Genomic DNA, 141,562 nt, shown 5'->3' on the forward strand with positions numbered 1-141,562 from the left:
CCCTGGACAGGTCTCCAGTCTATCACAGGACTAACACAGAGAGAACATGCAAACTAACCAAAGAGATCGTCCCTTTTAAAAAAAAATTTTAAAAGCTGATTTCATTGAATTAATTGAGGTAAAATTACGCAGTGGTTTATATTGTCAAAAAAAAGAAAAAAAAAAGAAGAAGAATACAGATTTGTGTTGCAGAATAGTGCACACTGCTTCACCCTGAGCTGGTTTAAATTACCTGGACCAAGAACCTCAATGGAAAAATCAAATGCATAATTTTTAACGATCTGCATAATCGGTGCAGTTTGCTCATAATACTTCTAAATTTGAACCAAAGTTGGATTTTGAATGCAGGATGTTCTTTCTTCAGGCTGTCATTTAAATAAAAGTGGCTTCAGCCAAGTTAATCACTGAAAATGCAGCATCCAGTTTTAATAGATTCCTCCCAATCTATTTCCTCCCACAGCTGCCGGCCTCCTCCTCCTCCTCCTCCTCCTCCTCCTCCTCCTCAGTCGCTTTCCCAAAAGGTGGAGCACGTTTTCGTAATAAACTCCCTGACCACCAGGTGGTGCATGCGACGGGAGCGTGCTGCATAAATTATATTGTGACATTTGCTCTGACACCTGTCAAAAAAAATAAATGTCATCATGAAGCCAAGCCGCAACTTTACATTCTAACGTATAACTCAGCATTATCCGTTTTCTGAACTTGTTTCGCGCGCGTCGCTGAACTAACGTAACCCTTTTGAGTCGCCATCTTGTCTGCTATCGCTTCGGGCCGCCTTATTTTGATTCTGGCGCTGAGACAAAGAGCTCGGATGTTGAAAGGAAGTTTGACGAAGCTACAGGATGAATGTTCAGAATGAATTTCAGACGGATTCGCAGGAACGCTGGTGAATAAACTCCGTCCGAGCGAACGAAGTCAAACGGACGACGTGTTCTTTGGGGACCCGGCTTTTAACATTTAAAGTCTAACCAAAGTTTGAGTTCTCGGATTTTTAAAAATAGACAAACTGTGGCTCTCATAGGCGGACTTAGCAGCGTGAGATGTGAAGATAACACAAAAAAACATGATTAATATCCGCACTGAGTCATCCTTGTCTGACTTGAGCAATGCATAAAGAAAGAGGAACTTGGTTGTTTGGTGGGATAGAGGCCCAATGCCTTATATGGGTATACAAATGGGTAAATGTGGGTGTTTTTGAGTGTGTACTTCGGGAGTGAAGAGTTTCAGAAAAAAAAAGTGTTCAAATTGAAATGTTGTCGTATAGATAGAGATGGCAGATTAGGCTAACTGTTGCCGTGTGCCGCTCTAATGTGTCATGAAGGAGAAAAAATACACAGAAACAGAAAAAGAAGTTCCACTGTGAAAGGTTTTATGTGTGTGTGTGTGTGCGTTTGTGCGCCTTGTGATTCACGCTCGTCTAATAATACCCACGGCCCAGTCTGATGGTTGGAGCCCGTGGAGTCCAGAGAAAATGAGGAATCAGGAATAAGAAGTGAGAGGGCTGGATGTCCCCTTGCACGCATGTCAAGCGACCGTTCCATGTCATTGTGAAACACATGACGGCCACCGAAACCTCGGGGGACTATCAGCCAGGAAACATAGGCCGTCTTTGTCGACTGTCCACCCACAGAACTGAAATATTCTACATGAAACTCTTTTTTTTTTTTTTTACAGACTTCATTAGAAAATTATGTGGAAACAAAACAAGGATTTTGTCAAAACCCTGCTAGTTCACCGGGGATGCTTTTCTTTTTCTTTTTCTTTTGCAACTGCGCACGTGATCTGAGGTGTTTTCGGTCGGATCGCGTTGTGCAAAACTGCATTGCATGTCCAAGAAACGAAACGCACACTTCTTTGAAGTTAAATCAAGTTCAGATTCTCTGAACTGTTGGGCAAAGCTCATGCAATAAATTCACATTTAAATTGTCAGTTGCAAGAGAGGCCGCGCACTTTTAATTGCTGCAAACATTTCGTTGTGCTTCCTTAAAGCTCTTTTCAATTTATTTTATTTGAAGAGGCATTTTCCCGCCTTTAAACCGTGCACATGCAACCTTAAAACTGTTGTCTGCACGCTGTAACACCTCTAATCCTGTGATAAATAAATAAAAATTCATGAATTTGTTTTTTTGACACTCCTGCTAATGCAAAATGATTAAAAACATCCGTCACACCCAAACGCATGCCTTGTTTTATTGTTTCACAGAAATACTTCTTTAGCTACATGCAGTTTTGTTTTTTTACTTTCCGTTGAATTCTATTAAACACTAAAGGGGAAGCGTCTTTCTTTTTAGCTGATAGAGATCAACACATTTCTGTTAACTCTTAAAAAACCTCTAATATAATTACATATTAATGTATTTCTGCTTTGTCAGAAACGTGCAAAAGCTCACGAAACCAAAACTTGAAAATTGTGTAAATCTTCTTTTATTGTTTTAATTAATGCACAATAAAGTCAAGAATAAGAACACGTCGGGCAGTTTATTCAGTTGCTCAGTGTGACCCGGTGAATTAAACCGAAGCTGGATTCCCCGCCTGAACGACTTGTTCTGTAGGAAGAGTTTGTCACCTTCTTGTTTTAATAAGGAAGAAGAAGAAGGAGAAGAAGAAGAAGCCTTATGCTACCAACCTAAATTGGTAGAATTAAGGAAGTTTTTAGTTCCCCTGCTAATTCAGAGATATATAGAAAGCCTGCATTTTTCAACCACCTTTGGCAATTTGCTTCCAGTAGTTCAACAACTCCCGCGTAGACACCTTTTGCAGCCCAGCGCTGGACGCCGAACAGAGGGCGACGGTAAGACCCGAGCAGATTTGTTCTGTCTGTGAGTGAGGGCTGTGGGCGTTTCCTGACTTTCCTTTGACAAGCACGACGTTGTGAGACGGTGTTTTAGTACAACTTTGTGTTTGTTCAGTGTGGCGCTAATAAATCAGAGTATAATTATTTTACATATGTCTTATTATTCCAGTTAACTGTTTTTCTTTGTCTTTAGAGAATTCATTTAGTTTTGTTAATTGTGTTGTATGTGTATTTTAGCATCTTATAGCATTGATATACATGCATTTTTCTTTTTTTCTTTTTTCTGTTTCTCTGTATTTTGTGCTCTACCTTTAAATGTAAAAAATGTAAATGTTGTAACTCCTGCGTCTTTTTTTAATTTACCCTTTGCACCTTATCCTATTTTATCTTATCTTATTTTACAGACAGCCTGCTTTTCACAGATATAAACAGATTTTATGTCCCTGTTGTTGGCTTTTTTATATTTGTAAAGCTGTTGTATTTGCTTAAACTGTACAAATCGCCATAAATATGAAACCTAAAATTTGTACCTTCTGTTTGTTTCAGTCAGCTTGGTGTTTTTATTATTTTAAAAAAAAATTACTTCTTAATCTAAACTTTACCTTGGATGATTTTTGTTTTTTATTTTTTGTTAAGTTAACCGTCGCAGGATTTATTTGGATTCATGCAATATAATTATATAAATAATAGTAACAGCCTGCTGGGTGGGGGGATTTCTTTCTTTCGTTCTTTCATTTCTTTTTTCTTTCTTTCTTTTTTTTTTACGATAAAAACTTTTTCTTTTTTTTCTTTTTTTCAACGGAATTACTCAACTGACTCAGAAGAAATAGTGAGCGAAGAGGACGATTACGAAATTTGAATACTGCCACAGGAGTTACAGAGTGTGGACATCAACCTGCAGTCATTCTGGTCAAACTGATGTTCTGCAGAGGAGGAGTGCAACACTTCCTGTTGCGACGTACCCTGTATCCTGTTTTCCACAGTCAGTGGTCATGCGTGTCATTCCCCCTCTGCAAGGTTGTGTGGGCACAATCTCGTGACCCTGCGCTGTGAAGACTTGTCTGCTGGGGAGACTCCGCGTGTCTAAGAAAAAAACTCTGAATGTCAGCAAAAAGAGGTTTTAAAAAAAAATATGATAACACATTTAATACGGTATTCTGTTGGGAAATGACAGTTACTTAAGTCTGCTTGCTAAAATGTGAGGTGGCAGTAAATAACGGACGTTTGTATAATCCCAGCGTTTTGTTAAATTAGCCGTAACAGCGCTAAATAACCAGCAGAGTGTGTTTCCTTCAGAATATTAGCCTTAAAGTCTTAAAATAATCGCCTACACTGATGAGAACGCCGACACCTCCATGCGGCAGGCCCCTAAAGCCTCGAGGGGCCAAACGTGACCGTGAATTAATAGGTGCCAAGATGACTGTTTGCGTGCATGTGTGGGCTCCAGCCATCGCAGATATGTATCTCGTGACTGCGTTCAGACGGAGAACTGTGAAGTGCTCAGTTACACCCTGTGGTGCGACCAAACCAGAATGCAGCTCTTGGTCAAAGCTGCTGCAGGTCACAAGTATGTAACTTCACAGCGTGTCACTTACACTTGAAATATATCAACGCTGACAACTTTATTTTTTTACGGTTTATCTGTTCATCAGTAATGTTTTGTTTGTGGAGCGGGAGCAGGTCCATTCGCTCGCAGACAGGTTATCGTCCGTTTGGTGTGAGATAATCTCGTCCAAAGGGCTTTTTCACCGCGGACATTTTAATTTGTCACAGCTGACTGGGTCCCTTGTCACTGCTTACTGAGAATCTAAATAAAACTGACTCATATGAGTAATATTAACAAATCCCATTTTATTTATTTTTTTTTTTCTGTCATGGAAAAGTTCTACAACCTCTGTAACAGTATTTCTGGACTACGGCAGTTTAAATGGTTTCTGTGGAAATACTTGGTTGGTTTCGTCGCCGAAAGTTAGACGTGGAGATCGACCCTCGTGCCTTTGCAGCCAGTTTGCTTAGCGTAGCATAAAGACAGGAAATGGAAGGGGTGGGGGGTTGGGGGTTGGGGGTTGCCTTTAAAGAGCTGGCTCTATCCAGAGATAACTAAATCTTCCCACCAGTGGCTTTAAAGAGCTAAAGAAATAGTTCAGTGTATGAACCCCTACGTAACCAGTCTAAGATAATGTCTAAGCTAAGCTAACTCTCTGCTGGCTAAAGTTTCACCCCAGTACAAAGAGTATTGATATTCAAAAATACTAAACATTCATCCAAGTAGGGAACTATTTCTAGTCACTTTAACCAATATTACAACTTAATCAGCGGATCCTGGTCGAGATATTCAAAGCTGCAGTAACTCAAGAAGCTACTTGGATGAAACGTCTTCAAGAAACCAAAAAAACGTTTTGGTTACACCATGACCTGGATGACTGAGAACCTTCACAAGACAAAGGGGATTGATCTTCTAGTCTTCTTCTTCTTCAATGGTTTGGTGTAAACTGTGTTCATGAGAAGAGTCCAAATGAACGCTGCCCTCTTGTGTGATGTTGAAAATGGAAAAATCATATACTATAACTATAAAGGCAATAAAATTCATTTTTCAGGGTGTATATGGTAATTCAGTCATATATTCTTTTGTTTTTTTCTTGCAAATTTATTAAATGTGTGAGGCCTTTCATTTGGCCTTTCCTATACTGTGCTAACTGGTTGTTAGCTTGCTAAATTGTTAGCTTCAGCTGTTCACAGACAAAGTTCAAATCGCATGCACAGAGGACGGCTTTTGCCATTTTTTCACGTTCATCTCAACAACAATTCAAGTATTTTCACAAAGACACGATTATCTAGAATGAATAGCCAACAGCCAACGCATACCAACTTATCGGCATGATTCAGGAGAGGCTAGCTTTGTGAGACAGTTTGTAACTCCTCCTCCTTCTTGAATACAGACCACCGCCACCTGCTGGTAGGAGGAGTTACTTCTGAATGTCGGACATTGGTTGAAGTCTTTTCACTGTGTTCAAGTGCAACTTTTTGGTCGAGAGGCGACGTAGGTTTGAATATAAACACTGTCCGCCATCTTGGAGCCAGAGTCTGAGCAGAACTGGCCAAGAGTGGACCACCGCACACTTCCTCTGGACTCTCTGGCGTTTGATTAATTCTGCACTCTGCTCTACCTGCATCAGTTACAAAGAAATGTTGGATTATACACTGCGCATATTTAAAAATTAGTTTCCCTACTCTTACCATCTTACAGGACCACTTCACGGAGCGGTTGTCAGTGGCAACTGTCAATCATCACAATGTCCTATCCAGTTTTTTATAGCGCCAAATGACTAACCTTCAAAAAAAAAAAAAAATAAACGGACGCTTGAACGTGGAGTGAGGCTGAGGTAAGACCTATACTGCAGCCAGCCACAAGGGGGAGCTCCACATGCCTTGGCTTCACTTTTGAGGACTTGTCATGGCATCCTCTTTATATACAGTCTATGGTGACAACTCGCAAACTAAGACCTGAATAAAAATCGGTTAGGGCCAGCTCTTCATGGGGGACTATTTAAAGTAATTGTTTGAAACAGCAAGAGTTTATAAGTTGTAAAGAACTGAATGCTAAGTTAATATATTATAATTTATTTATGTGGAACTGATGGCTACATTGAGTTACTGGCCTTTAGCTTGCTAAACGGTTGGCCTCGCAGTGGCGTCCTCTGGAATTTTGTGTGCACAACTTCCCATGTCGTAACCACAAGCTCACAGTTTCCATGTGAAGGCAGCAGCGGCTCTCTTTGTAAGTTTTTCCCCAAATGTCAAAACTTTGAGCGGCATTAAGACACAATAAAAACACTCACTTTAAAAACACAGACACTTTAAAATGCCACTTAGAGCACAATTATGGGATTTTTAAATAAAAAAAGTTGACTTCCACTTACAAATTAGGCATTTCTACCTCGTCTTTACTTGTTTGAGTACACAGGGCTTTTGCTGCTACTTGCTTTGTTATGGCTAGTTGGGATAGCTGAAGTTGGCTAATGCTAACAAACGTTACATTAAACCTAATTAAATAGTATTACTATGGCAGCAGGCGGATTTTATTTTATTTTATTGTTATTTATTGGTGCCTGTGTGTTATTTAGTCATAACTAACTATTTGCCACAGTTGCTGCATATCAAAATGTTGATGAATTATTAAAAGAGAGAGGTGCAATGAAATGGCTGTTACTGATTATTTCACATACACATTCTCGATGTATACATTTTTAATTATCAAAGAAACCTGTTAAAGTCAAATATGTGTAATATTTGCCTGTAAACCGTAGAAAAGTACAAGCACACAGTGGCATCTAACGGAAATAGTCAAATAAAATGCTTCTAAATCGTACTTTTTCTGGACACAGTCCATGTCGGCTTTCGTTGTGTTGTTAAATTGTGGGTCTTTTGTGTTGTTTTGTCAGCTGTGAACTGGTGTGGGCGCTTTTGAAACAGAGTTCAAATGAATCAACGTACCACAGACACAAACTAGACTCGACTTTCTGTCATGTGTCGGCGTTGCGTTTCATTATGTTTTGCAACTTGTCCGTGTCATTGCATCCACAGCTATGAATACATATCGGTAATAAACCTGGTCACGGCGGTCAAGTCTGCAGATCTGCCAGCGGCCTACCATGCAGTCCTACAACCTCAACATACACAACACACGCTATGTACTGCATTGCATTAGATTGCATTAGATTTTGCATTTGCACCTAATAAAGTGTGTTTGGGGAGTAAAGTGTAATGTCAGTCGGAGTAATCCCAAAGTCATTGTTAAGTCACATGCTCATGACACACACGGTGTGCTGCTTTTATTTTGCAACTTGCTGGCTGAATGTGGAAAACGAGAGGAGACTTAACTGAAACTGAACTGAAACGCAAAAAAACTAGATATTTTATAAGTTTCCTGTGGTGCTTGTGGCTGATTTGTATGCTGGCATTATTACGCTGAGTTGTGTGGAAATAATCTTCCCGTAAGACAAAAAAATTAAAAATTAAAAATGTATCTGCCACCATCTATTTACTGTAGTTTCTATGTCTTACACAATAATGTAAATTATGTCAAGTGCGTGCACAGCTATGCTTCACAGTTTGCGAGAACACTGTCTCCGTGTCTTCTAGTAAGATATGGTAAACAATCCAGTACTTCTAACACCAGTGCTGCATCCAAAGCTGCTCGAAGGACATTTTAACTGGACGCTATTTAGACCGGGCACTGAAGTTAAACAGCAACAGCCAAAAAGACAGAAATGTGCCAGGGACCAGGCAGCCAGCTCTCACCGAGGCCTGGATCATCCTGACCATAAGGACACGTAAATGGATTCATTTAAAGGCAGCCTTCAAGGAACTGAATCTGAAAGACTAGTTCCCAGTTCCTCCTTTGATAATATGTCACTGGTGTTGTGCATGTAGCGTGTGTGCTGCAAGTACCTCATCTCTCAGGACCGAAGGAAAACAAACAGACTGACGCTGGAAACGTTTGCGCATAAAACTTGACTTTAGGATTAAATAATAACAATAAAAAAAAATAAAAAAAGCAGGAACAAATCAGATATATAATCAAACAGTTCAAGTTGAGTCGAATGAAGATCACTCGACTTATGTGCAGTTTTAAATTACACTTTATCAGGAGCTACACTGAAACTGTGTGTATATCTGATACACCGACTGTCTTTTGACAATTCACTGTTCTGTTGGGAAACTTTTGGACCTGGCATTCATTCATTGGTGTGGATGTTACTTAGACATGTAGCACCCACCTAGACCAGACCAAGCACCCCCACCCCATAGCAATGACACTCCTTGATGGCAGCAGCCATCCCCAGCAGGATGCAGCCTGACACAGACACACACACAAAAACACTTTAGGAACAACTCCAAGAGAAAACATGAAGAGCAGCACAAGGTGTTGACCTGGCCTCCAAATTCACTAGATCCCAAACTGATCAAGTATCTGTGGGATTATCCACAGAGGACAATTCCATTCTATTGACCAGACACCACAGGACACCCTCAGAAGGCCCATGTCCATTCTCTGATGAGTCCCAACTGTTTTGGAGACCTACACAATATTAGGAAGGTGGTCATAATGTTATGCCTGATTTGTTGAACATGCTGATCTTTATTTCTCTTCCACCTCTTGTGTTTTAAAGTGCTGTTAAGGTCAGAAGCAAACACACAAATCAGCCCGTCTGCTGTACAATCAGTGCCGGATTTAGTCTTAACGTGAAAATCAACGAGTGCAAAAAAAAAACTGCATGAAACTACATACTTTTATTTTAAAGGCTTCGGTGCCGTTTGCGTACAGAAATATTGCTAATAATACGAAAAGTGCATGCTTTGCTGAGAGATTAGTGCCTTTACTCAAACTACTTCAATTCAATTTTATTTATATAGCGTCAATAACAATACAAATCGTCTCAAGATGCTTTACAAAACACGGCCTGAAACCCCCAGAGCCAGCCTGAAGGCAACGGTGGCAGGAAAAACTCCCTTTTAACAGGAAGAAACCTTGAGCAGAACCTTAAGCTCATATGGAGGGACCCATCTGCCTGAGGCCAGCCGGGTACAGACAGAAAAGAGAGAGATTTTATGCAGTATCATACTTTTACTTCACTTACTTTCACAGTAAAATTCTTCTTTTTGCTCGAACATTATAAAGCTAATCTGAGTGTTTCTAAAACTAATAAACAAACCTCTCCTTTAACAACCATAGTAAAGTGATTTTTAATAGCTGCAGAGCATTTGTACCATGTGGTAACACTAGTTTCCCTAGTTTAATCTCTGTCGATGTTAACATCAGTTTTCTATTTCACTCATGAACTCTCATTTTGTTGCTTTGTATTAAAATTAAAATTAAAATTTAGAAAAAAACAAGAAAAAAATAACAAAAAAACATCTCTTGGCTTCGCTGAAAATAGTCGCAATAGAAATAGTGCCGGCCTTACTGCATGCTCACTCTGTGTATTAATACTCTCGGAAAAAAATGCTACTGCATGTGTCGTCGGTTCTGCTGCTCAGGCAGCTGTGATTAAGACGGGGGCCAGGCGGGGTTTGGCCACAGTCTTGCGTGGTTTCAACAGCCCCGAAAGGAGAAATTATAATCTCTGATCGGTTAAAGGAGGAAAACGGGACTTTGAGTTTAGTTTTCAGCGCGTACGGTTTAATAAATCTGATTATTATTATTATTATTATTATTATTTGTCTCTGTCTGCTGAAGCCTCATTGTCTACGTGTAGCTGCAGACATCCCTGCAGCCCCCAAACTGACCCCGGCTTGAAGACAAAGATAAACTTGAGTATTTTTGATCTTACAAGCAAGTAATATTTTCAGCTCACTGTCTTATCACAGGGCTGCATTCTTCCTCTTGCACAGGCAGCTCTAACAATACCCACTCAGATTTGTGCTGCACTGTTAATGTAGTATTCAACAGTTATTTCAGCCTGTGGGAGGCGGACTGGGGGGGTTTGGGGTTTATTTTCAGTTGTTACAGTTACCTGTTCAGAGAAAGGCGACCCGTATATTTAGCTTCAACATGCCCTGCTGCCTTATGAGCATACAGTTTATTAGAGAATCAGAACTTTTTGCTAACGGTTTGCTAGTTATAGAATAGAATAGAATAGAATATCTTTATTTGTCATTGCACAAGTACAACGAAATTTAAAGTGCCTTCTCTTAAAGTGAAAAGTATTTCACTTGCTCAATAAGTGAAAATGTTATAAGTGAATTATGCTGTTTGGGAGAGCAGAGGAACTCACCCCCATCAACTCCCCAATCAGGGATTGCTTTTACAGTATCTCCTCTGCATGATAATCATAATCTCCTTTTACCTCAGTGTGGTTACAGAACAGATACACCGCCTTTATCTTATATTCCAGCTGTGTGTGTGTGTGTGTGTGTGTGTGTGTGTGTGTGAAAGAGGGAGAGAGAGAGAGAGAGACAGTGTGGGCAACATTTTCCTCAACAAACTTCTGTTTACATCCCCAAAACGACTAGTTTTAGTCACTTTGCTGCCGGGTCCACTTTCAGTCAGTCAGTCAGCCAGTCAGTCAGTTTCAGGTCTGCAGTCAGAAGGTGGTTTTACAGCGTGGCACTTCGCATCACACACAGCGAGCAGGCAGGCGCCTATAAATACCGTGCTTTGTTGTGCCAAATCCTGTCCTGCTGCTGTTAAGACCCAGCACGCCTCCTCAATTAAGTCCGATTCACAGAGTGATGGCTGAGAAATTATGGGAATGTTATGAAAAAACCTTTACCGGGAGGGCTGCAGCTCAGTTTGAAAGCTGCTCCCTTGTCATTCATTCTCTTCATGGGGGCAGAGTCAGCAAAAAAAGAAAAAATATATATATCAATGCAAACTTAAAAATGTCCTTATATGTGTGCACTAAACCCTTTGTACGCCGGCATTTGAAGAGCTCTTTAAAAGGCGTGGAGAACCGATAAAATCAGCAACACTTAAGACATCAAACATCATTGCAACACATGTTTATCACCTCTGAGACATTTTTTTTTTTTTTTTTTTTGCGGGGAGAAAACTCACAGTGAGGAGAGCCCTCGTCGGTGATTGGCCGCCCGAGGGAGGGGACAGCATATAGACCCTGATAAAAAGTTTCATGGTCTCCCCTGACAAATCATCAATGACCAGGAACCTTTAGCAGACACACTCTATTGCTCCCACCCACACGAATTTTACAGAAGTCAAAAGTTCCTTTTTCATTTTACACTCACACGGCGGGCCTTGTTTATTTCATTTTATCCACTGACACTTGACTGAAAAGGCCTCTCAGAGCGGCCCCGGGGCCTCGAGCTTTTTCGCTGTACACTAAAGAGAGCGCAAGGCAGTTTTTGGGTTTTTCGTTGAGCGAGAGGAAATTTTGAAACATTGTGCAATGGTGCTGCAAAAGTTTTGAAAGGAGAGCGTTTTGCCAGCAAAGCGTCTGAAAGTCGGTCCGCCGGTCGGTTGGAGAAGAGGTCTCCATGTTGCATCCGTACAGAATGGAGAGCTACCTCATCCCGCCTGTGAGTATCATTTAATTTCATTATTATCGAAACTCTCCGGAGACTTTCTAGAGTTTAAAGGATTAGCAGAAAAAAAAAGCAGCTCCTTCCTCGGACCGGTAGTTTTTCTAAAGGAGCCGGGACACGTTAACGGTCACAAACATGGACTTGTAGTTTATTTTAGACGACTTAATGTGCTCTCTGCTACATACACTTTGAATACGAGACACAAAATGTAAGAGTCTTTTATACTGTGACCGACATGAAAATGAAACTCTGAAGTTCTTGAGAGTTTCACAAGTGTAAAGGCAAGAAAAGGAATTGCCATTATTATTATTACACCGAGGCTACGTCTGATTTGAATGTAAGGACGTTTAAATTCACAAGTAGAAAAGACACAGAGTTTAAATGATTGGATGGATAATGATACACATATCTAATGACATATACACGTATATATATCTATATAATATGTGTTTCCTGCGCCGTCTTACCAAGTCAAAGATTCCTTTCATGGCATGTTGTGTCTGAGAGCATTTTCAATCTGCTCTTGCAGCACACAGAAGAAATGTACGACCCTGAGATCTACAGACATCAGATTGCAGAATATTATAATCCATACGTCCTAGACGCAGATATCCAGGCAGGTGAGTTTTACTTCAACTTTGTCTCATAAAACATTTGAAAGAAAAAAAAAAAAAAGCAGCTTGATGTGTCGCCTCACAGAGAGTTTAATGTTTAATAATTCTTCTTTTTTATTTTTTTGTTTTTTAAATTTAAAATTAATGGTGATAATTCTGATACAGAGATGTTAAAGCCGCTGAAGTGCATCCTTCTCGATTTTTCATTTAGAACAAAAACAAAAGAAAGTTAAGGGATTCATAAACTCATTTCACTCGGGTCTGGTTATTTGTCATTTTCTGTCCGTGGCCTAATGTGGTAACACAGACTTTTTTTCTGGTGCATCGCGCATAAGAAAGGCTGCAGTGTGTGTGTGTGTGTGTGTGTGTGTGTGTGCAGCTGGAACGCACCACATCAGGGCGTATGGAACACAGGAAACAGATGCCATTTCTTTCGGCCGCTAGAACTACAGACATAGAACAACTTTCCCCCCATGGGGTTATGTTGATACAAGAGAGGAGCTCTTTACTTTCTCTTGTAATCAACTGTTTTGAATGTTGCACCAAAACACCTTAAAACAGGGGATGGGTGGAGGGGCTCCAGTTGTCACCGGGATAAAAATACCTCGCGTCGAGTCGCACGGTTGTGCAAGCAGAGTAGAAACGATTGTCCAACACCGCGGTTGGACGTGCTCGGCCGGCCGTCGAGAATCTGTCATTTTTCACGTTGTGCACACTGTAGTTTGCATTCATTTGCCTGTTCGCGACCCCTCGGGCGCCCTGCTGTTTCGGTGGGTTACACTTGATATGTGTTAAAGTGTTTCAAAGCTGGCTCATTTGACTTGACTAAATTTTGAAGAAAGAAAAAAAAAAAAAGAAGCTAAACAAAAAGCGGGGTCCTGACGAGAAGAGTGCAAAGTCAACGGCTGCGGTAACGCTGCTAGCGTGGCAGCAAACAGGAAAGAGCTTCATGCTGAATTCTCTGTTATTCTCCTAATTGCACCCGGTCGATGCAAAGTCGAGCACCATGAATAAGCAGCAAGTCCGGTTGCTTTATGAAAGCCATTCAAGGACATCTATTTTCTTAAAGCTTTGTCTGTATGTGTCATTTTTTTTTTTTTTTAGCAATATTGCATGTTGTGAACAAAGCAGGCGTTGTTAGAATCAACAAAAGGCTGTGGCCATTATGCTGTTTCTCACCTTCTCTATTTAGATCACTGGGACTACCACCCTCACCCTCACGTGCACCCTGCAGAGTTCGAAAACCTCCAAGAGAGCAACTTCACAGAGCTGCAGAGCGTGCCTGCCCTGCACCCGTCCGGCCTCATACGACACGAGCCCATACGATACGAGGCGGAAAACCTGATCGATCCCAACCTGGGAGCTCATGGACATGTGTTGCAGCAGCCAGTAAGTCCCTCTGCCGCCCCAAATAAAGAAACAATTAATTATAGTCGGGGGCTACAATGCACAGTAACATCTGCAATTAGTCATTGTCGAAGTGGCGACTGAAGTAATACTTTCCTGAGTGAATAATTAAAGTTATAATTAGCCCCTCAGTGCTTTTTTTGGGGGTATAAATGTTTAACAGGCAGACATGTAAATGTCAAACAGAAAGTTTTAATCTCAGCATAGCAACCCAGTGTTGTCTCTGAATCTCAAAATACCATCCTGGGATTTAACTCAGGAGGCCTTTCAAGGTCCTGTGACAAAAAAAAAATAAAAAAAATCAGGAACTGAATCTTCGAGTTACAAGAAACACTTTAATTTTAGGGGTTTTCTATTTTTTTTCCCTCCTCGGTTTAAAAAGAGCACTTTCTCTGAATAGGCTCGGCTCAGCTCACCCATCTGCATGATTCAGACCTCCAGTTGTGAACCACTGAACCAGAAGAGAGGCCTCTGGTTTTGGACCGTCTGTTTTCAGTCTGAGGCGTCCTCCTGGGCCCGCCACTTACGGCACAGTTAGTTCACACGTCTGAAAGCGCTTTAACAGGTGTTTAAAAGCGTCCGTGTCGGGGCTGAGCTCACCTGCGCTACAAGCGAGGTCAAAGGTCACGGGTTTGAATGCGCTAAAGTCGGAAAAACATAGATTAAAGCATCTAATTTACATAACCTGTGTTGTTTTGCCACCCCTTCACAGTGGTGGCACGCAGAGCATGTGCTTTTACACTAGGTCACATTTTCACTTATTGAGCAAGAGAAATTTCCCATCTGCCATTTTTACAGTCGGAGTGAAAAGTTTCAGGCGCTTCGGGGGGAGGTAAAAAAAAACAAACAACCCAAAAAAAAAAAAAAAAAAGACAAGGTGTTAACATATCAATTAAAACGTGACATGAAAATGCAAAGTGACAACCACGTTCACACATGGAATTCACATGTAGACGTGCAGCTACAGCGGCGTCCACACATCGCAGCTCATGCAGAAAGACTTTTTTTTTTTTTTTACTCTTTCACTCACAGCGAGAGCAGCTCGGCGAGACAAAACCAATACGTCAGCGCCGGTGTCCGGCTCTCGGCGTTCGCTGGCCGGCCGCAGTATAACATGCGTCAGCAGCAAGTTGAAAATATGCTTTAAGGCTTTAAGGTGTCAGATAGGCTGAATATAAATATGATGGTGGGCGGGCTTTTACAGTAGCGCAAGAGTTTGCCTCTCAGATATTAAAAGTTAAAGAAGTCATCATGCAGATTAAACAGGAATATGTCATAGGGGAGGGCTTATGTCACACATATTAACCAGGAGTGGGGTCAATATTAATGATCCATGAATATGGAAGTAGAGTCAAGCGTCTAATTTGAATTTTCAAGTTTTAAAAAGTTTTAAAAGACACTTTCTATCACCGAATACTGAATATATACTCAAGGTTTGTCCTTTACTGGGACACCCAAACACTGTTGATTGTCATTTAAAGCCACATCCCATACATACGTTTATTCTTTTAAACCCTTAGACCAGGGGGGGTCAAACTTATTCCAGTTCAGAGGGCCACATTTAGCCCAATTTGACCTCAAGCAGGCCGGACCAGGAACATAACAGCATAATAAGCTATAAATAAAGACAACTCCAGATGTTTCCGTTTGTTTTAGCGCAAAGAAGAACAAGAACATCATGGAAATGCAGTTCAAGTCTTCTATGTAATATTCACGCTTTGGCAAATTCACGCCACGGGCCAGATTGGACCCTGTGGTGGGCCCCCCTGCCTTAGAGCAGCACGAGGGCGACGTTTTACTTGACCGATACTTGACTGACTCTGGTTCACGTGTTGCAGGTGGCGTTCTTTCCCCGGACCGTGTACCAGCAGCACGTGTCCCAGCGCAGCTCTGACGACGAGGAGCACGGAGGACGGAGCCCCCCGCTGGAGGTGTCCGACGAGGAGTGCTTGAGAGACCGAGTCCCTTACGTCACAACAGGAGAGCTGGGTAAGGAGACTTTTCTTTAAGTGTTTTAAGAGACACCGTAGATTTAGACTTGGATAGACTTTATAGATCCATGAGGGAAGTTGCTTGGAGAGCTAAGTCAGTGCTCATGCTTTAGATTCTTGAATCTGAGCTTGACTCTGAGCTTGACACGTGTTGGCGTCCCCTCTGATTAAACCTGTTATTATAATTATGTGTAAAAGTTTATGAGCTGGCATTATGAAACTCCGCACGTAAGAATGAGAGCGTCCCGCTCTAGATGAGGGATTTCTGGTTTGTCATTTACTTTTGGCGTCAGCTTTGTGTTCTGCTGACAACTGAAGTTGCATTTTTAGAATGAGCCACTAGTTGCACAACTGCTGTTTTTTCGCTAATGCTGGTCTTGCATCTTCAGCGGAAATGGGCCTCGGAGAGAAAGGCGCCTTGTTATTGGCTGTCGCAGATTAGCATGGGCGGCACTCGGCTGGATTTTTGCGTTCGGGTTTTGGGAACCGTTCCGCCTGTGGAGTGGTATTTTAATTTTTTTTTAATTTAACAGTGTTAAATGTGACAGTCAGCAGCACGGTCGGGTGAAAAGGTGTCAGTGTTGAATATAACAGGATTGACCCAGTTCCTGTGTCTGTGGAGCTCAGTTCTGGGTGATGTCCTTTTATCTCTTTGTAGTCAACTGTGGTTTTGCTGGCTTACTAAACAGCCTCCACACTTCCTCTTTTGGCTAGATCAGGATTTTACAGGACCGGCCGAGGCTCAGACAAGTCTGGGAGACAGCGTCAGCCGCGGCCTTAGTCAGGTGTGCATCATAACGTCTTTTTTTAAGAAGTTGCACGAGTTGTTTTTTTTTAAAATAGTGGTACTTTTTGCACCTTTGCATCCCTGTTAATGCATTTTTTTTTTTTTTAATCTGCACTCTCAGTGTCCCTGTGCTTTTAGATTATACAAGAGTGAGAGCAGACAGATAATTAAGTCGCCATAGTTCTCAGGGTGCAGACGCCATCTGTCCGTCTTATTAGCATCCTCCAGTCAAGGTTAACTAGAGAGAGCAACACGCACGGGGCAAATTGAGTTTGAAGTTTCATCTATTCGTGCAAGAAAGTATCTGAACTGAGAGAGCTCAAATGTCACAAATGACAGTTTCTACTTTTCACATCAGTTTCCTTTTAGTTAAATTTTTTTTTTTTTTTTTTTTTTTTTTTTTTTTGGACAGTTTGACAAATGTTTTATCTGTAAGCTCACCCAAGGTGGAAAACACTCAAACGATGAGTCATGGAGGTTTACATCTGCCGTTATTTCTTAGAAATGGAAGCCTTTTTCCTGTGTAGTCATTGTAGAGCGTTCCGTGGAGCTCCTCTTTGTTAAATGTTATGAAACAGGACCCAAAAATACGTGGCCGTGTCCTCCGACTGCGTAATCTGATTGTAAAGATTACACTGAAACAGACAAAAGGGATTTTGAAGTCTGTGAAGGTCCTCCAGTCACCCAGGTCATGGCGTATCTAAAAAGCGCTGGACTGGACTTGCGGAGTTTTTGGAGAAGACGTTTCACAATAAGCCACGTGTTAGACTTGGCTTTGTTTTGGTTTTTACGGTAATTTTTGCACAAATAAATCTGCCTTTTTTACACTGCCTTATTTTGCGTGAACCATTACCTCACCATCTTAAGTTTTACCAGCACTCTGTATATACAGAATGTCTTTATATTTCTATTTTTTTGTATATATTTCTCATATTTGTATTGTGTTTTTTGGTAATTCCCCTGTCAAAGACATTATTGTTTTTTTTTGTACATATTTTTGCCAAACTCCATGCTACTGTGACAAGGTAATTTCCCATACGTCAGATAAATAAACATGTTTTATGTCATCACTCATCTGAGTAGCTTCTTTGGTTCTGAAGTTCTGAAGAAACTACTCGGATGAGTGGTGAAACGTCTTCTCCAAAAACTCTCCAAGTCCGGTTGCCTTCGTTTAAACACTTTTTGGATATTTTCCTTAATTAAATCTACTGTTTTATATTCTTCTAAAGTAATATAGCTGTTTGAGTTACCGTCAAAATCTGACTGATGCAACACTCTGATGTTTCCCAAAGGCAACAAAAAGAAGATCCGCTTGTACCAGTTCCTGTTGGACCTTTTAAGAAACGGCGACATGAAGGACAGTATCTGGTGGGTGGACAGAGACAAAGGAACCTTCCAGTTTTCTTCCAAACACAAGGAGGCCCTGGCGCACCGCTGGGGGATCCAGAAGGGCAACCGCAAAAAAATGACCTACCAGAAGATGGCTCGGGCCCTGCGCAACTACGGCAAGACCGGGGAGGTGAAAAAGATCAAGAAGAAGCTGACGTACCAGTTCAGCGACGAGGTGCTGGGGAAGAGTCACATGGAGAGGAAGTCGTACATGTAGGCAAGGGGGGGCGGGATGATCGAACAATGAAAAGCATGACATTGGAGTCTGATGTTTCTGTAGATACGTAATCCCTCTTGATCTGGTAAATAGCATTATATGAATAGCACCAATATTTCTGTACAGTCGGACTCGTCCCTTGAAGATACTGGCTTATTCCAAATGAAACTATGGACTCCAAAAAAAAAAAAAAAGTCCACAAAGACTCTTCCCTCCAAGGCATTACGGGACACCGCTAATGAACTCAATGTTTCGGATGCCAGAGCCAGTCACGGGGAAATACGAAAATATGTAACGTGTCGTTCTCAAACTGGCGTGGAGGTGCATCATTTGAGAGAAAGTATAATTGTTGTTGTTGTTTTTGTGAATTTCCTCCGTCTTGGTGGTAGTTAATGTTGTCGTGGTGGCCACGGCTGGAACTGCAAGTCATGTTCTGAGACACGAAAAAACACAAAAACTACCACCCTTTTGGTTTGTAAATTGTTAAATCATCTTGTTTAAACTAATAAAGTCTAATACAAAACAAAAAGACAACGACAACGAAGCTGAATGATTCTGTAAATTCGGTAGACTGGGTTTTGCACTGTTCCCTTTTCGTCTCTTTTCATGGCGTTATTGTTTTATTGGCTTTTAAGACCGGCAGTTATAAATTTTCCATCAGCAGGCTGGTCATTTCACATTTGCATTACAGCCTCAGTTAGAGGGAAACAAACCACCTCATTTTGCTGAAGCCTAAATGTTAAAGCAACCGTTTCTGTTCACTATTTTTTATCTAGACCTGGGACTTTTAAAATCCAGCTGCATAAAACAATGGTACAGGTATTAGATCATTATCAAGCCGCCCCCCACACAAATTACTTCCCAAAATGTGTAACTGTTCCTATAATTAACAGTTTACAGGTTGAAAAGCAAAAGAGGAAAGAGGTTTTTTTCAGTCATAACCTGCAGTAAAGGTGTGGCCGTGCATTATCAGTTTTTGTGTATTTCAGTTTAGCGCAACTTCCGTCTTGCTGCGATGGAGTCGTTTTGTGTTCCGAGTTCTCTTGTAATTGTATGTAAACTGTATGCGTACAGTGTATTTACATTGCTGCACAGGACGAAGGTGTTCTGGCTTGCTGGAGTTTGCCTGTTCTCCCTGCGCCTGAGTGGGTTGTTCTGCGGGTGCTAAGGCTTCCTCACAGTCCAAAAAAAAACAAAAAAAAGTTGTTAGTTTGGTGAATTGGTGGCTTTTAATTGGCCGCAGGCGTGCAAGACGTGCATGTGTGCGTGTGAATTGTTTGTTCGTTTCTCTGTGATAGCCTTGACATACGCTGGTGGTGATAGATTATTAATAGACGCATGGGGAAAACACAAAAAAGGTCAATAATCACATGAACTAACACCCACGCTGTCCCACTTATTTACATTATAGAGCATTTTCTACGAATAAATAAAATGATGTGACTGTTAAGAGCTAAGCGGTCTATACATGTATGTTTATATGGTGACCTTTGGACCTGATAACAAATCTGCAACGACGAAGAGAGATACGTTTACAGATGAAGTCTGTCACCTTCTGTTGAAGATTCAAAGATAAACGGTGGACTATGAGAACAATGAGGTTAATGCAGGGCTGAGGGAGGTGAAGTGGCTTGTCACCCAGTACTTATCGGTATCTTGACACTTTGCAGGCCTCGGATCTCTATTCATAGAGGGTGTACGCGGGTGTCTGCAGTGACATATCTGGGATTTTTGTGTCTGTAGAAGACGATATTCAATTCAGTGTCTTATTGTTTCTCATTGAAAAGTGTTCCCTTGATTCTTTTCCAGAAGACGCCAGTTTCGGTTTAAAAAACAAAAAAGGCAGTTTATCAAATGTCTATCGACTACTTATCTACATCATCTCAGAAAAATAGGAAGTAACTTAACAATATTTATTCACCATATTTCAAAACTACAGAGATTCCATTAAATTAAAGTGCAGAACAGAACATGAAGATGTGGTGCGCCGTATTTATTTAAATATAAAATGACGGCAGCACCTGGTGTCCCAAGAGCAAACAGCTCCCCACAATGGCCAAGTAACTGAAGTAACTGATATCATCAACTAACAGGGTCACAGAAAGGACCTTGAATGCGATGCAGTTAGTTTCGCATGAGACGCAATAATTAGTTGGATGCAAAAAATAGCCGCATGTAATAATAACGTAAAGAGACGCAGAGCTTCTGCTGCAGACTTCCCTAGACTGAACATATGTGAACATGTGAGAAATGAGTCATAGTATAATGCAGCATTGCGCAATGTAGTAGAGCAAAGTATTGTATGGTGTGGTATTGTACTAAAAAATACAGTATAGTAATGTACAGCATTGTCAACTTCATTATAGTATAGTAGTGTAGCAATAGATTGCATTGTATGATATGATATTGTTAGAAAAGTAAATCATCATACAGTAGCATAGTATAGAGTATAGTACAGTATTGTATTGTATTGTATTGTATAGTCTGGTGTTATACAGAATAATGTTATATAGTAATGTATAGAATATATATAAATATAATAGCATAGCATAGCACAGTGTTATATGGTAGTGTAGCATAGTAGTGTCATAGAATAGAATAAGAAAAATAATAGCATACCATAGCATAGTATAGCATAGCACAGTATAGTACAGTATAGTACAGTATAGTATAGTATAGTATAGAAAAGCAAAGCATAGCATAGTAAAGTATAGCATAGCATAGCGTAGCATAGAACGGTATAGAAAAGCATAGCATAGCATAGCATAGCATAGCACAGTATAATATAGTATAGTATAGTATAGTATAGTATAGAAAAGCAAAGCATAGCATAGAACAGTATAGAAAAGCTTGGTATAGCATAGTATAGTATAGAAAAGTATAGCATAGCATAGCATAGTATAGAAAAGTATAGCATAGCATAGCATAGCATAGTACAGTATAGTCTGGTGTTATATAGAATAATGTAGTATAGTAATGTACAGAATTGTATATTGTATAATAGCATAGCATAGCATAGTGTGATATGGTAGTATAGCATTATAGAATAAGAAAAATGATAGCATAGCATAGCATAACATAGCATAGCATAGCATAGCACAGTATAATTTAGCATAGTATAGTATAGTCTAGAAAAGCAAAGGATAGCATAGCATAGTATAGCATAGCATAGCACAGTATATAAAAGCATAGTATAGTATAGTATAGTATAGTATAGAAAAGCAAAGCATAGCATAGTAAAGTATAGCATAGCATAGCACAGTATATGAAAGCATAGTATAGAAAAGTATAGTATAGCACAGTATAATATAGTCTAGAAAAGCATAGCATAGCATAGCATAGCATAGCATAGCACAGTATAGTATAGTCTAGAAAAGCATAGCATAGCATAGCATAGCATAACATAGTATAGTATAGTATAGTATAGTATAGTATAGCACTGTATTGTATTGTATTGTATTGTATTGCATGAAATCAGAATAATATGGCATAATGCTAAAGCATAGCATAGCATAGCATAGCATAGCATAGCATAGTTCTGAGCTACTTTCATACTTCTTTAGTCTTACTAGACAGACATCCTTAACACATATATATATCATATCATAAAGTTTGTGTTGGATAAAGGAACCAGCATAAATGAAATAAGAACAGAGACTAAAGAGAGAACAAGTCTCACACTCTACCAGCGTAGCATTCATTGTTAGACTCACAGGGTAACTGGGTGCGGCACAGATGTTGGGAGAGCGAACAGCTTTTATTTTGGATGCTACGTTCTAAATTTAACCTCTCGGCCTTACATCCCTTCCCCTCCCTCTCAAGGCCTATCAGTCAGCCGAGGCGCTGGAGGAAAGGATGGTTGAAATATAGCCTGACGTTGGACGTGGCAAGGGGCTGGATGGGTGGGGGGGGTCTTTTTTTTTTTTTTTGTGGACATTGTTCTGGGCAGGAGATGGTGGGATGGTTCAATGAAGAAGGGGAGGCTGTTTGAGAACGGGACCCCTATTAAAGGCAGAGGGGCGAGACAGACAGCACACTGTTTAGGAAGAGTGAGTCACGCCGCTGAGGGAAAGGAGATCATTCAGGATGCCAGAGCCGGTCAAGAAACCAGGTAAGAGTCCTCATTCAGCTTCTTTAAGGAGATAGAACCAAACTTTTTAACATATCCTCTTCACGCTCCCCGTTGTTAGACAGACCACATGATTTCCAGCTTCTCATTATTGTGTTATCAACGTCCTGCAACTGAAAAAATATAGTCATAAAGGTTTGTGCAATTTCCTATCTCACCCTTAAACAACGTGATATCATGAATGTGTGAGAAAATGCCCCGTTGGGTTGAGGCCCGCCCCGCCCCTCTTAGGCAACGATAAACCGCAACTCAGCCGCTCACACGACATCTGTGCATCGTTACTTATTAGAAAGAGTCACATAGTGTTTGATTGAGAGATAGGAAAGTAGGTATTTGTTGTGTTTTTTGTGTCATAATTAAAAAATTCTGATGTTTGGTCATACTACAGTGGAAAAAATGTTCAAGTCCTCAATTTAAGATCTTAAAAATAGTCCAGAAAATAGTTAAGTTGTTGGTAAAATGCCCTGCGTGTGCCTCATAAAATATATTCCTAATAGTTCCCTGGCCCAGGCGCAGCATTCAAATATATGTCCTGGCTTGATAAGGTGATACAAGTGGCCTGTGACGTAGCCAGGAGCCAAAATCAGAACATACTACATGGAATTATGTTTGTGTCCTCGGTTCAAAGCGTCCCTTCCCAGGGGTGGGACGGTTACGCCAGGAACCCAGTTACACATCACATGGCCCAGGTGGAAACATCGTCCGGCGTGAAATCGAACACTCGCCACATTTCCAGCATCACTGCATTCACAAAATGGCCCGCTGATCCCAAAATGCCGGGACCCGGATTCCAACTTGACAAATGACTTTCCACAGTTTTTCTTTTCTTGCTGCCGAGCGGGAATGAACAGCGGTTTGCGGAGGGAGAAGGCTACCCCACCCTTCCCCCAAAACACCCACTCACCACCACCACCACCACCACCTATCGGATGTCAGATGACACAGTGCGGCCTAAATGGCTAGCTCCACTGTGACCTTTTGGTGTCAAGGATTTGTTCAGGACAGTAGCAGCTATGATCATCGGGAGCCGAGAGAGATTACTGACCATAATTATCAACAGCATGCAAACTGTTTTTTTTTGTTTTTATTGAGATACAATAGACAGGAAATAGAGAAACTCTTTACTAGAAAAATAATAATAAATAAATAAAATAATAATATTAATTATAATGACTGAATAGATTGAGATGAATATATACAAAAATAATAAAAATAAATACATAAAATAATAAAAATAATAATAATGACTGAATAAATTGAAATACATATATCAAAAAAGATATAAAAAATATAATATAAAAATAGCAAAATATTAATAATAATGACTGACTAGATAAAAATAAAAAATAAAATTAAATAAAATTAAATTAAAATTAAAATTTAATAAAAATGACTGACTAGATTAAGATGAATATATCCAAAAACATAAAAATAAGAATAAATAAATATAATAATATTAATAATAAAGACTGAATAGATTTAAATAAAAATATCCCCAAAAAATAAAAATGAATAACTAGAAAAATAATAATAAATAAATAATTAAGTAATAAAACTAAAACGAATTCAAATCAAATACATTATTATGTGGATTTAATCGTTTTTCTAAATAAATAAAAAGTTATATTATTTTGTTTGTTAAAATAAGTCCATTTGGCTTCCAGACACATGAAAAACAAATTGAAGAAACATCTGTTGACATCAGGTTGGGAGGAGCAATACATTACTGACAGGATTATTTTGTTATTGTCCCACAAATACTTACCATAGTGTTTGTGTTTGTGTTATATTGAATATTGGATTTAATTTTAACCCACATTAATCCCCCACTTATGTGTCTAAACCCTGCCACACACAGCTGTTGACAGACAGGCGTTTGTTGAGAATAAAACGCAAAAGACTACAACAGTTCGTTCTGTCGATGACTTTCAGCTCAACGCACCGTGGCCTTTATACAACAGAAATACTTTTTATGTCTTCTAAATGTATTATTAGATGAGGTGAAAGGTCTGTTTGCTTAAAGCCAGATAGAGGTGTGAAAGGTAAAGCCCCATGAATGGCAAGAAGGGCACATCATTCTTCCTCTGCTTCCACGGTCACAAAAATAGCGTCAAGCTAATCCCTGATACCTGCGCCCCTGTTACAGCCGAGGGTCTGCCAGCCTCATTTATTAGTCCGCTACACAGGCATCCTATATTTAAACCCACACTTGTTGGGTCGTCTGGCAACACATTTTGTTTTGTATTGTGTGTTGTGTTTTTTTTTGTTTTAATGCTATGTGGACCTGGACACAGCGTTCACTTTATGATTTCCAACACTTTGTGTAACTGTGAAACTGTTCAACCGTCAGATACTGTCAGATACTGTCAGAGCTGTCAGTTACACTCACTATTTTTAGCCCACCCCCCTTTTAAAGATGTCAAGTGTGCACAATGACATTGCTGAGCACATCTTGTAACATTTCCAAAAAACAGCAGCTGGTCTTTTAAACTTACTGCTGATAGTTTTTCAGACTGCCGGTGCGTTTTGAATCATTTAGCTCCCCGTAAATCACTTCACACCGCTGCAAATGTTCCAGATGTTATTCTTATCATGCGCGGTTTGGCTTCATGTTGTTGGGTCCGGTTTACTTCCACGTAGCGAAAGATTTGTTTTTGAAATGAAACGATCGTGGCTCAAGAAAACTTAAGAAAACATGTGTCAGGAAATACTGATAACAAGAGTGGCAAGTACTCCAACACAAAGCAAGACCCCCACAGTAGATTAACTTTAAATTAATGACACACAGTTCGGAGACAGAAAACATTATATATACACCGATCAGCCATAACATTAAGAGAAATAAATTCATTCATTCATCTGTAACTGCTTGTCCTGTGAAGGGTCACGGGGTCTGCTGGAGCCTATCCCAGCTGTCCACGGGGCGAGAGGCGGGGTACACCCTGGACAGGTCTCCAGTCTATCACAGGGCTAACACAGAGAGACAGACAACCATTCACACTCACACCTACGGCCAATTTAGAATCACCAATGAACCTAACCAGCATGTCTTTGGACGGTGGGAGGAAGCTGGAGAACCTGGAGAGAACCCACGCAGACACAGGGAGAACATGCAAACTCCACACAGAAAGGAACCAGTCGGCCATGATGGATTAGAAACCAGAACCTTCTTGCTGTGAGGCATCAGTGCTAACCACCACTGTCATGACATTGACCATCTTGTGACAATTGAACGTTCTGCTGGGAAACTTCTGGACCTGGCATTCACTGGTGTGGATGTTCCTTAGACATGTAGCACCCACCTAGACCAGACCAGGCACCCCCACCCCATAGCAATGACACTCCTTGATGGCAGCAGCCAGGATGCTGGAACAACTTTAGGAACAACTAAAAAAAAAACATGAAGAACAGCACAAGGTGTTGACCTGGCCTCCAAATTCACTAGATCCCAAACTGATCAAGTATCTGTGGGATGATCCACAGAGGCCCCTCCCCTCAAAGACCCCCCCATTAACAACATTCTGTTGCCAGACTCCACAGGACACCCTCAGAAGGCCCATGTCCATTCTCTGATGAGACACAACTGTTTTGGAGTCAACAAGGGGGACCTGCACAGTATTAGGAAGGTAGTCATAATGTTATGCCTGATCGGTACATATACTGTTTTTTAAATGTATTCCTACTTCTTGGGTTCCCTGGAGACATTCCCATGATTGTTTTGCGTTGTGCTCATGTATTCAGTGGTGTTTTGAGGCGTTGCCATAGCGATGAAGACGTTTCCTCAATTTGCTCGAGCTGTGCTCTCAGCCACAGTATCCTGCACTGATTAACAGCTTCTGAGGCGATGGCAGCCGGACCGTAGCTATGAGGCACTGTGGTGAAGTATTGGTAGTTTCACACTTTGCATCTACTGAGGAAGTACAGCGCTCTTTTGTAAATGAAACCTATTAATGTACATGTATGTATGTATGTATTCATGTAAAGTTTGTTGCATTTGCAGCAGAGCTACGCCAATGCGTTTAAGTATTTACACACTGATCATCTAAAAACTGTCTGCACAATTAAAATTAAAAGAAGATCTAACTTTTAATACTTCAGATTCCCTGAGTATTCTGTTATTTATCTTAAGAACATCAAATAATTATGCCACACCTGAATATTCCTTCAGATTTTTTTAATATTTCCATGTCATTTTAACTTCTTATGAATCCCTTCAGGTGACAGAGAAGCTCTAATTGTGTTGTTTTAATCGTATTGGAGAATACGAAAACTGCACAAACATGAGTTATTATTAATCTATGCGTCTGAGAGGTTGAGAGAAAAAAAAAACAGGTTCATTGGTTTTCCGTTAGCCCCACCCAGTGAGCTGCAGACTGTACAGCACTGGGCATTTCCAACGCTAGAAGCCCCACCGTGCTTCATGACATGAGTCTTCTTCTTCATCTGCTTCTGCTTAAATATTAATTTCCCCCCCTCCGCCTATTTCCCTGTGTCATCCTCTCTCTCTTTAACTCTGCAGCCTGTTACAGGATATGTGTTGTTCTTCCTGCAGACGTGACATTTGCTTGAAAACGCCCGAGATGAGGTTTCAGTCAGATTAAATAGTGACAGTATTTTAGATGTCAGACAGACGACCTGTTATCTGCTATTGGATGGTTTCCCACCACGATCAAATTCATATGGAGTGTCTGTATTGCACCGTGACAGCATATATGTACATGTTTTACAAAGGAGCTAAAATATATATATATTTATTTTGAACCCACTCCCTTCAGTTTCAGCATTTGCCAAGAAACCAAAGACCCAGGAGGCCGAGGAGGGGTCCTCCGTGGTCTTTGAAGCTGAGACCGAGAAGCCTGACGCTAAAGTAAAGTGGCAGTGCAACTCAAAGGACATTGCCGGCGGCGACAAATACGTTATCACAGCCGACGGGAACAAGCACTCCCTCGCTATAAAAGCTGTTTCCAAAGAAGACGCCACTGTCTATGCGGTGATTGCCGGCGGTTCAAAGGTCAAATTTGACCTGAAGGTCGTATCAAAGCCAGGTGGGAGACTTTGATGCTGCAGCTGTGTGTTTGAATTCTCCGCTCGCTCACCTGCAAGCTGCGTAGACGTCACCGAGCACAAAGCACAAAAAAAAATAATTTAAAACAAAGGGAGCACTGGATGCAGAGAAGCACTGAGGAAGAAAATAATTGATGCACTGCATGCACTGGATGTTTCTGCACATGAACTCACCTCCTGCACCTTTCTGACAGTGTTTGACATTCTGGGAAAAATACACTGTTTGTTTTCCTGCCACATAAGTTTGATATGCGCAAGTTAGCTTAGCTTAGCATGAAGTCTGGAAACAGGGGCGAGCGGCTACCTTGAGCGCCGATAAGCAACTGTCAGGAAAGCGAAATAGGCCCTGTGTGATACAAGCCATGTGGTTCTTGAGGAGCAGCCTCGCAGCTCATTGACGATGGCGCCGGTTGACGCCATCTTGCCAGTTTCATCAGTGCACATCTAAAAATTCACAAAAGAAATCACTCTTTTTCACTTTGCATGAAGGAAAAGCCTGTTACTGTGTTTATTTCGGCTGCAAAGTCCGACATTTTAACCTGAGACTGACTCGCTCTAGGAGCCAGCCTCAAGGGGGACATTTGAGGAACGGTGCTTCCTTGTTGGCTTCATTTTTCAGCTTCATTTTTCAGCCTGTGCAAGGACGACCTTGCACCTTAAGCTTGTTACCTACTCTGTGAGAAGCAAGAAATTTGTTCTCACTCTAAGGCCTGCAAGAACCAAAACAAAGTTCGTTCTGTCCAGGTCATTCATACTTTTAGAAACTCAAGTGTAGAACTCAAGGGAAGTTCTTACAGCGCCCTCCCACTGCAGCATACGTCACACGCGCTAAGCTAGGATGCAGGAGACGAACAACGAGAGGCACTTTTCTTAATATTTTCGGACGTCGTTTTGACGACTGTCCGTCAGATTATGTCGTTCTTTCAGCCTGCACCCACACACAGTGTGCCGACCTCTACCCAGGAGAGATTAGCGGCCACACTGCGAATATTAGCGTCTGTGAGCAGCACAGAGCGGCCGCTAGCATTTCAGCATTTCCGCATTAACCACGGCCACTTCCAATTTTTGATCAATTGCAGAATAGCGAAGAAAAAAAAGTTCTGATGCGTTGAGAACAAGCTGCGAGAACTCCCAAACAAGGGCTGCAAGGACAAACTTCTCGCTTCTCGCGGAGTATGTAACAGCTGTTAAGCTAGCTGTCCCTGTGTCCACTTGAGGTGTTGCAACAAGCCTCTTTAAAGGACCTCCGTTATTAAAGTTCTGACAAAGACACATCAAGTAAAGTAGGACTTCTCGTATTACGAAGACTTGGCAGCAAACCCAAGTGTCTGTGACGTATTTGCAAGAAGCTTCTTTCCCAGAAAGTCCAACGGTGAGAAAGCTCCGAGAAACCCTCCACTCACTCGTTTTGTCCACTACATCTATAGTGAACACTGCTACGCGTGCTAAGCATGTCACAGAGCAACACCTTCGCGTCATTAGTCTGTCAGCGTGACCCGCTTGGATGTTTGGATCTAATAAGCTGTAAGCAAATCTTGAAGAAAGGCCGACACATGTACCCCGTGACCTACAGGCGACCGCCCGCAGCTGTCCGTGGCTCGTATCATATCCCCCCTTACGCTGTCTGAACGCCGACCTTGACCCTCGCGCAGCACATTATTTCCTCATGAGTAACCACCACTTGACTGGCGCTCCGGGTAGACATGAGAGGCAGCTGATAACACGCGGAAAATCAGTCGGCCGTTCGAACGCGATAAGAGATAAGAAATATTTGCCAGGGAACAGACTTGTCACATCTCTGCGTGTTAATGGGTTTTTTGAGCTCTTGGCTCTTTGGGGTATTTTTTCTAGTGAGGGCTCGGTGTAATTATTTCCATCACTGTACTGTGCGTCTCACTTTGTGCCTTGTTGTCTCCGTCGCGCCGATGGAAACGCAGAAGCTCCAGTCGAGCCTCCTGCCAAGTCCGGTGGGAAGCCAGAACAGGCCTCTGATTCGCCTGCAGCAGCACCAGCGCAGGATGAAACCTCCGCCCCTCCTCCTCCAGCCGAGGGTGAGTCACTGTGTGCCAAGCATTAACTCATTCTTCACACTGTTTATTCACGAGACATTAACGATTAGTTGTCTGCATACAAAAGTATTGCATGTCTAATTGATGCGTTTTCTCTTTTCGTATTTAAACAAGAGGTCCTCAATAGTCTAGTCATTCACATCAATAAACAAATCAAGATGAACAAATATGAAAAATTGTCCTTTTAACAGCGGACGTTTGCACAATCTGCAATCGTAGAAACCTGTTCAACCAGCATTTTAGGCTAAATCTATGGCTGCTATTTGCATACCGTGTTTTGTGCACAAAGTGTTTGTGTTAAATGTCATTATCTACTTTATCTACTTTAACTTCATGCTGTGACATTCTGCTTTCGCCCTGCTGGACCTTCAGATGCACAGCCCCCGGACACCAGGCAGGATCTGACCGGACTCTTCACGGAGAAACCCCAGAGCGGAGAGGTCGCTGTGGGTGAGTGAGTGCATGGCTCCACACGATACAGGAATAAAGTGTGTGGAGAAAATCGTAGAACTGGCGGTGGATGTCACAATTTGCCCGAGATTAAACTATTCAAGGTTTAATATACTTTCATTTCAAAAAGAGAGACAGACAAATCGCTGGGAAATGTGAAATAGGTTCAAAAACTGGTCATTTTCACTTTAAAATTGGAACTTAGAGCTCCATTAGATTTGAGAATCCAGTGCAAACTAAACTTTTGTGCAGGCGGAAACATCACGTTTGTGGCTAAAGTGAACGCTGAGTCACTGCTGAAGAAACCCACGGTCAAATGGTTCAAGGGGAAGTGGATGGACCTCGCCAGCAAGTCTGGAAAACACCTGCAGCTAAAGGAGACGTACGACCGCAACTCCAAGGTGAGGCTAACGCTAACAGGGCCTTTGGCGACAGTACACGACGCACACGTGTTAAACGCCGCGTTTCGTGCGAAGGCGAACGGTGCGCAATGACACGCCGATGAACCGAGTTTAAAAACCGCACTTTGTCAAGTTTTACACTGAGGCAACAGAGGTGTTTGTCAAGCCGTGCCCTTCTCACCTCGAGTTGGGCAAGTTGTTGCCTCAGACGCTCATCCTGTAAACATGATCGGCTGCAGACACGCCACCTCAAGAGTGATGTTGTGACAGAGACCCATCAAACCCGCAAAAGAAATTCATAATGAAAGCAATAAAAAGCCGTGGTGCGACATGATTCATCCATGGAGCCGCGGTGTCAAATTCTGTCATTAAACACCTCTCACGTCTCCGTTCGCGTCATTTCAGGTCTACACCTTCGAGATGCAAATCATCGCTGCCAAGGCTAACTTCGCTGGAGGTTACAGGTGTGAGGTTTCGTCCAGGGACAAGTTTGACAGCTGCAATTTCGAACTGGCCGTGCACGGTGAGCGTACCCACGTCCTTGCGTCCTGTTTAGGACCTGTTTTTTTCTCACTGTCTATTTTCTGATTGCTTTTTCATCACGGTGATTGCTGCCGATCGCTGATTCTGATCTGACTTTCAGAGGCCAGCGCCGTCGAAGGTCTGGACATCAGAGCAGCCTTTAGGCGCACGTGAGTTTGAGTGAATGTTTTCGTTATGACTGAATAGACTACATGCAGATGTTCCTCATCCATCAGCAGTTAGTACTGCGATCTGATCTGATTTGACCTCTGTGCCCTGAACTCATATGCTCCCTGGTTAAAACTGCTTGCAGAACTTAGTGTATTAGGGAATCTTTGCAAAAATCACATGCTAAATTCTTTGAATATATATATAAACATACATATATAACTTTTAACGTATGCTAAAACTCTTCATAGATCAGAAATGTTAACTTTCACTGTGTAAAGATAAAGATAGCTTACAAAAAGAAGCATTTGTTCCACTCCAATGCCTGATCGTCTTTTTTCAGTTGTCAGATCTCAGCGTTAAATTCATATTTCTCAAGAAATAAAGTCTCTTGAGTATAGAATAGACACGTGTGCGGTGCATTGAAAAGACACAGTTTCCTTTCTTTGCAGAACTTAAGAGAACCATTATTTCGTTGGTATAGCATGGAATCTTTTAAAAACAACACGCTAAATTCTTTAAATATGTATGATTATGTTAACTTAAGTTTTTAAACCTCTGTTTTAAATTTAAATTTGTCAGGAAATGAAAATCTCGGGAGGGAGACTCAGATTCAGGTGCATCCTAAACTCTAAATATCTTCGGAGGAATCACACAGCTGTCAAACGCAGTTTCCTTTCCTTGCAGAACTTATGCAAACCGTTACATTAAGTCTCTCTAACTCCTTAAATATATGTGTATATAACTTTTGACTTGAGCTAAAATCCTTCATAGATTAAAACATTAATTCGCCAAAATCAGATATCATGGAAAAGCAATGAGTGATTCGTTTCCACTGTGTAAAAATGCATTTATTCCACTCCAGGGCACAATCAAGTTTTCAAACCTTGGTTTTAAATTAAAGTTTCACGCAGTCAAACTACACTTTTATGCAGCCTTTAAGGTGGAAGCTGCTTTATTTTGCATTTTTTAAGCTCTAATTTTACTGGAAACCCAAGATTATTCAGAGGCTGCACAAATTAATGGGAATGATTCCTATTCTGTATCTTTTTGTTGACTTGAAATCATTTAAATAACTTTCTGAAGAACTCTTCTGGTGTATATTTGTGCACATGTTTGACCTCGTGGAGATTTGATGCCAGGTCAGGTCCAGTTGCTAATGAACTACAGTGGCATTGTTTACCCGTGCTGTATGTGAGAAATAACTGTGCAAATGCTAACCTATCAGGAGCGAAGCCGGTAAGAAGAGGAGCGGACCAGCGTCAAGGTATTAAAAAAGGTGTCTGTTGCAACAACGGAGGCTCGTACTCCAAACTGTGAGGACTCCGATTGTTAACCAACAGAGAAACCAGGACCGGGATCAGAGACTCGTTCTCTCTTCTGTGGCTTGTTTCTTCTCCGCATTCGAGTGAAACACACACACACACAAAAAAAACCAAAAAAACAAGCAAGTGTTGGTTTTGTTGCGGCCTCCGATTAGCAGAATTTACAGAAGCACGAACGAAGGATGAGACCAGGAGAGAGCTGAACGATAAATATCACGGCAGCTTAACTTTTAAACTCTCCTCATGTACAGATTTGGTTTATTCATCTGTTAACCTGTATCTGTCAGCTCTCTCTGATCTCCTCCTGGGCCTCCGATCAAACCAGCTGCACAAACAGCTCCCCGGCAGCACAGCGAGCTTTGACGGTGGTTTGATCAGACTGAAAGCGCACGATGTGCTAAGACACACAGGCTTTTCAGTGGCCGAGATCCTCCACCACCGTGGTGGGAGGGGAGGGTTGCTACACAGAGGAAGTCATGCTATGGTTGTGTTGTAACCTCACCACACAACGCCCCCCCTCCTCACCCTCCGAGACTCACCTTCTAATCGTGCCGTCGGATCAGAGGCAGGAGACAAACACGCAGTCGAACCTTTTGTCTTTATCTTTCATCCCACTGATTAGCCACAAGCAGACCGTGCCGTGCAGCGTCTGCGCGTTTTCTTTAACCCCCGAGTGTTTTTGTTGTTGCCTGGACGACAGCTGCTCATGGCTTAAAGGAAACAGTCGTGCAGTTTTTTTTGTGGGGGAATGCGTCCAAGAAATCAATGAGCGCTTACAGTACGACACGTTGAAGTCTGCGCGTTATTATCTGGAGCAAGGAGATGATTAGATTAATGTAAGACGGCTGGAGTCAAGAGGAAACAGGAAACAGCCTCTCTCTGGGTTTCCTGCCTCTTCACCAAAGGTTTTTAATAAAAGGTGAAAATGTTAGGAAATGAGGCAAAGACTTTGAAGAAAAGAAGTATATTAAGAGCTACTGAGAGCTGACCTCTACCAAATCAGCACTACTCTAAAATTTATTCATCCTTGATATTCATGTGAAAATATTTTAGTGGTAAGCTAGCACCCAAACTCAGGACACAAGGGGTGGAAGGAGCATTAACTTTAGTGAAAGCTTGCAAGGTGAGGAACAAAAAGCTCTGCAACAAATAAACCAAATAAAAAGCAAAACGAAGAACAAAGGCAAAGGCAGGACTATATATACACACACGGGCTGAGGGGTTGACAAGACACAGGTGAAACTAATGAGGGCGGAGCCACAAGGAGAAACCAATCAAATGATTAAAGAGTGGGGAAACACAGGAAGTTAAGCAAGAAACACACGCACACACACACAAAAAACATTATAAAAACACAATATCATGATACAAAAAGATCCATCTGTGAACCCTTTAAACTTTTATTTTCTTCACTTTAACTTCTTGTGCCCTCGTTCCCTGAGCTGAACAACCAATGAGAATGATCTCTCTCAGCAACTCGTGCAAAATCAGTCCCACAGAAAACACTTGGGCCATAGACACTCACAAGATCAGACAAGACAAGACAAGACAAGACAAGACTAGATCGGACCAGATCAGATCAGATTAGATCAGATAGTCTAAGACATGATACAATACAATACGATCAGACAAGACAAGATAAGATCAGATCAGATCAGATCAGATCAGATCAGATCAGATTAGACAAGATAAGATAAGATAAGATAAGATAAGATAAAGTCTGATAAGATAAGATCAGACAAGACAAGATCAGATAAGATCTGACAAGACAAGACAAGACCAGACAAGACAACATCAGATGAGACCAGACAAGATCAGATAAGATCAGACAAGACAAGACAAGACAAGACAAGACAAGACAAGACAAGACCAGACCAGACCAGACCAGACCAGACCAGACTAGACTAGACTAGACTAGACTAGACTAGACTAGACTAGACCAGACAAGATCAGATAAGATCAGACCAGACACGGTCAGATAAGATCAGACAAGACAAGTCAAGACAAGACTTTACTGATCCCTGGTTGGAAATGAAGGTGTTACAGCAGCAGGGAAAGACAAAATATGACAAAATACAAAAACAGAATAAGCTAAGACAGTAGCTAAACCAACTATTAACTACTAACACTGATAACTACAGTTGGTGAAAGCAGGAACCAACAACCGTGTTTCCCCACATTACGACTGTTTCTTTAAACATGGCAACACCTGTCTCTCCAGCAAAACACCTGCCTGAACATTCACTTCCTTCATTCATTCATTCATCAATCCACTCAGTTCCTTTCAGTTCTATGGACTGATTCCATCCAACACTATTTCACTGTTTTCAACTCATCCTAACTTTAGTTTCTGTGCCATCAGGTATCCTTCTACACTTGCACACCGGAGCAAGAGTAAACAGGAAATGATTCACGTTGCACAAAGTTCTTTTTGTTTGTTGGTTTGTTTGTTTTATTGTCGTATTAACGCGTCTCTGGTCTGTGGAGGAGTAATGAGGATGAAATACGAGCTGCTTTGATGTTTTGTGATCTCTGCAGTAGCACGGACGGAAAAGAGGATTCAGGAGAGCTGGACTTCAGCACCTTATTAAAAAAGAGGTAAGCTTTTACAAAATAAAAGTAATTTCAGTCGATTTTAAGAATACAATTTTCTAATAATGAATCTCTTTCTCTCTCTCACACTTTTTATGGACCTTTCTTCATCTTCAGAGAGTAAGCTCACTTCTGCACCTGTGAACTAAAAGTTGATCACATGCTAACATCGACCTGCAGACGAATGAGCGTGGACATTAACTCGGAATGATGCACCGATCAGCCAAAACATTATGACCACTGACAGGAGAAGCGAATAACATCGACCATCTTGTGACAATTCAGTGTTCTGCTGGGAAACTTTTGGACCTGGCATTCTTTGGCGTGGATGTTACTTAGACATGTAGCACCCACCTAGACCAGACCAGGCACCCCCACCCCATAGCAATGACACTCCTTGATGGCAGCAGCCATCCCCAGCAGGATGCAGCCTGACACAGGCACAAAACGCACAAAAACGATTTAAGAACAACTCAAAAAATAAACATGAAGAACAGCACAAGGTGTTGACCTGGCCTCCAAATTCACTAGATCCCAAACTGATCAAGTATCTGTGGGATGATCCACAGAGGTCCCTCCCCTCAGAGGCCCCCACTAACAACATTCTGTTACCAGACATCACAGGACACCCTCAGAAGGCCCATGTCCATTCTCTGATGAGTCACAAGAGGCACAAGGGAGACCTACACAATATTAGGCAGGTGGTCATAATGTTATGCCTGATCGGTGTAATTTAGGGTGATGTAATGAACTTGTAAAGTAACCCTATCTTATCTCACTTTCATCTCAACACTGAACCCATTCTAGATCAGTCTCACTCTACAATAACTCAGATTTACTCACCTTTCATGTTGTGTATATTTTTTGAGATTCTACATCATAAAACTCACCTGATGAGTCTTCTTCTTCTATGAAACATCACACAAGTCCCAACACATTAAAGATCACTCCAGCTCATAACTCTCCATTAGCAGACACGTATTTGTCCCTTATGCACAAAGAAAATAAATAAAAACTAATAAGAGTTCAACTAAAGCATGGTGTTCTGACTGACATTATTATTCAGGCCGAGTGTGTGCAGGCTGGCTTCAGCGCAGTTAAGATTTGTTTGAAAAGGTCTAATATATTCAATAGACTGCTTCTAAATGCTGTGTTTTGACTTGTCTGGTTTGTTTCGCCTCGTGGGTTCTACCTCTGAATGAGCAGCAGTTTCTTAAAATCCTCCAATCGGTAAGGAAACTGCTGGCATGCTGCCTGGGAAGCTTTATGTGGATTTGTGTGTGTTGTTTATTCACGTGAAAACTTGACTGTACTGTTTCAGAATCATGTTGGGATAAATAAAAGAAGACCTGTCCGTAGAGTAATGATGATAAATAACTCAGTCAAATCATAATAAGTCAATATACAATATGTTATATCTGGATTTTTACTGAAATACAGAAATTTTAAACCTCACTTAACGACGTACTGTTCATTTTCTATTATCTTAGTGCAGTAATGTGCTCCTGTCATTCATAAAAGTTGAAATAATTGCATTGTGGTAATGCCAAATGTATTTAAAAAGCGTTTTACTCTGGAGGGTCAGGTGTACAGTCAGACTTGAAGTAAACTAATTAAAAAAAAGACAAGAAAACAAGTACATAAAGGAAGTGAGCATTGTAAACTTAGACAATAAAGAAGTCTGTGGCACGAAGCTCACGGAGACGGTGCAACTAAATCATTGTTTTAAGTCAAATTAAATTAGATTTAAATTAGGTTTTACTCAATACTGGAACAGTTACTAATGATGCAGCACCTACAAATGAATAAAAAGCTCCATGATGGGGCCCCAGTGACTTCTGGGATAGGCTCCAGTACCCCCCATGACCCTCTACGGCAGGGGTGTCAAGCTCATTTTAGTTCAGGGGCCACATACAGCCCACATACAGCTCAAACGGACCACACCAATAATATATGGCATAATAAACCATAAATCAAGACAACTGTTTATTATCATTTCAGTGCTAAAAAGAACATTATAAAAATATTTACATTTAATGAATTATCCTTTCACAAAACATTTTATGAACAGTTATGTGCAATTTCAGCACATTGCTTTAGTTCTGGGTCTCAGTGTTGTATTATGTCTGCAATACAAATCAGGAATATGTGCAAATTTTATTAAAAAATTCTTTGCAAATTCATCCCGCGGACCAGGTTGGACCCTCTGGTGGGCAGGTGTTGGCCCACGGGCCGTATGTTTGACACCCCTGCTCCAGAGACTAAACAGTAATAGATAAATACAACTCTTACATCTCTTATAATTAAGAGACCTTATTTAATATCGTATTTCTGCATAGTATTGGAGCTTTGTTTGAAGCTCACACCTGCGTCACCAGAACAAAACATTTATAATGAAAAATATTAGAAATAATCATTTGTTTATGACGGATAAATGAGCATAATTATACTCATGGAAAAACATGGAAAATAGAGGTCACAGTTGCTTAGGTGCAAAAAATTAAAATTAAAATAATAATAATCTTGAAAACCACTAGTAAAAATAAAAATTCTAATTAAAATTATAATTAAATAAATATATTTTATACATTTTTATTAATACTTTTATAATAAAATAAAATAAAATATACAAGATTTGGATATGCACAAATTACACAGTCTGCTTCCTATCATTTATATCCATAATGTAAATTTCCGTTTGTAATCTTCCTCTTCTGGCTGGTTTCTGTGCGTCAGAGCCATCCAAGTGAGCAACGAGCCCGATGTGGACGTGTGGGAGATCCTCAGCAAGGCCCCGGTGTCAGAATTTGAAAAGATCGCCTTTCAGTACGGCATCACCGACCTGAGGGGAATGCTCAAGAGGCTGAAGAAGATGAAGAAGGACGAGAAGAAAAGTGAAGGTCAGCGTGAGAGGCACCGCTTGGTCTGAGTCTAACAGAGTGTGAACGAAGGCGCTGATTCCTTTTATTTATTTATTTTATTTTATTCTCGCTCTGAAACTCAGCTTTCCTCAAAAAGTTGGATCCTGCCTACCAGGTGTCAAAGGGTCAGAAAATAAAAATGGCGGTGGAGGTGGCCAACGAAGATGTTGAGGTGAAGTGGCTGAAGAACGGACAAGAATTTCACCCGACTGGAAGGTTTGAATTCACCTCGGCTCCGTCAAATATGCTGCACCTGAACATTTTCAAGCAGTGTTTCATGACTTTTTATTCCTCCCCATGATTTGTGACCAAATCCACGGCCTCCTCTTCTCACTGCATCTCCAGCAAGTAAGTGACACGCTTACATTTCTTTTGATTGTGGTTAAAATAAAGATGTTTGTTTCACATAAATGATGCTGCGTTTGTTAAGTCAGTGTGAAATGAATTAAAATCCTCCTGCTCTGTGTCGAGGTACATCTTTGAGAGCGTTGGCAACATGCGCTACCTCACCATCAACCACTGCTCCCTGTCCGACGACGCGGCGTACAGCTGCATGGTGGGGGAGGAGAAATGCACCACGGAGCTCTTCGTTAAAGGTATTCTAGTTTTCCAGCAAAGTATAATCATTTAAAAACAAAAGCTTTACACTTTGATCAAACTGTTTTTCCGCAGAGCCTCCTGTCATGATCGTAAAGAACCTGGAGGATCAGATGGTCATGAAGGGCGAGCGGGTGGAGCTGGAGTGTGAAGTCTCAGAGGAGGGAGCCAACGTTAAATGGTTAGATTGGCTTCTTTATAAACCCTACAAAAATAAATTCTGCAAAAATCTTAAAAGTAAACATGTAAAATCTTTACGTGTTAAGCTTAAACTGTCTCCGGAGACTATTTCCTTTTCTTATTTGGACGTTTCCACACAAGCAAAAGAAGCATTAACGTGCAAAAGATCAGCTACCATCAGATCTAACTAAATCAGGTTCGATTTAGTCCACGGGGTGTCAAACATGTGGCCCGCGGGCCAAAACCGGCCCACTGGAGGGTCTGATCTGGCCAAGTGGGATGAGTTTGCACAGGAGGAAGAAGAGAAGAAGGAGGAGGAAGGGGTTGAGAGGCAGGACAAGAAGAAGGAAGGAGGAGGAGAGAAAAGAGGGTGAGGAGAAGGGGAAGGAGGAGTGGAAGGAGGAAGAGGGGGAAGAAGAAGAAGAAGAAGAAGGAGAAGAAGAAGGGGAGTAGGAAGAGGATGAGTTGAAGCAGGAGAAGGGGGATAATGAGGAAGATGAGGAGGAGAAGGAGAAAAAGAAAGTGCAAAAACTACATAGAATACTTTAACTGCACATTTTTCAATAGATTTAGCACCTATTCCTAATTTGTCCACTAGGGGTCGCTCTGTTTTAATAAGAGTTGCGGACATAACGTAAAACCCGAGTGTCCCAGAACCAAACTGTAGATGGCAGCGATGCACCGAAAATTGCTCTTATTTTTATTAATAAATTTCAGGTTGTTCATAAAATGCTATTTTCAGGTTATTATGCTCTTATGTTACTGATCTGGCCCCTTCTGGATCAAATTGGGGCTTTATGTGCCCCCCCCCCCCCCCCCCCCCCCCCCACCTCCAAGCTAAAATGAGTTTGACACCCCTGCTCTAGTCTCTTAAACAGTTACTCAAACTCTCAGCAGGTGGCCTTTGAGGATGTTTACAGACATATGCCAGCCCTCTGACAGACTGAAGGTATGGCTACGAGCTGTAAATAATCACCTCAATGAAAAGGTCACATCAGCACTTTGATATTTCCCACGTGACCTTCGTCTAGTTGGAGACAGTGCACAGGGGCGAGTCCAAAATAAAGCAACAAAAGGTCAAAGTGTGTTGGGAAGAAATCCAAATGATTAATATATATCAAATCTATCAAACGCGCCGCTGCTTTAAAGTATTTTGTCTTGAAACAGAAGATGCTAAATGCTAACAGGTCAGCAAATGAACCTAGCTTAGATGTGAGCGCACGACCCAAATGTAGACTTTTCACCTCCTGTATGATTTACAGATCACAACAAAGTGAGGTGTGTGTCCAAAAATAGCGAGAAGACCTTAGAGGTTTGGGTTCTTTCTGTTTACGTATGACACGGCGTCCTTATCACGGTAACGCCACGTATGTCTGCGCAGGGAGAAAGATGGCGTGGAACTGACGAGGGACGAGTCCTTCAAGTACCGCTTCAAGAAAGATGGCTGCAAACACGTGCTGATCATCAACGAGGCCACCAAGGAGGACTGCGGCCACTACAAGGTCAAAACCAACGGCGGCGAGTCCATGGCCGAGCTCCTGGTGCAGGGTGAGTGCGGGCCGTGCCGTGAGTGCCCTGAAGGAATTCTCTGAGCGCGCGGCCTTGCAACTCTCGGCATGCCGGCTGTCTTTGGGACAGGGCCCACGTCATTCTGCCAAGGCTGCTGCAGCGACAGACGTCCTCGTGGCAGCTAAAGTTAGAAGATGTATGTTTCACCAGAAAGGGCACAGGTCTGGACAAATGGCCTGGTCATATTTACCTCCGGCCTTTGCTTCATGTGTTAATGCCACTTTAATTTGTGGTTTAAAATCGTTTAGCCACAAAGGATGTTGAGATAATTTCACCTTTATTGCCCCAAAATATTTAGGCTTGACTTTAATGTCTTAACATGTAGCTTGCTCTTTATTTAAGGGCTCAAAAGAGACACGGCGCTCGATTCGCAGTTTAATGGAGGTGTGAGAGGATTTTGTCTCGCACTACTGACGCTTTACTGTTACTCATATAGTCTACTGCACATAATCTCCTGTGCATATCTTGCTGTCACCAGTCACCAGACTAGAACAGTGTCTGTTCTAATTTAATTTAAATCCATATGTACACACTCTGCACTTACTGCTTCTGCACTTGTGCAAAGTTGCGTAAACACAAGCGATGACAAATAAAACTGCATCTAATCACATGTAATTTGATTCATATCAAAGTATGTGATGTAGAAACATTCGAGATGGGTCAAGTTTGAGTCAAGGGTCAGCAGGTGATGTGAAAACACCGACATGACAGGTTAGGTCTAAGGTCTGGCAAAGCGTTGCAGAGGAGGGAACCCTAACTTTAAGAAGTTATTGGATGTAAGAGATTCTTGACAAAGTATTAGAAGTTTGATTTATGAATACCCTTAAATTAAAGAGTCTTCATTATGCACTGATCAGCCAAAACATTAAAACCACTGTCATTCATTCATTCATTTTCTTGTTGTCTGGAGGGACGCGACACTCACAACTACAGCCAATTTAGAATCACCAATGAACCTAACCAGCATGTCTTTGGACGGTGGGAGGAAGCTGGAGAACCTGGAGAGAACCCACGCAGACACAGGGAGAACATGCAAACTCCACACAGAAAGGAACCAGTTGGCTATGATGGATTAGAACCCAGAACCTTCCTGCTGTGAGGGCATCAGTGCTAACCACTGACAGGAGAAGTGAATAACATCTTGTGACAATTCAGTGTTCTGCTGGGAAACTTTTGGACCTGGCATTCATTCATGTGGATGTTCCTTAGACATGTAGCACCCACCTAGACCAGACCAGGCACCCCCACCCCATAGCAATGACACTCCTTGATGGCAGCAGCCATCCCAGCAGGATGCAGCCTGACACAGACACACACACAAAAACACTTTAGGAACAACTAAAAAAAAAAACACGAAGAACAGCACAAGGTGTTGACCTGGCCTCCAAATTCACTAGATCCCAAACTGATCAAGTATCTGTGGGATGATCCACAGGACACCCTCAGAAGGCCCATATCCATTCTCTGATGAGTCCCCACAAGGCAGAACTACACAATATTAGGTCATAATGTTATGCCTGATCGGTGTGTAACTGTAATGTCAGTATGTTTTGGCAAACAGCGAAAAAATTACTCCATCCAAGGAGATACCCGTCTTCTGTTACCGCTCAGTCCCGTTAAGTTCATCCTCCCTAATCGAACTCAGAGCTCGCCAAGATTTACCAGCTGCCGTCGAGCAGCAGGGATCAACACCTCGCTCAGAAACCAGTAGTCCCATTATAATGCCATTCCCACCGTATCTGCCCTCCCTGGCAGCGACACCGGCGCGACATTTACAAGGAGCGTGGCGTGAGTCATCTCGTCTCTTTGGATTAATAACTCCCATGTACATTATTCATTATGATGCGCAGTAATAGCTCCAGCGTCTGCTCTTCATATCCTTTGTTTTTCTACCATAAATCAGATTAACTGCTCCCCCTCGCGTGTGTTGCTAAGAAACAAGTCACAGAGAAACGCCTCGCACGCGGATATTATTACCACATTACCCACACGTACAATAGCTGCATCTGTTTTTTCATCATATTATCCTGACACATCATCGTCATCATCTGAAACTCTGAAGGCCTCGACAGTTTCTGAGCTCGTGCTTTTGCCGCCGTGCAGAGAAAGAGCTGGAGGTCTACCAGAGCATTGCCGACCTCACGGTGAAGGCCAAGGACCAGGCGGTGTTCAAGTGCGAGGTGTCGGACGAGAACGTGAGGGGAACCTGGTACAAGAACGGCGTGGAGGTCAAGCCCGACGCCAGAGTGAACATCACGCATATTGGCAGGTGAGGACGCATTTCACGCACGTGTTAAGTAAATAATACGCTGCACGTGTCCCGCCGCGACGTGAACTAAACCTCTGAACGCGCAGGATTCACAAACTCACCATCGATGAGGTCAAACCAGAGGACGAGGGAGACTACACCTTCGTTCCAGACGGCCACGCCTTCAACCTCTCTGCTAAGCTCAATTTCTTGGGTATAAATGATTCTTTCACTTTTAGTTAAACTTCACTATTATTTATTATTTTTTAACTAAAATTCTTTTTTTTTTCTTGCATTTCCTAGAGGTGAAGATTGATTATGTGCCACGTCAAGGTACACAACAATCAATCAATCAATCTCTGGACCACGCCTGTTACAATTCAGTCAGTTTTAACCACTGGCCTTTACTTTCTAAGACCCTCCTAAGATCCACCTGGACTGCATGGGTCGCACCACCGATTCGACCATCGTGGTGGTGGCCGGCAACAAACTGCGTCTGGACGTCCCCATCACCGGAGACCCGGCTCCCACGGTGATCTGGACCAAAGGAGAGAAGGTAAAACAGGAACATCTGTGAAGGTCCTTCAGGACATGGTATATCCAAAATATGTTGAAGAAAGAAAAGGAATTGGACTCTTCCACTGGTCCTTTAGAGCTGAAGAAGCTCCTCAGATGAAACGTCTTCAAGAAACTCTGCAAGTCCAGTCGCCCTTTTTCTTTCTTCAACGTTTTTTTGGATAAAACAGAACTGAGGCCTTAAGTTACAAATCAGTTGACGCATCCCATCAACCTCAGAGTGCAGCCGGTAAGATCTGGAGTCAGAGGCAGGCTGAGGACGCTTCATGCACCATGAAATATATACACCGATAAGCCACAACATTATGACCACTGACAGGAAAACCTTTGCACCTTGCAGTCATTGGTGTGGATGTTACTTAGACATGTAGCACCCACCTAGACCAGACCAGGCACCGCCCCACCCCATAGCATCCCCAGCAGGATGCAGCCTGCAAACAAAAACACTTCAGGAACAACTAAAAAAAACATGAAGAACAGCACAAGGTGTTGACCTGACCTTCAAATTCACTAGATCCCAAACTTCAGAAGGCCCGCGTCCATTCTCTGATGAGTCTCAAATGTTTTGGAGACCTACACAATATTAGGAAGGTGGTCATAATGTTATGGCTGATCGGTGTAACTCAAAGCTTTGTTAATGCTGCAGCTTGAAGCTCTGTTGGGACAGATCTGATGTTATATGAGCTGAGGAGTCTTTATCAACTAACTATTTTGAGGCTGAAAACCATTAAGGGGCACACTGATGTCATTCAAATAATAATAATAATAATAATTCCTCCATGCTTTGTTTTTCACCGTAGCTCAATGAGCATAGTGCGACTAACAGCTTAAAGCAGGGGTGTCAAACACACGGTTCGCAGCCCACCAAAGGGTCCAGTTTTGGCCCGTTGGTTTAATTTGGTTTAAAGTGCGAAAATTACATAGAAGTAACTGCTAATCCTGTTTTGTCCACTAGGGTTCACACTGTTTTAGTAAGAGTTGCGAACATGACACGGCAGTATAAAGATAAACGGCAGACCTGCTCCTCTAAAATGAAGCCAAAGCAAGTAGAGCTCCCCCTAGTGGCTGGCTGCAACATAGGTCATAAGCTCCACCCCCTACATGTTAGTGGGCGGGACTTGGGCCAAACCAAAACACTAAAATACATGTCAAATGATTTTAGGTAGTTAATATAATACTGATGTATATATAAGCATCAATTTTTCTGTTTAGTTAGTTATTTGACGCTATAAAAACAGTATGTGACATCATGATGACTACAAGTTGCCATGCCAACTGCTCCAGAGAGCGGTCCATAATAAATAAAAATAAATAAATAAATAAGTACAGTGTATAATAAAACATTTCTTTGTAGCTGGTGGAGGTAGAGCAGAGCGTAGTATTACCCAAATAAATTAATTCTGAGGCACTCACAAGGAATATAAATTAAAAAGCCTTTATTTAAACTTGGCTATCCATTAAAAATGCCAACATGTTTCGGCCTCTGTGGCCTTCTTCAGGGCAAATTCAAAATGGCAGTCTGTAGACTGCATGCTGTATATCTGCATGTGGTCACATGACCTAGAAGCACAGGTGCTCATCTGCCCAGGTGTCGCCTGTCAGAGAGCAATTACAACAAGTTGCTTTAAATAAGACAAGTCACATTTTCAATATTTTACCACTTCTCACATCAAGATAGTTTAAAATATCAATATAAATAGATACATATTGCAACAAGTTACTTTACCAAAGACAAATTACAGAAAAAGGTTACATTGTGGAAAAGGTTTAAATTCATTTCATGATCTGATAAATATGTGCAATAACACATTCCACATCACAATACACTTTGAAATATCAATATACTGTAGATAGATACATGTAGCAAAACATTGATATGTGCATATAGTCATTTACAAAAACGGAGACAGATCCAATTCTAAGTTTAGGCCAGGGTATTGATTAGCTTTTAGAGTATAAATCCAAAAGGATTCTCTCTGCAACAGTTTTTTTAGTCTATCCCCCCCTCTTGGTGATATTTTAACATGTTCTATCCCAAAGATTTTTAGAGTGTCGCTACTTCCATGGTTCGCCTCTTTGTAATGTAGAGCTATAGGGTATTGGTGGTTGCTTGTTCTTATAGCATATTTGTGCTCTGCTAATCTTTCTTTAAGCTTACGCTTAGTTCTTCCAATATAAAAACAGCCACAAGGGCATTCAAGTCTATACACAACGAATGAGGTATTACAATTAATAAATGAGTGTATACTGTATTCACGATTTGATGTCACATCTTCAAAAGTGTTGGTCTTAACCATATTGTTACAGTGATTACAGTTTCCACACTTATAGTTACCTCTTTTTTTGTCTAGCCAGGTTTTGTTCTGTACAGGAGGCATATAGCTTTTTACAAGACTATCTTTTAGAGTAGGGGCTCGTTTAAAGGTGATAGTAGGTACCTCCGGGAGTGCATCTCTCAAGACGGTATCACTTTTTATTATGTCCCAATTCTTCTTAATTATTTGCTTAATCTTATTGGCTTGACTACTGTACTGTGTAACAAAGTAGACTTGGTTTGGCTCTTGTTGTCTCCTCTGTTTCTGAACCAACAGCTGTTCTCTGCTAATTTCTTTAACTCTACTGTAGGCTGTATCTAAGGTCTTGTGTTTATACCCTCTTTTCTTAAACCTTTGAATCATGTCTTGGGCATTTTTCTCAAAAACGTCTTCAGAGTCACAAATGCGTTTAATCCTTTGAAATTGGCCAAAAGGGATATTCTCTATTAACCAAGGTGGGTGGTAGCTTTCTGCCCTTAGTATGGTATTCCGATCAGTGGGTTTTCTAAACATAGACGTGTGCAATTCACCTTTGTCATCTTTCGATATCTCCAGATCTAGGAAATGAATGTTTGTTAATGAAAACTCTAGACTCAGCTTCAAATTACGATTGGTGTTGTTAAGATATGCATGAAACTGTAACAGCTCTTGCTGTGACCCAGAGAGCGTAGTATTAATTAAACAAAAACTAGAGTGAGTCTGGAGGAAGTGTGGGCGGGGCATCGCTAACACGGCTCCATGTGGTTTCACTCTTAGACCGTACTGCTGCCTTCAAATTCGCAAAATGGTGACGCTCGTATTGCCGGGAAACTAGCGTCAGTTTGGCCAATGGAATTAAGAGGGGATGCATTGTCCATATTTATATACAGTCTATGCTCACGACACTGAGACCCAGAACTAAACTGTAGATGTCAGCCATGCGCCAAAATTGAACTTATTCATCTTAAAAGATTTCAGGTTGTTCTTAGACTCTTTTGTAAAAGGACAGTTCATTAAATATAAACTAAAAAAAAAAAGAAAGGGAAACATTTGGAGTGATTTATAGGTTATTATGCTAGTATGTTACTGGTCCGTCCCGTTTGAGATCTGAACTAAAATGAGTTTGACACCCCTGCTTTAAAGCAATGATGCCAGCTCGTTGCTACAGTCTCTGATCATGAGAAGAGAGATGGAGAGAGAGCGAGAGGTCACACGCCCTCTCTACCCTCTTTCGGCCTTTTCTGCTTTGCTCTGCTCAAATGTAGGCTAGTTCTGTAAAACCCGACGGCGACGAGAAAGGAGCACGATCGACCTCCTGGACCGTGAATGATGGGGATGTAAGTGTGCACCTGTGAATGATCTGCCTGCTTTTTAAAAAAAATATAAATAAATCACACCGAAGGCAGCTATGCCACCACGTCTTTGACACTAAAGGAAACCGTGAGCTCACGCCTGTCAGAGTCATGTACGTACAAAAGCAGCCGGTGGAGAAGTGCAGTGTCAACTTTTAGTGTCTGCAGAAATGATCCCGCAACACGTGACTCGGTTTATTGTGTTTTATATTGATTTACAGCAGCGGTATAAGCAAATGCATACGTGATGAAGCGCCTTCTCCAGCGGCTCTCCTTGTACACGTGTGTTTTAATTGTCATGTGTCAGTCTTGCGCACTAAGAACAAGGTAGAAGCTGCATGCTGTGTCCGTCCTGGTCAACAAGGTAAGAGCATGTTCTGAATCTCCCCTCCCCAGACACAAACACAGGCCAGAGGAGGCTGAGCAGTAAGTATATATATATTATTTTGTAGACCATACAATGGAATCTAGTAACTTGAGAAGTATTCTGACTCCATTTACACATGTTTTGCACATGTTGCACTCTAAACTCAGTGTTGGCTCAGGCTGCAGAGTCTGCAGAGAAAAACGAAAAGGTTCAGTTTGTACTGTCTCTTGTCAGCTGTTACATTCGAGGAAGCTCATCCAGGCTCGAAGGCCGAAACATGTAGAGGAGGCTGGATGTCTGATTTGCAAAAATAAATTTATTTTTTACCCAAAACATAATTTAAAACGAGTGGGATGTGGTGAACTTCTGCAGCTGAAGAGTGACGTCTATAGCCACGCAACTTCAGGTAACCCTCTCCACCCTGAGAAAATACTCAAGGCAACCGGTCTCCACTGAAAAATACGTCCAAAACATCAAGAACAAGTCCCCCATGTGTGCTTGTAACAAAAATAAATGGTTTATTTAAATAATTTAGATTAAAAATAACAAATGTGACGTGCTCCTGCAGATGGAGACTGGTGTCCCCCTCTCTGGCGTCTTATCTATCACAGACCAGATGTGACTGGCAATTGAGCTCATTTATTTATTCATTCATTCATTTCCCGCTGGAGCCTATCCCAGCTGTCATTGGGGCGAGAGGCGGGGTACACCCTGGACAGGTCTCCAGTCTATCACAGGGTTAACACAGAGAGACAGACAACCATTCACACTCACACCTACGGCCAATTTAGAATCACCAATGAACCTAACCAGCATGTCTTTGGACGGTGGGAGGAAGCTGTAGTACCTGGAGAGAACCCACGCAGACACAGGGAGAACATGCAAACTCCACACAGAAAGGAACCAGTCGGGCGATGGATTAGAACCCAGAACCTTCTTGCTGTGAGGCATCAGTGCTAACCACCACGCCACCCATAAGGACACCTGCCCTGACACTGTAAGGCCGGTGGGGGTGCTGAGGGACATTACACCAACAATAAAGCTCAGAACATTGCACGTGAAGAAGAAGAAGAAGAAGCTTTATTGTCTGTATGCGTTCTCAGTTGGAAATTTGGCTTCTTCTGCATTTTAGCCCAAAGTAGAGAGGACAGCTAGGGAGCTCAGTGAACAGAGATAATTCATCTTATTCACTCCATCTTTGCTCAGAGGAACAAAAAAAGAAAGAAAAACTATCCACGAGCAATTCATGAAACTTCCTGCATTTCTGCATGTTGACGCCTGGAGTTGTATGTTCACATCAACATGCTCTGTCGGCTTTGACAAGCATGAGGAAAGTGTTTATCTCCTGAAGTGGCAAATGTGGAATGAAGTCTACTGTGCCAGTTTTTTTACTTATATATGTAGAGCATCAATAGCTTCTATCAGGCGAAGTCTTGTAACTCTGCTCTGGGCCTCACTGCATAGGTCCTCACAGAGGGGGACGGCAGGGTCCACGTGGAAACCACCAAGGGCCACTGCATCTTCACTATCGAGGGGGCCGAGAGGCAGGACGAGGGAGTCTACTCCGTGGTGGTTCGAAACCCGGCCGGGGAGGACACCGCAGATATCAATGTGAAAGTTGTCGGTAGGAAGGATTTTAATGACCAACCTTAATGTGCGAAAACAAAAGCAGCAATCAAATCACTTCTTGTAGACATGGGGCAGCAAATAGACTAATTTAATGATTATATTTCTGATGTTTTTCCCTCGCAGATGTTCCAGATCCTCCCCAGGCCCCTACCATCCTCAGCGTGGGTGAAGATTCCTGCATCGTTCACTGGGATCCCCCTGCGTTTGACGGCGGGCAGCCAATCATTGGTAAAGAAAATATAAATAAATAAATACTTAAAGGGGAATTATGTTTTTTTACAACCTGGACCTTATTTCTGGCATAAAATACGATCGTTTACTCACTCATATAACTTTGGTGTCATCTGGAGTCATTAGGACAATATATCCATATAGTGGGAGTGACTGGGGCACCGAAACGCAGCCTCTAAATAACGCATTATCTGCAGTGAAACTCATTAATTTCACCAATATTTTGTTATGATACGCTAGTGCTATTCCCCGTTGAGTCCGGAGTTACCCAAATATTGGTGAAATGAACGAGTTTCGCTGCAGATAATGCGTTATTTAGAGGCTGCGTTTCGGTGCCCCAGTCACTCCCACTATATGGATATACGCGGATCTAAATATTGTCCGAACGACTCCAAATGACACCAAAGTTATATGGGTGAGTAAACGATTGTAGTTAATGCTAGAAAAAAGGTCCAGGTTGTAAAAAACGGTAATTCCCCTTCAAGCGTTAATTCAGTTCATCACACTTTTATTTCACAATTTGTTGCCACGATTTTAAATCTCTAAAAAGGTTATGTGCTGGAGAGGAAGAAGCTGAAGAGCTACAGATGGATGAGGCTGAACTTTGACCCCTACCCTGAAACGACCTACGAGGCCAAGCGGATGATCGAGGGCGTGCAGTACGAGATGCGAGTCTACGCCGTCAACGGCATCGGCATGTCCCGCCACAGTCCCGCCTCCCAACCGTTCGTGCCCGTCGGTGAGTCTTCACCAAAAGGAGCTTCTGGCGACACACCTGTCCATCACACCTTCAACGCAGAGATCACGAGAGTAAATTTAAACGCTACTGATTTGTTTCCACGCGCTGTGGTGTCTTGATTGATGGGTTGTCGGGACGGCAGCGGCTGACAGTGACGGAGCTGCTGTTGTGTCATTGCCCGGTTTAAGGTTTCGTCGTTGACTTGTGGTCGTGACAGGACAGGGTCACGTTCCCTGCGTGTGTGCGGGACAAAAATACAGGTTGCACATAGGTGAGGAATATCAGTCACGAAGGTGTCTGTGTCTTACATCACCACAGAGATCAGGTTAGCTGTGGATAACGCCGTGTGACTCAGAAGGAAATATCACAGCCACCACTGAAGGTGTTTATAGACCTTTGAACGCATCGTAGCAGGAAGAGAGAGAACAGGAGTATTAATAATATTTTGTGCATCCTTTGTTGTTATGTGCTACTGCAGAGTTTAACGGATAAATTGATGATCTTTGATTGATTTCGACGAGCCAAAATGCCTCTTGTGAAAAATGTCAGGTGCAGATCCTCGGGCCTGCATGTCAAAAGTTCTTGAGCAGGAAACCAAACTCACATCGGTTCAGATAACTTTTTAAATGATCGAGGGATATTTTTTATTCAATTAATTCATCCGTGTTGTTGATATGGAGCCTACATTACCCAGAATGCAGCTCCTGCAAAATCTACCTCTACACCGATCAGCCACAACATTATGACCACTGACAGGAGAAGTGAAATTTAAACCATCTTGTGACAATTCAGTGTTCTGCTGGGAAACTTTTAGATCTGGCATTCATTCATTAGTGTGGATGTTACTTAGACATGTAGCACCAACCTAGACCGGACCAGCCCCCCCCTCCACTCCATGGCAATGACACTCCTTGATGGCAGCAGCCATCCGCAGCAGGATGCAGCCACAAAAACACTTTAGGAACAACTAAAAAAAAAACACGAAGAACAGCACAAGGTGTTGACCTGGCCTCCAAATTCACTAGATCCCAAACTGATCAAGTATCTGTGGGATGATCAACAGAGGCCCCTCCCCTCAAAGGCCCCCACTAACAACATTCTGTTGCCAGACACCACAGGACACCCTCAAAAGGACTATGTCCATTCTCTGATGAGTCAGGTGGTCATAATGTTATGCTCAGATCGGTGTATATTATTAATCATGTCACATGGACACACACAGATTAGTTGCCAGAAAACTCCTCCAATTAATTCTAATTCTAAAGTCTTTTTTATGGATCTTAAAGGATCTTAATATGTTTTCTCCGGCTTCACTGTACGTCTTCTATAAGGAGTTTGCTTCCCTATTTATGCTGCTCTGCTGTAAACCTTTATTCTATGTGGGTCAAGGAAAAACCAGACGTCAGTAAATGCACGACGACACCCGGACCTGGACGTTGTGACATTTGGCTTTGTCTTAGCATTGTGCAGATCTGAAGGTGTGGAACGAGGCTCTCTGTTCGACATATTGCCTGTGAGTGCATTCTCTAATTCGGTGGCTCAGGTTTAGATTGTTGTGTAACTACCTCCTCATCCTCCACTTGTTGATTTAAGAGGGAACATCATTGCATCCAGATGGCCAGTCACTTTTAAGACAGCTGATTAGGAAACTATCCACGGCATCCCTCTCTATAAATAATGGACTGGAAGCTGCAGGGACCAGCTGTTTAACACATAGGGGATCATTGCTACTGTGTTGAGGCTGCTGCAGAAGAAGAAGAAGAAGTATTGTTACTACCACAGCAGAGACAATAGGACGAGGACTGCGAGAGAGAATGAGAGCATAGCTTGGAGGAAGTCGGACACGTACAGCCTCCAGCTTCAAACCAGCAGCAGGGCCGCGACACGCCAAGAAAGAAAATGACAAAACCGAAGCTTCCAAAGACGGCCGAGAAGAAGCCGGCGGAGGAGAAGAAACCCGCGGAGGCACCGGCGGAGCCTGAAGCCAACAAGGCTGAGACAGAGGCACCTCCGCTTCCTGAGGTGCAGCAGGAACCAGAAGCCAGAGGTGAACCGGCAGCAGCAGACGCCCCTGCAGATGCAGCCCCCAGTGGAGAAGAGGGAGCTCCAGCAGAGGGAGAGACACCACCGGCAGAAGGCGCCCCCCCGACAGAAAGCGGTCCTCCTGCAGAGGGGGGAGCTGCAGTGGAGACCCCTGAGGAGCCTGCTCCCGAGCCGGAGCCAGAGCCAGAGCCAGAGCCTGTTTCCAGTAGGAAGTATTTATTTTCAGATGTTGGATTATCACAAACGGTTTATATACTGGCTACAGAACATCATATCTACAGTGTGTTATAGATGTTAACGTTGCCCGTGTTTTGAGTCTCTAGTTTGTCTTTAAAGACATAACTGGGTGACATCTTTAGCCCAGACCACCCTGAGCTACCTCGTAAACAATCCCCGACTTTCTTCACATATGGAAACCCTTGACCTTTGACAGGTGCTCCCATCACTTACTTGCACCGTATACTCAGCCTCTGTCCTCTGACGGGGAGTTTGACCCTGAGTGACAACAAGGCCACAACTGAAATCTGACCCCTTTCAGCAGGTTGTTGCAACTTTATAAAGTATTACCCTCGGAAAGATGAGATGCAAAAAACAACAAAGAAATGATAGTTCCAGGAGCAGTAGCAGATGCTGTGCATTTTGGTCGTCTTGTTGGTGAATTCTGGATTTTGTTGCGGTGACGTTTCGGTGAAATTGTTCCAAATTTGATAGCGTCACTGTGAGGACAGGTCTGCAGGACGTTGAACATGTGTCGGTTCGTCACAACTCTGCACTAAACGCCCGACGACTAATGCATGCGAGTGGATCTGCTGGTCTGCTTTTGTCTCAAAATGGAAAATGCTAAACTAGCTCGCACAGTATTCGATCTACATATTTTAACATTTAACAATGAATATGAAGGAGTTCATCCATCGTACACACATCTTTTCCTGACATCCATCATTTTTCAGCGAACAGTCGTCCCACATCCTCGTTCGAAACACGTGCGTTTTACGTTAAATGCAGCTAATGTTTGTTGTAACATCCGTTTGCTTTTGGCGCTTCTGCAGCGAGAGCGTTGCGCGGGACGTAGCAGATGAGCTGAGGTCTTTCAATGCAAACTGAAGTGGTGTCATTTTACCTACATCCGCAAATATTTAACGCTGAAATCAGAGCCGTCTTTTGTTTTTATTCCAGATTGAGCACGGTTGTTAGCTGACACGGACTCACACTCTCAGCTGCACGTACTAAACCTAACCTCACACTTAAAAATGGAAGAAATATGGAAGCACGTTAAAGAGTCACCCCACCGGATAATTTTGGACCTTTGGAGACGTCAGTGATTGTCTGTGGCTAGACATGTTTTGTTTGTCTCCTTCCTGCCCCTCTGCTGCACTCTCAAGATTAAACATAGGTTACTAACATCTAAAAACAGAAGCAACAGGAACTGCCTCAAAAGTCAAGAGGTGCTGATACTGTATGACTGCGAAACTGCTGCGAGACGTCGCTTGCGGATCATTTACAGGTGCCGTGTTTCAGACTGAACCAGCTGACATTACTACAGTCCTTACGGTCTATTTTCAAACAAGCGCATCCTTGTAAATCCAAGAATACTTTTTTCATGTCAGCAGCACACTTTGCAGGACGTCCCGTGCAAAGTATGCGTCACGTGACAGAAGCAAAGCCATTGTTTACGTGCACTGGCTGCTTGCCGCTGAAACTCAGGTGGTACAGGACAGGTGTCGGTAAATATACACAAGACTATATTTAAAAACCTTGCAGAAATAAAACGTGTTGAGGGGAATCATTGTCTGCGCTGAATGACACCTTGAGGTGAACCCAGGTTAGGATGCAGGTTAAATTTACTGCACTGATAAGTGGCTAAAAAGGGGGTAACAATGTGACCGCTTCCTCTTTGCCAGCCCCGACTAGCTCGCCTATCGGACTGTGCGTCGACGACGTCAGCGACACCTCCATCTCGCTGAAGTGGCGGCGGCCTGAGAGGATCGGCTCGTCTGAACTCGAGGGTTATGGGATCGAGTACTGCAAGGAGGGCAGTAAGTGCTGGAGCCAGATGCCTGCCTGCATGCTTTAGATTTTCAAAAAATAAAATAAAATCTTTTTATAGAACACTTCACACACATCAACCAGTAAATAATTTACTCAACAAAATGCAGACGTCTGTATTTTAAGCTTAAAGGGGAATTACCATTTTTTTACAACCTGGACCTTATTTCTGGCATAAATACGATCGTTTACTCACCCATATAACTTTGGTGTCATTTGGAGTCGTTCGGACAATATTTAGATCTGCGTATATCCATATAGTGGGAGTGAATGGGGCACTGAAATGCAGCCTCTAAATAAGGCATTATCTGCCGCAAAACTTGTTCATTTCAACAATATTTTGTTATGATACGCTAGTGCCATTCCACGTTGAGCTCGGAGTTACCTGTTATCATCATCCGGGGTCTGCAGATTGACCTACTAACCTCTGACCTGGATGATGTCATCTCTGAGCGCCGCACCCACCTCGCGCGGCTTGTTTACCTGTAATTTGCTACTGCTAGTTTTTTGCAACATGGCTGAATATTTTTCCGATTCTGAGGTTGTGGACGACGAGTTTGTTTATGACGGATGTCCTTACCGTTTTGAGCAAGAGTATATGGATGAGGAGCTCGTTGAAAGGAGGATGCGGAGGCAGAGAGAGGAACAGCTGGCCAAAGAACAACAAACCGCTGCACGCCCGCGAATAGATAACAGGTAACTCCGGACTCAACGGGGAATAGCACTAGCGTACGATAACACAATATTGGTGAAATGAACGAGTTTCGCAGCAGATAATGCGTTATTTAGAGGCTGCGTTTCGGTGCCCCAGTCACTCTCACTATATGGATATACAGGGATCTAAATATCGTCCGAACGACTCCAAATAACACCAAAGTTATATGGGTGAGTAAACGATCGTATTTTATGCCAGAAATAAGGTCCAGGTTGTAAAAAAAACGGTAATTCCCCTTTAAGTTAATGCCATCGTTTGAATTTGCTGTGTTTTCTGCACAGCTGATGAGTGGGTCCCGGCAATTCAGGGTCTGACCGACAGGACGTCGATAATTATCAAAGACCTCACCACCGGAGACAAACTGCAGTTCCGGGTGCGGGCCTACAACATGGCAGGACCCAGTGCTCCCGCCACTCTGGCTCAGCCCGTCACCATCAGAGAGATCATGCGTGAGTATTTACTGATTTCTTACGTCGGACGAATCTTTTTGCTGAGATTTAAAAAAGACACGATTAACCCAAACCTGATCATTTCGTCCTCCTATCTTGGAGGGCGTGATGTGCGTCACTGTGTGGTATGCTGGCTGCTCTTGGGGCACTTTAGAGGATAAGAACAAGTGCTGAGACAATCATCAGATGTCCTTTCGCCTTCTCTGGAGGACACGGCCGGCTCCAGATGTCTCAGCAGAGCCAGGAACATTTTAAAGGACACTCTGGACTGGAACTGCTTGCCCTCCTGACACAGGAGTCTGACAAGCAGGACTAACAGACTTCAAAAGGTTTCCTTTTACCCCTGCGCCATCCGAACTGTGAATGCTGCTCATTCATTCATTCATTCATTTCCTTCGCAGAACGTCCCAAAATCTGGCTCCCGAGAAACCTCCGCCAGACGCTCATCAAGAAAGTCGGAGACACCGTCAACATCATGATTCCATTCCAGGTGTCGTACTCTAGATAGTAAAATTTAAATTGACCGTCCTCTTCAAACCGGTTGTCATATAAGACTTTATGCAAAATAAGCACCATATTGAAACCGAAAGTTTGCACGAAAGAATAATAAAACCAGGATTAGCATTAGCTTGAAAATGTTCTCATGGTCATATTTCACCGCACCGGCCTGGTGAAACCTGGTCTGAATTTGGTGTGCCCGATAAAAGACCTAGCATGCTAGGTTTTGTGCTAGCATGAAGGCTAGCTGTCATTCATTAATTAAAGTCTTTTTTGAGGTAAATCCCATGACAGTATGTCCAAAAATGGTTCTGGACCAAAGTGGTGAAGTGACAGGCCGGCATACCTCCACCACATTGGGTTATGTTTCTTTTAAAACATATTGGTGATATATCTTAAAATGGTTGGTTTCTGTTTTGTCCCGTCCTGTGGTGCAGGGTAAGCCCAGGCCTCAGGTAACTTGGAGCAAAGACGGGGAGCCTCTGGACCCCACGTTCGCTAGCGTGAGGAACAGCGAAGTGGACACGATCCTCTTCATCCGCAGGACCGAGCGAAAGCACTCGGGGGTGTACGACCTCCAGGTGCAGATTGAGAACGTGGAAGACAGCGCCAAGATCACGCTGCAAATCGTCGGTAAGACGCGGCGATCCGTCCGGGAATCGGCGCGAGTGAAACGCGGTCTCTGTAGTGAAGTGTTAATAATCCGTGGACAGCTAATCCCAACTCAGGTCTATATCTCCTCTGTAGACCTCCCAGGGCCCCCCCAGGCTCTGAAGATCATGGATGTCTGGGGTTTCAACGTGGCGCTGGAGTGGAAGCCGCCAAAAGACAACGGCAACTGTGAAATATCTGGTTACACCATTCAGAAAGCCGACAAGAAGACGATGGTGAGACTCCCTGATTTTGGTACTACAGTCAGATTAGATTAGATTAGATTAGATCAGATTAGATTAGATTAGATTAGGTACATACACATTGAAATGCAGTTTGACATCTAACCAGAAGTACAAATAGCCTATTGTACATACAATGACTATTGTATAAAGTAAGTATTTTAACAGTTTATACATTACATTTATACATTAATAGTTTATAAAAGATGTAATACTAATATATAGATTGGCATTTGCATATATATGTATACATATGTACATAAATACATTCATACATACATATAACCATAAATCTTCATATACATATATCTATATATATATATATATATATATATAGTATATATAAATCTACATATACACATACCATTATACACAATAACTAACTAAATAAATAAATATGTGTGTATATATAAATATAAATTAATATACGTGTGTGTGTCTATCTATCTCTATCTCTGTCTATATCTATATGCATGCGTATATATGTAAATATATATATACAAACACATATATGTATGTATATATCTATCTGAACAATTTAATAACATTCAATGTTATTAAATCTTATTCAGTGTTATTAAATGTTATTAATGTTATACAGTATTATATATAGTGAGGATGTGTCATACTAGAGCATAGTACATACATAGTACTGTACAAATTAAGGTAAAAACAAGCTTCTGGTGCTGGAAGCAGGAAGTTGGTCTTGACAATAGGACGTCATCTAGAAAGAAGGAACTCTCTAACTAAGAATCTACATAATATTAAAGAAAACTCTGGACCTTATCTGAAAAGGGTGGAAAACCAACGACCATAAATTCATTTTCAAATAAAGACCAAATCCAAACGGGACCAGAAGACACGTAGACCGGTCCAAACACCAGCTCCCACTGTTGGTGTTAATGTGTGGCAGGGCATTTATTTCATTGCCACATTAAAGGGGAACAACCTGAACCTTATTTCTGGCATAAAATACGGTTGTTTACTCACCCATATAACTTTTGTGTAACTTGTATTCCTTTGGGACGTATTTAGATCTGCGTATATCCATGTAGTGGGAGTGACTGGGGCACCGAAACGCAGCCTCTAAATAACGCATTATCTGCCGCGAAACTCGCTCATTTCACCAATATTTTGTTGTCGTACGCTACTGCTAGTTTTTGCCACGTGGCTTAATATTTTTCTGATTCTGAGGTTGTGGACGAACCATAGCAGTAGCAAATTACACGTAAACAAGCCGACAGTCGCGTCAGAGACGACATCATCCAGGTCAGAAGAAAGGTCTGTAGGTCAATCTACAGACCCCAGATGATGATAACAGGTAACTCTGGACACAGTGGGGAATAGCACTAGCGTACGATAACACAATATTGCTGAAATGAACGATTTTCGCTGCAGATAATGTGTTATTTAGAGGCTGCGTTTCGGTGCCCCAGTCACTCCCACTATATGGATATACGCAGATCTAAATATCTCCCGAAGAACTACAAATTACACAAAAGTTATATGGGTGAGTAAACGATCATATTTTATGCCAGAAATAAGGTCCAGGTTGTAAAAAACAGTAGTTCCCCTTGAAGAGATGCCCTATGAACACACCACAAGAGGTTTCCTGCGATGAATAAGAATAAATCTTTGTGTTTGCATGAATCTGTAGATTGTTTGGTGTCAAGGTTAGCTAGCCCTTTAAGGAAGAAGGAGAAAGAAGAGAGAAAGTGTGAGCAGAGTCATATCATAGTGCCGTTTCAAACCATGTCAGAGATTTATATCACATTGTGCAGGGCTGGCTCTCTGCTCTCTGCTCTGTGTGTGTGCGTTTGTAATGAAAATGCTGCTCCATGTGATCACAGCTACTACGTGGGTATTAGACACACGAATATAAATACCTCTGAACACTATCCCGATGGGACGACAAGAGGATGAAAGCTGCACCTGCACAGCCCTCTCTCGTGACCCTCATTCTGTAATTAGCCGATGCTGAGCGCACCAGTCTCCTCTGTGGGTCAGCGCTGATGCATTATGGGCCCGCTGGCAACGGGCTCCGACTGCCGCCGTCCTCCACTGCCAGGAACAACGTCGGCCAGGAATGTCCTAATCTCGTCCTAGCAGCCTTGACCCGGTGCGGACGGTCTGTGCAGTGACGCAGGGCCATTGTTCCGCGCGGTGCAGCTGATGGTTCATGTTTCACTGGAGTCATTATTAGATCAAATTAACTTTACTTGAAACACGGCGAGCTCTGGGACGCTGCTGGTCATCGTGTTACCAATAACGGTGTACATGTTACATGTCGGACATAAAAGCCGGGGGGGTAAATCTGCTCAGATCCTGTTTCATGCCTGCACCTAAATGAGCAATTACACACATCCTTCAGTATCGGGTACATTAGGAAGGTTTTAATCAGAGTAAACAAGCAATGAGTGTGATGAACTAAATATAAATATGTACACAATGTCACGACCCTGCTCAAAGGAAGGACAAGAAAGAAAGAAAGAAAGAAAGAAAGAAAGAAAGAAAGAAAGAAACTTGGCAGCTCCGAGTGGCTTCTTCAGTTCTAAAGGACTGGTGGAGAGTTGGGGTTTAAATGGGAACATCTATGGGTGTTATCGGTTGACTAGCGTCTGTTTACATCCAGATACATACACCGATTAGGCATAACATAGGTCTCCCTTGCGCCTCATCAGAAAATGGACATGGGCCTTCTGAGGGTGTCCTGTGGTCTCTGTGGATCGTCCCACAGATACTTGATCAGTTTGGGATCAAGTGAATTTGGAGGCCAGGTCAACACAGTGTTCTGTTCTTTATCCACACCAATGAATAAATGCCAGGTCCAAAAGTTTCCCAGCAGAACAGTGAATTGTCACACAGTTCAATATTACGTACTTCCCCAGTCAGTGGTCGTAATGTTGCGGCTGATAGGTCTTTATGACTAGTGTCTGCCACAGATGACGTTCAGCTCAACCAAACCAAACCACTCGGCAAACCCCAACGAATGAGGACGTCAAATACAGTAGCGACCAAAATGCAAGACACCAGGAGGACGAGAGAGGAGCAGGCAACAAGATCAGAACTCAATTCACTGCAGTGATGGCAGGGCAAATATAACAGGTAGCTAAACAGCCAACAAAGGGAAAAGCAGGGCTATATATACCTGGGCAGAGGGGTTGACGAGACACAGGTGAAACTAATGAGGGCGGAGCCACAAGGAGAAACCAATCAAACAATCAAAGAGGGGAACACACAGGAAGTAAAACAAGACAAGAAACAGCAAGGAAGAACTTTACAAAATAAAACCAGGAAGCACAAGAAAGCTGTCACAACATATAGATGAAAATAGCCCCAGCCTCTACAGCTTCAGTAGGGGCATTTATTTTCATGGCCCTGATGTGTCACCTCTCTTTTAAATCTGAATCTTTTCTCTCTGATTCGTGTGAAGGAGTGGTTCACGGTGTTCGAGCAGTACAGGCGAACCCACTGCGTCGTGTCCGACCTCATCATGGGGAATGAGTACATCTTCAGGGTCTACGCCATCAACCTGGTGGGCCTCAGCCCGGAGCCCTGCTGCACCAAAGACAGCGCCTACATCCAGAAAACAGGTCGGTCCTCACCGCACGTTAAATAAATGTCATTAGTATGAATTAATTTATTTAAACCCTGTAAATATGATCCACTCAGGAATGGCGTACAAGTCGCCGACCTACAAGGAACATGACTTCTCTGAGGCTCCCAAGTTCACACATCCTCTGGTGAACCGGTCCGTCATAGCAGGATACAACGCCACGCTGAGCTGCTCCGTCAGAGGAATCCCCAAGGTATGGGATAGATAGACAGATAGATAGATAGATAGATAGATAGATAGATAGATAGATAGATATGTACCATTACTCACCCATATAACTGTTCGTCAGATATTTAGATCTGCGTATATCCATATAGTGGGAGTGAATGGGGCACCGAAACGCAGCCTCTAAATAACACATTATCTGCCGCGAAACTCGTTCATTTCACCAATATATTGTTACGATACCCTAGTGCTATTCCCCGTTGAGTCCAGAGTTACCTGTTATCATCATCCGGGGTCTGTAGATTGACTTACTAACCTCTGACCTGGATGATGTCAACTCTGGGCGCCGCACTTTTCCGATTCTAAGGTTGTGTTTATGATGGACGTCCTTACCGTTTTGAGCCAGAGTATACGGATGAGGAGCTCGTTGAAAGGATGATGCAGAGGCAGAGAGAGGAACAGCTGGCCAAAGAACAGAACTGGTTATTTAGAGGCTGCGTTTCGGTGCCCCAGTCACTCCCACTATATGGATATACACGGATCTAAATATCTGACGAACGACTCCAAAAGTTATACGGGTGAGTAAACGATCGTATTTTATGCCAGAAATAAGGTCCAGGTTGTAAAAAACAGTAATTCCCCTTTTAGTAGTGCGTTAATAATTAAATAAATAGAACCATGAATGAACTTCTATTGTTAAATAGTCATAGTAACTTATTCATATAACGTACAGTGAGTGAAGACAAAAAATGAAACACACCCATTAACACACACACATACTGATATATTGATGCAGACATCTGAGGATTAGCAACAAGTCATAAACAGCCCATCCTCAGTGAAACAGTACCCAGCACATTAATCCAGTGGTTAGTGTAGTTATTACTGGACCGCTCCTAAATAGCAGCTTAATTACACAGCAGCATTAAAATATCCCCTAACACGCTGCTACACTTCTCCCTCCTGCCTCGTTAGCCCAAAGTCACCTGGTACAAGAACAAAATGGACATCAGCAACGAGGCCAAGTACCGGATGCTCAGCAAGCAGGGCGTCCTGACGCTGGAGATCCGGAAGCCCTGTCCGTTCGACGGGGGGGTGTACACGTGCAAGGCGGTCAACGACAGCGGAGAGGACGTGGTGGAGTGTAAGCTGGAGGTCCGCTGTAAGTGTCCCAGCTGAGTGGTATCACCAACGCCTGTGTCCTCGTTTTCATGACCCATTTAGGTAGACTCCTCAGCTCTCATCCCGTCCTCCCGTTTACTTCTTTTCATGCTTTAAAAATAAAACAGAGCGTTTGTTGCTCTGTCGAATAGTGGAGTATACAGAAGCTAAAGCAAAGCTAAATATTTCCAAAAGGAGGAGGTGGTGGAGACCAAAAACAGAGCTAAAAGCCCCATGAGTCCTGGCATTGTCATCTTGGAATATGCCCGTGAACATCAGGGAACATGGAATAACCTGGTCATTCAGTATATTCAGGTAGTCAGCTGACCTCATTCTTTGGGCAACATAATGTTGCTGAACCTAGACCTGAGCAACTGCAGCAACCCCAGATCATAGCACTGCCTCCACAGGCTTGTACAGTAGACACTAGGCATGATGGGTGCATCACTTCATCTGCCTCTCTTCTTACCCTGATGCCCCCATCACTCTGGAACAGGGTAAATCTGGACTCATCAGACCACATGACCTTCTTCCATTGCTCCAGAGTCCAATCTTTATGCTCCCTAGAAAATTGAAGCCTTTTTTTCCAGTTAGTCTCACTGATTAGTGGCTTTCTTAAGGCTACACAGCTGTTCAGTCCCAATCCCTTGAGTTCCCTTCACACTGTACGTGTGGAAATGCTCTTACTTTCACTATTAAACATAGCCCTGAGTTCTTGCATTTGATTTCAGACGATGGTTCCCCACTATCCTTACAGTTTTTAATAATGCGTTGGACAGTTCTTAACCCTATTTTAGTAGTTTCTTCAATCTCCTTAGATGTTTTCTCTGCTTGATGCATGCCAATGATTTGACCCTTCTCAAACAGACTAACATCTTTTCCACGACCACAGGATGTGTCTTTAGACATGGTTGTTGAAGAAATGAGAAGCTACTCATTGCATCAGTTGGGCTTAAATAACTTGTTGTCAGCTGAAAGATAATCACCCATGCAGTAATTATCCAATAGGAGGCTCCTACTTAATTGCTTAGTTAAATGCAGGTGGAGACTATTTTTCTGGACAGGCTCATAAACGTAGTTCCTGGAAGGACTGGTGGGGGAGCAGGGGTTTAAATAATCAAGAAAACACACAGTTTGTGAATCACCGTTGATTAATATTTATCTTGTACAGTCCCTGTCTTAACACTGTGACCTTTCTTCCTGGTCCGCAGCTCAAATTGTAAAAGACGACAAGAAAGAAGCCAAGAAGGGAGACGTCCGTGCCGCAGACAAGGAGAATATTTAATTTCTCTCCAACACGCTGACTGGTTTGTGCCAGGGGAAACTCTTCGCTCGCAGTTTTACCTACATGCTTCTGGTTTTGTACAGCTTTCCTCTTTGCAGCCGTAGTGACGTTCCTACCAAGCTGACTGTGAATCTGCTGTTCATTATAGATATCTGCGTAGTAACTTAAATCTAATTCAGGGTTTTGTCCCTCGATTTTACAGTTAATTTAACTACACATAAATGATAAAGATGTTCAGTAAATATGAATAATAGACGAAGACAAGAGTGATATTTATGGAACTAACTTATGATTTGTTCACACTTATTTCAGAGGGAAGATTAAATTGTTTGGTTTGGTTTGTGTGCATAAAAACTGATTCAAAATCCAAACAAATGTGTGACTTTTATCTTATAAATACTGTCCGTGTTATTTTTACAGCGTACTCAGTGGCTTGTGCACAGGTGGACGCCCTCATGAGAGCTGCGGCATACAGAAAATGTAAAAAGCATGCCACTGATACTCAGGAGTCCAGCGGAATGGACAAGACTTGTCGAGAGCTTAGTTTTATTCTAACAAAGCCTCGCTAAAGCCACGAGTGTGAGGCATGCGTCTAATGTGAACGCGGGGATGTGTGTGTGTGTGTGTTTGTGTGTGAAGGGCTGGAATAGCTGGGATGTCCTTTAGTCACCGAGGACATGCGTCGGTAAAGGAGGGCACATGGCGCCTGTGATCTGGCGAGGGCCGCTCTTAACATCGCTCCGCAGTTATTCCTTTGATGCCTCCAATGTAAATATTCCCCGTGCCCTCTCGGCAGCGTTACAGCTGCAAAAGATCCGGCGGGCCTCGCACATGTCGCAGGTTCTACGAGCGTCGTACGTGACGAGTCTCTCACAAGCGCCTCAGTTCTTGGTTTTGACGTTAGACTTCACCTAAATCCGCAAATCACACGTTAAAAGGCGGCTATAGGCATTTCAAATTCTCAGATTTCATCCCTTATTTCTGTTTTCCCAAGTTTACAGTTCACAAGTGAAAGGAGCAGGGTTGTTCACGTTAAAGGCCTCAAGATATCTCAAATGACAATAGCTAATGTTGCAGGCTAATGTCATGGGGAGATCTTTTAAGGAACAAAAGCAGTTTCAGAATTTGTCACAACGCCGTGCAACAAACGTTTTATTCAACAACATTTAGCGTGTTTAATTTTTGTCCACTGATTTCATTCAAGCATCCTTGAATGCGTGTTCAGTTTCTAAATGCAAAACCCGGATCCATGACGCCGCCATGAAGACATCTGCTGCAGGACTCTGTAGGACTTTGTCAAAATCAATGAATATGAGACTGATCTGAAGCGGTTACAGAAAACGCATGAATGAGTTATTGTTGTCTTAAATCCTGACTGATTTAACTGTTGAGCATATTTTAAATGACATAATTTTGCATATTTGTACTTAAACACATCCACATTTGAATTTCAGTTTGTTACCTCACTAGTGTCCAGTGTGTACCCTACTGTAAAGTTGGAGACTTTAACATGGAGGTGTATGGAGTCAGCCTCTAGTGGTCGTTAGAGGAACTGCAGGTTTTTGGCACTGACTGAGACTTGGTTTCATTTTCCAGCCTGAGGTTGATGCTTGTGTGGTACACCAATCAGCCACAACATTATGACCACTGAAGTGAATATCATTGACCATCTTGTGACAATTCAGTGTTCTGCTGGGAAACTTCTGGACCTGGCATTCATTCATGTGGCTGTTACTTAGACATGTAGCACCCACCTAGACCAGACCAGGCACCCCCACCCCATAGCAATGACACTCCTTGACGGCAGCAGCCATCCCCAGCAGGATTCAATCACAAAAACACTTTAGGAACAACTAAAAAAAGACATGAAGAACAGCACAAGGTGTTGACCTGGCCTCCAAATTCACTAGATCCCAAACTGATCAAGTATCTGTGGGATGATCCAGAGGCCCCTCCCCTTAAAGGCCCCCCACTAACAAGATTTTGTTGCCAGACACCACAGGACACCCTCAGAAGGCCCATGTCCATTCTCTGATGAGTCACCACAAGGAGAGACGTGCACAATATTAGGAAGGTGGTCATAATGTTATGCCTGATCGGTGTAGCTCATGTGGTTAGCACTGATGCCTCACAGCAAGAAGGTTCTAGGTTCTAATCCATCATGGGCCGACTGGTTCCTTTCTGTGTGGAGTTTGCATGTTCTCCCTGTGTCTGCGTGGGTTCTCTCCAGGTTCTCCAGCTTCCTCCCACCGTCCAAAGACATGCTGGTTAGGTTCATTGGTGATTCTAAATTGGCCGTAGGTGTGAGTGTCTCTCTGTGTTAGCCCTGTGATAGACTGGAGACCTGGGATACCCCGCCTCTTGCCTTATGACAGTTGGGATAGGCTCCAGCCCCCCCTCGCAACCCTTCACAGGAAGTAACTGGTCGACTGATTTCTCCTCACTAATCTCTTGAATGTAGGATCATGCTCAATACTTTAATTTATAGCCACATCAGCAAAAAAGGAAAGAGGTGAATGACACAAGAAGCAGATAGAGGCGTACAGGACACTGCAGTGTTTTAATCGTTAACACAAGAAGGTAAATAAAAAAATAGTTGTGTTCCTGCAATTTTATTCAAATCACAATTTATAGAATTATTTTTCTACTCGAGCAGAATAAAAAAACAACTTGGGGAGATCTCACATAAAAAAAAAAAAAATACTACAAATAAGATTTTTACTAGTTTAAAGTGAGATATTTTTATATAATCCGTATTATTCTGCACGTTTGCCTCTATAAAATATAAAACAAAATTATTTTCATAGTTTATGGTTTGGTTTTAAAAATAAAAAAATAAAATAAAATAAAAATCACAGTATACAGTACATAGATTCCTCCCACAATTTGCACATAACTAAAATTACGCACAAACAAACAAAAAAAAGCAGAGAAAGCCGACGGGGAGCGACAACAAACGACGTTTCTTTTACAAAGCACTGCTGGCAGCCACGACAATTAAGGAGGAGGTAGCTTCCTTAGTTAGCATCCCATTTTGATTACTCCGTTCAAATAATTTACACAGAAATGGAAGCAACAAAAAAAAAAGAAAATAAAGATTTGTACATATTTAACAAATGGGACACTGGACATCTCAGACAATCAACAGACTTTTTTTTTTTTGTTTGTTTGTTTGTTTTTTTGGTTGGTTGGTTGGTTGGCGCAAGTGTTCACACACACACACACACCCGGTCGAGACGATGCCCAAAAACAAAAAAGGTTGACAATCAAAACGGCGCGTTTGTAAGGACACGGTAATGTCTCGTCGGCTGGAGAAAATGTTTCCCCTACATTGCCTAAATTCCTGAGAACCTCACATGACGAGCACTTGTGGATACACGCTCCGAGGGTGTATCCACCTTAATGTGTACAGTCATGCTCCAGCACACACCGAACAGTCAGAAAAAAATAAAAAAATCTAAAAAATAAAAAAAAAGTCCCTCGCCTCGCTCAGGTCAGCTCTCAGGATGAAAAGACATCTTATTTACTGTACAATAGAAGAACGCAGATGCTGGTCTATACAATGAAACTAGATTAGACCGGCTGAGGTGATGATTACGTCACCGGGCTGCAAAAAGGGGAGGCATCTAATTTCCAAAACGGGCCTCGTCGTCGTGCTTCTGCTTCTACACGTTGACACCAGAAACTCATTCAAATGCTAAAAAGCACGCTGCAGATACTCGCCTTTAAATATCTGTGGTTGAATAACGACCGCTCATATCATATTTCAAGTACTTTTTTAAATTTTATTTTTTTGGCATTGCTTGATGTTGACTCAGCTGGCTGTCAAGTCTTGTGCTTTAAATGTTTTAAATCGTGTTAAAGAAGAAGTGGGATTACAGTCGTGTGTTTGACTTGGATGAAATTCACGAGGTTTTGGTTTTTTCTGTTTGATATCGAGTTGACCCAGTCATAAAACGGTTTGTTTAGACATTCAGGGGAGAAATATTGTCTTCTGTTCAATTGCCCTCTTGAGTGTGTTGCACTAAAGATGGAGCTGGAGCCCATTAGCTTAGCTTAGCATAGCTTTAAGTCTGGAAACTCTTTATGCAAATCCAAGCTAACCAAAAACAGCAAAAACAGCAAATTAGCATATTTCCAAATGAACTTTTTAACCTCGCTGGTCCATTTTTTCAGAGAAAAACAACAAAACAACAAAACAAAACAAAAGCTCGACATGTGCAACGTCTCCGCGGTCAGAAAACCCGAGAATTCGATCCAAACCAAACAGCGCGACGACTCAAACTCACGACAACAAGGCCCAGATTTAAAAAAAGTAACTGCAATTCTCCTCTGGGCGACTGAAAATAATGACCTCAACTTGAATGCGTGTACTTTTTATTTATTTATTATTATTATTTTATTTTAAGGATTTAAAAAAAAAAAAAAATAGAGGTGCTGCTGTTTTGGTGAATGCTTGCGTTATATTCTGTGTGTTTTTCATTCAGAGGCCACCTCTCGTTCACCTGAAGTCGTCTCCGTGCAGACGCTCCCGCAGCTCCAACAATAAATAACATCTTTCAAAACCACCAAGCGTAAGTTTTCGTTGCTAAAACAGTGATATCTGCTACTTTTTTTTTTTTTATCACATTCTTAGTCTCATGAACGTAAAGCAAACGTGTGTTTATTATAAACTGTCATTTAACATTCTCACTCGTGTTGCGGTCCAAGCAGCTCGGGCTGAACGCTACTGATGATGTTACCTCACCCCTCGACTGACCACCTGGAAGATTACATTCACACACACACACACACACACACACACACACACACAAAAATAAAAATAAAAAGTCTAGGATGATTAATACATTTGCTACATTTATGTAAAAAAAAAAAAAAATCAAAGTATAAAATCAACTGTTGCTGTGGAGAAGCTTTAAAAATCGACAAGATGTTGAATAATTAAAAATTATGAACGCTTATACGTACAGGTAAAAACAGAGAAATGACAAAAAACAAAAAAACATCTTTGACGCGTACGTCGAGGCTCGCATCATGGCGACGGCCAAACGGAAGCTAGAGGCAGGCACTGGAGGCAACGGCGTTCCTTTGAAAGATCCTTTGTTGACCAGTTTGTAACGTGATGCGCTCGGTTCTTTGACTCACAAATAGTTTTTCAAGTTCAAAAAAGCCAAGTTCCCTTTAAATGATTGGTTGCATCGCTGCCGACGCAGTAATTACAAACCGTAAGTGCTCGCTGAATCGCGGGGTAGTTGGCACATTTTGTTGTCTTGATATAAAAACGTGTTCTCGTAGAATCTAAATTCACATGACAGTGAGATCTGTGCACGCGGGCGTACTGGAGCTCTGACGCGTCCTTAGTCCTTGACTCGAGGTATGTTGTATGAGTAGTGTACAAGAGGAAGGCCTCTGCTCTGACAGAAGCAGGCTCTGCCACAGGCCTGAACCTGGTCTGAGCTGTCTGACACGAAGGAGTCGCCCTCGTCGGCGTACTCAGACTGAGCAGAGGGCGTGGAGCTGTCTGCCCAAAAGCCTTCAGAGCGCTGGCACACTGCAGCTCCCGCCAGGAGGGTGGGACAGCTGTGAGACTTCACTAAGTGTCTGCAGACTGTGGAGGATGAGGGGGAAGAGCAGGTCCTGGCACGCAGCGCCGCCTCGCACTGCTCACATACACTTGTCTCTCCACAAAGCTGGGAGTACATCCCGCAGTCAAAGCCTAGCTGGGTGGAGGAGACTCCGTCGGTGAGCTCCGACCCTCCACCGCCGTCGTCTCGGTCGGCGCAAGCCTTAACCTCCCTGGTCAGGCCTCCGCGGCCGCGTAACCTCAGCCAGTCCTCCCTGAAGGCCGGGCTGAAGAACACGTACAGCACTGGGTTCAGGCAAGCGGGCAGCGGGAAGAATATGAGGATGACCGACTTGGCGATCTCTGGGCCGCCCGCTGTGGAGCCGGTCAAGAGAGGGGCAAAGGAGAAAGCTGCTACGGGACAGAAGAAGATGCAGTTGGTGAAGATGAGCCAGGCTACGTGTCGCAGGGCGGACGTCTGCTCTGGATCGGCCAGCTCCACCCTTCCTAGGTGGCAGTAGAGCTGGATGTACACGGCTGCGGTGAACACGTAAGCCAGGGCGTTGAGCAGCACCAGGATGACGGTGACACTCAGAGCTGGACTCTCACCGCCGGCGAACGGCAGGCAGAGAGGAGACGAGGACTGCTCGCTGAAGGTCAGGAGGGACAGGCAGGCTCCGGCGGCGGCCAGCAGCCCCAGCAGCCCCGCGGCCAGGCTGAAGCGGCGGTCTCCCCTCAGGCATCCGCGGTGGCTGCTGCCGCTCCTCCTGGGCGACATCATTACCTTCCCGAGGATCATCCGCACGGCCACGCTGCGCTCCACGGCCGCCAGCGACAGCAACAAGACCGACCACTCGGACGAGAAGACGGCCAGGGCGCCCGTGACCTGGCAGCCGGGTCCCATCTCCCACCACACGCCGAATTCAGCGAAGGAGCCCCACGTGGCAACGTCGAGCACGGACAGGACGCCGACGTACAGGCCCGTGAGCAGGTTGGCCAGAGCCAGCAGGCCCATCAGCAGCCTGGCTGGAGAGAGGGCCGGAGTCAGAGAGTGGGAATGGCCGGCTGCTCGGTGCGTCGGAGCGAAGGTGGCCACCAGCACCAGGCTGTTAAAGACCAGCGACACCAGGCAGATGAACCAGACCGTCAGACGAATCATCCAGTTACCCAGGAGGTGCTCGCAAGGCTTGAAGGCTCCTGGAGAAAGAAAAGCGGTCGTTCACTTCATGTGTTTCTGAATCACTTCGAAGCTCTTTAGTGTTAAATATGTAAAAAGCTGTTTACCTGGTGAAGGAGAGCAATGCATGATCATTGAGATCCTTTCCACATCCTCCCCACCTGAAATAAAGAGTTTGAGATGAGAAGAGCAAACTTTAAAAAGATGAACATGCTGCTTTTTTCCTTATTGTCCAGGCACGCAGAGTTTAAAGTCATCTCCTATGTGGTTTTGTGTGAGAACAAAGAAAGACAATATAAAAAAAACACAGTATATCAAACAGTATGAAATAAAACTGTATAAAACTATATGGTGCAGAGAAGAGAACACACTATTTAGTAGAGTTACGATACCAAAATGAGTAACCACGATACTATACCAGACAAAGTATCACGGTTCCGGGTATTATCGCGATACTGCGGCCTTTTTTTATTATTATTATTTTTATGAACTGCAATATATTTGTACAAGTTATAAATACTTATTAATTACTTATAATGTTGTTTGGTTGTATAGTGTTGACTTTTGGAGTTTGGTTGGAGACTCGCCGCTCGGGCCCGGTGCTTCTGCCGTGGTGAGTGTGTTGTCTCGTGTTTGTGACTGTTAAGCCGTGCGCGCATCTGGGTGAGACAGAACTTTAGCTTGTTGTTTGTTTTGAAGCGAATTTCCATCAAAGCGGAGCCGTCTTCATGGAGTTCGTTCGTGCCGGCAGAAACACACAAACAGCCAATCAGCTAACAGACGGGCGGACCCAGCGTGCGGAGACAGCCTATCGTATCCCCGGACGTCACCAGTAACAGGAAAACAGACAATCATTCAGCAACTGTGTCGTTTGGTTGCAGTAGTTGCCATGTGGGTTTGTTTACAAGGGAGTAGCATGATGTGAGAAGCAGGGAGGTGAGTAGAGACGGCTGCTATGTAGCGGAAACTGGCACCGGTAGTATAGGAACCGTTACGATTTGGCACTGCGGGGTACCGTGGGTATCGTGCAACTCTACTATTTATCAGACATTGCGCACTTAAATTGCACCGTGGATTACAGAGTCCAGAGTCTCAAGCATTTAGCTTCATACTGCATATTAGGGATGCACCAAAAATGCACCGAAAATTGCTGCGGTTGTTGCTTGCATCATCACAACATCCTGTTTCAGCCGTGTTGTTTCGGCGATAAACATTTCTGGACTTTTATCGCCGAAACAACACGTGCAAGCAACAACCGCGGCAATTTTCGTCCGAAAATGGCCCAAAAGTGCATTTTCGGTTTTCGGCCGAAAATTTTTGGTGCATCCCTACTGCATATTTAATATTTCTAGTCATTTAAGAGCTAAACCTTGAAGAAAATGTTTTGATTCTGATGACGGAAGTGAATGTCCAGGTGCAGAGACAGGTTTCCTTCGACTTTACATAAAAATAAAAGTCTGACGTTGAAGTTAAACTCATTTAAATGCACTAAATGTCTGTATAGATTTCCAGTCATCCGTTATATTGCATCAAAATGTTAAAGAAAGTCATCTGGACTTGTTCAGTTCAACTTTCTTTAGCTGTTTTGTGTTTAATGCACTGGAACCCTCCATAGATGTTCCCTGATGAACACACACATCGGCCGCACAATCTGTCAACAGTCGCAGGCTAAAGTTACAGTGGGTCAAGAAAAAGCGACACCACGTAAACAGTCTCAGTTTGTGTTTAAATAAAAACCAGAAGAAAAAAAAAGTTTAGTTAACATGTCAACTGCCCAGAGTGCAGCGTTCCCACCTGTAGATTTCTTCAGGTCGTTTTCCTCAGAAGAACTCGTCATGGAGTCGCAACCGACAAATGCACAGCACTGGTAGGCGTACGGGACAGAGATGGACCTAAAAACACAAATAATCAGTAATAACGACCCTGAGAGTCCTGCTGAGCTCCACTGTTGATAGATACTTCATACTGGGCAAAGCATGACTAATGTGTTTGTTGATATCTGGCCCTTAATGTTATTTGGATGTTTCCATAGCACGTCTACAACTGAGGAGAAAACAGATTCACCTGCTTTACTCATTAAGTCATCTGTTTCCAACTCATCTGAAGCTGTGGACAACGACACTAAAACTGATGGTTGGAGTTTAGTCTGCTGTGTTTTCTACATCTGCAGTATGAGGCTTTTTATTAATTTATATTTGAACACTCTCATTATCAAGGTCAAATCAAGTTTAATTTGATTGCTCAATCCCACTGGACACACGAGGAGCTACTACACTGATCAGGCATAACATTATGACCACCTTCCTAATATTGTGTAGGTCTCCCTTGTGGGGACTCATCAGAGAATGGACATGGGTCTTCTGAGGGTGTCCTGTGGTGTCTGGCAACAGGATGTTGTTAGTGGGGGGGTCTTTGAGGGGAGGGGCCTCTGTGGATCATCCCACAGATATTTGATCAGTCTGGGATCTAGTGAATTTGGAGGCCAGGTCAACACCTTGTGCTGTTCTTCATGATATTTTGAGTTGTTCCTAAAGCGTTTTTTTTTTTGTGTGTGCGCCTCAAAATCCAGAACTTAATGTGCTGCAGGGCATGGTACACAAAAACTGAACTCCAAAACCAGGTGAAGACCAAAACCAAGACATGGACTCAGAAACACCAGGAAGCATGAGTGTAGGACAAACAGGGGTTAACACCACAGATGACAAAGAACAAAGGGAAAGGCAGGGCTATGTACACATGGGCAGAGAGGGCTAATGAGACACAGGTGAAACTAATGAGGGCGGGGCCTGGTCTGGTCTAGGTGGGTGCTACATGTCCACACTAATGAATGCCAGGTCTGAAAGTTTCCTAACAGAACACTGAATTGTCACAAGATGTCATTTACTACTCCTGTCAGTGGTTTTAATGTTGTGGCTGATCGGTGTATATCCTGCAACAATGTGACCTCTATAATATTTTTTCTTTTCATATAATTGGCTAATCTTATAATTCAACAAATATTTGCTCTGTGTATTTCAGTATTTTCTGCATACGTAGTACTGACATAAGGGACAGAGATGGTGACCACATACAAACAGGTATGAATGGTGTTAATATGTTTCTCTGCTTTCTCCCTAAATCAATTAATAGATAATAGAACAGAAAGAAGCACATGTGTTTCCCTCTCACCTGAGTTTGGGGAGGTTTTTCGCAGGCAGCACATTTTTCATCTGCGGGTTCCCTGAGAGTTTCAGCTGACTGAGCGCGCTCAGTCCGGTCGTTGGGATCACAGTCAGAGAGTTCATACTCAGATCTCTGTGAAATTCATTACCCAGAAGAAGAAGTTTAATTTGCTTTTTGCAACACAAGTCAGTGGTGGAGGCAGTTAGAATAATACACAGATTCTACTCACAAGTTGGTGAGAGCAGTGAGGGTGAGGAAAGCATCTCGGTGGATAACTCGGATGTGATTTCTGCTCAGGTCTCTGTGTAGCGTAACAACACATCGAGTTCACGATACAGACTTAAAAACTTTATCTTTGACCACATGCTATATGCTGTGAGTGGACTTACAGTAAACGGAGAGCAGAGAGACCCTGGAAAGTGTCCCTGTCGATCTGTTGGATACGGTTGTGCTGAAAGCTTCTGTAGTTTGAAAACAACAGTGCACAAATTGTTTTTGACTTCAGAGAGAATATGTCTTTTCACGTTTTACAACCCTTGTCTGCATCAATTTGTGGAAATGACTCCTGCATGTTCAACACTCACATCTCCTGAAGCCGGACGCAGCCCTGGAGGGAGGGTAGCTGCTGTATCTCGTTATAGGACAGATCCCTGATGGAGCAAAAAGGACAATTCAATAAGTAAACAAAAGGAACTCATTTAAAATAAAAGAAGAATTAAGACTAAATGTCTCTGCTATAACTGGTCTGTGTTCCTCAGTGTGCTTTATCCTGAATGTGAATCGTACTCATTAAGCTGTACTTGCTCAGCTTCCACACATTCCACTGTGTTCCTAATGACAGACACAAGAACATCTGAAGCGGTGGTGGAGAGGAGGACACTGAACAAACTGTTATTGATCATGGATGACCCTGACCACCCTCTCCACCATAAACCAGACAGACAACAGAGCTCCTTCTCTGAAAGGCTGGAGGAACGCTGCAGGACATCTATCCCGCCACAAGACATCAGTCTGTACAACTCCTCATCGTTGTGTGACAGATGACACTGGACTTATTGTAACTAGTAAATTCATTCATTTCATTGCAATTTCATTTAACTCTTCATATTCAATAGTTTTATTTTTCTTGTAAATATTTTGTGTATAGACTTTTCTCAATACATTTTCTATAAATACATTGATAGTATGCTTTCAATTGGAGCTGCAACATTTGGGATTAATAACGTTAGAAAGAAAGAAGGTAAAAAAGGAAAGAAGGCAAGTAAGAAAGAAAGAAAAAAGGCAAGAACGAAAGAAAGAAAGAAAGAAAGAAGGCAAGAAGAAGGTAAGAAAAAGAATGACAGATGGTAAGAAAGAAAGTAGGCAAGTAAGAAAGAAAGAAAGAAGGTAAGAAAGAAAGAAGGTAAGAAAGCAAGAAAGAAAGAAAGAAGGTAAGAAAGAAAAAGAATGACAGAAGGTAAGAAAGAAAGTAGGCAAGTAAGTAAGAAAGAAAGAAGGCAAGAAAGCAAGCAAGAAAGAAAGAAAGAAGGTAAGAAAGAAAGAAAGAAGGTAAGAAAGAAAGAAAGAAAGAAGACAAGAAAGAAAGAAGGCAAAAAAAGCAAGAAAGAAAGAAGGTAAGAAAGTAAGAAAGAACGAAAGAAAGAAAGAAAGAAAGAAAGAAAGAAAGAAAGAAGGTAAGAAGGAAAAAATAAAAAGAATGACAGAAGGTAAAAAGAAAGTAAGAAAGAAAGAAAGGTAGTAAAAAGAAAGAATGTAAGCATCCATCCATCCATCCACCTATCTATCTACTTGTAGAAGGTAAACATGAAGCTCCACTACTGCAGTCGTAAGGAAAGAAAAGTCTCTCACAGCGTTCGGAGCAGCTTGAGATCGTCACACAGATCACTGGGTACGGATGATATCTTGGTTCCTGACAAGGTCCTGGAGATGAAAAACCTGATCAGTCAGTTCAGAGACACACGAGAGCACAAGCAGGAAAAGATGCTGAATCCAAGATCCACTCACAGACTCTCCAGGTTATTAGTCCACGTAAGGATGGGGAAGTCCTGCATCATACTGGCCCCCCGCAGCATCCTGAAACACACGGGACACAAACATAAAAGCATGAGCCGCTATGGAGGAAACCATGTACAGCTTTATTAAATGTTTAATGTCTGGAAGGGTTCAGACAGAAGCGCCAACGTGGCCGGACTTACAGGGAGTGCAGGTCAGACAGATTCTGGAAAGCTGAAGCTCCCACGAACGACAGAGGGTTGTCATACAGATGTCTGGGAGGGGAGCGAGAGCAGAGGGGGAGAGAGTTCAAAGCAAAATTATTCACGATGCGAGAATGGCACCATCTTCTGGACGTTCATCTTCTGAAGCCTTAAACTTGTACTGTACATGTACTTAACAGACAGCATGCTGTACTCTGAATGGTAGCATAGATATATATGTATGTTGTTTTTATCAGTGAGACGTGTGTGCTCACTGATGAGTGAGTCAGAGGGGGGAGTTTGACCTTACATGGTTCGCAGCAGGGGGTTGTTATGGAAGGCCCCTTCAGGTATGGAGGCGATATCATTGCTGTGAAACCCCCTACAGGGAGAAGGTCAAGGAGACTGAGATCAGTACCACACCTCACATACAAGGACGTTTTAAACACGCAAACTAAAAAAATTTATATAAAAATACCATAAGCTCAGACATTACATCGAGAATAAACAAAAGGTTTCTGTTTTCAGTCAGCAGATCTAAATAGTCTTTCAAAATAAAAGCCCAATAAACTGAATATATGACTTTTATGTATGTGCATGTGAATAGGAAACTAAAAAACAAAACCCCAGGATTTACATTTAACAAGAAGGCAGGTTAAAAACTCTACTAGTTTTCCTCTTATTTAATTAAAATCTAAAATAAAAGCCTCCGTCATGAGTTAAACCATCGCAGACTGTGGTCGGAGACGTTTTTTTCACAGGGAGCAGAAACAGGCCAGTATACTCACAGTTCCTTCAGTTTGGGCAGGGCCTGTATTGCTTTGGGAAAAACCATCAGGTTGTTGAAGTTAAGATCTCTAGACAGGGAGAGACACAGGAAGTCAGAGCGGATTTCTTGAACAAATCTGTCCCTCTTAACTGAATAATCAATGGTGCATTCAAACTAAAACATCTACAACGGAGCTTTATAAACAAGGGTTCGGCTTTCTTGTTCAGTGACGGCTGATTACTGATAATCAGGCTTAATATAATGCTAAAGATGAAATATATTAACTGGCTAGCAGTTTTTTTTAGCAGCAGTAACCAATCACTAGTGCAAATACTCCATAAAAAATGCATAACCCTAAAGGTACGGATGCACCAAACCAACAAAGACGTACTTTCACTGTACATTATTTGTGTCTGGACCAAATTTGCCCTTGAACACAGTGCAAAAACTACAACTAGGAAGAGTTACAGACTGGATCTCTCCTTAATTGTGCATTTATTCTTTCGGTTTGAGTATTAAGATGAGACATAAACCAAGAAGAGAGTTCTCTGTAGCCTTCTTTAATCACTTTCCCGTCCACTGTGTTCATAAAACCGACTTCTGAAGTCATGCTGTTGGTGAAAAACTATGTTTGAACATCAGAATTTGTAAGGGGTGTAGGGAGTCTGCTCAAATCCTAATCAAACGTTCCTGTCCCAGCAGCTCAATCCCCTCTTTCTAAAGACAAGGAAACATTATTAAGTCTTTAAGACGACAAAGCCTTCACTAATTGTACAGGGGCCACGGTGCTGCATTGTTATGTCGCCAAATTAAAAGACAAAAAGGGAGTAGCAACACATACTTAATTTTAAATTCATCAGTCGGGGACAGAGAATGAAAAAGTGTCGGGACATCTCCAGTTTCCTGCCCCGGCCTTGTGCGTTGTACAGTAGCCGTTAGGCAAGGCTGTCACTAAAAGACTTTTCATGGCTGTCGCAGGAGGAAGTGAACAGTGGGAGGGCAGATTTGATAAGCATCGTGTACTTTGCTCTATTTATCCTAGAGCAATTAAAGGAGGAAGTGAACACAATGATGTCTGGAGGATTGGAGTTGGAGGTGGGCGGGGGGACCTGTTCGCACACACAAACACGAGCACAAACACGTTCGACTTGGTGCACACACGCAGACACACACACACGACTACTACCGTACGACGGCGCACTTACAGCGTCTCCAGGTTCACGAGGCCAGCAAAACAGTTGTCTCCTATCTCCTTGATTCTGTTATTGTGAAGATGCCTGGAAAAGGAAAAGCATAAGCATCTGTGAGATCTGCATACCAAGACGGATAGAAAGGTTTCTTTCGAAGTCGTCGTGGGTTTTTATATAGTTTTTAAACCGTATCTTTATAAAATGCTCTACAAATACTTTCTGAATGCAGTGTGACTCGTGAATCAGGTGTCTTCTGTGCTGAATGTGTACATGCAGAAGGCTTTACTTGCCTAATAGATTCAAGGTCTTCCTGTTTACCCTGATGTGTTTATACTAACCCTGCCGCAATACCACTCAATGCGTGTGTGCATGCACGTGTGTTTGTGTGAAAGTATAACAGCAGCAGTGGAAAAAAAAAAAAGAAAGAAAGAAAGAAAGAAGGAAAAAGCTTGGACGAATCCCACAGATTTGTACAAGCTCCTGTCATGGAAGGTTTTAGTATTTCCCTCCATACATAAAACAACAAGGCAATCTTGATTTCACATCCCCGCTCAGAGTCGAGCAACTTGTTCAAAATTTAATTAACATTCAAATTCAAGCCCCAAGGGCAAATTTCGCTGCTAAAGCGCCTGCATGCAAAAACAAGAGCGGGGCCCGAGCAGCAGCCTGTTTTGTTGACTTATTAACCGTAAGCTGTGGAAATAAATACTACAGTGTGTTTGCCTTTGTAATCTGATTTGCAGTCACTCTGAGGATACATTCAGAGCTCGAGCCGAGCACAAGGAGAGCTAATTTGCATCGATATATGGTTGTACAATATCAAACCAGATAGGAATTACAACTTCCTTAATTTCAACGGGAGTACCGGCAGCTCATTTATATATTCTACACATCCCCCTTCTAATTGTTGATTACACATGACTCAGACGCTACAGCGATGTGAAACTATAGTCACACTGTCAAGAATTGACATGCGTTGGCATTTCAAGTTGAAAAAAAACATCCTGATCTTAATACCCAAAGACTTCCACTGCTTCAGCTACTGCCTCGGGTCATCCCGGTGAACATGAACATGAGCATTCCCATTCAGTGTGCCTGGTTAATTAAGGTTTTAAAAAGTACACCAGCAGGTTGGTCCTGCTACTTCATTCTGTGAATAGGTCCACAAAGACTGTATGCAAACTCCTCCAGGCTGTGCTGGGGAGGAACACAACTCAAAAAGTGTTGGTTTTCAGACAAACATGACTGAAATTCCATGTCTGTCAATGGTTTCACAACACGGATTCTTTTACATATTGTATCTTTCTAAGTAATGTTTTACTTTTGTTTAGCGGTGCAGTAAAATACCACGCTGTACAAAGAGGTGAGTTGCCAGAAATGTTGGCGAACTAGAGTTGTGAACATTTGTACTTATCGCTACCGTGCAGTTTTCATTCTCGCCACATTTCGATCAGTATTTATGTATATATAAGCTATAACTCACAGCACAACTAGACTGGTGAGGTTTGCGAAGGCGTTGTCTGGTATGTACAGGATGCGGTTGAGTGCCAAAGTCAGGGCCTGAAGGTTCGCCTGGTATGTCAGAGAACCGATGGGGACCTCCGTCAAGTTGTTATCGTCCAGCCAGAGGTGGCGCAGCTGCTGGAGGCCTTCAAAGCTGTCATCTGGTACTGTAGTGATGTGATTTGCGTCCAGGCGACTATAAGGCAGAGATAGAGGACAAATCAAAGATCTGTTAAATGTACATGAAAAGGACATTTGACATTGCACTCTGACAAGAAAGAAAATGATGTGTTGTAATTTGTATTTAAAGTGTAATGCTAAATTCGCACTATAAGCACCAGAAGCTACGTCATAGTAAGGATGATCAGCTTGTAGTTGGCGCCGTGGTGACGGGTTAACTGCTAAAACAAACGCACGTGACTTGTTAATGCGTCTTTTTATTGTCAGCTTCCACTGAAAGTTTATTGTAACTTGGTGCTCTGCCGTTGCTAACGTGAACGAAGCTTAATTAAATTTTTTATTTTGGTATTGTCAATTGGTCACAACCTTTTCCGGGTACTCCAGCTTCCTCCCAGCGTCCAAAGACATGCTGGTTAGGTTCACTGGTGATTCTAAATTGGCCGTAGGTGTGAGTGTGAATGGTTGTCTGTCTCTCTGTGTTAGCCCTGTGATAGACTCCAGCCCCCCATGACCCTCCAGAAGACAAGCAGCCACAGAAAATGAATGAACGAACGAATGAATTGGTCACCGCCTAATTACATACTGCATTTTATTTCTCCATAGAAAGGATCTATACAGTCCTGTTGCGAGACATTTTAATAAACAAAAACAACATCACATCTCTTCTTTTAATGAGTCATAGAAGCGATTAAGCCCAACCAAGAGATGTGGTGATATAAAGTTTAGAGAAGAGAAGAGAGAGAGAAGCTTTTTGGACTTTCTCTTTTATAGGTTATTTCCCACGGGTATGAAGATTGTTATATGAATGAGTTTTTATAATTCTTTTATTATGTGTTTTGTGTTTCAGTTTGTCGTTTTTTATCTGTGTATTGATATAATCTTTTGCATACATGTACCTTTGTACCTTTTATGTGCCCTGATTACACTGGTTTTATTACGTTGATATATCTTATCTTCACCATTGCGCTTTTATTTTGGCAGTCTAGTTCAATGATAAACCGGAAACCACTTGATAAAATACCCAGCCCGCACTTTAAGGTTATCTCTTGGTGGTATATACACCGATAACATTATGACCACCTTCCTAATATTGTGAAGGTCTCCCTTGTGCCTCCAAAAGAGTTGGGGCTCACCAGAGAATGGACGTGGGACTTCTGAGGGTGTGGTGGTGTAGTGGGGGGCATTTGAGGGGAGGGGCCTCTGTGGATCATCCCACAGATACTTGATCAGTTTGGGATCTAGTGAATTTGGAGGCCAGGTCAACACCTTGTGCTGTTTTTCATGTTTTTTTTTTAGTTGTTCCTGAAGTGTTTTTATGGTTGCATCCTGCTGGGGATGGCTGCTGCCATGAAGGAGTGTCATTGCTATGGGGTGGGGGTGCCTGGTCTGGGTCAGAGTAACATCCACATGAACACCAGGTCCAAAAGTGGTCATAATGTTGTGGCTGATCAGTGTATATGTATGTGATTGGTTGGCCTGATGCCACACAACCAAACAATGACCCATTGGTGTATATGTGCATGTACATGATTGGTTGTTTCCATTACTCTACTTCATACATTATTTAAAATCTCCTCTGCAGTGTGTTTCTCGCTGACCTTTAAGAACGCAGCGAGCCAAAAGGCGTCGGTCTAATACACTTGTTCCATACGCGATCAGTGCTGCTGGAGTCTTGACCTTCCTGGACCAACTGCGTTTAAATGATTTTATTACAACATTTCAACCAGGTTCAAGTTTTCACAGGACACTGACTCACTCCAGTGATGAGCCCTCCAGCAGCAGCAGCAGCAGATAGACTGCAAGAACCTTGTAGACCTCGTAGCAAACAGGACTCATCTGATTCTGTGGTCATTACCAAAATCTTGTGACTGCAGGCCAAGGACTGACAAATGGCAGACTGCCACATCACTGCCACATATACGAACTTGTGTTAGCTGGTTACTTTAATATGAAATATGTTGAGGTTTGAGGCATGCTATGGAATACAGTGTTTCCCATAGATAATACCTACTACAGTGGTGACAACTGAAGTTCTGATCAATTCACCAATAGTTTGGTGGTAAAAAAAAAGGAAAATGTTCATATGACTACACAAGTGTTCTTTTCACTATCACCATGCCATTTTCTCCTGCTATCCTCCCTACCAGTGTGTCTCACCCTCCCTCAAAATTCCTCAAGTGTCTGGGCTGGAAGAAAAACAGTCTTGATTGACATTTAGCTCTCTGAGGCTTAATACAAACCGAGTCCTTACTCTGCCAAAGCATTACTTGAGCTACGGACCTTAAAACCCCCACAGAGAAAAGACATCTGTTATAAAGAAAGAAGAGAGATGGGGGGAAAAAAAAAAAAAAAAGAAGAAGAGGAAAGCAAACGACAAAGGGGAGGGACACGGAGGAGTGATGATGGCTGAAAGTTGAATTTTTTAGCACATTTCTCCAGCTGGATCACTTCCTCCATTAGCCTCCTGTCAGATTCAAAGAGACAGCAATGGAGGGAGGTGGCACAAATAAAGCTATGTACACAGAATGGTCTGAATAAAAATGAAGTTTAGTAGTGACAGAAAAGATAAGAAACTGAACGGACTAACAGCTACAGCAGCGGCCGTTAGAAAGAATCAGCCTCAGATCTGCTGAATAAGGCCCAGCTACATTTGCTTATGTTGGTCTAACAAATTACAGCAGAGTAACGTTTAACGTCTCCGTCCGTCATCGACAGCCTCAAACTAAAAGCTCATCTGTTGTCATTAAACTAATTTTTGCATACATTTGTTTGGCAAATTTTCAGCACCAAACGTTTAGATCTTTTCATACGTGAGTAGATAAACTCTTCGGCTGCAATATTGCGGCTGTTGACGACTGCGGCGTTATCTTCCTGTCCAGATATTCAGGGAAAAATACCTTCCTTATCATCTGCAACTTGTAAAGATAGCTCACAAACATGGTATTATAATGTCATAGCAGCGGAGATCGTCATAGCAGGGGATTTTTTTGTTTTGTTTGTTTTTTTAAACACATGAATGTGTTTCGGAGCAGCTCCACCTTTGGTCGTTTCCTTGTTCCATTAGCAATTCAAAAGAAGACAGCCTTAAGTCAATACCATAGATCACAGTTCCCTTATTTTCAAATGAACTGAAACTGCATTCATCCGATTAAATATCAAACCAGTTTGGTGACAATGAAAAATGATTATTAGAGTCTGTGGAATAAGTTAAATGCAGGATAGGAGGAGTTTCTGAGTAGACTGTACCCCACATATAATCATGCATGCCCTTTTGTGTGTGTGTGTGTGTGTGTTTGTGTTTGTGTGTAGATGCAGGTGTGACTTACAGAGACTGCAGAGAGTGAAGGTTCTTCAGTGCTGCACTGGGCACAGTCTTCAGCTGATTATTCTGCAGCATCCTGAAGTTTAAAATGGCAAAGTTATGATTTCAACTCGACAACCAACTTTTCTCGCACGGTGAATCTAAAACAACACGTCGACGTTGACCGTGTTAAGTCTTTTGAGTGTTTTACGTGGCTCCACGCCGACTCCTCGCAGAGTTTTCCAGACCAAATACAGACAACTACAGTCAACTCCTGACTGTCGGTGAAGACCACAAACAGCTGCCAAGACGATGATAGATATGTCAACACAATAACAGAGTCATCTACTGTTTTTTTTTTTGGTTTGAATGTGAAATCTGTGTTCACTGAGAGGTCCATATCTAGAGGCGATGTATAAAACATAATGTTTCGAGTCAACTAAGTGGAACTGTGTTACAGATTTAGTTTTGTGTGACCGGTCACGTTGTCTCATCATCATGGCCATCACCTTGGCACAATTCAGAGCGAGGTTAAAAAATCTCTACCATCTGTCTTTCTGTCAAGGTCTTCAGCAGTACAGGACAGAGACATTTAGAATGACATGTTCTTACAGTCTTGTTGATTACTGTACAAACTGTACTGTCAAACATAAAGCCCCATGTTTGTCCACTTGGAGGTATGTGACTTTGATTCGCTATACTTACAGTATTTGTAAAAACTGACTGAAACTGAATTACATTTCCTTTACCTCCTGCACATTAAGACAAAATAGGTCTGTTTGTTGTGGAGTAGTTACAACAAATCACCCCATGTCCAAAGCATACATAACGCCTCTATGTGTCTATTTTCGGTCTCACCTGTAGATCAACAGGACTTTGAACTTTAGACTCGGTGCACAATCAACAGGCCGGAGCTTTGTGTGTACTAGGTTTCGCTGCGTGATGCAAATTGTGCAGTACACATTTTTTAAACAAAGCTTCATGCACTCCTGTGCTGGAGGTTTTCACAAGACAGTCACAGCCGGGGATAGGGATTGAAATCTGCAATTATAGTCTATTCTGAGTGAATGTCTAAGGTGGGCCCCACAATGTTACCCCAAACTGTAATATTTGCTCTCTCTCCCAGTGTGGAAAACTTCACACCGTCGCAGCCGTAAGTGTGGGTTTGAGTGCGTGCTTGTGTTGACATTGGCAGTGAGGGTGCATGCTTACAGGACTTTGAGCTGATGCAGTCCAGACATGGCTTCAGGGTGGATGAATGACAGGTCATTCCCCGCAAGTCGTCTGAGTGAAAGAAAAAAACAATAAATACATAAAAATTTTCGTCAAATGTTAAAAAGCCGGAGGCATTTCAGCAAATAAATGAGAGCACTGTAACACGACTGCAGACGCCGCTCGTTTCTGAACAGGGCAATGCGCTGGGTTGAGAATTTCTCCACATCCAGCGTCTCAGCAGATTAGGTTCCAGCTCCCAAGCCGAACATGGGGCCCGGGGTGTCAAGGACATGTGTCTGTGCCACGGCCTGTTGTCACTTCGTCTGTCACCCACCAGAGATTAGAGCTGTTCCTGGATATCTCCCTCGTTAGATCCCTTTCCCGCGCCTCCCAACCCTCGCTATTCAGTGCTCCCTTTGGAGAGAGTAAAAAAATAATTCACCTCCCCGAGGCCAACATAAGCAGCGTATGAATATAACCTTTATTCCCCTTTCTTTCTTTGTCACATTTACCATCAGACGGCTGCTGTGGGCCTTGTATGAATTATTTGTGACCGAGGGGGGACACCTCCCTTTCCTGTTGGGAACAGGAAGTGTATAGGAAATATGGGTGTAAATAAGCATGGGACAGACTGACTGGAACACAGAGCCCAAGTATACTATCTGGCCTGAGAGATTAGCAGCAGATTTATCACTCTGCAATGTGAGTCAGGCCAGGCTGAATTCCCTGCAACAAGAGCTGCTGAGTGCGAGTCTGAGAGTCGAGACTGGCTGTGCTAGAAGACCACTTCTCTTTTGTTTTTTCATGCCTTACAGTTCACTGAATTCAAGAGCTGCTACTCTGTTTTTTTGTTGCAAAAGCAAGAACGGCCCTTAGAAACCGTCCTTAGTAAAACAAAATTAATAATTAATCATCTGTGGTGTAGGTTCCACAGACCAACCCACCAAATGTTTGATTATTTTTGCGCCGCTATAAATATTTTACAAAAACACGTCACTGCTTCAAGTGCGAGCCCATGCATTACGTTTTATTGAACAGCGCAAGAAAACAGTGGCCTGCAGTGGGAAGCCATTTACTAACCTCTGCAGTAAGCAATGGGATGGGACTTATGGGATGTTTAGATAAAGACGTTATGAGGAAGAGACAAACCGTGCGCAGAGCAGTCCTGAATGGGAAGAGCTCACGAGGCCAAAGGCGGCAGTCGCGTCGTGACACAGATCCCACTCTTCCCGTCAAAAAAAGCCAATCGCCAGCTTTGTAACAACCAAACCAGGAGGCAAACTGTACTGATGTGTTGACGGAAGCGCACAGTTGAGGGTCGCAACAGTCTCAGTGACGGGAAAAGGTGCCAACAGACTTCTTGTACCTGTTGGAGCACTACAGTAGCCTGACGAGCCAGACCCACATTAAATGTAGGGTCTGGGCACTCTCCATAGACAGGGCTCAACCGGAGGGGTGGGATAAACGGTTGTCTTTCAAACTCCCTCTCCACGCAATAGGATAGCGCTACAACCAATCAGAGCAACAAAGAAGGTGACGTAGTCAGAGCGACGGAAAAGAGAGTTCCTTGCATGTGTTGTGGAAAAAACTTATCCTAATAGATATTAAATAGTTCTTGTTGCATCCTGTTTTGTTTTTTTTATGAGTTCGCCTACAGGTTGAGTTTCTCCTGCATTAATCATTTTTAAGCTGTGGATCAAACTTTTGCCGTATCCGGTTGGCAAAACTCCAAATACATCCTTCTTCTGTAAGAACGACCTCAGTGCAGTTTCTTGTTCTTTTCTCAGAGAAAAGCTTAACTTCAAGTCTTTCAGAGTGGCGACCAAAGCCGATTCGAAAGAAAGTTGTTCGCTAGCAGCAGCCATCGCTCTGGTAGTTCTAGCAGGATGGGGAATTCACGCGTAATTCACGGAACTTATGGTCGCAGGTCAGTCGTCATCATGTTAAGCCCGCCCACCGACTCGTGATTGGCCCGGTCCATCTAGGATTTTTCGAAATCTCAAGTCAACGGAGAGTAACTAGACTGACCCTGGAAGCAAATGTAATTTGCTGCCGCTAGGGGCGCGTCTAGATTCTAGGCTAGCACTACTGCTTTTCTCGGCCTAGTGTATCTGTAACTTCTAGAAAAGCACTGGTGGGATGAACCAGAGACACTGATCACATCCTGGCGTAAATGAAGCTGGTATTTTAAAACATTACACAAAGTATAAGTTTTAAACCTTATTTTGGGACAAAGGCACAGCGTTTTGAAGGATCTTTATCGGCTCTGACTGGTGATACTATACATGCACTTTTTACGTCCTGGTGAAATGCTAAGATTGCACTTACGTCTCCAATGAGCATATGTCGCCAATGAGCATGAGCGTTAATGTCTCTATTCAGCTTCAATTTGTCAGAAAGATATCTTGGAAAAGCTTTCACAAATTAGGTATTAAATTCCCCGCTTAAAAAAAAAAAAAAAAAAAAAAAAAAAGGACGAGTTTTGGTTTTGACTGAAGTACAAGTTGTCACATGCATCCGAACGCCTACAAAGTCTGACATGAATCTTAAATGAAGCTGTTGACTCACTCCCGTTCATATAGTGACCAGTGTGGCTAATTTAATATGACTAATGAATTGAGAGCTTGTGGCGACTGTCACAATCCGCTAATCACTGCAAGCAAACCCTGACATATCCTCCAGGTTTCACAACATAAAGAGCTTCTTCTCCTCTTTCCATCTTTCAGCAAATTCAGCATGTCCCCCGGAGGCTTTGATGGATCGCACCGAGGAAAAGCTAAATCCTCTCCTTGTGCAACACCACTCCCACACGTCTACCTTTGTCAACATTAAATTCACAAAAGAAAAACTAAACAGTGCCAGTCTGACAGGGCTTCATTCACAGTTTGCTTACATGCGAGAAAATATTTGGACCACAACTTCTATGATAACAGTATAATTCAGCTTTCTATTTTGAGAAACAGGTAAATCCAAACAATGACCCCTCCCCCACAACATGTTCCAAAATATGTTATGTACGACTTTTGACGCTACAGGTAGCTGAGATGGTAACCTTGTGACTAACCCTACGGGTGGAGGGGAGGGGCCTCTGTGGATCATCCCACAGATACTTGATCAGTTTGGGATTTAGTGAATTTGGAGGCCAGGTCAACACCTTGTGCTGTTCTCCATGTTTATTTTTTGAGTTGCTCGTAAAGCTGTTTTGTGTTTGTTCCTGTGTCAGGCTGCATCCTGCTGGGGATGGCTGCTGAACATCAAGGAGTGTCATTGCTATGGGGTGGGGGTGCCTGGTCGTTACCATCCTACGTTTCCGCCCGAAATTTGATTTCGGTCTGGCACGTTAGTCTGGCCCAATGTAATAGGAATCTGTCTCCGTAATGGGCGGATGCTTATTTTGAGGTTTAAAATCATTGGAGTTCCCTTAACCAATCAGCAACGTTTGGTAATGACGTATATTGTGCGCCGGAGTTCAGGTTCTTACGCTTACCACTTCCGCTTCCAGTTAAATAAATCAAACTTTTCCCAAAGCCAGTTGGAAGGAGAGCTACGACGTCCTTGCCATATATAAAATTGACAAGACAAGCGCCTCTTGTTCTGGTTTTAATTCCGTGATGCTCTCGAGAGTTGAGACAACTTCGCGGATGGCTTCTAGCGTCTCTTCCTCCGTCGCCATTGTTGCTATGCTGTTGAACTACAAGCTTCGCTGGACTACAAGCAACTCGGCAGGCGAGTTCCGCGTCATCACTCAACTGTTTCGCTGATTGGCGCGGTTACACGCAAACCGCGGAAGTGCAATTTGGCCAGACTCCATGCGAGACCGAAATCAAATTTCGGGCGGAAAACGTAGGATGGTAACGACCAGGCTAGGGTGGGGGTGGGGGGTGCCTGGTCTGGTCTAGGTGGGTGCTACATGTCTAAGTAACATCCACACCAATGAATGCCAGGTCCAGAAGTTTCCCAGCAGAACAGTGAACTGTCACAAGATGGTCAATGTTATTTACTTCTCCTGTCAGTGGTCATAATGTTGTGGCTGATCAGTGTAATACTCAATATATTTTAAAACTGGAATACAGAGTGACCACCACAATGAGCCATCACAGAATGACTTGTCCCACTTGTAACTCAATATAATAATAACTATTACTCCTCATTATATTCATTTTTCTATTAAGACTATTATGTGGAATAAAACTATTACAGATTATCATGCAGATACATTTAAAATGCAATGAAGAACAGACTTGTTTTATGAAAAATATTTTATACAAAGAGATTTAACAGAATCCAAAGATCACATCAGAGAGCAGCTGCATTAACCTAAAGTAAAAACCTTCATTTAAAAGAAAAAAACAAATACAATTAAGGTTTTAAACTTTCTGTCAACAGACTGTCCCAAACAAGACCCAAGTCAGCAATTACCTGATGATATACTGTATAGAGCACCTATCATTCACAGGTTGCTTTCAATATAAACAAACTGCAAAGGAGACAGAAAATACCTCTGTCATCACGTCTGTTGAGCTTTGTTGTGCCTTTGGCAAGAAAGAAAAAAAAGAGTGGAGGAGGTTGCGTGACTAAGAAGGAGGGAATATTCCTCCCTCGCCTCCGCTCCTGTCCTGTATGAAGATGGTCTGCTCTCTCTCTCTCTCTCTCCCTTTTCTCCCCCCTGATCTCTCTCTTTTTTTTTTTCCCCCTCTGTTCCTGGTTCTGCCCTCGGGGCTCGTGCTCTGGTTCACTGACAAATGCTGCAACCCTAGAGCGGAAAAGTCGTCCAGAGAAGTTCACCGAGACGAGCCCGCTGATTTGTTCCCGGGGAAAAGGTTACACAAACACGCAAATGAGCTAAAGGTTTATGTCAATCAAAAAAAAAAAAAAAAGACAGTCACCAAAGACAGTCCATCAGTTTTCACGATCTAAGACGAGAAAGAAGAAGCAGCAGCAGAGACTGGGTGGGTTTTTTTAGACTCGTTACCATGGAAACCATTGTTTTGCCCTCTTCCTTCCTGCCTTGCATTCCTCCCCATACAATACGATGAAAAGTAAATTGCCTTTCAACAAAAGCAGATTGAGAGTGGCGTATGAAAAGAAGAGGGTGAAGACTCGGGCCCGGCTGAAAAGATGCACAAGAGGAGCTGAAGAGACGTCCCCCCCCCCCCCCCCGCGAAGGACCGAGCGGAGCTGGAACCTGCCGGAGCACAATCACTCGCTGGTCATTCTGCGCTCACGAGGCTGCACGTTACCTGATATCAGGTAGACAGATTTTTATCTCCGACTCCCAGCAGCTACGAGCCAGACGGGAGGAGTATTTAAAGAGTGAAGAAACAACAGCCGCCAAGATTAGATGTGCCGCTCAACAAAGCCCCAGAGCGTAGATGTGCTGTTGCCACCCTGATAATCCCCTAAAAGCAAAAAAAAAATAAAAAATCCGCAGAGGATGTCACGTGGTTGCTGCTTCAATACATGTAGTCTCACCTCACCTTCTTAATTGAGCTTCGCCGCGCCTTTTATAACTGCCCTTGTTCAATTCATGAACGATGAGTGACTCAATGCCTCGTGTAATGCTATACTTGTCTTCTTCAGCTGAGAGGAAAGGCATGTTGTGTACCTGTACTGTGCATTTATTTTAATTTTTTTAAAAAAAGGGTACAAACTCAAACACCCAGGTGCGTGTCATAAAGACCAGCCCTCACGTCAGCGCTGTACAGAGTAAATACATCACTAACAAGAGAGAAAGAAAGGCATGTACTCACAGCTCTTCCAGATACGGCAAGTTCTTGAACACATGCGCCGGGAGCTCGGTGATGTTGTTCATGCTCAGGTCACTGTGGAAGACAAAAAAGAAAGACAGTTTCACTTTAAAATGTTTAACGAGAACACTTTTGTACTCTTTCAAGTTGAAGTGAATTATTCCCTTGCCCTTTAAAACTGTCAAGTCCTTTTTTACCCTGAGTTTAAAAGTGTTCCAGTTGCGTTTTACTTGAACTATTCATCAGAAACTCAGTTCTCATAACGTCTTTTATCAAATATCATATGAAGATGATCCCTTATGGCAGCGTTGCGTCTTTGACTGTGCCTGCATGAGTCCAACCTCAACAAAAAGAGGCCTGAAAAAGCCCTTCTCTTTAGCCCCGGGGATCTTCATTTTTCAAATCAACAAGTAAAGATAGGCATGTAGCAGCATGAAAAATATGCACACAAGACTTGATTCGCTTCCCCACCTAACCTAATGCGAGTATACGCTACGTGTTTACATCTCCATAATTATAACTTTAAAAAAAAAAGCACACATTACGGCTTTAGGGAAAGTAGTACGGTTATATAACCGGCATCAAAAAGTAAAGAGGCTGTCACAGTGTTAACAAAAAAACAAGAATGCAGTGGGAGCTCATTCGGGTCTGGTCTCCCTAATCTTGATTAAGAATTCACAAACCTGCTTCAAAGAAAGAATCCCTCTAGATACCACATGTGAAGAGATGGCACAATCAGGACTAACAAAAAAAAAAAACATCCGGGATTCACCAGTGAAGAGCCCCCATGTACCCCCCCCCCCCCCCCCCCCCTCCCTCCCCTTTCACTCTCCATCTGGCCATCTTGAATTTCACTGCCAGATCTCTCTCGGACCTTGTGTGTGGGCCCCTGAATCCTACAAGGATCATATTGCCCTTCCTCTGCAAACCCAAATACACACACACACACTTGCACAGAAGCCTTAAAAGGCGGGCCCTGACAGAACCCTCACCTATGTCCCATCTCCACTTACCTGCTTATCCAATTACCATATAGACTATGCGGCTACAACAACAGTCCCATCAACAAGCAGCCCCTTCTTATGGTTTTTTTTTCCTACCCCGACAACATTTTTCGGTGGAGTTCTGCGCAACCACCGCTGCCAGATCCGCCACCGCCGTTGGTCAGATGGATACATCCGTAAACCACATTTTAAACCGTTTTGACTAAATCTTCCACTGGCTGTTGACTGGTCTCAACCACATGCAGGGCTGGGGAGTATGGGAGGCCTGCCCTGCGAGACTCTATCACACACTTCCTCCCTCCCTCCCTCCCTCTGCGTCTGGCTGCTTTACTCATCAAGGTCCTGGCCTGTCCCCCCGGTAAGACAGATTGAAGAGGACACTAAAAATGCAGCTGTGATAAATGGTGACAAGCCTAAACGCTTCTACAAACAGGTCTCTGTGAATTCTTATCCCATGTGCCATTTGGCTTCATTCGTAGCAGCGAGGACGCAAAATAATAATCTGAAAGCGGAGTCAAAGAATATACGGCTGCTAATGTGGACCATGACGTAAAAAATGTACTTCTAGGAATTCAAACATATATTAATCTCCGTATATCGGTTACGTCTTTAAAACTTCCATCCTTGCTCCGACGCAAAACGTTGAAGATTTGTCTCAAAACATCTGCAGACAACAGACGGCAAATCTTTCCGCAGACGTTCTCAAGACAGCTTTATGGTCACAACCTGGGGCCAACTCGGCTGCTTTGACGCGATTTCAAATAAAACACATGATGAGTTCAACAAAAGACGACTATCCACAGAGAGGTAAACACCAAAATAGGCATAAATCTGCAGCCAGACTTAGACTTAGATAGTCGACTCTGCAAGTCTTACAATAACCTCAAGCTGTAAGGTCACATTTACGTCTAGTGAGCGTACCTGTTGCACTTAATACACCTGATAAATCTTATCTGTTGGGAAACTGTAAAACGACTATCTACAGTATTAAGATTAATTATTACACTGCCATCACTTATACAGATCTCTCCCTAGTTGTCTAGCTCCCTTGCCTCGGTACCTGAACCAGGACTTTGAGTTAAGCCAAGACGGCGGGAACAACTCCGACATAACTAAAGTGGCGCTCGCTGGTTCCCATGAAAAGCTTCACCGGAAGGACATGAGTGCAGCACTTCACAAGTCAAGCCTGAATGGCAGCACACTTCCGAAAAAGAAGAAAAAAAAAAAAGAGGCGGTCCTGTGGTCTCGTAAAAGCCAAATCCAACATGCATGTTACAAAACATAGTGGAACCCAGACAAAGGGTTCTTCCCACAGTCATCATTATGGGATTCAGTGTAATAACAGGCGGCCGTAGAAAAGTTGAATGGGTAATATTATTATTTTTTTACAAAACACACAAGTAGCAACTTGTGAATGAAGGTGACGTCAAAAAGCCCTCAATTTGAATTTCTTTAAATTTTAATACGGCACACGTTGGAAGGTATGCAGGCATTTCCATTAAGGTTCACTTGTAGCAGAGCACAAAGAGAAAGACCTGTTGCCATGGATATGTGCAGCTAAATAACCTTACACGCCGACGGTAGTTACAGGTTACAGTACATCAGAGTAAGAGTAGCAACAACAAAAATATAGATTATATCTAAGTTCTAAATATACTACTGCAAACAGGTCTTATCTCGCGAGCCGTTTGGCTTCGTTTTAAGCAAAACAATAATCTGAAAGCGGTACGAGACACGCTCAGAGTCAAAGACTATATACGGCTATAGCTAAAACTATGTACGGCTGGACGGCCAATTAAACGGAAAATAAAAAATGTTTCCTGTCGAGGTTCATCAGCGGCTTGAAGACGGTAAGGTCACCCACTCACTGATTCAGATGCTAATTAATTCCCCTTTTCTGCAAGGATCGGTGTACTATCATTAGTCGGGCAACAGATAATTAACCAGAAACTTTTCTATATAACGCATTAAATCATTTGAGCTATTTTTATTGCGACCATCGGTTGGCGTCCAGTCTGCTGCTTTTTAATTAAATGTTGTTTAAATTCTGAAAATCTTTTGGGTTTTAGATCAGAACATCATTTATGTGGTTTTCTTGATCAAATAATGTGCAGACACGAAGTAGGCCTACATTCAGGCAGCAGAGAAATGTCAACATCAAGTCTACGTCGTGATTGACGGCGATATTCTTTGTTATACAGGCTCCTATTTGACATAAGACGCATTTTAGATGTGTTTCTGAGCCGTCCGTCTGATTGAACAGACACTTTCATTTTATCCATTACACCACTGACCTATATAACAGCTTTTACTTAACATGTGCCTCGTACCTGCAACCCTGAAAGTCGTCAATCCAGCAATAGTGACAAAATGTTAAAAGGGAGTCTAAAAATGTAGTTAGAGTTGTTAAATATTCAAATATTGTGTCTGTACAAATAGTAAATCACAATTCTGCTTAGGCCAGCATAAAACTATACGACAGAAATCTCAGTTCTTCCAACGAGGGATGTCCCAATCACCATTTTTGCCCCCCCGATAGTGATCTTTTAATAATAAGTATCGGTCGACTCAATGCCTGATTCAATCTTAAATAAACAAAATGTCCTTCCCTGGAGGTTCATAAAGACGTTTCTTATCTTACTTATTCTTCTGGATCGTGTGTACACCGTGGATTAAGCCCAATGAATGGGGCTGTCAGAGCTAATGTAGCGAGGAGAAGGTAGCTCATACCTTGGCTCCAGAAAACCTGCGTTCTGTGCTAAAGAAACGGGCTGGTTTAACTCCGTAACCCTCTCTGGAAAATGTCTTGCCTCAACAATGCCTTGAGGAAACGTTGCTTCTTCTTCTAAAGGCAGCGTTTTTGTTGTTGTTGTTCCGGTGCAACCTTTGCCTGAGCTTTCTTTTGGGGGAGGAGGCTGTGACGAATCAAGTTGATGGTATTGAATATCAATCTCCTACTACCACCTCATGCAAAGTACTTCAAAAGAATAGACATGTTTAGTCACATTATTTTGGTTCTTCTTCTTCTTATATTTTATTTTTGGCAGCTTTGATGCTAGCCAGCAACGAAGAAGAAGATGCTTTGATGCTACAGGGACGTGGTTTTGGGTTTACGGCAGAACTAAAACAAATAACTACAAGCCCGATAGCGATTCCATTTTAAAAAACACCTGGATCGGCGCATACACTGATCTCCTGATACAGATCAGGACATCCCCACTTCAGAAAGCAGACAAATTTAGTCACGTTCTTTAATGTTTACAGCAGCTGTAAAACAAATATAAAAGATCGGTCTTGGCTGCGAGTTCAATCCCATTCAGTCATTTAAAAAGAAATGCCTTGATCGCCTGACACCTATTTACGAAAGGCAATTAGAATCAGTCATGGTCTTTAGTATCCCGGTTTTGATCGGGTTTTTGAAGTATCCCGTTTTTGTGTTTGTCCATGTAAACACCATATCCCGATTTCAAGAAACCCGGTTTTGCCACCTGGAGTACTCCGATAGAAGCCGGGATACTGGAGCATGTATACACCTTATCCCGATTTCTGCAGGCGCGAGTGACGCCAAGCGACGCACTAGATATACAAACAACATGGCGGCAACGAGAACTTCTCACTTTTGGAGCGACGAAGAGACAGAATGATGTATTCAAATCTGTTGCGGAAAAGCTACGTGACGCTGGTTTTCCACCTCGCTCCGTTGAACAAGTTAGGTCGCGTTGGAAAACATTGAAAAAGACGTAAAAGATAGGATGCAGCGATCGGAAAAAGCGGGTTTCTGGTATTCATCACGTATACGGGGATATGAATAATCGGGTTTCTATGTGTTCCATGTAAACACCATATCCCGGATATGCTCAAAGCCGGGATAAGCCTCAAAATCGGGATACTAAAGACCATGTAAACGCAGTCACTGATGCTAAGGATGTGTGTGTGCTACACATGGTATATGTCCACTGAGTTTAAGTGAATGACGCAGTGACAAACAGTTTCGTTTTGTCAAATGAAACAAGACGTCCACCGCTTTGTCGTCTACCTTAATAACTTTCAAAAACATGAACGATCTGGGACCAAAACTCCTCGATTTGCTTGATTATTTGATAAACACTGAATAAAATGCATCCAAGAGTGTTAAAGAAAGGCAACTGGACTTGTAGAGTTTCTGGAAGAGGTTGTGCCACTCATCCAAGTAGAGTCTTCAGAAGCTTTTGGATATACCACGACCTGGACGACTGAGGACCTTCACAGACACATTGAATACAATGAATACTTGACATTGGACAGTTTCCGACCATCATTTAGAAAACTCTCACATCCTCCTCAGCTACTCTGAACCCTCACACACTTGTCTGTCTTTGGAATCTTATCTTTCAAGCATTTAATCAATGTTAAAAATGAACTAGAATGAAGAGTTTGCTTATTAATACTACCCAACATTAAAAGTTCTTTCTGTACAGATGACTTAAGTGAAAAGCCTAAAGCACACAATCTTTAAAGCTTGTATTAAAACTTAATTTCTTAAAAACTGGTCATTAACATTGAGAAAACCTGAAATCGTAAAAGGAAAACAGGGCAGAGGACTCTGAGAGGGGAGGGAACCTTAATATTCCCATCTACCGCTCATCCTGTTTGGTGAGCGGGAACCACTGACTGGCTCCTTTCACCTCCGCTGACCAAGAACAAAAGTATCATTCAGTTAAAAATGGATTGAGGGCACCAGTGGTGAAGCCGGCAAGCTCCACCAGCAGAGTGCAAGACCCCCCCCCCACCCCGACACTACCCCTCGGTTTTCCTCTAAACCTCAGCCTCGTTCACGCTCTGAAAGGGATCCAAGATAGCTGCAATCAACCAACGTCGCGCTCCCTTGAAACGCACAAGAGCTCCTGCAGACGTTATGCGCTAAAAATGAAACCTGTGCAAAGGGGGGGAGTCAGTGACAGGTAAACTACATACCACCACGAGGAGTGTTTGCTTTGTTTCTGGCTGAGGGGGCCTCATCTTTTTTTCTCATCTGCTAGTTCTGTTCTGTGACAGGCCTGTTTCCATTACAGAAGCCAGAATTTAAGCCCCTCTGGGCTGTAGGTACGAGTCCACGCCAGCACTGTCATATGATTTACTGCAAAAATCTGCAGCCTTTTTTACAAATCAACAGAAGATACACAACAATAATCTACAACAGTTTTGTGCGCTTGTAATGGGGTAAAGCCTTTTTTTTTTACCTTTACACACCTGACCCTCACTAGACTTCACTTTTCTCGCAGGTTTCTACCTTTTTAAGCATCTTATATATATATGCCGCCCCGCTGATTCTAAACGCACGACGACAACAAAACAAGTCTTGCAATGACAAAACATGAGATTCTTCCTTTTACACATGAGCACACCATTGTGTGTGTGTGCGCATTAGCCTCGGGAGAAGGAGCCCTTGCAGCTGCGATGTGTCTCACTAATCCATCATGATCCCTAACCCCACTACTCCACATACAAAAGACAGAGGGAGTGGGAGAGGACAACTAAAGTTCAAGAGACCAGGAGAACAAATGGGAGAAGGACACAGAGAGGGACAAACAACCTTTTTTTTCCACATACTTTTAGGAGCCTAAAGTGAATCCATTAGGCTGTTTAGTGTTTAAAACCTGCCACGGAGCGTTTGGGTTACTACGTGCGGGGCGGAATCCGCGCAATCTTAAAAACAACACGCCGTTTTCTTAATTTTAGCATAAAACTGGATAGCGAGGGATAGCGATATCGCTCCGTGTTCTGATCGAGACGTCAGGCGGCTCGTGATAAACCGAGGTTTCTCGTGCCCAGAGTCTCGGCTCCGAGCGCAAGGCCTAAACCGACATGCACGCGCCTCCTCTGTTTAGTTTACCTCACACTTTCTTAACAATGTGATTTCAAGTGGCACGCCGTCGGGTTCTTGTGCAGCGAGGGCTCGGGCCAACATTTTCAGAAGGTAGCAAAAGCGGCAGAAGAGCTTCCCGCTAACCAGAGCAAACTGTACAAGTTTCAGGACGTACACTGCAGGTTATGTTCCCAAGCACATTCTGAGTAGGCGAGTGCTCTAACATAATTACTTCTATTTGTTTTTGGAGGGAGCACAGTCAGAGGTGGTTACTTTAGTTTGCGATTAACCCAGACGTTGTGTAACTGTTTCGACACAGGGCAATCATCAACTGTATCTGCACCACTCCGCTCAGACTTAATCTACCTGGAGCCCATTTTTCCCAGAAAGATGAGCGCCCCGACTCGAAGCGGTACACTCTCTGATGTTTAACTAATCTTTACGCACCAAACAAACACGCTGGCTATCATCTGTGCATTCCTCACGTAAATGTAGCCCGATTTATGACCTCAGTGGTTCGTGCATAGCTCAGTGATTTGAGTGAGAGCACTTTCTCCCCTTACCTTTGGGTAAAATTCACAAATTATGCTTTTAGTAGCTTACCCAGGAGCCGGTTAAGTCCTCGAAAGGTACTTTGTTGTGATCCAACATTGTTTGACGATGAAAATAAGAGAGACATATGTAATATTTCCCCACATTGCACTGACCACTACCACAGCTTGCTCAACGAACGTTCAAGTAGAGAAGAAATGCAGAAATAACAAATTTAAATGCTGATCTGGTCAAGTAAGACAACAGTTTTAAAACAACGCAGACGTTTTTCAGTTTACAAAAGCATTTCCAAAGATACACGCTCATGCTGGACTGCAGGGAACAATCAAACGTGATGGGAACATAGCGTGCGGTCGCAATTAGGGTAAATCATCCTGGTTATAAAGTAGAGAAACACCTCTTCAACGTGTCTAGAGTTGACATCATTTGTCAATTAACAATGCTCAACATACACTGATTCCAGTGCTCACATGGGAGATGTTATTGCTTTATTTTTTAATTGTAGACTGTTGGTGGAAGGAATCAAGTAATTATCCGACATCAGTTTAGATCTAGTTATGTTTTTTTTTACATTTTATGGACTGCTGGTTCAGTTTAGAAATCAGCCAGAAGTAGCAAGAAATGTCAGTGACAAATAACCAAAAGTTCAGAGCATAAAAACTCAATCAAATGAGCCCTTTTGCAAACCCGGAGGCACAAAATACAGACTTTCCGTCTTTAACAAAAAGCCTCGAAATGATTCATTGAACATCGCTGCCAATTGGTTTTCTCCAGATCCATGATTCAACTAGTTGACTAAGCTCTAAAACGTTTACTTTAAAAGATAACAAACGCAGTCATGAGCTGTTCGTTCACGTCTACTACAACACGAACAGATGATGTGCCGATTCAATACCGTCGGAGTTAATAATGTCATCTTGTCAGTGCAATAAAAAAGAGGCTGATGGCAATTTTTCAAGCTTAAACTGTGAAGATTAACTGAACCACTTGCATGTACCTTGAGAGTTTTGAGTTATTTGCACTCATTTGCCAGTTCATTAGGTACACTAGTGAGAAATGAATGCCTTCTGCTGTGACAGTACTGCGCTAAATCCCCCTTCGTGACTACTATAATGCTCAGTTGATGTTGCAACACAGTTGGAAAGGTGGCAATGATCAATGTGGAGGATGTAGTTTGCGGTGATGTCAAACTGACTAAAATCAGGTTGTCGAAATAACAGAAACATGTGTCGGTACACACAAAATACAACCGCGCTCCAAAGCGGCAGTCTCCGAACTGAAAGCAGTCGAATCAATGGCTCTCTCTCTCTCTCTCTCTCTGAAAGTTTAAACAAATGATGAATACCATACCCTTCGTGAAGACAAGATTTAGAGCCGAGGCTGCTGTTTGACATGTGGTTTTCACTAATGAACTGGCAAGTGAAGTGTTATTTCGTGCGTTGTGCCGCAATAACAACAAAACAAATGCGTTGCATGCAATAAAAAAGTATGGAAGCTATGTCAACACGGTGCACATTCCTGATTAAAGTTGTTGAATCAGACATAAACTAAGCAGCGGTTCTTGTTCGTCGAGCATGGAGTCAGGAGCCAAGGTTTAGTTATATTAGAATGTTTTCATTTTCAATAGTGTATTTAAAGAATTGGCAAGGAAGGTTAGAAGCCGTTATTCTTCTTAAATAAGGCTGGAAAGACAATTAAACATCCTCATTAGGACATTTCCTCCGGAGGAGCTATTTGTAGAAAGTTTACCCGGTGATGTTGAACGCACCATCATTCACTTGCTACGTAAACACAACAACATCCCACACAAGGGTCTTGATAGTGATGCATTTAAGTGCACAGATGAGATCTGTTGTTTTTTTTTTTTTTGGTTATAGTTCGTGGATGTTTGGTTAGCACTTACAGGTAGTAGGTGAAAGTACTGAGCCCAGACGGGACGGTGGTCAGTCCTCTCCCGGAGCAGTCTGCACCCCCATCTTCATCGCAGCTGCATGAGGGCGAACAAACGGCCGTCGACTGCCCTTGACCGGCGGCGACGGGACGAAGGAAACACCACAAACACATCCAAAACAAGTCCAAACGCATTTTTTTTTTCCTTTAAGCGGTGAAAGTACAAAAAAAAATTTTTTAAAAAATAAATAAAATAAAAAAATAGGTAAGGAGAAGAGAGAGGGTGGGTTTTGTTTGCGGTTTAATCTCACTCCGGACGTCGACTTCTCGTGCGGCTTGGTTCGGGGTGAAGGCTAACCGACGCTTTTCAAAACATAACGTCCGAACACTGACATCCACGAGCCCGGCCGGGGGCTAACGGCTGGAGCTAGCTTAAAACGCTACCACCGCTACCACCAGCACCGCCGTCGAGGACGAGCCGTTCACCTTGCTGCTGCTGCTGCTGCTGCGAAACATTTCTCAACACCGCGTTGTCGTTTTTTTCTCCCCCCACAAGTCCGTGAAAATAAAGTAGCAGCGACAGGAGCGGCAGCCTACCTTGCGTTTTTTTGCGTTTTCGCTGTCCCATTAAATAACTCCCCCCCTCCTCCAAAAAGAAAAAAAAAACAAATGCGTCGCTAATAAACGGGCCGGTTAAAACATCGAGCTCAAACCACACACCGGACAATCGTGATGTTTCTTTTTTTTTTTTTCTTTTTTTCTTTTTTTCGTTTCCTTGCAGGAGCTCACCGTCAGCTTTCAGCCATTCCTCACGTTCCCCTCCTCTCTCTGCTCCTGACATCAACAAGCATGCTTTGCAGCTCGGCAGGCACCCTACCGGACAACCTGCAGCAGCACTGGGCCCGGCCTGTGTGTGTGTGTGTGTGTGTGTGTGTGCAACACGGGGGGAAAAAAAATAAAAACCTGCACCGCAACGTCAGAGTGCAAACCACACTGCACTCCGCTCTCAGAGATGCGCAAAAACTAAGCAGGTATGCACAGAATGCGCAATCCAAACCAGCTTTATTTTGTAAAGAACCCCAAAGTGAAGCAAAGTGCAGAACAGAACAAATATATTAAAGGGGAACTACTTTTTTTTTACAACCTGGACCTTATTTCTGGCATAAAATACGACCGTTTACTCACCCATATAACTATCTGCGTATATCCATATAGTGGGAGTGACTGGGGCACCCAAACGCAGCCTTTCAATCAGTGTTTTTCAACCTTTTTTGAGCCAAGGTACATTTTTTTCATTCCACCAACCAAAAATGTTAAAAAAAAAATAAAAATGTAAATCTGTAGCCTATATTAACAATATAAAGTCATTCTTGTCAAAGTGTCTTGAATAGGAATCAAATAAACACAAAGAAAAAAGTCTTATATATATACACACAGACACTCAACAATGGCATATTATTTGCAGATAATTAATTTGTTTTCAAAAAATGTTTTTTAGCTCAATTAGGTGAAAGTGGATAATTTCCCACGGCACACCTGACGATCTCTCACGGCACAGTGGTTGAAAAACACTGCTTTAAATAACGCACTATCTGCCGCCAAACTCGTTCATTTCACCAATATTTTGTTATCGTGCGCCTGTTGAGTCTGGAGTTACCTGTTATCATCATCCGTGGGTCTGTAGATTGACCTAAAGACCCCGGGTGATGTCTTCCGACCTGGATGATGTCATCTCGGAGCGCCGCTTGCACCCACAACAGTCGGCTTGTTTATCTGTAATTTGCGACTACTGCTATAGTTCGTCCACAACCTCAGAATCGGAAAAAAAAAAAAATTCAGCCATTTTGCAAAAAACTTGCAGATGATGATAACAGCTAACTCCGGACTCAACGGGGAATAGCGTGTTCTCCCTGTGTCTGCGTTATTTAGAGGCTGCGTTTCGGTGCCCCAGTCACTCCCACTATATGGATATGCGCAGATCTAAATATCTCCTGAAAGATTACAAATTACACAAAAGTTATATGGGTGAGTAAACTATCGTATTTTATGCCAGAAATAAGGTCCAGGTTGTAAAAAACAGTAGTTCCCCTTTAATAAATACATGAGTAAAAAGACAGCAAGTCTACAGTGGATAACATGACTAACGTGCAAAATTTTAGTCAACCTCTGCAAGTTTGGGAGTCCAACAAAATACACTTTGTCCTACATTCACTTGTGTACAGACTTCCAGGCTTTTTCGGCTCGTCACTTTTCGTCTGTGACTGACTCAGAGATCAGCAAAACCCTCTGCTGCAAGACTACTTTCTCCTCTCGATGCTGCAGCAATAGCTTGATTTGATTGTAGTGGTGTTTTGGGACTGATCAGGTGCTCCCTATAACTTTTACAGATGTGTTGCAACATTCACACACCTGCACGTTCCAAAATAACAACTGCACGGTGGAAATCATGACTAATAGCAAAGGATGACAGTTGATAACTTTATCATTTTCAATCAGCCCTCTGCAAGTTTGGTGGTACAGCAACATTACGTGTGTTGTGGACAACTGGGGATTTACAGTGTGCAGAGTTCAGCGCAGATCACATTAAGCATGCATGGGTGAGCCAGGTATACGCACATGGCAAATCAGTGGGGATGTTGAGAAACAACAAAACACTGCTGAATGCGCAGACGAAATAACATGTCATGCATAAGTCTAAAATGGTGCTTTTCACATAAATGTACAAAAAAGTGCAAGTCAAGATGATCATTTTAATGAAAGAATGAAGAGTGCATGGATTAATGATCTTAGGTGATATGCAGTACTGAACAAATTTATTCATCAGTTAGGATCATGCAAAAGAAATCAAGAGAAGATAATGTTTGCTGTGACCAGCCTTTGTCTTTAAAGGGCACCAGTTTGTCCTACATTCATTTGTGCACAGACTTCCAGGCTTCCTCAGCTCGCCACAGTTCTTCTTTGACTTTTGTCCACCTCTTCGTGCAACGCCAGACTAACTCCTGTGGGAGCAAAACCTTCTGCTGCAAGACTCCTCGTTCTTCTTCATGCTGCAGCTATAGCTCCATTTGATTAGAGTGGTGCATTTAGGGTTCCTTTCGGCTGCAGAATTAATTTAGAACCGATCAGATGCTCCCTAACGTATGAACTGCCTAAAACACGCACGTTCTGCACGTTCCAGAATAACATAACAACTGCACAATGGAAAACACAAGCAGTAAATTAGCAGAGGATGACAAAAACTTCAAGCCTAATGTGCAAATTTTTAGTCAAACCACTGCAAGATAAAGTTTGTTGTCTTTAAACTGCAATAGTTTGCCCCACATTCACTTGTGCACATGCGAACCTAAAATTATGCTTTTGACATAAATGTGCAAAAAAGTGCACATGGCTCAGAAAGGGGGGGGTGGAGATTAAGGATAAACTTGCACAGAGAATGCAGGGACTAATACTTTCTGCTACACCGTGCAATGAGAGGATTATATATTGTTGTTTCAGGGTTACCGTTCACCTCCTTGTTAGTTTTAACCCACCACACACAGGAAAGCGCAGCGAAGGAAGAGCTGAACGAACGAGTGGTCGACCTTTGAGCAGGAAGACGAACGCCAGCAGACTGGAGCAGGTCTAATCTGTTCCCTGAGATTTTCTGTGTAAACTATCCTACAGTTGAATTACGTTCAGTTCATGACGTTTCGACATCTAGTGCAAGGCTGTTATTCTAGGATGCATTCATTTTCACTAGTGTACCTAATGTTTTGACAAGTCAAAGGTCAAAGAGGTTTTTATTGTCATTTCAACCACATATAGCAGGTGCAGTAAGACGAATGGACGTTCCTCCAGGACCATGGAGTGACATGAAGACATAGGACTGAGTACAATGCAAGGGACTGAGCATAAAGTGCTTGTGTGCAAGCTTATGCAGGCAGTACAAACAGTGCAACACAGTACAAACAGTACAAACCGTGTAAACAGTACAAACAGTGTAAACTGTGCCAAAAGTGCAAAGACGAGAGACGGTGCAAAGAAAAGCCGTGCAAAACTCTTGGGAGACAATGCACTTGCAAAAAGACAGTGTACAACAACAGAGAGCAGCGCCGACTAATAAGCAGACTAATGGAGTTGGAGTTAGGGCGGTTGTAAACATTTTGACTGATTAGCAGAACAGTGTGTGCAAAGATGTGTGTGTGTTTCAGAACGCCACGCAGTCATGGGCCAATAATATACAGAAATGTAATTTTGCTCTATGCTGCTTAATTTGTGTCTGATTAAACAACCTTATTTAAGAAAAAGCACCATGTTGACTTTACATACGCTGCTTTTGAAATTGTTTTTCGTATGAAATGCATTTATTTAGCTGTTTCTGTTAGTGGAAATTAGTCTGCTGTTGCAGGTCCTCTTTAACTGAACAACTGATCTATTTTTACTGTAGATGAGAGAGCTCAACACACTGCAACTTAAGAAAAGACATGCAAACAGACAAGATGCAAAAATCAGTTTGACGACAAGTGTGCAGCAAATGCTCACGGCACGTTTCTTGTATTTGCAGCTGTTGTGAGTGGTGGTGTTGCCTTTCAGTATTCGGTTGTGTTGTGAGTATTTGCAGATGTTTTCTTAATGTGCTCGCGTTTTGTCTACTTGCAAGAGTTTTACAAAGCTGCAGTGCGTTGAGCTGTCTCGGCCATACGCAAGCACGCTGTCGTAGCCTGAGACAGAACCCACTGATAGTCTGATGCTCATAATTTCAAAACCTTTATACTTTTTACATTTTTTACAACATTCAAATGTTTAAAAGATCCATGGCAATTCATAAAAATATGTTATTAGATCTTGTGCACAATTTGTTTGGTGATATTAATAATAATTTACCAATAAGTGGCCAATTTTAGCTGATGCCACCTTAATAAAAAAAGGTCTATACTGGACCGTGTGTGACTTCTTTAAATACTCTGGCTGCTTACAACACAATAACGCATCAAAATGTAATAAGAAACATGTGATTATATTGTCATATCTTAGGCGAAGGCTTTATCTGGAAAGTAACAGGTAATCCAATACAATAAATGCAGGGGGGGGATGTGCAATTTCCCTGTTCTTCATTCGTTCCCTGTAATTGAAGGAAAGTATATGGTTTCGCTGCATGGAAACATTCGAGCTTTTACTCACAGTGCTTTACGAATCAACTGCAACAACCGAACACCGGCGGTTTCCCTCAGTGATCGGATGTGGTGGATGATTGACTGGGCGGATACTTGACCAGCTGGGGATTTACAATGTACAGAGTTCAGTGCATATCACATTAAGCATGCATGGATGAGCCAGGTATCTGCACTTGGCAAGTCAGTGGGGATGTCGAGAAATAACAAAATACGACTGAATACACAGGTGGAATAATATGTTAGTCTAAAGTGGTGCTTTTGACGTAAATGTGCAAAAAAAAAGTACACACGGCTATTTAAATCTCAGAAAGGGGGCGGGGTTTAAGGATAAACTAGCTCCCACAAGAATGCAGGGACTAATACTTTCTGCTACACCGTGCAATGAGAGGATTATATATTGTTGTTTCAAGGTTACCGTTCACCTCCTTGTTAGTTTTAACTCACCACACACAGGAAAGCACAGCGAACGAGGAGCTGAATGAACGAGTGGTCGACCTTTGAGCAGGAAGAAAACCAACCAACTGGTCCTGGGGAACCGTTCGGGCGACTGGAGCAGGTCTAACCTGGTCCAGGAGGTTTTCTGTTGTGTGTGCGTGATCATTTTATTGAAGAGTGTAGAGAGCATGGATGAATAATAGTTTTAGTTGATATGCAGGACTGCACAAAAGTACTGGAAGTAACAGACTTCCAGGCTTCCTCAGCTCACCACGGTTCTTCTGTGACTTTTGTCCACCTCTTCGTGCAACATCAGACTAACTCCATGATGTTGAGATCAAGGCTCTGTGGGAGCAAAACCCTCTGCTGCAAGACTCCTCGTTCTTCTTGATGCTGCAGCAATAAGGGTTGCAAGCAAATGGGTTCTAATCCATGGGCCGACTGGGGCCTTTCTGTGTGGAGTTTGCATGTTCTCCCTGTGTCTGCGTGGGTTCTCTCCAGGTTCTCCAGCTTCCTCCCACCGTCCAAAGACATGCTGGTTAGGTTCACTGGTGATTCTAAATTGGCCGTAGGTGTGAATGTGAATGGTTGTCTGTCTCTCTGTCACCACGACCCTTCACAGGACAAGCGGTTACAGAAGATGAAAGAATGAATGCATGAATGAACACCACATCTCTTCTTTATTTTTTAATGGGGCACAGAAGCTATTAAGCCAAGCCAAAGATGTGGTACTGTAAATTTTAATCATAAAAAAAAGAAGAGAAACTTTTTGGGTTTTCTCATTTAAAGCTTATTTCTAACTATGAATGAATATTAATGAGTTTTTATAATTCATTTATTGTGAGTTTTTGTGTTTCAGATTATGTAATTTGTTGTCATTTGTGTACTGGTATAGCCTTTTGCATACATACACCTTTGTACCTTTTATGTGCCCTGATTATACTGGTTTTATTGCGTTGATATATCTTATCTTCGCCATTGCTCTTTCATTTTGGCAGACTGGTTCAATGATAAACCGGAAACCACTTGATAAAATACCCAGCCCGCACTTTAAGGTTATCTCTTGCTGGTATATACACTGGGGTTCGAATCCATGGGCCGACTGGGCCTTTCAGTGTGGAGTTTGCATGTTCTCCCTGTGTCTGCGTGGGTTCTCTCCAGGTACTCCAGCTTCCTCCCACCGTCCAAAGACATGCTGGTTAGGGTCATTGGTGATTCTAAATTGGCTGTAGGTGTGAGTGTGAATGGTTGTCTGTCTCTCTGTGTTAGCCCTGTGATAGACTGGAGACCTGTCCAGGGTGGACCCCGTCTCTCGCCCAATGACAGCTGGGATATCCCTCATCGTACCTTCCAGAGTACAACCGTTGTTGCAGCATTCGCACACCTGCATGTTCTTAAAACAACATAACAACTGCACAATGGAAGACGTGAATAATAAATTAGCAGAGGATGACAAAAACTTCAAGTGTGGATTTGTGCACTGCGGGTTTGGACACATCTTGAATTCTTGATGTTGCCATGGAAGTGACTACTAATAAAATAAAATAACCATAGACTACTAGAGCAGCCGAATCTTTTAAGAGCAACAAGTAGTGTGCAATGAAAAAGGACTGAGTACAATACGAGGGACTGAGCATGAAGTGCATGTGTGCAAGCTTATGCAGACAGTACAGACAGTGCAAAGACAAGCAGTTCTGCAAACTGGAGGATAAATTCAAACATTTTTCTTCAGCACATCAGGCAGAACATCAATATTGTCTTTGGTCCTGAAAATGCCACCAGGACCTTCTGAGGAGACTCTTCTTGTTTCTTGTCTTTAGTGCCAGGAAAATATATATATATAGTCGTTTTAAAGGGTTTTTGTAACGGCTGAGTAACTTGAAATAGCAAACTGTATTAGGTGCAACCATGTACATATATTTAAAAACTCTGACTGCAAGAATAAAATGTTCCCAGGACTTCATGAGCATCACAAGAATTCCCCTTTTTGTCATGACTGATATCTATCAACTTCCTCACGTCTAACTACAATGTGAATAGACAGCTCTCATTCACACCCTGCTGTAAAACGTACTCTTAACATCACCAGACGCTCGGAGCATCCCTGCCCTTCACACTGTGGGATAATCAATGATGCATGGGGAAAAGGGCAGTCACCCGGATAAGGCTCAAGGTGCACAGGGCGCGGTGACATTCGTGTAGCCGGGAGCATGCGACACACCTGCTGCACATATCGAAACCGGTATTGGGTTACCAGCAATACATTATCAGTGGGTTTGTTTACACTGCGGCATCAATCATGGCCGGTCAAACAAGCCTCGAACGTTCAATCTGAAAGGGTGGTGCTGTGATCCACGTGAAGGTTTGGCCGACTTGCTGACAACGCAGTAAGAAGCCTCTAGAGCAGGAGTGTGCAACTCAATGAGGGCCACATACGGAAAAATATATGAAGGGCTGGGCCACTCTGACGAGGTGTGTCAGCAAATAAATGTAGATAAATTATGTTTTATATGATGATGCTTTTGCGTTTAAAGGAAAAGGAATGCAAATAAGTAATTAGACTTTCTAACACCTGAATATATGCTTTAACTCATTGTTGTACTTTGTGGGAACAGTGATGCTTTGGACTGAAGGATGGTTGGCAGGGCAGGAGGAAGTTTGGTGGTTGAGGTGTGAAGGTCAACACAGAGATAGCTGCTGGTCAATCTGATTCTCAATGGGTTTTTCTGTAAAGTAAAGTAAGTTGTTGCCCAGATAAGAAGTTAACAGCTGAGCGGTGCTGTGTCTTTTTTGCCAGTCGTGTTCTTGTTTCTACTTCCTGCTTCACTTTCAACAGCGGTGCCTGAAGCTTTCGCCGAAATTTCTCTTAAGACAAGTCGTACAAATATTTGTATCACTTAACCTCCTCAGTTAACCTTTCCTCCATGTTTCCATCTTTATTGATCCAAAACAATCAATTTGAAAATTGCGGAAATGGAGGTGCAGCTGGAAATACTAAAGCTGAAACACGCTACTACCAAGTGGAACAATCACAGCTCTTGCGGTCTGCATCGCTGCGACGCTAAGGTTGTTTAACATCTGCCAGAAGCTGCTGGACATGTTCTACCAGACTATTGCTACCTGTGTCCTCTTCTACGCTGTGGTGTGCTGGGGGAGGCAGCACTAAGAAGAAGGACACCTCTGATACAGAAGGAGGACTCTGGAGTAGGGACAGAGCTGGAGACCCTGACATCAGTGGCAGAAGCAAGGACCTTGAACAAACTCTGGTCCATCATGAACAATGTCCACCACCCTCTACAGGACACCATAGTCAGGAAGAGAAACTGGTTCAGTGACAGGCTGCTGTCTCCGTCCTGCCCCACAGACAGGTTGAAGAGGCCGTTCCTCAGGATATTAGACTCTACAATGCCATCCTGTGAGAAAATAACTGGAACTGTGGTCATTGCTGATACTTATGGGGGGAGGGGAGGGGGGTTACTTGTGTTGTCTTTGACTAATATTTAAATTTATTTGATGATCTTTTTCACACCACTATCTATCTATCTGTCTAGACTCCAGGTGGTACAGCTCAGACTACCTTCTACCACAGACAGACCTTTTCATTTTACTTCAGATACCTGGAGTGACCATCTCACAGGACCTGTCATGGACTCATCACCTGAACACCATCGTGAAGAAGGCCAGACACCGTCTCTACCTCCTCAGACACCTCAGAGACTTTAAGCTCCCTCTCAAGGTGCTTTTACACCTGCACCATCGAGAGCATCTTGTGTGGGGGCATCACCACCTGGATGGGAAACTGTACCAGGCAGGACTTCCTTCCGTTCAGCGGAGTGGACCATCAGAACCCCCCTCCCAAACCTGCAGGACATTTACACCAAACGTTGCAGGTTAAGGGCCAAGAAGATCCTGAAATCACCCTGGACGCGCTCTCTTCTCCCTACTGCCATCAGGTCGGCGTTTCCGATGCCTGAGGACAAAGACTGAGAGGCTGAAGAAGAGTTTCTACCCACATGCCATCCGGCTGCTCAACTCTGAGCCTTAACCGGACTTAAATACCACTGCACCACCGCACTTTATTCATATAGCTGCTAAATACTGTAAATGTATGTACATATACAACTACCCCCCCCCCCCCTTCTAAGTTTACACTTGAGTCTTACAGTCTATATTTTATTCTATATTACAGTCTACATTTTTATTCTATTTCTCTTGGTGTACATTACACTTATATTGCTTATCTTGTGTGTAAACTACTGTTTTACTGTAGTACTTGTATTTTTTTACTACTGGCTGCAGGTGCAAGAATACATTTCACTGTGCATTGTACTATGTATAAGTGTGCATGTGACAAATAAAACCTATCTATCTATCTAAAGCAGTAATTCCTGGAAACATCCAAAAATAATTTACACTAAATTCAGGCACCATTAATTACAACATTATTATTATTACTACTACATAGTGAAATAAGATCCATCTCCCGACATAGACGGAAACATACACTGAGGGGCAGTGTTTCTTTCTGTAGTAGAGGAGCACCAGCACTAAGCCCTTTATTATTTCTGTTCTATTTTGTTTTTCTGAAAGACATGCACTACTTATGAACTGAAAGTTACGTACAGAAATGTGAGTAAAACACAAATAAAACACTAAACAACTGCCTCCGCAACTGATATTGGTCAGGAAGGACAGTATTACTTAATATGAGATGAGATCATTTTTCCACTTATCCTGTTTAAATATCCACATATATTGATATTAGTCTACAAAGCTGTATGGACTGGTTTAGGTGACGGGTGATCAATATCAGTATTTTTGACTCAATATCAGAATCTGTTTCTTTCTAATGAAGAATAACGCTTTTAAACGTGCAGTTTACACAATGATCTGAACATGTGAACACTTCTGAGAGTTCCTAGATCAGATCCTCAATTATTTAAAGTGTTTAGAATTTATTGTGAATGTGTTGTGGTATTTCGGCAAACTCACGTTTAAGATGAAACCGTACATTTTATTTCTTTACAACAGTTTCTTTCTTAACTGGTTTGCGGCTGTAGCTGAGCTCTTATGAAGAGAAACACTACCCCACAGTGGTTAGATTTTCTCAGTGCTCCAAACTATTTTCCTTTCACGCTCCATTGTAGTGATTTCTGCCCAGAGCCTTCAGGAGACGAGACTCGGTGAGAGGAAAAGTGTACGTCAGTGTGTTTCCCCGCGGGACGTTAAGACGAAGCCACGTGTAACAAAGGTCACGTCTGCTGACTGAAGCCTAGGCATCCTAAATAAACTGACATGATGAATGGAGTAAAACATGTTTATGTACACCGATCAGCCACAACATTATGACCACTGACAGAAGAAGTGAATAACATTGAGCATCTTGTGACAGTTCAGTGTTCTGCTGGGAAACTTTTGGATCCTGGCATTCATTGATGTGGATGTTACTTAGACACGTAGCACCCACCTAGACCAGACCAGACACTCACCACCTGAAGAATGCTATGTTATGAAAAAGCCTCGGAAATCTGTGCACAGAAGAAGATCTGCAGGCTGTTGTTTAGGTTACTGGAAGCGTCGTGGGTGTTTTAGAGTGTACTCTTAAAGAAGATGCAGACACTGAGCTCGTGACATTTAGTAAAGAGCCATGCACTACAACACTCCCACTCCCGGTCTCTGGCCCCGTGTGTTTCCAGATCCTGCTCTTGCGCTTCCCCCCAAAAAACATACTTTAAGTGATCGCTACAGCACCATATACACTGATCAGGCACAACATTATGACCACTGACAGGAGAAGTGAATAACATTGACCATCTTGTGACAATTCAGTGTTCTGCTGGGAAACTTTTGGACCTGGCATTCATTGGTGTGGATGTTACTTAGACATGTAGCACCCACCTAGACCAGACCAGGCACCCCCACCCCATAGCAATGACACTCCTTGATGGCAGCAGCCATCCCCAGCAGGATGCAGCCTGATACAGACACACACACAAAAACACTTTAGGAACAACTAAAAAAAACAAAACATGAAGAACAGCACAAGGTGTTGACCTGGCCTCCAAATTCACTAGATCCCAAACTGATCAAGTATCTGTGGGATGATCCACAGAGGCCCCTCCCCTCAAAGGCCCCCCACTAACGACATTGCATTGCCAGACACCACAGGACACCCTCAGAAGGCCCATGTCCATTCTCTGGTGAGTCACAACTGTTTTGGAGGCACAAGGGAGACCTACACAATATCAGGAAGGTGGTCATAATGTTATGCCTGATTAGTGTATGTGAATAAAGTAATCACAGTTGCAGGGGTAGTAAATATATTTACTAATTAACCTAATTTGACTACTTCAACTTTATATCTGTACATGACATGATGCTTTACTCGACTACATCTTTGGGGTTAAAGTAGTTTTGTTATTATTCCTGTGTATTATCCCATAAATAACAGTTTACAGATAAGATCAAATAAACTGTTGCAATATTTAATATTTATAATTAACATTTTGACATTAAATCTGCTCCAGTCAACGTTTCCCTGTTAATAAGTTAGTGTGAGCTGAGAGTTGGTCCACCTAGTGGTAAATGCACAGAAAAATTCCAACCCCACTCTGCAGGTTCCCTCCATTACAGCCTCTTTGCTCTGGTTCACCGTCACCGCTCTCATCAGCATCGTTTTTTTTGGCGGCGGCAGGCAGCAGACGCAGTTAGTGACAGGCTGGTGAACACAATAGCGCATTTTAAGAGCTAGAGAGCCACATATTTCCCTCAGGAGGTGGTTTGAGACAAAAACACAGCTGCCAGTGACAGTAAATGTCAGTGAGTGAATATTGAACTCAGTGTTCATTAGGACACCTGAAATACGACTCCAATTAATGTTGACTCTGCGTGTCCTGTGTAAAGGGGCAACTGTTCGCCAACATTCATCACATTAACTTTACAATGTGATGATATGTCAGTGACATGTTTACAGTTTGTGCTGGGCCCAGAGTGCAAAATAAATTTGTAGAAACTGAACAATGATTGCAGGTTATAGGCGTAATTATGTTTAACATGCAGTGCAGCCCATGTGGTTGAGGCCCATGAGGCTAATTGAGCACCATGCATGTCGTGGATTGTTTCATTTAGGACTTAAGGCTCATTTAAGGTACTGCGGGACTAGACGGCGTAACCTACGTACGTAGCCTATGCCGGTGCGAGCCATTTATACTTGTGCGCTCGTCAGTCTGGCTCTGTAACAACGCCGCCCAAACACTAGTCGGTGCTGTGTCTTTTTTGCCAGTCGGGTTAATTTTTGTTTCTACTTCCTGCTTCACTTTCAACAACGTCGAACAAAAACTTTCACCGAAATTTGGCTGAAGACGAGTCGTACAAATGTTTGTATCTCCGAACCTCCTCAGCTAACCTTTCCTTCAATGTGTTCCGTCTTTATTGATCCAAAATCATCAATTGGAAAATTGCGGAGATGGAGAAGCAGCCAGAAATCATAAGCCTTATAGCATAATTGCCTAAGTCATATTTTAACATTTTCAGAAAACAAGAAAAAACACAGTTTTTAGCACATTGGTATTTTTAATTGGCCAAAATATGAGGCTAACGAAATATTAAAGCAGAAACGCGCTACTACCGAGCAGACCAATCACAGCTCTGCGGCGGCCTGTAGTTACATTTCTAGGGAGGTGGACGTCAGGCTACGGCGTTAGGGTCTGGGCTGTCGGTGTAGCTACGGCGTCAAATTGATGCAGAAACCTAAAGTGCCTATTATGGTGGAAATCCAGTACGCCACTGCAAAAACCAGCATCAAGGAGCTCGCAGCGATCACCTTACCTGCATCTCGGCCAGTTGGACAGTCTCTGTGAACACACTGCGAAGACAATGGCCAACCGCCAGCTAGCCTGTAATGTCTACGCATATGTGTGAGGAAATAACTCTCTGTACCAGTAGGTGGCAGTAGTGTGTATTTGTCACTGAACGATGGGAACAGGAAGCGTAAGGATAACAGATACTCAAACCATCTACAGCAGGGGTGTCCAAACTAAAGAGTTTTCACTTATTTTGTCAGAAAGAGTTGGCAGATTATTCACAAAACAGCGTCTTCAGATTGCGTCTTCATCACAGTGATGGGCGGGGGTGGGGGTTAATGGTATTTATCACAGGCTTGTTGTGCAAGTAAACGTCTCAGTAACTATTTGATGCTGAGGCTCGAACTCTTATTAGCGAGGGATGGTGTGACCGTAACGCCAGATGACGCTAGCTATCTGTCCTCGGACGAGTGTCGACGGTCACAATGATCACCTTCTTCTCAAGCAGCCTTGGATGTCCAATGTCGGCCATTCTCCGACTATAATAAAGCATCTTTTGTTCGATGGCTATTGCTGAGATCAAAAAAAGAAAAAAAAAGAAAAGAGGAGCATGTCAGGGAAGGGATCATAGAAACAGAACGGGCTGTGAAGTGAACTAATGAAAATTAAGTCTTCATTGGCGATTCAAGGTAATGAAGCGCTTGTCATTTTGTTCAGACAGCATTATATAAATAACCTTGGGACACTGCTGTGTTTTTGAGCGCATGAAAAGGGGGCTTTGAGGACATGGACAGTTAGTCATTCAAGTTTCTGTGTGCCGCCGTTGCTCACAAGTGTGCGTTTTACACCAATTTTACATTGCCATCCAACCAAGACCTACTACATCTACTATAAAACTGTGGTCATGGAACTAAATGGAAACTGGATCGGGTCGCGTCGGCTCAGATAGATGAGGCTTGCGGATACGGTGACCCAGAAATGTTAACTATTAAGGCCTACAGCTAAAATTCTCATATTAAAGGTTACTCATGGATATAATTCCTCCACAGCAAGGGAGGACACATTGCTCTAAAGGAGCGTCTAAGTCTTAAGGCCTTAAGCTACCACTCTCATGAAAAGTTACTCATGGATATAATGCCTTAACAACTAGAGATGGCAAATTGTTCCTGGTGTTCAATCAAAGAATATTCAGTGTAAGTTAAAATAGGTGATAACTTATCCATCTATTGATGCATATTGGTGCATTTCAGTTGCCCAACGAACACTGTAGCACCCATGTTCTGTAAATTAAAACGTTCTATCCCCAAATTACCATCTAAGATTGTCCAGAATGCATGTCGAGAAATCGCATTCTTGCAAGATCAGTCTATGTGGTCTCGTCATTCATCGTTGCGGTCCTGTATAAATTGCTCATTGTGATACTGTCCCCTCGAGCTATATTCTCGCATCTGAGCAAGCTAGCGTCAGCACAGTGCTCCCTGTTGTCCATCCGTCGGCTGGTGCCATATGTCTGATATAGAGTTTCCTCTCGGATGAACAAGATGCGCCTTCATCGGAGCGTGCCGCCACTTCTGAACGTTTGCAGAAGTCAATCTATCACGGAGTTCACTGGTCCTATAGTGAGCCGAAATGTATTTCAGGTCAGGTTTCCTTACATCGGAGGAGAGGGGGAATGCCCCAAAGAGATCTAAAGTCTTGGAATAAATAGTCCAAAATCATAAAGTTTATATTTATTTTTATATATGGCTGAACAACCTGCAAGAGCAAGTGCACATTTTCCACTTTTTTTTCTCTAAAAAGCCTTTAATTAATTAATTATTTAAATTATTTTTGTCAATATGTCAACTTTTGTTTCACCACTGATTATTTTATCGTTATTATCAGATTGCTGAGATCTGCTTTTGCTCAAAATGCTTCTGCTTTGGTACATTTCCTGGCAATAAAGTGCAATAAAAAACTTTGCAAAAAAATATTCCACAACTGGTAAAAACACCCAGCAGATGACAAACTAACTGTGGACCCTTTTAGCCACAAAGACCAAACCCAGTGTGAAACTCTCCCAAAACACAATAATTGAAAACCGCGGAGGCAGGAGAAACGTAGAAACACATATTAGCGTATGTGTGTCCTGTAGCTCCGGGCTGTCTTTTGAAAGCATGCTGTCAGATTAATTTTCAACCTCTCAATCTGAAAGTCCTGCTGATGGCGAGGTTTGGCTTAAACCCCGTCCGCTCATTGTGGAACTGCATTTGCAGTTGATGGAGCACCAGGAGAACCATGCTGCTTTCCTTTTGTGTGCCCACAACGTCTGCTGGGTGTTGACAATGAAAAGAAACAGTGGTGTAATTTGAAGAGCGGCGGCGCGAGGGGCGGGGGTGGGGTGGGGGTGAAAATCAGTTAAAAGGTTGTTACACGTTTGGGCTAAAATTATTGACAAAGTAAATGCCATCTTAGTCACTTGTTTACTATGGACGTATTGAATTAATAGAAGCAGAAGCTGTCTGACACACTCGTTAAATGTCATACCTTCCGGAAGTTGTGGAGGATCTTCTAGTTTGTTTTTCTCAAGGGGAAGATGTAGGAGAACATTTATGAATTATCACATTAACTCGTACAAAGAATGTTTAAATTGGACCTATAAGGCTCATTTCCATCTCTATCATTTTGTTCTGGGTCTCCACTAAAGTGCTTTTACATAAAATTACTGTTCAACAAAAGATCTTTATTCCTCTCAGTTCATTCTTTGTGTGGAACGAGTCATTTAAGCTGTTGTCCCTTTGAGGCCCCCCTCCTCGAAGCCTACTTTTTTTCTGATTGGCCAACTTACCAGGACTCCCACACTGATCTGACACAGTTTTAATATAATGACTGCTATAGTGATACAGTTTTCCTGTTTGTCAATTTTCAGTTCCCATAATAACTTCTAGTTCTTTGGCTAATTGGGCCATTAGATCCTCAACAGACCCCCAGACCCAACAGTCAGCATTGTCTAGCATATGGCCCGCGGGCCAAAAACCGTCCCGCCAGTGGGTCCACTCTGTCCCAAAGTGTGAAAGTTACATAGAACACGTTAACTGCAATTTTTCAATAAAAGTCACTGCTGTTCCGGACTTTCCAGACGAAGTACGTAATCCCTATCCCTGAACGCGAATGCGAACAAGCTGTACATATTAGCTATGTTCTCCAATCAGAAGACTCTGCTTCATCCTGGTTCCCTTATTCGGAATGGCCTATGACCATAAACCCAATCTTCGAAAACTGAATTCACCACTACACCACTGTGGCCAGATCCATGTCAAATAGTTTCTGAGTATTTTCGATTAAAATTCATAAAATGTAAATGACCTCATGGTGGCACTTGAAGAGAAGTCTGTGTATCCAGAGTCAGAATTCAATCCATCAATCCCAGTCCAACACATTACCATCCACTAGACGCTTTAAACATCATGTCAACTGGTTGCTGATCACGTGACAATAACAACATGGACGCCTCCTAGAAGGCAGGTGAGAAGCCCAGTGGGTCGTTGCAGCAAACTAGCAGCGGTTCATCAAGTGTGTGGAAATACTTCACTAAAGATGTGGCCATACTACTGTGACATGTCAGTCCTTAATTACAACAAAAGCACTACTGCAATGCACTCATCTGAAAAGGCGTCTACTAACACTAGCTAACGGTCCAAATCCTCTGGACAACAGTCAGTTAACAACTTCACCACACGTCCTGTGGTAACAGAGAGAAGGAGGCTGCACATCAACTATTTGATGGTGAAATTCATTGTCAGAGTCATGAACTGTATATAAATATGGACGTCGCCACTTCCTTGCATTGGCCAAACTGACGCTAATGTCCCGGCAATACGAATACGGCTAGCACCATCTTGCCCAGTACTGTCCGAGAGTGGATACCACGGTCTGCTCTACCTCCACTAGTTACAAGGAAATGTTGGATTATAGATTGTAGTTATATTTTTTACAACTTTCACGGTCCCACGGGACTGCTTTACGGAGCAGTTGGCATGGCATTACGTTGCATGCTGTTTCTATAGCTAAGCTAGCTTTCTAACTAAAACTTATCCAAAAAAATTGACACTTAAACATGCATCAACATTATATTAACTACCTAAAATGACAGAAAAATATTTGTATATTTTAGTGTTTTAATTCGGCCCAAGTCCCATCCACCAATATGGAGGAGGTGTACCTATACTGCAGCCAACCACCAGGGGGAGCTCCACTTGCTTTGGCGTCACTTTTGAGGAGGCGTCCATCTTTATACTGTCTATGGTCAAAGTTATTAGACCTTTAGCTGTAGTACAAGGAGAAGGCTATCTCATCTAACAACACACTGTGGAATACCATTAAATGCTACTGATGGTGCTGAGGTGCTGCCTGTTTTTATACAGTCTATACATATCTTCAGCTCACAGTATGTAGCACATGAGCTGTCCGTTCTCAGCATATGTATTCAGGTCAACAATATAGATTTCATTATTAGAGACTAGTCGGCATCGACTTGACTTTAATCACATAACAGTCGTTGTTCAACCCCTACCACTCGTACAGCCATTCTGCTACCTTGGCTAAAAATGGTTTGACCTGTAAGCGGCAACATGGGTTGAAGGATATGCTGCACTATCGACAAAGTAAAATTCCTGCCTCAGACGCACATTTGATGTACGTGCCGTACCAAGCCATTAATGTCACTCTGCAATGACCCTGACACACATTGTGTAAGACAACTCCCTCTTGTCTCTCAAATCACCCCATTTCCTTTTTTGTCCTTGCAGAGTTAACCCACTCCCTAGTGAGAGAAAACAAACGATTTTCTATTAGTTCTCAAGATTCAAACAGTGAGTGTGACTCACCGTTGGCTTATACAACACAGACCTTCATAGTTCTCTCTTAGCTCTCCTCTCCTATCCTCGCTCCTTCTGTCACTCCTCTCATTCCATCTTTCTCCGTTTTCTTCGTCGTCGTGCGACGTCTCAAGGGTGAACCGAACGTCCTCTTCCATTTGGTTGCTATTTTGTTTGTTTTGTTTTGTTTTTTGTCAACAAGATATGAATCACCACACCCTCCAAAATGAGAACACAATCACTAAAACACGTTACATTAAAATAACAAGCAACCGATTTGTTAATGGGTCACACGTTGGCCAAGATGAATAAAACTAACATTGTCTTACTATATGCAATTGCTTCCAAATGAGATGAGAATATTTTACATCTATCTATCTATCTATCTATCTATCTATCTTTTTCCTTAGCTTTCTACTGGCAAGCATCAGTCCAAATTAACTCAATTTGGTGTAATTAAGTTTAATTAAATTTGTTTGAAGTGGCTAATTTGATTTTATTCATCAGCTAATCAGTACCCACTTACCGTACGGTGACATTACTGCGGCTTCTGATATTAGCCCAGAATCTCACTTCATTTGCATGGTTGGAAACTATATGTGTCAGCTTTGTTTTACTGCCTGGTTGCAATTAAACATTGTGATTATTACATTATGTAAATGATTGATGGCAGCTCGGCGGCTCAGCTCGGCTCAGCGCGTCACCTCACCTCAGAGAAGGCAGATCCTGGCAGATGGCATGTTTGTGTTGATTTCTTCTAGTCCTGTTTGCACACAACCGATTAAGGTAGCGCTCGTGCAACCAACAACCTACCTCTTCCAGTCCTTCAACCACTTTTTCGAACAGGTTGGCACTGCAACGTGTCGCAAACATTGGCTGCGTGTGAAGATAGACGAACCCTTCCGTGACCTTAACGAGCAGTGTTCTTGCTGAAGCTTATTGTGATGGCTGCCTAGCTTGCAGCTAATTCAAAACTGTGCAAGGATGTGGAGCTATGAGGAGCTGGTGCCTCTGAGGCAGACAGCTAGCAACCTGTGAAGTGTTTACTTGTCTTAGTTGTGCAAAACTATAACTAAACCTTATGACTCACAGTTTTCGTTTAAATTAAAACCACCTTGTGTATAGTTGTCACAAATGAGTATAAACATGTTTGTTTCTACTGTAAAATGGGACATATTTGGTCTTTGGGGATTGATGCGTTTTTCTTTGGAGACTGCCTCAAGTGGACATTTGAGGAACTGCAACCATGTCGATGGCTCCTTGGTTGCAAACTGCAGTTAAAGTCCCAAATAAGATGCGCTGTCCAGTTGCACTGCCTATCATGCAGTCACAATTCAGTATTTTTCCATTTACCCTGCCTTGACTTCACTCCTCTCCCCCTAGCCACTCCCACCTCATCAGCTCACCTGCACCTGCGCACAGCTGCTCAGCATCCTCTGCAATCAGGCCAGCGTATATTCACCAGTTCCTCACTTACTCCTTGGCCAGATTGTTCTTTGCCGTGCAAGACTTTCCAACACTCCTGACTTCCCGGTAGCAACCCAGTTGCCTGCCTGTGGCCGCCTGATTAAACGGCCGAAAACAACGATTCTGTGCCTCTTTGTGCTGCAGTTGGGTTCATACACCACCATGTGCATGTCTTCTGCGTCAATTTGGCAACAGCCCAGACCCTACGCAGACCCCAACGCCGTAGCCTGGCGTACACCTCCCCAGAAGAGTTGCGATTGGTCCGCTTTCCACTTTAGTATTTTTTTGAGGAAAGGTTAACTGAGGGGGTTCGGAGATACAAACATTTGTACGACTCGTCTTCGGCCAAATTTCGGCGAAAGTTTCAGGCGCTGTTGTTGAAAGAGAAGCAGGAAGTAGAAACAAAAATTAACCTGACTGACAAAAAAGACACAGCGCCGACTAGTGTTTGGGTGGAGTTGTTACAGACCGTATAAATGGTTAGCGCCGGCCTAGGTTTCACACGTATGTTACTTACGTAGGTTACGGTGTCTATGTCTCGCAGTACTTTAAATGAGCTTTTAATCTGAAATAGCTGCATTAAGAAAATAAAGGAATAAGGTATTATACTGAACTAAAGGCTTCAGTTAAGGTTTAGACACGTGTTATAAAGGTAAAACTCTTTGTCAACATTAATTTATTTTACCAACCGACTCAATTTCAATCTCTAACTAGTGCAGTTAAAACTGAAGAGGCACACGAATGATTTATTATTTGATACGAATTCAAATTCAAAGCGTTTATTGTCATATGTGCAGTAAGGAAGCGTGTTTCCCTTTGCCACAATGAATGCCAAGCAATATGAAGCATAAAACAGGTAAATAATAATAAAAAAATAGAGGCAGTGTGTGAAAAATACAATAGAAATATAAACTTCATCACCTGTATGTGCAACAATCAGCAATGAGTGCATGTTTTTATTCTTTATTTGGACATTTAAGGCATTCATGTGCATAATTCTGATTCACATAGCTTACATAATAAAAAGTATTATAAATACATTTAGATTGACAACAGTTTGTGATTTACGTACGTCGAAATTTAATTCTTTTATCCTTCAGAGTGATTGGAAACTGCTGTGCCTGACTGCTTTTCTCAGCTAGGTATCACTAATACATCACACTGCTTTAAAAAATACATAATCTCATTGTAAACCATCACAGGGATGCACTGCTAAAATATAAAAGCTGTAAACAAGCCACACTGTCCACTGAGAGGAAAACACATCACTCCACACAAGCCTAAGTTTATAGCCCTAAGTATAGCAGATAGTATTTCCAGCCTACCGCTCATGTGCAGAACTAATTAATAATTTCTCAGCTGATGTCCTCCATGAGAGACATCAGAGGGCTGAATCACGTCACTGGATCTCTCTCTTGCGCACATATTTTCTTCCAGCACGGTTAAGCGAGGCTTTCCCAAAGACCTCTGGGCATTTCTGTGTTTGATGAGACGCCGTTGACAAAGGAATCGTGGAGAAAAGACACACAGAGGGACAGAAGGGGGAGATTGAGGGTGGAGGTGACGAACTGCGGGTAACACGGCGCCTTAATTAATTGCACTTTTTGCCAAAAGAGAGAGCTTCACACGCTTTAATGAGTCTGATTTCGCCGCTGCACCTCGATCACAGGATCGACTCCTCTGTTCTCTTTCTTGCTTTTCACAAGTGATGATCTGCGTCATTCAGAACAAACGCGTACACCCACAAAACACGCTTTCACACAAGGGCCTGGTACAAGGTTATATGAATCTCTCATTTTAGATAACTCCAGTGCTTTTCCATCCATATTATTGCACCTCATCATTTATCCTTCCCATGTATATTTATAGTGTATATTCACTTCTGTTTCTTGTAGATTTGCACATATCTTGTATATTTATTCTTATACTGTTATATCTTATACAAGCCATTTCCCTTGTGGGTCACATGAAGTCGATCTAAGTCTTAATAAAGCACAGCATGGACGGTCCAGTCTGTGTTTTCGTCACGACGTTTTACTTTGCTGCCCTATTTACGTTCAAATAATCATACTGCATCTCGAAATAGACTGAAGACATGTTACTGCAAGCTACAGTAATGAACTCGAAATGAGAATGTAGCTTAAATCCCCATATGGCCAACATTACAGGAAAAGTTAAACGTCACAGCATTACGACTGATTTAACAAGTCCCTGCACAACCAATATGCAGCTACTGAGCAAGAACTGGCTTCATAATTTTTAATTTTTTTTGGTTCACTTTAGCATAATTAAGCCTTTTATTCAATTCTAATGAGCTATTAAAGCTGGGATGAATGAATACAATATGAATCAAACATAAAATTATGACCACCTTCCTAATATTGTGTAGGTCTCACTTGTGCCTCCAAAACAGTTGTTAGTGGGGGGTCTTTGAGGGGAGGGGCCTCTGTGGATCATCCCACAGATACTTGATCAATTTGGGATCTAGTGAATTTGGAGGCCAGGTCAACACCTTGTGCTGTTCTTCATGTTTTTTTTAGTTGATCCTAAAGTGTTTTTGTGTCTGTGTCTGTGTCAGGCTGCATCCTGCTGGGGATGGCTGCTGCCATCAAGGAGCGTCATTGCTATGGGGTGGGGGTGTCTGGTCTGGTATAGGTGGGTGCTACATGTCTAAGTAACATCCACACCAATGAATGCCAGGTCCAAAGGTTTCCCAGCAGAACACTGAATTGTTACAAGATGCTCAATGTCATTCACTTCTCCTGTTAGTGGTCATAATGTTGTGGCTTTACTTTATGGTTTCCTTACGACCACATACTGACACCCTGTTGGGACAACCCTATATCTTACGTTAGCCTTACCAGATCTCCAGATCTCTGCAATAATGTAATCCAGATTTAAACTGTTTAATTTAATTTAATGTATTTCCACCAAGATCTTTACAGAACTTTATTCAGAAAGAATCCTACAAGAAAAAGCTGCAAGCACAGTTTCAAAAGTGAGATAATCGAGTAAGATACAGCCAAAGTTGTCATGATGTTGTGTTTTGGTACCTTTTAGTTATCCAGTTTGGATTTCTCTTTGTATATACGTTTTACTTCCTGTCTTCCTGTCTTTCTGTCTTTTGTCAGCGTGCTCCTCCCCTCATTGCTTTCACCTGCCTCTCGTTATCCCGTCAACCCATGTTTGTGCGTGTATAACTCTGCTTTTCTCAAATTGTCTCTGCCGTTACCGCTGTTAATTCCTGCAACTCCCAGTGTACAGCCCGCCCTTAAGAGATTTTGGTGAGGTTTCATGTAAAACTGATGCCTCACAGCGAGAAGGTTCTGGGTTCTAATCCATCATGGGCCGATTGGTTCGTTTCTGTGTGGAGTTTGCATGTTCTCCCTGTGTCTGCGTGGGTTCTCTCCAGGTTCTCCAGCTTCCTCCCACCGTCCAAAGACATGCTGGTTAGGTTCATTGGTGATGAGGCTCCAGAGAATGAATGAAATCCAGCAACATTATTTTGGATTAAGTAGGAAATAAAAAGACGTTTATTGGGCAAAGATTCATTTGATTTGTTAAAATGATAGATCGTAGAAATGTACCGCAGACTCTTTAAGATGGAGTGAAATAAAGCTGCTGAAGCTGCTCCCGTGAAGAACAAAAGTTGCTCGCTACTCTGGACCCACAACTCTCCCTGCCCTCTAACGATGAGAAGTGCAGAGGAGGTTTAAAAGCCAAGCTGTGCCAAGTGAACCCACATAAAGCGCGTATGTGGGTTCACTTGGCACAATCCACACCGCTGCATGAGCGCGGCCCATCAGAAGCAGCATCGTTTTCTGCTGAGTGACAGATCGCGGTTGCTTTTGGCCGCACGTGGCCGACGTCGCTCGGCATAGAGGTAAAACAATGAAACACGCGAGAGTGGACCAAAGTCTGTGCACAAATACAATTAATAAGAGTAGAAACATGTAACACAAACGCAGTCAGATCAGGCTAAATGAGTGAAAACACCTATGCGGATATGCCGTTGGTTTATCGGTGGAATCTATGGAAACACTGCAGCATAGTCATTAGCATCGCCGCATCCTTGTGTGGAGTTTGTCACGTTCTTGTAGGGATGAATTTGCGTCACACAACAAACCACAATATCCATTCTTTACTCTTCTTGTGAGGATAGACTTTGATATACCGAACAACACGGTGTATTCTGAGCCCTGGCGATGATAAAATAACGTTCTATAAATGCTCTTAAGGTGTATTTGGAGAGAGTCTGGGTTTATTTCTTAACGTTATACCGGGAGAAGATCTGCAGAGGTTTATTTAAGGCACATTTTGCCAACTGTGTCTTGTTTCAAGTATTGAGTCACTTCTATTTTCTATTCTAAGTCACTTCTGTTATATTCCTGGCACATGGAAGTCTATACTGGGAAACGAGTGGTGTTGTTTCCTGTGTTTAACCGAAGCAGAACGAGAGAATGAATGGCTGGCTTGAGGTGGATGTTTTCAGAAACCATCTATATATATATATACAGATATATAAATGTTTAAATAACAAATAGATATGACAGAATGATCAGCGTCACTGCATCGCCCAAGACTGAATTATTTTTTCCAGCTGCCTCTTTCGCACACACTGAACCTTTTTCTCTCACCCTCGTTTCTTGGTACTTCTGTCCATCATTCATCACCTAGACTCATGCGTCATCCTCTTCTTCTTTGAAACCCAGCTCACAGGTACTCCATGTCACGATGACATTTCAGATATGTGATATATAATTAATTACAATTCACGTATTTTCACGCTATTTTTACTCTCCTGTCTGTCGGTGGCGGTTCATCGGCGACAAATCATCCTGTGTGTGGCGTTTCGGCTCGAAGTTTCATACCAGCCAGGCTACATACTGTATGATTCATACCGACTTACAAACATCTGCTACAGGCGGGCGCCTGTGAACGCAGGCTGCATGCGTCGACGTATAGGACAAGCCATTCTGGCTGCTTTCAAATGAGCCAACGCCACCTTTTGAGGGCTAATAAGTGCAAAGAAATCCAGCTCGGTCCACGGAGGTGGCTGTAAGTTTGAGACGCAAAAAGGAACAAAATCCAAGGACATGGAATGAGTTTTTATCCTGATGTTTGCAGGCAGGGTTAGATGGAGGCTCTCAGCGTCACGATGATGCACAACTCATTTTAACCTGTGTCATCCTCCTTTTCAGTCAGAAAGACTCAATTTAAACAAATACGTCAGAACTGATTTTATAGTTTTAATTGTCAGAAGCATCGCACGACTTTACAGGTAGCACAAATGCATGAATTCGAGTTCAAAATGTCATTGTTCAGCATCTTGAGACTCTTTTGCTTCCCAGTCATTAAATGAGAGGATCAATATCCTAATGTATACATAAACATGAGCCAGGAACTGTTTAGATTAGCTTAGCTTAGCATAAGACTTTCCTTGAGATTGCTGCATAGGCTAATCAGAAAACAAATTCATTCATTCATCTTCTGTAACTGCTTGTCCTGTGAAAGGTTGCGGGGGGCCTGGAGCCTATCTCAGCTGTCATTGGGGCAAGAGGCGGGGTACACCCTGGACAGGTCTCCAGTCTATCACAGGGCTAACACAGAGAGACAGACAACCATTCACACTCACACCTACGGCCAATTTAGAATCACCAATGAACCTAACCAGCATGTCTTTGGACGGTGGGAGGAAGCTGGAGTCAGAAAACAAATTATTATAAATAGTTGGTGTCTGGCCAACCATCGACAAAAAAAAAAATAATTATTTAAAAATGACGGTGACTCATCCTGCACCAAGGGGTGTGGCCTAATTTTGCATCCAGCGAAACACTCGAATCACTCAAACTGTTATTTCTCTTTGTCTCCCTGCATCCCTCCTTCACCTCCTTGGCTTTCTGTTATTTAGGGGAAACCCATAAGTATGTGAAATCTTGCCAGCTGCTTCATGGGGGACAGCAACACGATACTAAGACCCTGAAACTACAATAAAGAAAAAAATATCTTTGATGAGCTACGACAAGACCAGATGTCTGTGTGACGTATATTCAATAGAAATGCGTAAGCAGATTTATTAAAGTCGACACAGACTAGTCTCTGATAAAAACACAGTAGAACCTGAATACATATGCTGAGAACAGACAGCTCATGTGCTACATACTGTGAGCTGCAGATATGTATAGCCTGTATAAGAACAGGCAGCACCTCAGCACCATCTGTCGCATTTAATAGTACTCCACAGCGTGTTGTTAGATGGGATAGTGTAGCAGCTAAAGGTCTAATAACTTTATCAAATAGTTGATGTGCAGCCTCCTTCTCTCTGTTACCACAGGACGTTTGGTGAAGTTGTTAACTGACTGCTGTCCAGAGGATTTGGACCGTTCCTCTGCTAGCGTTAGCATTAGCCTTTTCAGATGCGTTGCAGTAGTACTTTAGTTGTATTTCAGGACTGACATGTCACGGTAGTATGGGCTTCATCTTTAGGGAAGTATTTGCAACGACCCACTGGGCTCCTCATCTGTCTTCTAGGAGGTGGCCATGTTGTTATTGTCACGTGATCAGCGACTAGTCCACGTGATGCTTAAAGTGTCGTGGCCCAGCAGTCTGTACAAGCCCTAGAAACTACAGTTAAAGATCACAATAAAACTCATTCTCAACATTTCCTGTTTTCTTGCCACGTGTTGTTTTTTATATATTAAACCAAATTTAAATTAAACTTAAAAATGTACTGATAGCAGAAACTTAAAACAGCTAAATGGAGCTATTATTTTTCACTTAACCATCTTTGAAAAGTGCTTTTTATTTATACGCTGCATTGAGACGCACTCCCTTGAAATTGTCAAACACTCTCATGAAACCGTGTACGCGGCTATTTTAAGACGCCACTTTCTCGTGAGGGTCCAGATTTCGGGATAACTTCTAAATGAGGTTGAAATATAAAAATAAGCTTTTATAAACCACCGAAGGATGTCCTCTCACATGTTTGGTTTATTTAGATAATAACCTCAACAGGAATAGCTTGAGTGTTATGAATGAAAATACCACACTGTCCAAACGTCGGTGTGTCATACCCAAACAATGTCACTGGATTCCTCCGCCGGTGAAAATACAGTCGAATGTTAAATGGGGGTCCATAATTGATGTCACATTTATTGTAATGTCTGGAAATAATGACCGCAGAGTAAACTCAGGCATGGAAAGCTCTCCTGTCATAAAGGAATTTGGTGGGATATGGAAGGAATGCTGCAGGTCTGGCTCATCAATCAGGTACATAGGAGGTGTATGTGTGTCTCCAGCTGGTCGTAGAATCACTTGGGAGACATTTTCAGAGACATCTACATTGGTGTTATCCTTACCTTAAGTACGGCCGTTTTTGTTAACACTGAACATGAGAGCAGGTCCGACCCAGACTACTGATTAAGGAAAGGCATCCTTGGGCTGGGAAGTGATTTATGTATGGAACATATCTGCTCATCTCAGAGGTTGGTGGTCATCAGGATGTTAAACATTTCAAGGAGGACTATTAATGAGGTGTTCAGGGAGGTAACAGCCCTTTTTGCATTCCGGCAATTCTTAAGCTGTATGACTGCTGGAGGGAAATAAAAAGCCTGCTTCCAAATTCAGTGTTATTCACAACGGTAACTCTCATTCCTCGTCTTTCTTTCTGCTTGTGTTTTCTTTCTGTCCCTGCCTTCCTCCTCCCCTCAGTGTTATTCTCACCTCCAGCTCCCAAAACTGCAGCCTGGCTGACTCATCACTGGCCTTGCTATTAGGCTCCTGCCAACACTCGCTGATTAAATCATAAAGGAAGAGAAAAATTAGGGTTATTGAGCATACTGGACCCTATGCATGTGCCGGTGATAAATAAAGAGAATACAGTAAACAAGGTGATGGAGCCCGCAGGCCGAGCGGTGTGTTTAAAGCATGTTTGAAAAGTTAAATTCTCTCGTGTCTGGCTGGTATTTAACATCAGTAATGGATGTATACAGACTCGACAGCTTGAGCACGAGTCTCGGCCGTGTGTTATTTTAACCGTGACCACGGATGTCATGAGTTTCGACGCTTAAAGCTGTAATGATAAACGGTGTTGGCCACTAGAGGGCAGGAGAACTCCAAAACAAGCCGACGGAGCGCAGCCTTGGCAAGCGTGGCTGACTTTTATTGCATAATTACATATCCAGCAAACACTGAACAACATGATCATCCCTTATGAGGTTGTGGCTGTAAGTCCCTCCAAGTCAGAAAACACTGAGCTCCTGCTACCTTTTGGCTGGGCCGTGCAACTCGTCTGAGCCTGGAGCAAACTTGTTAAGAATGTGTCACCACAAACAAGCATGGGTATAGGGGGGCTATAGTAATAAAGGTACAGACTGTGTGTGACACTTTAAGATGATTAATTATGGTCTGAATCAGCTAGCTTAGAGAGATTTATAGCAGATTTCCTCTATTTGTTTAGCTGCTTGTCATTGGTGAGCGGTGCATTTAGCAAAAATCTTGCTTAGTAATTGTTGGATGTGTAAATCAGCTACATTTTGCTCACGTTTGCTGGAATAACGTAAAAAACTGATGGTATCTTAATATGTCTAATGTTGTGTTCACAGTTTTTTTTAACATTGCCCTCAAGTGGCAAATAAAAGCCACTGCATGTCTTGTTTGGATTAACGGTTGAAATGTGAAACCATAACGTTTGACGTTTTGTTGTTTCATCGATCTACCCCGACCTCCTGCCTTTTAAGATTCCTCCTTTGTTATTATGTTAAAGGGGAACTACTGTTTTTTACAACCTGGACCTTATTTCTAACATAAAATACAATTGTTTACTCACCCATATAACATTTGTGTCATTTTCACTCGTTCAGGGGATATTTAGATCTGTGTATATCCATATAGTGGGAGTGACTGGGGCACCGAGACGCAGCCTCTAAATAACGCATTATCTGCCGTGAAACTTGTTCATTCCGCCAAAATTTTGGCTGCTGTGGTTCGTCCACAACCTCAGAATCAGAATAATATTCAGCCATGTTGCAAAAAACTAGCAGTAGAAAATTACAGGTAAACAAGCCGACTGTTGTGGATGCGCGCGTCGCTCAGAGATGACATCACCCAGGGTCTTTAGGTCAATCTGCAGACCCCGGATGATGACAGGTAACTCCGGACTCAATAGAACTAGCGTATGATAACAAAATATTGGTGAAATGAACGAGTTTCGCGGCAGATAATGCGTTATTTAGAGGCTGCGTCTCGGTGCCCCAGTCACTCCCACTATATGGATATACACAGATCTAAATATCTCCTGAACGAGTGCAAATGACACAAAAGTTATATGGGTGAGTAAATGGTCGTATTTTATGCCAGAAATAAGGTCCAGGTTGTAAAAAACAGTAGTTCCCCTTTAACTCTGCTTTGGTTTCCAACAACAACAAAATACTTTTGATTCTTTGTGTTCCACAAAAGAGTGCACATTTAACAAAAACAATACGTGGTAATTGGAGGAACCATCCATATTTCACATCTTCAACCAGTCAGGTGAATGTTGCGGTCATTAGCGCAGGCGGTGGTAGCTAGCGCAGGACTCTGATTGGTCGAACCGCTTTGGTTTCGTGCCATGAACACATAGGTTGAAGCCCGGCGAGATGGAATCTCCCATGACCAAGCAAAGTCAAAAACATCCACAGTGTGTATCTCAAAATCACGTGAAATCATGCTTATAAGCATGAGACTTGTGACAGCAGGGTGACGTAAACAGAGTCTCGAGTGTTCGTGCACAAACATCGGTGGTGCTTTGATTCTGGGAACACCTCTGGCTTTTCACACCTTTGTATCTCAGTTATGATCTGAGTAACATAATCAACAATCCCCACCTAAAATAGCAGCTCCCATATGTTTCCAGGTCTTTTCTGAGACACCGACTACTCAAACCACCTCCTAATTTGTCACCTGCATGATCTGCCCAGTATATTTGTCTTTGCTGCAGGACAAATTCCCCAAATCGGAATCCCTCTGTCGTACAAGCAGATATTCAAAAGCAGTTTACAATCAGTTTGTCGCCCCTCTCCCTGCTTTTTTTTTTTTTTTCGCACTGGCCTCTCCGTTTTATTATAAGGATGTGTGCAGTAAAGTAATCCTGTAGTCCGACGGTGGAGAGTGAGTGCTGCTCCCCGTAATAGGGCAGGGAGGATGAGTCATCAGCGGAAGAGAGGCTTGGAAATAAGGAATGTGGAGACTGTGGCCTCTGGCTGAGATAAAAAAACCTCTGGTGCTGAGAACAGACTGAGGTGAGCCACAAAGATCGCAGGATGCCTCGTTGTATCTGTGAGTTTCTGCAAATTTACCATAAATCTGTATTGTTGTAATTCTTCACGGCTTCCGCTGACTTTTTGGACTCAGTAATCACATTTCTCACGACCGTCCTTACTCTCAGATATGCTAAGAGATGCTCGTTAGGGTGCCGAGAAATGATGCAAAACTTCCAGCAGAGCTCAAAGACGCTGGTCGTACAGCATCGTTTTCCGAGCTCCTCAGAAAGCTCCTTCGTTTGTGCCGTCACTTCTTGTAAACATGTGTTGTGAAGATCAGACTGAGATAAATTCCAGGTTTTCTTTAAACAAAATGGGGCATTGAACAACACCTGAGCCTCTTGGTATTGATTGGAAACAGTTCTGAGCAGATGGACCTTGAAATGAACTTGTAATCCTAGAGGTTCACGTACTTTGGCGCCTCACAGATATGTAATATTGGGTCGTTTTCCTGAATAAACAAATACCAGCGCACGATATTTCTGTTTCGTTTGGTTTGATCGGGTTCTCTTGGTGTACTGTTAGGAAAATCCGCTGATGTTTTGAGTCATTTATAAACAGAAGTGAGAGTCCTTAAGTCAAATCAGGTTTTATCATTCATTTTTATATATATATTTATTATTATCTGGTTGTTTTTTTTGTTTTTTTGTCTTTTGTTGGTGACTAGAAAGGCAGAATGTTATAATTATTATTTATTATTAATCTCTAATGCAGATAAATATCATTCATCCATCCAGTCATTCATTCATAGATGGTAAAAAGCATTTTAATTATGCTTACGTTCAATTTATATTATCTTCTGAATTTATTTACTATTTAAAACAGTTTCTCTACACCTAAAATCATTCTTTACAGAGGATGTTGAATTTATTCATTAACCCCAACCCTTTATTTGTACTGGATTCAAACGGGACGCGTTACGAGACACCTCGCATTAGGACTGTTGCTTTATCCATTACGATGAAATCATGAAATGCAGATTAAACTTCAGATCCGGCGGGCTTCTATGAAACCATGTTTACATCTTACTGACGTGTTACTCTGCATGCAAGAAGAGAAAAAGAAGAAGAAGGAATGGATCACTCGCAGCGGATTTGTTTGAGTCACTATAAACTGTGGGATAAATTAAAGGATTATCTTATCTTATATGTTTTTTTTCCACCGCGAACATTTATGTCCGCTGGAACATATTTTTGCAGTCTCTGCTCTCCATCACTGATAAAATACACTCAAAATGGACAGCTGTGCTTTTATTGTCGGTATCTGCTTTAATAAAGCCGGCACAACTTTATTTAATTATATGCCATCAGATAAACCAGGTAGCTTTAGGTCCTCTTGTCTTCTTGGTCCGTGCATCAAAACGTGGGTGAATGGATCTTTAAAGATGCAGGTTCTTTCTTTACGTGCACAATTTAGGCCGGGATGTTACAGAAATATAGAATTTTTATTGTTGTATTGTGTGTTTTGACAGTTTTTCTCTGTGAAAAGCATCCTTGTCGCAATTAAAACTGTAAAAAGTGAATATTTGTGTCCATTTTGCTATGTTTTATTACCTTATCTGGATTAGGATACCTTCAATATGGGAAGATGTATATAAATTGGCTTGTGGGTGGAGATCTGATGAAGTTTAACTTTATTTTTTTAGAGATATTGGTGATAGGGCAGAAGAAAAAATAACTAAATAACTACATGTGAGCAGTTTAAGAACTTAAAATTTAGATTTGAAATATGCTTTTTGGCTGCTTTGTGGGTCTCATTTGTCCTCATTTGGATAAAGCTGTTCACAATGACGGGGCTGGGATTTACATCCACTTGACATCTGACGTTTAATAAAACATTATTGTGCAGAGACATACCAGTTCTCTTACAAAAGCCGACCCATTATCTCAGTGGAGTGACGTCAGCCTCCAAACATGTCTGCGTTCTGTCACGCCGGAGACGTCGGCCAACGCCGCGGCCGGGGCGAATCTAAATAAAAGCCGCCCGCTTCTTTTTGCACATCACGCTCCAGCAATGCTGAGCATGTGCAGCGCTCTGCCAAATGGACGCGGTCCAGGTCGCGCGTACGTCATTTATAAGAAGAGGGTGAAGTGATAAACGATGAGGAGCTGGGGGTTTTGCCCTCCAACCTTCCAACATGATGCTCTGCGATTAAGGTAATGTAATAAAGTTTGACTATGAGGACAGAGGGGCTGGTGAGTCATAGGTCAGCGGTGGGTGTAAGGTGAGAACATCGGAAAGCCTCGGGCGTTCAGGGGGATAATGAGGCCTCGTGCATCTCCCCAGTGCCCAGCATTAAGAGTTATTACTTCCTCTCCTGCTGTAGCTACAAGCACTTGTTTCATTCACAGTCTTGGTGCAAATGCTTTCATCGCGAACACGGTGACGAGCGCGTCCCTGCACACAATAACGTTAGACACACAACCTGTTGAAAACACCTGCAGTACTTACCTTTGTCTAAACTGATAACAGGATTAGTATTTATTACATTAGTTCAGTTGCTTGGTGTGTTTTTGCTCTGCACGGAAAAGCTTTATATCCACATCCAGGCTAAGGCAAAGCTGTCTCATCTGTTTCTCAAGCTGTTCCTGCATGTGGTGACAGTAGTGTAGTATATGATCTGGGACAAAACAACACTCTTATCTGACGTTATCTCAATTGTTTCATCTTCATCCACTCCTAGCTTTGCATTGAGCTGTACCTTTAAAGGACCTGGTGCAGGATTTAGACGGATATTCATTCATTCATTCATCTTCTGTAACTCCAGCTGTCATTGGGCGAGAGGCGGAGTACACCCAGGACACGTCTCCAGTCTGTCACACGGCTTTTACATGGATCTATTAAAGAAAATTGAATTATTAATGGAATCTATTTGCAGGAACATAATATTTCTAATGTTCACTAGTGTATAATCATCTTTTGTTTTTGTCAGCTGAGATATAAAAAGGACTTTATGTCTTCCCAGGAAGGACAAACCAAACACTGGCTCTAGAGTGGTGCTAAAGTGGAGGCCAGTATAGGTTCTCATAGGTCCGTGCATTTTCAAATTTGCTTTTGAACCCAGTTTTAGTCTCTTTTAGTAGCTAATATCCACATTCATGTAAATTATATCAAGGCTTCAGGTTCTATATAAATAAAGGTGCAGCTGCTTGGAGCAACAGGTGGACGTCCTCACAGGTTGCTAACTAATCTATACACCAGCTCCACTCACGCTTCGCCTCTTAGTCCACTTTTGAATTAGCTGGATGTTACTCAGAGTGAGGACTGGACCGAGACGGTGAATCATCTTCACAATAAAGTCGACGATTTACTTTATTGTGAAGATCAAACTCAAACCGATGCTGGTCTAACAGCCGTCCCATCTTCTTTAAATGGGAAATTGTGTTTTTTGCTGGTTAACTTTGCTTGAATCTCAAGATTTTGCAGCCTTTTAACGGCTGATCCTCACAGTCAGTCATGCTGGTGTATTTTAATGTGACATGGAGAAAAATATGGCCAGCCGAGAAAATGTAAGAGATATTTTTCCTGTATTTTTTTCCCCAGCTTTAATTGTCTGATTGGTTTCTCCTCACCCTTTAGTCTCACCTGTGTCTCGTCAACCCCTCCGCCCGTTGTCCGTGCTGTTACCTCAGTTTATGTTCCCATTCAGCTTCCCTCAGTTCCTAAATTCTGGTTTATTAGATTATTATTCTTTTATTCCTGATTAAGCAAAGATTTTATTAAAGTTCTTTTGTTTCCTGCCATGTCTGCTTGTTTGTATACGAGCGTTACGTACCGAAAGACTGCATTCATTCATTCATTCATATTCTGTACATGCTTGTCCTCTGGAGGGTTGTGGAGGAGCTGCATCCTATCCCAGCTTATAGTAAAAATAAATAATTAAACAAAGGAACAAAAAAGTAAAAATCTTCTTCATTTCTTTTTGGCTGTTTCCTTCAGGGGTCGCCATAGTAAGTCATCTGCTTCCATCTCATCCTGTCCTCTGTATCCTCTGCTCTCACATCAACTATCTTCATTCATTCATTAATTTTCTCTAGCTTATCCCATCTGTCATTGGTTCACCCTGGACAGGTCTCTAGTCCAACACAGAAAGGTTCTTTGGACGGAGGTAAGAAGCCGGAGTACCCGGAGAGAACCACGCAGACCCCAAAGGCCCCACTCGACCGATGGATTTAAACCCAGAACCTTCTTGCTGTGACGCTTCAGTGCTAACCACAACGCCACTGTGCCACTCCGAAAGATGGCAGAGAAACCAAAAAAAGCAAGCAGCGTCATTTATTTATAGTCTTTTAAAAAGAATAAACCGATCAGCATCTAAAACTGTACCACAGAAACAATTAATTAACAATTAACAATTAAACTCCCTTCTTTACGTATAAAGAGAGAGTAAGACCTCAGTTACTGGCCTGAATGACCACGTGGAAGATGGCTGAGCCCAGTTTGATGCCGTTTATCCCTGGATGAACAAGTTGCCTTTGAGCAGGAACCAAACTAACAGAGGAGACAAACTACCGAGGCACAAACGCTAAGAACGTGCAGAAACTCTTGACACGTAACACGGGGCATGGTGTGGATTAGTGTCACACTTTTCCAAACGATACCTTTGAGTCTCTCAGCTTTATTTGTTCATTATAGACCGTTTGGGTTTTCAGTTTGCAGGTAGATCAATGTAAGAAATGTAAAATATTCAGAAAAGCACCAGCAGCAGCAGCTGTAGAATGACCAAACAATCCCAGCAGAGAGGGGGTGGACGGCTGTCACCGAGCGGCTCTCGGAAAAAAAGTTAACAAGACATAAATACATACATAAACCTGTCTGTTTTATTGATGTCGGTTAAATAGTCCGCTGCCGAGTCTCGGCCGCGACGTGCTGTTTTGACCCGGCTGATGTAACGCTCATTCAGAACTATGTTTCCCACAGCTCAGAATATGTAAACTGCCATTTTCCATTGGCTTTGACTCCTTGCTCCCACAGCAGTTGGTGGCAAGTTTCAATATTTACATTTTTCTATGGCATCAAAATGCAGCAGACGGATGAATGTGGAGCATGAGCTCTTGTTTTGTTCCTCGAAAGGAACCCATCCCTCACGCCCGAAATATCCGAAGCGCCGTCGCGTGGACTCGGTGGAATTCGAAGCATTTACAGGCTCCGTCTTGTGACTGTCCAACGTGTTGAGGTTCCCTGTCGTCACGGTTTAGGAATACCTGTCCCGCCGCCGTCTCTCGTCTCCTCTCGCGTCCGTGGGGGGTTTTTGTCAAGAGTGAAAAGTGTCGCAGAGGATTAAGTGGTCGTGAAATAGTCGCGGGTTCATTTTTCCTGCCATTTAATCGAGTGATTAAATGTTTCACTGACACTGTTTAAATGAAAAAAGAAGAAGAAGCTGTTTCAGCTGTAAAAGCTCCCTACACTATCTGCTCCCTACACCTATCAAATAAGAACATAAGATGTTAAATAGCAGGTTTTTATCAAATCCAGTTTCAAATCCATTCATCTTATCTAAATCCTTTGGATGGTGAATCCTTTCATGCAATATGTTCTATAAGGAAAGACAAAGTTTGATATCAGACTAGGAGCCTGTGCTGTTAAGGCAAAAGTAGTAGAGTAATCAACCTCATTATAATTAACCAAATATCAGCTAAACAGGTTTGATTCAGATGTATAATGAAGCACGAGGCAAACTATCTGCACATCATGGCTTTAACATGACGGATGAACGATAAATATTTAAGTAAGGGGACTTGTCTTTCCCTCTTTTTTTTGTCACGGATACCCTCAACAAATATTACATTTCACGGTTGTTTCTCCAGCTTTGCTGTGCATCCACTAGAGGTTGTGCAGACTAGTCACTGCTGTGCCTTTAAGCATCGTGTCGACCAGATCACATGGACGCCTCCGAGGAGACAGGTGAGGAGCCCAGTGGGTCGTTGCAGCAAACTAGCAGCAGTTCATCAAGTGTGTGGAAATACTTCATGAAAGATGAAGCAAATACTACTGTCACATGTCAGTCCTGAAATACAACAAACTGCAAGACATCCGCTAACGCTAGCAGAGGAACGGTCCAAATCCTCTGGACAACAGTCAGTTAACAACTTCACCAAACGTCCTGTGGTAACAGAGAGAAGGAGGCTGCACATCAACTATTTGATAAAGTTATTAGACCTTTAGCTGCTACACTATCCCATCTAACAACACACTGTGGAGTACTATTAAATGCTATTGTTGGTGCTGAAGTGTTGCCTGTTTTTATACAGTCTATACATATCTGCAGCTCATGTATTCAGGTCAAGAATATAGATTTCATTACGTTCTACTGCGTTTTTACCAGTGACGTCATCAGAGACTAGTCGGTGTCGACTCAGCTTTCGTCAGGTAACAGTCAACTTGAAAAAATCTGAAGTGGTGCAACCACTAATATGAACACTTTCCGCCGTCTGCCTTGTACAGTCAGTCTTGCTGATGACTGTGGTGTCAGAAAGAAGGAAAAGAAAGGACATGGATGAGAGATGAATGAAAATGATTCATGGAATTATTTGTCCATTGTGTTTATTTTCCCACACTGAACTGGTCTATAAATATCTGTTTAGATTTATTCATGTTCATTTTCTCCATTTCAACTGTGTGGTTGTCTGGGTTTTACAGCAGCACAGCTTCCACCTTAAAGTCACAACTGATCTCATCTGCAGGGATGAAACTTCCAACAGGTGGCTTGCAGACAACGAGTGGAATAAGGTCCGACGGCGGTGAGGCCGTGCACATCCTCGTGCTTCAAGGAGGCATGAGCTGATCTCTGTGGGTTTATTGCGGAGAGGATCCTCAGACGACCTGGATGGCAGAGATGAGGTGAGGCGCAGACGTGACGTTTGAGGCACCGGAGGAGTATTGCCAGGTTTGAAATGTTAACCAAACTTCCTGTGGTCTTTTCAAACACTCAGATTCTGATTCATGAGTCATCCGCCCAGAAGAGGAATTAAGAGGGCGGTCAGTTCCCATATGCAGTGAAATATTGTCAAGTAATTTATCCAAATATGGCATCAAAAGTGTTAAACTACCTGGAACCTGTTACGTCACCGTAAATAAGCTATGCACGAATTCAGTCGTGTTATAGCATAATATAGTTTTCTTTGTCCTGAAGGAAGTGGTAAGTCTAGCTTTAATTAAAAAGTTAATTTAGGAAAAGTTTAAACAAAACACAAGGGACGGGTGAATGCTGACAAAAAGAAAAGAGAGAAAGGAAAGCTGGACACATTAAGGTACAACGGATGAAGACACAAACCGACAACTGAAAACAGGGGGGAAAGGGTTCAACACTTTACCAGTAACATTTATTTTATTTTTTGTGTTTTATTTCATCCTCTACATTGGCATCTTGCATTCTTATATACTTTCATATTGTTTTTTTATTCTATTTCCATTTTACTCCATCTCCTCCACTTTATGGGAGCGACTGCAACGACACAAAAGGATCCAGGAAATATTCTGAATCTGAATCTGAATCAAAATGTCAGGAAAACAGTAAAAAAAAAAAAAAAAAAATAGACAGCAAGTAAAACCAACAAACACACACAAGGTAAGCAGTTCTTTCAAAAATAAAAATATAAAATCTGTTTTATATTCTACTTTTAAAAATTTCATTTCATTGGTCAGTCCATACTGTGCACATGACAATAAACTCTGAATCTTTGAATATGAACAGAACCACAAATTGTAGATTTATATATATATATATATATATATATATATATACCTATATATATAATTATTTGAGCATTTTATTTGTTTTTTTTAATTGAATCTACACCTTTAGCTATATATTTTTTTCAAATTGTAATATTCAAAGTATGTAAATGAACCCATTGTTTAACAGTAAGTTGTCATACCCAATAAATTATTAATAACTGATGTAGATTGACAACTAAAAACTCATATTTCAGCCTCTATAAGTAAAACTAGAGTTCTTGTTATGAACAAAAACAATGCGTTAATATGATTTTTAATATTAATTTGGGGATTAGACGTGAATCTACACCTCTACCAATCGGTCTGAAATCAGTCCACGTCAGCAGCAGCAGCAGTCAACATTTCATAGTAAGTACTTCTATAAGTAGCCTAATATTTTCTTTAATTAGTCCGTTCCTAATCACTGTTCCACAGATTGGTCCGTCCAGCCGTTGAAGGCATTTGTTTTGGTTTTTTTTTTTTTTTTTCTTACCGTGGTAATAAAAAGTCAGACTGTTAATGTGCCCTCCTCCTATCTAGACTATGACTCATATCTAAGCCTCACTGCAGAGAGTTATATGTGATGTGAATACTTATCAAGTAAACTTGTTTCTACACTTGGGCTTCGTAGTAAACCACAGCCACATGATGTACGGTTCTAACACTGACAGCCGTGAGTCGTGCTGCATCACAGAAAGGATGCAGATGTTTGAAATAATAAAAATAAATCATCTATTGGTGTGTTTTCTTTCCTGCACATTCGCATGGTTGGTCATGCATTGTAGGATCATTAATACATAATGTTAGCTTGTTACCTTGTGTGTTGATTGCTCATTTATTAGGAAACATGTTGCACTTTTATTTTATTTTATTTTATTTTATTTTTTCAAGCCTGAAAGTTTCCCCTGTTATTGAGTGCGTTTTGAGAGGGGAGGGGGTGTGCTAGCTGACCAACTGAAATAAGTGTTGTTTGACGTCATGACTTTATTTTTAGAAGGTAATATATGGGTGTGGAAGTGCCTTTCCATGTTAGAATCAAAATCCAAACACATAACATACACACACTAATGCACCCATGTGCGCACAGGCGGACGATCATGTGTATCAGGTGTGTGTGTGTGTGTACAGATGAGAGTTTTGTTTTGGTTTTTTTCTCCTCCTAATACCAGAAAAATGTATATTCACACCTCGCTGATGAGCTATATTTGTTTGCACGTGTGCCGGTCTGCACTGGCTCGGAGGAATTGCAATGTTACGTGCGTCATATCGAAACTCTGCAACGCTTCCAATCTGGAGAAACTTTAAATTGCATCAGACACGGGAGGCTTTCGGATTCGTTTTTGTCTCTCACCTGTAATGTCCCCACAGTGGGTGTAAGTATTAACCTGTTGACGCCTGGTTTGCAAACTGAGCATGTGCAATTTAACATGAGTAAAAAAAAAAAAAAAGAGGCATTCACATCAGTGTGTGTGGCAGGAAAAAGAAAAGTATATTTGAGGAAGCTAATATTAGACTATTATACTTGTACAACGCTATTCAGATCACATGTAAATTACTATAAATACACAACATGCAACCTGAGCTTTCCAGAATATACTGTATATTTACATTACTGGAGATTTTCTATGAATTTAATATAAATAAAAGTTTCCGATTTTTTTATTCACTTTATTAGGAACCTTTTTAAATGGCTACACCAGTAAGTTAATTGTTATTGCAGGGATGTCATGTAAGAGATCATATTTTTTTCTTTATGTTGACCAATTCAATTGAAATGTGTGATTGTATTATAATATAATAAAGGCTGTCAGGAGATTAAAATGAATTAATCACATGATTATATAATTAGATCACATAGCTACTGCGTGACTAACGTAAATGCACCTGAAGGATATTTTTAAAGATTTTCTCTTATCGACGTCTCAGCCGCTCGATGCGATGGTAACTCATTTTACATCGTCAATAAATTCATTTTGTTTTGGGATTTTGGGCAGTTTTGACGCAGAAGGGCATATTACTGCCCACCACTGGGGCAGACTATTTACTACGACTGCACTTCAGATCCCGCTTGCTTTCCACAGCGTTATCAGCCTCAGAGCTGGGCCAAACTTGCCAAACCCGCCCATGAAATGATTTATTTTTTATTACATCTTCTCGAGCTCTTCTTCGCCTCTTAAGATTTCAGATGCAACAAAAACAACTTTTAAAGCTGCATCAGGTAAATCTTTACTGAGCAAATGCAGCAGCGACTTCTCTGATCACAAGTGGAAATGTGGCAAGCGCACTTTGGATTGCCGTAATTATTTAAGGCTCATTTATGGTACTGCAGGACATAGACGCCGTAACCTACGTACACAGCCTACGCTGGTGTGAGTCATTTGTACTTGTGTGCTCGTCAGTCGGTCTCGCTCTGTAACAACGCCACCCAAACACTAGTCGGAGCTGTGTCTTTTTTGCCAGTCAGGTTCATTTTTGTTTCTACTTCCTGCTTCACTTTCAACAATGGCGACTGGAACTTTTGCCGAAATTTCGCAGACGACGAGTCGTACAAATGTTTGTATTTCTGAATGTGTTCCATCTTTACTGATACAAAACAATCAATTCAAAAAGTGTGGAGAAGAAGTAGAAAAGAATACTAAAGAAGAATAGAAGAATATTAAAGCAGAAACACGCTACTACCAAGCGGACCGATCGAGGCTCGTGTTGCTGCAGCGCATAGTTAAGGTGCTTTTAGAGCACTGTGGGACCTTGACGCCGTAACCTACGTACGTAGCCTACGCCAGTGCAGGCCATTTATACTTGTGCATCATCACTCTAGCGCGCTCTGTAAAAAACACCACTCAAATGCCAGTCGGGTTAACTTTTGTTTCTACTTCCTGCTTCATTTTCATGAATGGCGACTGAAACTTTCGCCAAAATTTTGCCAAAGACGAGTCTTACAAATGTTTGTATCTCTGAACCTCCTCAGTTAAGCTTTCCTCCATGTGTTCCATCTTTATTGATCCAAAACCATCAATCCAAAAATTATGGAGATGGAGAAGCAGCCAGAAATACTAAAGCGGAAACACGCTACTACCAAGCGGAACAATCACAGCTCTTGAGGTCGCAGCGGCGCATAGCTAAGGTGCTTTTAGAGTACTGCGGGACCCTGACACCGTAACCTACGTACGTAGCCTACGCCGGTGTGAACGGACCAATCACAGCTCTTGAGGTCTGTGTCGCCATGGCGCATAGTTACATTTCTGGGGAGGTGTACGTCAGCTACGGCGTTAGGGTCTGCGTAGGGTCTGCCTCTCATGGAAGGTTGTTAATCTTATAACGTGTAGTAAATTGTAAATAACTCCCAGATATTTAAATTTAGGCAAAAACACTTGGACATTTCTTTTGAGGCTTAGAGCCCAGCAGAATTGAACACTTTAACACCTAAGTTTGAGCTGTGAAGCGTACTGAAACATCATCCATCAACAGCCCATGCAATAAAAACGAAATAATCATTACAGTACTATAACTAATAATATTATTGCAGGCGGCAACAAGGTATTTAGTGCTACTTGTGATGAGCTAAATAAAAGTCACTGTGTCATGTTACTTACAGCAAGAAGTCCAGCCCTGTGTCTGTCTTGCCAATGACTAAAAGCCAGTGTGAGGTTTAAGTTTGGTTTATACTCCCGCAAGAAATCTACGCAGAGCCTACGCCATAGCAGGCTACGCTGGTGTCAGCATTTACGCTGAATGACTGCAAATGCCTGAGTAGATGGTGTTTATGAGGCAGGAGGGTGAAGTAACGTCTGTGCTTGTTTGACCACCGAGACACGACCGGGGGAAATTCCAATCACTCTTACCAGGCTGCATCACCGCCACGTGAGGTTCCATTTCCGGGGAGGTGCACGTCAGGCTGAGCAGGGTCTGGACCTACGTCGTAGCCTGCGCTGTAGATCTGAAGCAGACCCATAAATCTCACTTAAGAGTCAGAGAGTCAGTCTGGCCTCTTTCTTCGTCACCTCTTCTTCCTCTTGGCTCTTCAGTCTCTTAACTTCCATAAAAGGCCTATAGTTAGTTTAAAGTGTAGTGTATTTCTCACCCGAGCCACACAAAGGTTTCAGTCTACCATTTAAAGGATCTTTAAGCGGTGATTTTAAAGTAAATTGATAGAGCTAGTTAGCAGTATAATGCTTTAAATTGTGTGTAGTTATTAAATTAATCATTTTAATAAATTACACAACATTTTATCATAAGTTACAGAGCTGACAAAACATGTTCACATGTCTATGGAAGCCCGGGGCTGCCAATTTTAAAAACAGAAATCAAAGTGAGATTACATTTGGAATTTGTATCTTAAATTATTTTAGTTCCTCTATATGTCTAGATGATTATTTAAATTTTTTGTAAAATAAAAGCGCTTTTACAGTTTTTTTTTTTAACTTCCAAGTTCTATGTCTTGTATCAGGAACTTTGACCGGCCTTCATTTGGCTTGAGATTGAACCGCTGACCTGCAACTACTGGACAACCGCCCGAGCCGCAGCCTTGATGTTTAGCAAGGTTAAAAAGAAGTTAAAATAAAGGATTCAACTGAGATCTGTGACATTTAACTGGTTTAAGCTGTCCCAAAACTTTGCGCTAAACCATTTTATGTTTTTCGTCTCAAGCTAATTAACCTCACTGTGATACATAACTTAACGGGAGACCCAAATTAAAAGGGAACTACTGTTTTTTACACCCTGGACCTTATTTCTGCTAGTTTTTTGAAACATGGCTGAATATTTTTCCGATTCTGAGATTGTGGACGAACCACAGCAGTAGCAAATTACAGGTAAACAAGCCGACAATCGCGTCTACAGACCTCGGATGATGATAACAGGTAATTCCGGACTCAACGGGGAATAGCACTAGCGTACGATAACAAAATATTGGTGAAATGAACGAGTTTCGCGGCAGATAATGCGTTATTTAGAGGCTGCGTTTCGGTGCCCCAGTCACTCCCACTATATGGATATACACAGATCTAAATATCTCCCGAATAACTACAAATTACACAAAAGTTATATGGGTGAGTATATGATCGTATTTTATGCCAGAAATAAGGTCCAGGTTGTAAAAAACAGTAGTTCCCCTTTAACTCTGTCGCCTAAAAAATAAGAAATGTGAATTGTGAATCTTAAACATGCTTCAATTAATATTTGTAGTGTTTTTTGATAACTCAAAATACAATTAAAGGTTTCAGCTTTATCTTAAAAATACTAAATTCCAGCTTCTTAAAGAGTAAATATGAACAAGGTCTTATAAATAATGTGAATTTTCCATTTAAAAGTATGAGGGAGGTTTTTTAGTCAGCAGGGGGAGAAAACACTTCATCCCATTCTCCTTGTAGGAGCTCTCGTCTCTCCCTCTGTTTCTGCCTCCAGAGTTTCCCTCCCCCACCGTAGGCAACACCATGAGTCAGAGAATGGCACATTGACATGGGTGGCATGGCCAGCCTCACGCAGAGTCAAAGATACGGCCAGGACTTTATTTCATCGTCCAGATCTTGTGAATCTATGTTCTTCCTGAGAGGTCATTGATTGAGACAAACTTTCAGAGCCCACCACAACTCAGAGAAAACTTGATTGAGTGTTTGCAAGCACAACCTGGAAGCTGCCACAGTCTGCAGGGGATTCGGTCAAGGGCACAAGTCTGAAAGAGTTCGAGGACAGGTGAGTGATGTTATGGTCCTTCCAGTCAGACCTGTCAGTCAAAGAGCTCACATTTAGTCATTCAATCTTCAGTTTCTTTGTCTTAATCTCACTTTGCATCCGTCAGGATGTAGGAAATTGTCACAACACACAAATTTAAGATTGAAGATCTGAGACTATGAAGATTCTCAGTCCTCCAGGTTGTGGTGTATCCAAAAAAAACAAAAAAAACAAAACAAACAAAGCTAAAACCAAATCAACTGGACGTGTTGAGTTTTCTTGAAGACGTTTCATTCGAGTAGCTTCTTCGGTTCTAAAAGGCAGAGAGGATTTT

At 42.4% G+C, this 141,562-nt stretch overlaps 3 protein-coding genes across 3 annotated transcripts; 2 read left to right on the forward strand and 1 right to left on the reverse strand.

Annotated features, from left to right (window-relative positions):
- Positions 1–11,424: 11,424 nt before the first annotated feature.
- spi1b (Spi-1 proto-oncogene b) lies at positions 11,425–18,937 on the forward strand. The gene is made up of 5 exons (XM_084541736.1): positions 11,425–11,833; positions 12,369–12,459; positions 13,646–13,842; positions 15,699–15,849; positions 17,931–18,937. Exons 1-5 carry the CDS (start codon positions 11,792–11,794, stop codon positions 18,242–18,244), a joined length of 795 nt encoding a protein of 264 aa, XP_084397862.1. The 5' UTR covers positions 11,425–11,791; the 3' UTR covers positions 18,245–18,937.
- A 3,393-nt stretch (positions 18,938–22,330) lies between these two features.
- mybpc3 (myosin binding protein C3) lies at positions 22,331–62,703 on the forward strand (the record flags this gene model as incomplete). The annotated part of the gene is made up of 32 exons (XM_084541764.1): positions 22,331–22,355; positions 27,149–27,418; positions 29,375–29,488; positions 29,879–29,956; positions 30,209–30,357; positions 30,763–30,880; positions 31,001–31,049; positions 32,276–32,314; positions 34,911–34,970; positions 36,168–36,194; positions 37,701–37,864; positions 37,969–38,101; positions 38,357–38,481; positions 38,558–38,663; positions 40,044–40,210; positions 42,335–42,500; positions 42,587–42,693; positions 42,783–42,812; positions 42,896–43,035; positions 46,615–46,686; positions 48,533–48,692; positions 48,821–48,925; positions 49,479–49,667; positions 53,612–53,746; positions 54,753–54,920; positions 55,322–55,410; positions 55,856–56,051; positions 56,166–56,305; positions 59,745–59,904; positions 59,984–60,120; positions 61,068–61,254; positions 62,465–62,703. 32 exons carry the CDS (start codon positions 22,331–22,333, stop codon positions 62,536–62,538), a joined length of 3,879 nt encoding a protein of 1,292 aa, XP_084397890.1. The 3' UTR covers positions 62,539–62,703.
- A 2,382-nt stretch (positions 62,704–65,085) lies between these two features.
- On the reverse strand, positions 65,086–98,964 carry lgr4 (leucine-rich repeat containing G protein-coupled receptor 4). The gene is made up of 18 exons (XM_084541974.1): positions 97,845–98,964; positions 88,544–88,615; positions 82,791–82,862; positions 81,604–81,675; positions 78,078–78,293; positions 76,610–76,681; positions 75,424–75,492; positions 74,946–75,017; positions 74,636–74,707; positions 74,445–74,513; positions 74,289–74,360; positions 73,025–73,090; positions 72,830–72,901; positions 72,670–72,741; positions 72,447–72,572; positions 71,073–71,170; positions 69,386–69,439; positions 65,086–69,298 (listed from the first exon to the last, which is right to left on the reverse strand). Exons 1-18 carry the CDS (start codon positions 98,024–98,026, stop codon positions 67,896–67,898), a joined length of 2,931 nt encoding a protein of 976 aa, XP_084398100.1. The 5' UTR covers positions 98,027–98,964; the 3' UTR covers positions 65,086–67,895.
- Between the last annotated feature and the right edge of the window lie 42,598 nt (positions 98,965–141,562).

This window comes from Chelon labrosus (genome assembly GCF_963514085.1).
Source record: "Chelon labrosus genome assembly, chromosome: 3".
Lineage (NCBI taxonomy): Eukaryota > Metazoa > Chordata > Actinopteri > Mugiliformes > Mugilidae > Chelon > Chelon labrosus.

Coding starts and splice junctions, on each gene's coding strand:
- spi1b (XM_084541736.1), top strand. CDS start 11,792: ATGTTGCATCCGTACAGAATGGAGAGCTACCTCATCCCGCCT. Junction 12,460..13,645: donor AGACGCAGATATCCAGGCAG/GTGAGTTTTACT, acceptor TTCTCTATTTAG/ATCACTGGGACTACCACCCT. Junction 13,843..15,698: donor GACATGTGTTGCAGCAGCCA/GTAAGTCCCTCT, acceptor CACGTGTTGCAG/GTGGCGTTCTTTCCCCGGAC.
- lgr4 (XM_084541974.1), bottom strand. CDS start 98,026: ATGCGTTTGGACTTGTTTTGGATGTGTTTGTGGTGTTTCCTTCGTCCC. Junction 72,573..72,669: donor CTCACTGCTCTCACCAACTT/GTGAGTAGAATC, acceptor TGAATTTCACAG/AGATCTGAGTATGAACTCTC. Junction 69,299..69,385: donor GCATTGCTCTCCTTCACCAG/GTAAACAGCTTT, acceptor TTCTTTCTCCAG/GAGCCTTCAAGCCTTGCGAG.